The sequence below is a fragment of the Lissotriton helveticus genome, chromosome 6 (genome assembly GCF_964261635.1).
Source record: "Lissotriton helveticus chromosome 6, aLisHel1.1, whole genome shotgun sequence".
NCBI classification, from domain to species: domain Eukaryota; kingdom Metazoa; phylum Chordata; class Amphibia; order Caudata; family Salamandridae; genus Lissotriton; species Lissotriton helveticus.
Window position 1 is genome coordinate 867,501,780 of NC_136067.1, and position 144,179 is coordinate 867,645,958.

Here is a 144,179-nt window from a genome sequence, read left to right on the forward strand (position 1 = left end):
AAATCTATGTATTTCTTTAAAATTGCCTATTCTAACTTCCATAGGTTCTGTAACTGGGGTACTAATTTGTTTATTAGAAACACCAACTACTTGGATCTCTTCTCCCGAAAGGGGTAGGTTTGGAACGTCTGCTGTTCTCACAGTAGAATGGGTAGCACCAGTGTCCAACAGAAAGGTGACATCATTTCCTTCAACCTCTCCTTCAATGTATGGCCCTGACTGGGCTACCGGCAAGGAGGCGCCAAGCACACACTCCTCGTCCTCCCCCCTCAGGCACCGTCAGTAAGGTTCCTCACTGAAATATTTATCATTCAGAAGAAATTGTGAGGTTGCTGTATCTCTCCTTCCACCTCCCTCCCAATTTGTGGTATCTACTCTCTGTTGTGCTTTGCTCCTGTAATTTGGCATAGGTGCAGGGGGTAACTGATTCTGTATTACCTGCGGCTGTGTCTTCCATGGCACCTCATTCTGCGTCTGTGGATTCAAATCATTATTTTGCACATTACCACTCTGTACAGCCTTACACTCGTTCTTCCAGTGCCCCCAACTTGCCACACCCATGACAAGGGAACTGTTGTTTCGCATCCTCTCTATTGTTATGTTATGTTATGTTATTTTGTGGCTTTTATAGCGCACGGCTACTCAAAAGAGTGTCCCGGCGCTTTATTAACATCCTGGCAAACACAACACAATAAAAAGAAGGGAACGAAGAAGATAAAATCTAAGAGGCAAAAAGCCAGGTTTTCAAGCCCTTTCTAAAAGATAGAAGGTTAGGATTGCTACGTAGCGAGAGGGGCAGAGAGTTCCAAAGCTGAGGGGCCCGGAGCATAAAAGAGCGACCTCCCAGGCGGGCCCTCTTCACACGAGGAACAATGGCGAGAAGCTTAGACTCTGATCTCAGAGATCGAGAAGGACGGTATAGCAGGAACCTCCTCTGCAGGTATTTTGCCCCAGTAGAATAGAAGGCCTTATGCGCGAGGGTCAGAGTTTTGAAGACTATCCGCTGTCGGATAGGCAGCCAGTGAGCGACTGCAACAGGCCGGAAACATGAACTCGCCTGTGCAGACCAAAGATGGCGTGCAACGAGGCCACGCCCCCTCTCTGGCCACGCCCCCCGCCTCCCCACACTATACAATGTGCCACTGGAGGAAGCGCAGCGGACGAGCGCAGCGGGAGCGCCGTTTGCGCGCCGAAGGCGCACCTAAGGCAAGCCCGTCTGCGCCCGTCCGCGACCGACCTGCGACCAGCGCCAGCCATGCTGCCCGTGCCATTGCACACAAACAAAGGATAGTCTGGTCCAGTGCGGAGCTCCGGTCTATGAATACTGACACCATCTGTCAGTCGCCTGAGCTCAATTTGATGACTCTGGATCTCCCTTCCCTCTGCCCACGCTGCCACAAGTCTCTAGGCATCATCTCTTCGCAAACAACCTCACTTCTCAAAAAAGCTAGTAAACCTTCGCGTAACACCCCCCCCTCCCAACTTAGGATCGGACTACTTAACTGCAGATCTCTTCCCAAGCATGCTGATGATCTATGCTTGCTCATAACTGACTCACAATGGGACGCCATGTGCCTCACAGAGACATGGCTCAATGAAGACAACATGGCATCCATTTCGCTAGCAATCCCGCCAGGCTTTAAAATTAGTTTTTCCAATAGAAAGGAGGGCCGCAGAGGAGGTGGAGTGGCTTTCATCTACAACAAGAAATACACATTGTTGTCCTCCACTCCCACCACATTCCCAAGCATTGAGGGGCTACGCTTCTGCCTCCAAATTACCCCCCAACTGTCTCTTATAGGCCTAGTTATTTACAGACCCCCGGATTGCCCGACATCAGCCCTGTGCGAGCTTATGGACTTTATTGTTCTAAACTCCCTAGACCACTCTTACTTTATTGTAGCCGGCGATTTTAATCTTCACGCCGACAATCCTGACTGCCCACAGGCCTCTCATCTTATCTCTACCATGCATTCGGCCAATCTAACTCAAGCTATTACAGGCCCCACGCATCGAGCGGGGCATACGCTGGATCTTTTCTTTTCCAACATATTGAACACAACAGCCTTCTCTCCGCTACCACTGCTCTGGACGGACCACTACTTAATTACCATGACAATCCCAATCCCCCCCCAATCTCAGATCACAGGAAAACGATCCTATGTGCGGAGAAAATGGGACAATTTAACAGCTGACATATTGTGTCCAGCACTTCGGGCTAATCCTCTACCCCTTACCTCGGATGCAAACTCCGATGCTGCATCTCTGAACGTGTGGATAAGGAAAATAGTGGACTCTATAGCGCCGGCCAGCACTGTTACATCACGCAGAGAATCGCCCTCTGCACCGTGGTTCACCCCTGAACTCATGGCCGAAAAAAGTAAATGTAAAAAACTGGAACGCCGGTGGCGAGCAAATTATTGCGATTCAGCCAAATCCAGCTATAAAAAAGCTCTTCATGCTCTACATTTATCTATCAAAAAAGCCAAGAAAAACTTCTTTGAGGCCTCCATTCTACAGGCAGATCAATCGAGTAAAGAAGTTTTCAAGATTGTTCAATCCTTCTTCAAACCCAGAGCTATCGAGACGGATATTATCCCTTCGGTAAGACTCTGCGAATCCATCTCAGACTTTTTTGACACCAAAATTCTAAAAGTCTATGACACTTTTACGGACCCTGAGCCGACATTAATGGATGAGCTAAGAATTTCTGAATGTCCCACTACCCCCTTAAATCAATTTCAGCCTATTACCCTCTCTGAGTCAGTAAAAGAAATACAAAAATGTAAATCGGGAGCCCCGGATGATCCCTGTCCACCTAAACTGTGGAAATTAATGTCTGAAGCAATCGCAGCTCCCCTCTTACACATATGGAACATGTCCATTGTTACGGGCACGTTTCCGGACTGCTGGAAACAGGCCACTCTTCTCCCGCTGAAAAAAAAAACCCAAGGCGCATCGGATGATCTGAACAATCTCCGACCCATCTCTCTTCTTGCAGCCCCCGGCAAAATGCTTGAAAAAATGATTCAGAGGCAGCTAAAAAACTTTATTGAAGACAGCGGCGCCTTACATGAAACTCAGTCAGGCTTTAGGGCCGGCTTCAGTACCGAGACGGCCCTCATTGAGGTTGCAGAGTCTATCAGGTGGTCCCTAGATTCAGGGGCATCAGCTATGCTGGTGCTCCTGGATCTATCAGCTGCTTTCGATACTGTAGATCACAGCAGACTACTGACCCGTCTTAAGGACATAGGCCTTGGAGACATAGCACTCAACTGGCTACTCTCCTATCTCACTAATCGCTCCCAGAAAGTGGCCTTGGGCCCTTTCTCCTCTAGACCAAAAAATCTCTGGTGTGGCGTCCCACAGGGGTCGGCACTCAGCCCCCTGCTGTTCAATGTCTACTTGGCCCCGCTTTTCACCTTGATTGCCAAATGGGGGGTCAAGGCAATATCCTATGCGGACGACACTCAATTAGTCTTCCCATATACAGACACGTCCGAGGCAGCCTTCAGCAAAATCAGGGGCTGTCTTCAAGACGTGGCCAAATGGATGAACACTAACAAGCTCAAATTGAACGCGAGCAAAACGGAGGTGTTATTCTTCGGAAATCTCAAACATCCCCCTCCGGATCTGTGGTGGCCAACGGAAATGGGCCCTGCCCCATCTCCCAGCACCCAGGCTAAAAATCTAGGAGTAAAATGGGATGAGAACTTGTCTTTTTTGCCGCATATACAACAGCTTACCGCTGGCTGCCTGCATAAACTCAAAAATTTGCGGAAAATTCTGCCTCTGCTACCAGTCGAGTGTCGAAAAACGGTGGTTCACGCAACAATCACATCTCGACTCGATTATTCTAATGGCCTCTATCTTGGTCTACCTAAATATGCGGTGCAACGCTTACAGATCGTGCAGAATGCGGCTGCGAGATTGATAAAACGTGTCCCTTTTAGGCAGCACATCTCTCCGCATCTGCACGAGCTGCATTGGCTGCCAGTGGCAAGCAGAATTAAGTTCAAAGTGCTTACCCTGGCTTTCAGAGCGCTAAAAGGTTCGTGTCCCAATTACCTAAAACTCCGACTCCCCCGCTACCACCAGAAACAAGAGCTGCGCTCAAACTCCCTGCTCAAGCTAATTGTACCACGCGTGAGGAAAGCTAGACTTGGAGGTAGGTCCTTCTCAGCCGGCACGGCGAAACTTTGGAATTCTCTGCCCCCTGCCATCCAATCCGCCACGTCAGAAGCCAGCTTTAGGAAACTCCTAAAAACCTGGTTTTTTATGCAATAATCCTTCTCCCTCCTGTCTACTCACCCTTGCTGTAGGACTCGCTAGCGCCGGGACACCTCCCCAGAGGTAGCTGTTCGCGCTTAATAAGCTTCTGTATTATTATTATTATTATGGCGCGCGCCGCCGCGTTCTGGACCACCTGCATCCGTTGCAGGAGGTATTCGGGCAGGCCAAGATATAAGATGTTAGCGTAGTCCAATCTTGAACCAATCAAGGCCTGCACCGTAATCCTCCTGTGATCCTCGGAAAGCAACGGGAAAAACTTCTGAAGCATGCGGAGAAGTCCAAAGCAAGTGCCTGTAAGGGCGAGAATCTGAGATCTTAAGGTCAAGCTGTTGTCAATTTTGACCCCCAGATTCTTCGCTAGCTGAGATGACTGCCTCAGAGGAGACATGTCCGCAGGCCACCACACCTGCCAGTCCGGGTCGGATTGACAGCCGAAGAAGAGTACCTCCGATTTATCTGAGTTGCACTTGAGGCTGTTCAGTTGGAGCCATTTAAAAACAGCCCGAAGGCACTCGCGGATACTCTCTCCATCAAAATCCTCCCCTTTCCGGCAGGTGAAGAGCAGCTGGGTGTCATCCGCGTAGGATACGATCTGGGCACCGAAAGACTCGGCCAGAGCCGCCAGAGGGGTCATAAAGATGTTAAAAAGAGTCGGGCTCAATACAGAGCCCTGCGGGACTCCGACTCCCAATGGCGGCATCTCGGTGCAGGCTGAGGAAACCCAGACCGTCTGTCGGGGACCAGCTAAGAAAGATGTAAACCAGCTGAACACCGTCCCCCTCAGACCGATCTCATAAAGTCTGATGAGCAAGCCCTCATGGGGAACGGTGTCAAAGGCCGCCGACAGATCGAGCATTATCAGCATAGCTCTCCCACCCAAGTCTAGCGTCTCCTTGATGGCCTCAGACACCTCCAGCAGCGCCGTCTCCGTACTCAGATTAGGGCGAAAGCCTGACTGAGTGGAATGGAGCAGATCATTAGATTCCAAAAAATTGGAGAGCACGCTGTGCACGTGCTTCTCCAGGGTCTTGGTCAGAGCCGGAAGAAGAGAAATGGGCCTATAGTTGGCCAAGACCTCAGGAGCCAGACCAGGCTTCTTGATAAGGGGGATAACCATGGCTTGCTTCCACGCCAAAGGAACCTCGCCTTGGCTCAAAGAGCGATTCACGAGAGGGTTAACCAGCGGGTTCACTACCTCCGCCATCTTCGTCAAAAATTTGGCCGGGCAAGGATCTAGTGGTGATCCAGATATTGAATTTTCCCCTTGGCCTTCCTCCATTCCCATCACCCTGATTCTGGTTACTACCTATCTTGTTCAACTGATGTTCTTGTTGCTCCACTAGCAAAGGCAGTTAGTTGCTGGCTCGCGCCGCAGCTGACAGTTGCCTAAATACCGAAACGATTGGACTAGAATAGATAGAACCACTCACAATAAAGATGAATCTGTGCATGCATATTTGGCATATTTAAGGATCTCGTCAATTGGCTTGGCCTGCCAACAAATTTTATGATCTTTAATCCATTGTGAAATTTCTGGTCTTAATCCTGACACAAATCGATAAATGAAATGCGTCATATCTTTCATATCTATGTTGTCCAATCCACCGTATTGTTTAAACACTTGCAATAAGCGTTCATAATATGCATGCACAGATTCATCTTTATTGTGAGTGGTTCTATCTATTCTAGTCCAATCGTTTTGGTATTTAGGCAACTGCCAGCTGCGGCGCGAGCCAGCAACTAACTGCCTTTGCTAGTGGCGCCCTCCAGGCTCAGAAGGGGTGTGCAGTTTAGGAGAATGAGGAGCCGAGGGGGACTCCGCGAGTTTATGGAGAACCTGGGAGACAAGTTCAGGAAGAGTGGAAGGGCAAAGTGATAGCAGTAGGGACTGTTGTTTGACTTACTGTTTATTGTGTGCCAGCTCCGTTTTCCCTGCTGTGTCCTGGGCTGCTGAGTCGGCTCTCCCTCCGCTGCAGCACCTAGAAGATCTCCAGTGCTGTCGCCGAGTGGGGGAGAGCAAGTGGGGGCGCATAGACTACATTTCCCGGCTGGCCCTGCCCTTGCAACCGGAAGCCGCATCCCGTAATACCGCGCCAGGAGGCGCTTAAAACCAAGGCACGTTTGCGGTGGAGTGGGACTGTTGTTTGACTTACTGTTTATTGTGTGCCAGCTCCATTTTTCCCTGCCGTGTCCTGGGCTGCTGAGTCCGCTCTCCCTCCGCTGCAGCACCTAGAAGATCTCCAGTGCTGTCGCCGAGTGGGGGAGAGCGAGTGAGGGCGCATAGACTACATTTCCCGGCTGCCCCTACCCTTGCAACCGGAAGCCGCATCCCGTAATACCGCACCAGGAGGCGCTTAAAATCAAGGCACGTTTGCAGTGGAGTGTGACTGTTGTTTGACTTACTGTTTATTGTGTGCCAGCTCCGTTTCTCCCTGCCGTGTCCTGGGCTGCTGAGTCCACTCTCCCTCCTCTGCAGCACCTAGAAGATCTCCAGTGCTGTCACCGAGTGGGGGAGAGCAAGTGGGGGCGCATAGACTACATTTCCCGGCTGCCCCTGCCCTTGTAACCAGAAGCCGCATCCTGTAATACCGCGCCAGGAGGCGCTTAAAACCAAGGCACGTTTCCCGCGTTGCGGGAGCGCACGGGGAGCGCCGGGCTATGGCCGGGCCAAGGGCGGGCCCGTCTAAGCCCGTCCAAGACTGACCAAGGCTGGGCTGGGCCAGACTACCAACATCTTGCTAAGAAACTGACTCAACCTCAGTAAGCTATCCTGTAAAAAATAAGTCTTTATAAAAAGATTACCTTCCTAGAGTCTTGTACTCATGTTATCTTGCTTCGCTTTTACATTGTATTATTAGGTATAAAAGACATCTTTGCTACAGTTTTGGATAGAAAGCCCATTAGTTCATACATTTCTCTAAAATGTCCAGTAAAGGAAGCAAGAATCCAATACCACATGGGAGGGGAAATGTTAGAGGGACTCTGGATGCATATTTAACCAAAACGGCTGCAACGTTAGACCATGAAATTTCCCTTGTAGAGAGACGTCTATCACTTGATTCCCAGAAAAGCAAAAGATCTTCATTAGGTACCACAATGTTATCCATGACCCCACCCATATATATAACGCAATCCAATGAGAATATTCATCCCCCTGACACGGACATTTCTCTCATATTTCAAGATTGCCCGCCCTCACAAAATACAACTAATAGCTTGACCTCTAACGCGGTCATTACAGACCACTCTATAGATCTCTCCCTAGAAGAACCATCCCTATTACAACTACCACAACCTACTCCCAAGGGTATAAAGAACAAAGCTCCGGTTGTTAAACCACCCTCTGGAGCGAATCTAAAAAGGAAGAGGGGACTGTTTCAACGGGGGAGAACTTCTAAAGTACCCAGAGTTTCGGGAAAAATAACTACGGGAAAAAATCTACCACCAAAAACAGGCCAACCAGAACGGGACCACCATATCTCTGAGAACGTAAACACACCAAAGTTGCCGATCTTAGAGAATGGCGTAAATCAATGCACCCTTGAAAATATTGAACACCTCGTTAAATCACTCATTTTTCCTTTGTTAGAGAGAGTAAAAAGGTTGGGCAACGATCTGAATAGTCTAACAGAGGCAACCATTTTAAATTCAAAAATTTTGAAAGACTTAGCAGCATATACAACTCAAAATTTGACTACGCAAAATTTGGTTAACGACCTTAATTCAAAACATACTGCGGCCTCCTCAACGGGTCCTACATCTTCTGGACCCAAATTGTATAGTAAGGCAGCCGAAAACGCTCCAATCAGGAGGGTTATGGACGTAGCTCCACCGAAAATAGTAAACGCAGGGTTGGAAAAGACTCCAATAGAAGCCCCAAAAACAACACCCGGGGGGCAGGAGGTAAAGTGACAAAGGTCAGAGGGTCAACTGATAGCACCAACAAAACAAATTCACCCTCTAAATTAAAATCTAAAATTGTAAACTCGGATATAGTTAGCCCTCTTGAGAAAAATAGCAACAAAGTCCGCCACCACATAGATCTACCCCCAGATTCAGCCCCTCTTGTAATCGTCCTCACGGGGGTCCCTGAACTCACAGAAGGTAAGAGGGAAGGCTATCTAGATTTAAAGAACAAGGTAGTCTATTGGCTTAGAAACAACAGGCCACTGCCCCCTCACCTAGATGGAGAGATAGTGAACGTGAGAAGGTTGGCCTGGGTGGGACACAGGCCTAAAGATCTACATGGGGATGTGGTCGTCATCAATTTCAGAGACCACAGGGTGGTTACTCATATCACTGATTGGTATGAGACCCGGGGAGCTAACGGCTTCTCAACGAGAGATCTGAGTTATTTCTACCCTCAGCCACTGGTTTCTTCTTGGCGCGGTGGAGATACATTTAATTATTCCTTACACCGTGCCTGCGTCCCTTCTTTATTTAATATAAATTCAAATATAAGGAGACCTATGTGGCACAACCCTAGATCCGCCAATAGGCTAACCAGGTTTTGGGGGGGAAACGCAGACCCTGTTCCTCTCCCCTCGTATGCACCATACTGGCAAATTCCTTTAAATAACAGATATAACGTTTTGTCGGGCCTCGAAGAATTGGATTGACAGGCAAAACACTCTGTGGGCAAGGGTACATTTACTCCAGTAAAAACGCTAACTACAGAGCACTATGACACTCCATGGGTAGAGACGCTGGTTAACATTATTAACATTGCGGACCAATCTAACCTAAATCCATATGCATTAGGCTCCTGTAACCGGATCACTCTCCCTAGTGAAACATCCCCAATTCTAACTGCTACGCAGGTTACACCTGATTGTACTTTCCCAATAAGTACAAATATAAACACCAGTGATTGCTCACTCCCAAAGAACACTACTGAGATACTCCATACCCTGCTTTCTTGGAACGTAGCGGGGTTAGCCAATAAGGTTTCCCTGCAAACTTGGCTAGATGTTGTCAAGAAACATAGTATAATATGTTTACAAGAAACATGGTTGATGGAGGAACAGCACATCAGTGGATACCAAACATTTCACTCACCTGCCCTCCCTAGTACCCAGGGTCGAAACAAAGGAAGTCTTTGCATATACGTAGCAACGACAGGGGATGTTAAAGTACGCAAGTTTCTTTCCACTTTGCATTATCAAATTTTGGTGTTTAGATGGGGCCTTACACAATATTATCTTAGTCAACTTTTATAACAACGTGTCCAGTAACATGATAGAGCCCACCCTCTGTACCCTCATGACTAACCTAATCTCGTTTGAAGAAGAAATACCAGGGGAAAAGGTGATAATTTGGGTCGGTGACTTCAATTGTACCATCTGTCCCCATCATGCAACAGGTTTGTGCGGCCTAGCAGAATACGGGGAAGATAGTCCCACACATTTTATCCACACAAAGATAGGTAATCTTTTTAATAATATTGCCTTTCACTTTGATTTGTCTTTTGCAAACGAGTTATGCTCACCGCCTGTCCCTTTTCAACCAACCTTTAATGGTCGCGGTAGTAACTCTATAATGTATTTTGTCCGAATGACCTCCACGCCCGCAAGGTTCGTAAATAACTGGGAAATAGGAAAAGTTTTACTCAGCGATCATTATCCTATAACACTTACTGTAAAACTTAGGGAGGCATCAAGTAGAAAATCGGGCACTTGTTCCTATATTCCAAAGATCAATTTGACGGCAAGAAATGGTTATGCCATTTAATGGGAAAGGGTTGAACCCGTTGGGTTTTTGAAAAATTTAATATCATCTTCTTTTGGCGACATCTTGCGGTGCCTGGGAGATAATGAGGACCCTGATGATGTATTGACCGCATTCTCGAAAATCCAACTAGCGATAAAGAACCTTCTGTTTAGAGCACCTACAGGCAGTACCAACAAATCGCAAGGATGGTTTGATAGCGACTGTACGAAAGCTTTAAAAAACCTTAAAAAGGCCCTGCAGGGTGCACCTAAAAACCCAGACACAATCCGCCAAGCTAGAAGGTCATATAAACTGTCCATTAAGGTGAGAAAATCTGTTTTGAAAAAAGAGGCCTGGGCGTCCTTGATTGAGGCTTCAAGCCTAAGAGACAATGCCGCTTTTTGGAAAGTGGTCAAGTCCTCATATCTGCAAAACACGGGCAAAAATACCATAGATGTTGCAATAACATGTGATACATGGGTCACTCATTTTAAACAACTGTACAATAAACCGATAGTTGGGACGAACTTACCTACCCCCAGTGATTCTATTCATTGCAATCCATTTCCCATGGATATAACGTTCAGCTGTCATGAGGTACTCGTGGCCATTAAAGAAAGTGCATCATGCAAGGCACCAGGCCCTGATTGCATCCCGATTGATGTTTATAAGGCAGAGTTGGATCTGTGGGCCCCCCAGCTTACGAACGTTTTAAATAAGGCCAATCAGCGCGGGTTCATTTCTACTTGGCCTGATGCCATCGTGGTCCCAGTCTTTAAGAAAGGCAATAGAAATGACCCCACCTGTTACAGGCCAATCTCTCTTCTGGATACCTTCATGAAAGTGCCGGCAGAATAATTCTGAACAGAATGCAATCCTGGGAGGAGGATCACCATGTTATTTCTAACCTGCAGTATGGGTTCAGAACAGGGAAAGGGACGATTGAACAATGTCTAAATCTGTCTCTATTGTGAGTTATAAAGGGGTTGCCCTGTAAATTCAAGGACCTGGGGTCTTTGATAAGTACAAAAGGGGTAGGGGTCCGAGTTAACAATCTTATGTATACACAAGTTTTAACTTTGTACCAAAAAACACCACATATGTTTCAATTCAATGGAATATAAACATGAATTGAAACATATGTGGTGTTTTTTGGTACATAGTTAAAACTTGTGTATACATAAGATTAAATCTGTCTCTACTCATCTCCAAATATACCCAGGCCAAATGCGGAAAACTTTATGTCACTTTTGTTGATTTAAGTTCCGCATTTGACTGCGTTGACCACGGGCTCCTCTGGATAACACTTCGTGACATTGGCATCGATGATCAAATCATCACCTTTATGAAAGAACTATATAAGGATGCAGGTGCTAGAGTGAGGTTTGGCCAACAAGGAGAATGGTCAGATAAATTTTCCATACTGAGAGGGGTTAGACAAGGTTGTATATTAGCACCGCTGTTATTTACCCTATATATTAATTCTATTGGGCAATATTTAACAGACTCACTATATGAATACCCCTTTGTAAATGGGTCGCCGGTGCCTATCCTACTATACGCCGACGATGCGGCATTAATGTCACGACCGAGGCTCGGATTACAGCGGGCAGTGAAAACATTTACGAGCTTCATGAGGGACAGAGGCCTAAGGGTGAACATTTCTAAAACTTACACCATGCCCTGTGCATCAAAGTTAAGGAGGGTCCCCTGCCCCATATTCTTGGAAGACCAAAGAATTGAAACAGCCAACAGGTTTTGTTATCTGGGAGTAATGTTCGATAGGAGGGGTGGCTGGCAGGCCGCCATAGCAGCTAGGAAATTGGCTTTTACCCGGACCATAGGTGCCCTAAGAAATTTCTCTGTAAAAATTGGCGGTAAACCCGTCAAAGAATTAATACACATATACAAAGCACAGTGTGTATCTACGGCCACGTATGGTGCAGGGTTATGGGGAATAGAGAGTGCCCAGACTTTACAATGTTGTGAAAACCAGTTTATTCGTCACTTACTGGGTGTATCAAAAGCTACATCAACTTACATGACACACATTGAAGTGGGAGTCACCTACATTAGTATTATTATCAGGATGTCCCCTATTCTGCTATGGCATAAGGTGTGGGTTACGAAAGAAACCACACTGAATAGAGACCTAATCAGCGACTGTCTGGCATTGAACGGGGTAGCTAACATCAGATGGTTATCTTACGTGAGAAACATGTTTATTGAATTAGGTCACCCAGAGTTCTTTGACAAGCCTACCACCTTAGAAGGGATTACTAGATCCTCACTGAAAAAGATGGTGGCCACTCACCTTGATACCATCAGATGGAATCATGAAAAATCTAAAAATACTGTGCTCAGATTCCAGGAAATTACACCTTGCGAGGGATTACAACCTTACCTTGTCCTGGTCCAGAGCCCTTACTCCCGCATGTTGTTGACACGCTTTAGATTGGGTACCTTTTTCCGTATGGTCACTCTACCAACTTGTAATGATTGGTCTGCTGCCAAACTAATTTGTCCTTGTGACAACAGTTCACCCCAATCGAACATCCACTTCGCGTTATTTTGTAAACTTTATATGAATCCCAGAAAGCTGTTTTTGTTAACATTTTTTTTTTTTTTATAAAGACCTTTATTGCTTAGATCACTTTTGACATTCCTCACCTACAACCCATCGAGCCGGCTCTCAATCAAACTTTCAGTATAATAGTACAGTGACACAGCCCCATGCCGTCAACCCGGGGAACGGCGGCGTATCGAAGTTCAAGTATACGAGATCCCGAAGGATAATGGAGGATAAGGAAGGTCACATTTTACAAAGTTATGCATATAGAAAGGTCCATCATAAATATATTCTGCATCAAACAAAGGAACTAACAAAGTACAACCCCCCCCAACTTGGTCGTCAGATTACAGTACTGTATGGTTCTAGGCAGTGCCGTTGTGTGTACAGAGACTAGACACCCTCACGTGTCGTTACTCAGTTAGTAAAGGCCAGTATTACATGTCCAAGGAGATAGATTGTGTGGTTAGGGGAGGCTCACATATATTCCCCCTATATTCATTCCATCTGGACCATATTTCTACCCATTTACGAGGACATCCTCTTGAGACATACACTGTCTTCTCCTGCAGCATGCACCAGTCCATGTCACATTGCCAGTCCCTCAGTTTCGGCAGGTTAGGGTCCCCCCACAACCTCGCAATGTTCCTTTTAGCCACTACCAGCCCGAGTGTTACCCACATTTTCCCTCTGTGCGTCAGGTCAGTGGGTTCCCAAATGTTAAGTAGACACCTCTTGGCCTCTGGTCTAATTTCTACTTCCCACACCTCCTGCATACAGTGCACTACTCTCCCCCAGTACTGTTGCACTTTTTGGCACCCCCATAGGGTATGAAAGAAGGTGCCCTCCGTACCACATCCCCTGCGACATAGTCCATCCCCACCATTCCTCATCAATTGCAGCCTCGTACAGGAGATATAAATTCTATGTAAAATTTTAAGTTGAATTAGGCGCAGTCGGGCAGAAATGGCCACCTCACGGGGGGAGGACAGAGCAGACCTCCATTCCTCTTCATCAATTTCCAACCCATCGGCAATCCATTTCTCTTTTAGGGGTAGTAGCAGGTCAGGGGAATTATTTATCAGCTTTTTGTACGGGAGAGATATGGCGTGCTCTGGAATGTTCCTGTCTAATAGCCTGTCTTCCAGAGGGGAGCTTTGAGGCAGTGTGGTGCCAAGTGGAATGTGTGTCTGGAGGGAGTGTCGCACCTGTAAGTATCTGAAGTATTCAATGTGCGCCAGGTCGTAAGTGGCCTGCATTTGAGCGAATGTGTGAACTCCGTTAGGGCCCCAGATGTCTTTTATTTGGGAGATAACTATAAGGTCCCAGTTGCGGAACCCTTTGGTTCGACCCAGGTTACCTAACTTTTCGGACGCCCAGAGTGGTGTAGCCATGGTGAGGACCCCTGACCACCCTAATTGTTTCTGTGCTGTGTGCCATATCTGCACCGAGTGTTGTGTAGGCCCAGTAAGTGGAAGTTTCCCCCGTGTAGTGTAGAGAGCTATTTCATAGTTCCCTCCAGGAAGCTGCCATCTGTCCATCCCATAGGCCGGATCATTCCCATCCCCATAAGTCCCTTGATTAATCGCAGTAAGATGAGCTGCCCAGTAGTACTTGCGAATGTCGGGTAGGGCGATGCCCCCGTCATACCACCCCAGTGTGAGTTTCGACAGAGCAATACGCGGGGCTCCCGCCCAAAGGAGGGTGCGCTGAGCTGCCTCTATTGCTGTAAAGTAGGCCTTAGGCACCATGTCAGGATAATTTTGAAGGGCGTAGAGAAACCTGGGTAGCGCCATCATTTTGAACAAGGCAGCTCGGCCTAGCAATGATAATGGAAGGCCCTGCCAGGACTTGGCCTCACGTTAGAGACGCCGCAGGGGCGGTTGAAGATTGCGCTCGTAGGACAGGGCCTTGTTCTTGGAGATGAACACACCCAAGTATTTGAAGCCGTCCTCAGCGATTGTGATGGGACAAGTGTCAGGGAGCTTCGGGGGGTCACCGCTGAGGACGTAGAGATACGATTTGCTCCAGTTAATGCTGAAGCCGGAATTCCGACCAAAGCTCGCGAAGATGTCAAGGGCCGCAAGGATTGACTGTCGTGGCTTAGAGAGGTAGAGGAGAATATCGTCCGCATGAAGGGATATTTTGTCTTCCCATCCCTCTGCCCATTCTATTCCACGAAGGTAGATGTCATGTCTGATCCAGGCTGCTAGCGGTTCAAGGGAGAGGGCGAACAGGAGAGGAGAGAGGGGGCAGCCCAGTCGCGTTCCTCGCTCTAAAGTAAAGACCTCTGACACTTTATTGTTCACCAGGACCTGCGCCAGGGGTTCCGTGTATAGGAGACGAACCCATTCCACAAAATGGGGCCCAAAGCCCAGTTTACGCAGGACAGCGAACATGTACGGCCACTCCAGGGTGTCAAATGCCATGGTGGCGTCCAGAGAGACCACAACCGCGTCTTCCTTCAATCTATGGCGTCTGATTTTGAGGGCCGTGTTTCGATGTGGCATAAAGCCTGACTGGTCAGGATGTACCAGTGTATTCAGTATTGGCTTAAGCCTGTTAGCGAGTGCTTTTGCCAGTATTTTGGGCTCCGCGTTAAGGAGGGAAATCGGCCTGTAGGAGGCACAGGATTCAACAGGTTTTCCATCTTTAGGGATAGCCACAATAGTGGCAATGCGCTGGTCTCGTGGCAGTATTCCTTCCTCTTTGCAGGTGTCAAACATGGCTTTAAGGTGTTTGCTAATTGTCTCTAGTTTAATCTTATATAGTTCTATCGGGAGACCGTTGGGGCCCAACGCTTTCCCTGGTCGGAGTTCCATTATTGCACGCTGTATTTCGGTCACAGTGAGGGGACTATCAATGGTTTCCCGGTCCGCATCCGACAGACACGGCATCCGTATATCAGCGAGGAGGGCTATCGAGTCCTCCTCCGGGCGGTCAGACACCCTAGTATAGACCTGCTTGTAGTGTCTGGCAAACTCCTTCACCACATCCCGCGGCTCAGTGAGAATCGCACCGGATTGATTATGTATTAGCGGCACAGTCTTCCTGGCCTGCTGCTTTTTATCAAGCCAGGCGATAAGTTTTCCAACTTTGTCACCCTGATCGTATAGCCTACCCATTTTATGTCTAGCTATTGTCTGGGCCTCGTGGGAGACCAGTGCTCTATATTCCGCCAGCTTGAGTTGCCATTTATGTCGGACCGTCCTTCCCCCGTTCTCGAGCGCTTCCGCCTCAAGCTCTGTCAGCTCCGCCTCAACCGTGGTGACTTGACTACGCTGTTCTCTCCGCCTGCCAGAGATGACTGATAGCGCTTCCCCCCTTACTACCGTTTTAAACGCCTCCCATACCGTGACAGGGGAGTCTACTGAACCCTCATTTTCTTCAAAATATTGAGCGATAGAGGCGTCGATTTTCCCCCGCGTGTCTTCATTCTGGAGGTGCCAGGGACTTATTGGCGCCACACACCCCTCCCTCCTTGTCCCGAATGTGATGTGCGTCGTTACCGGCGAGTGGTCTGATATGCCTCGCGTGAAGAGTGTTGCCTCTCGCACTATAGTGTGATGCTGCAGGACGGTGAGAATGTAATCGAGGCATGAGAAAGTGTGATGTGGCCCAGAGAAGAAGGTGTATTGGCTGGTTGTGGGATGAAGGTGACGCCAAACGTCGGTGAGTCGAAGGCCTCTATAAACTCAGCCAACCATTGCTGTCCTTGGGGTATGGTTCTGGGGGGTTGTCTATCCACTGTGCCCGACACCACCAAGTTGAAGTCCCCGCCCAGGACCAGCTGACCTTCAGGGAGGGAGAGTAACAATTTGCCCAGGTCTGCAAAGGCGGGAGCCTGCAAGCCCGGCGGGACATATGCCGAGAGCAAGTTCAGTACGTACCCCTCCCACCTGCCTGTGACCACCGTAAAGCGGCCCTGTGGATCCGATTTAGTGCCATCGATATGAAGGGGCAAGGAGCGGCGGACGAGGATTCCCACCCCCCTTGAGCCTGAGGTGAAGCCGGAGTGGGAGGCGAGCGTGTATCCCCACCTATTGAGGGCCTGACATGTGTTCCCCAGTAAATGAGTTTCTTGCAGCATTACTACGTCAGGTTGGTGCCGTTTAATGAATTGCAAGACAATAGTACGTTTGAGTCTGTCACCCAGTCCATTCACATTCCAGCTCATGATTTTGAGGCTCTTTTCCCAGTTCCTAGCCATAACCATTACTTTGAAAGCAGTCCCTACTTAGCACTCCTGAACCAGTAAAGTTATCATGGACACAAATTCTGTACGACCAAAACAGACCCAGAACTCCCCAACCCTCCCCGGATCCCCCCCAGCAGCTAAACTCCCCAACTCCATTGCCCACCCTGGTTCCCCCCTCGAAAGCTCTAAGAGTGTTGACAATAACATGCTTTTCCGACGGTTGACTCAACGCTTTCCTCTCCGTGTCTACCCCCCCCATCCCGCCCACCTCTGCGAAAACAAAATCCCCCCCTCCCTGCCCCGTGCTCCGTGGGTTTCAAACTACCCACCACCCCAATTAGCAGAGCGCCTGTCGCCCAACCCCACCCCGGTGGAACACCGAGGAACTTTTAACTCGGGGTGAATGTGGCCAGCTCCGTCCCGGCCGCCCTCCCGCAGTGTCCCAGGTCATTAAGCCCCTCAGGCCAGGGGTGTATGAGAACTATAGGGGAGCCCGTCCTTAAACCACGGGCAGGCCCCACGCTGTCCCCTCGAAGTGCCCAGGCACACAAACAATCACACTGTATACATTACTGTCCTGCTTCTTCCAAGTCCAGTGTGTGCCGCCTCAACGCGCTGTGTTATCTCCGGGTGAGTCCCAGCGGGGACTGTTCGACCTCGAACGCCAGGATCGTTGGCTCTGCTCACCAGTCTCAGCTCCCCCTGTCACCGATCCCGGAGAGGGGTGTCCTGTTTCTCTCCACTGTCCGGCGTTTTGAAGAGGGTGGGCCACTGCCAATGTTGTGTCTATCCACTCCTGTACCGTCGCCGGAGAGGTGAAGAAGTGGGATTTGCCGGCATGTATAACCTTAAGTTTAGCGGGAAAGAACATCATGTATCGAACTCCGTGGTCACGTAGCGCCGCCTTGACCCCTTGGAAGGAGCGCCTCTCCTGTTGCACCTGCAGCGTAAAGTCAGGGAAAAAACGAACTGTGGATCCTTCGTACTGTAGGTCTCCGTGTTGTCTGGCAGCCTGCAGGATCGCATCACGGTCTCGGTAATTGAGTATTTTGGCAATAATTGTTCGCGGTGGGGCTCCAGGTTTGGGTTTAGGAATCGGGGCCCGGTGGGCTCGCTCAACTGTGAATATCTTGGATAGCCTCTTGGGTTTGAGGTGGCGAAGTATCAGGTCTTCGAGAAACAGCTCCGTACTATCACCCTCCAGGTCTTCCTCTACGCCCACCACGCATATGTTACTCCTCCGAGCCCTACCTTCCTGGTCATCGAGTCGAAGTGCCATCTGTCGGTGTTGGTGGACAAGCTCACTGACCCTGCGTTCAAGCTTCTTCTCCGACTCCTGAAGGGCCTTAATGTCCACTTCGTTGGTTTTCGAGCGGTCCGTGGTCTTTCCCAAGTCGGTGCGGAGCAGATTCACTTCGATAGTGATCTTGTCCATCTTCGTTTCAAGGCTGGTGCCGAGGGTCTGGATTGCCTCCATTATGGATGTCAGGGAGGGTTTCGCCTGCCCCGTGCCTTCCTTCGTTGCCCCTCCGGCCTGCGTCTGCGTCTTGGGCACTGTGTATTGATCAAGTTTGTTAGTTTGGGACACAACACCCCCTTTAGGCTGCATGGTCGCTCTGGTGCTCTTGAGGTCGGATAGTCCGTCACCCACCTTCTTGCGGGCCGCCGCCAGATCACATCCACTCCTCGCCTCTGACAGATCGCAACCAGGACAGTGGGTACTGCCCAAAATCTATAGCAGCATGGGGCCCGCTGTCAGGGGTACCCTCCGAGTCTCTTTGTCGCGATCCCAAGTTCCCAGGACTGTAGTCACTCACAACCGGTCCACCTGTCCGCCGGAGTCCCGCGAAGCAGCCGCCTCCACAGCCGTGGGTATGTGCCCTTCCTCCAATGGGCGCCTTTGTGCAGCAATTAGGGGCAGCAGCTTTCTGCCAGGCTGTGGGTAGCGCGGGCCGGTCGTTTCCCCTGCACGTTCTATTGCAGTAGCGCCGCGTGTAGCAATCCTCCTTACTTCTAGTGTAGGCACTGAGCTACTTTCCGTGTCCCGGCGTGAGGGTCCCTCTGATCCAAAGGGTCTCGCTGGCGGCCTTGTCAGACGATCCGGGGCACCGATAAGTTTGCGCCGCTGCGGAGGCCACGCCCCCCAGCTTTCGCGCCTCTCAGGCCGCGGATCGCGGCAGGCCGTAAGCCGGGACCTCGATTGGCAGAGGCGGCGGCTGTCGGGCTCCAGGTGCGAGACGCCGGGTCGCCGCTGCGAGTCGCGGCCGCCTCACGGAGCCTCCAAGGGCTCTGCAAGCCTGAAAGTCGCTCCGAGGGATCACCAAGCCCGAGGGAGCTGGGGGCTGCCTTCAAATAGCATCTCAGCCAGGATCATGCCCGGATTTGGAAAGGGACACTGACGGCCCCGGTGGAGCTAAGGGATCAGGCGGCCATTTCCTTCGGCGCCTGGCAACGCCCCCTCTGTTACCAATTCTTAAATCTTGGGGGATTCGTACATGTAGATCAGCATTCGTGAAACTACTACAATTAGGAGATGATCATGTTATTTACGCTGAAGTTCCTTGTAATTAGATCCCATTCTGGCTCTGCTTGATAATGCAATATCAATGCAATTTCTCTGTTTTAATGGTTTTTTACTACATAACTGAAGATGGTTTTTAATTATCAATCAAGCCTATTCTGTATAGTATGGATTGTATTTTGTTTATTTTTAAAACTTGTAAAAAAGTGATTTTATGCTTTTATGATTTTAAATCAAAAATCGAATAAAGCTTGTTTTGAATTTGAATTTAGTCCAATCTGTCCCTTTTGCAGGCACCTTCCCTTTGAGGTAAAGTATTACCTGGTTGTATTTTTTCATAACACCTTCGGAAGGTGCCCCTGTCTTTGGGTTTCTAGGGTACTCCTCACTAGGCCAATCAACAGCAATTTTACATTCTGTCCATAAATCTATTGGAACTACAATGTCGAATAATCCATCTAAATCTTTCAAAAGACACTCCGAAACTTTTACAAATCTCTTGAATTTTCTGTACCATTCTACAGGTTTTTCACAAAGTTTTGGGAAATCATTTGTAAATGACAAAATATCCTGCCGGGACCATGGAACATGCACATAACCTCCACCTGGTACCTCTCGCATAGGACATCATTTTTCCACTTTTTCTGCTTCTTTTAAAACATATTCTGAAGTCATTTGTTTTGATCGAACCTCTTCCTTTTTCTTTGCCCACCTGGTTTTCCATTTTTCTAATTCTCCCCATTTTTGTGACAATGTTAGTAGCTCTCTTATCTGTACTTTTCTTCTGGACACATTCATGTTTTCTAAATCCTTGTCAGAAAATTCTGCTCGATATGGTTTTTGTAATACTTTAGATTTACCAATGTCAATTCCCATGCTAGCTGCTGTGTCCATAAATTTTTCATGAGACACCCTTATATTTCTAGTAATGCTTTTACAAATAAATAATAGTTCATCTTCACTAAGAGTATTTAATCTGTCCAATCCCACATTTCCAGCCATCAGTTCCTCCAATTCCACACTCAATGTATATATATATCCAATGGTTTCGGCTGTGTTTTTGGTTTCTCCATTTCTCGTGTCCATCTATCTATTTTTTCAGGAGTAACTACAGTTGCACTTCTCGTACCTGAAGATGTCTCCATCTGTACTTCTCTTAAATTTAAAAGAGTGGTTTTCCTAATCGAACTACTCTCTGGTTCTCTTATTGGTAAATCCATTAGGGAGATTATTGACTCACATTCACTTGCCTGGTCATCGACTATCAAGGGTTCTTTTCTGGGCTGCACTACCGATGTAGTTATAACTGGAGCTTTTGGACTAGCTTGCTTATCTCCATACAAAGGAACAACTGGGCCAATAGTTACTGGAATTGTCAGAGCTTTGGGACTTGTATTTAATTGAGAAATTTTCGGAATCAATTCACTTCTCTGTTTATTTAATGCTTTTCTTTCTCCTTCTTGTAATACCCTCTCGATTGAGGTTGTATGTACCACTTGCGGAATTAAAGGTGGTTTTAAAAATGGGGCATTTGGATTTACTGTACTTTGTTCCTCATTATAAGCTGGTGGATTTTTCATTAACAAATCCTCCATATAATCATCATCTGAATCGCCACTAGTCGTTAAATGTTTTGTTCCAGTGGGCTGTTCTAAAGTTAATACAGGATATAATCCTTCCACTACCATGTTCTGTCTCCATTGTTCAATTTGTTTATCTCTGGTTTCTCGTGGGAACTTAGGGTAGAACTTACTCAATCCTTTGTCAGTTCTAGGTCTATCTTGCTCAAAAGCCTCAATCTCCCATTCTTCTAGTGCCTCATATTGCGTTGGTCTAGGTCTAGGATGTAAATCATTCATTCGTGTCCTTAAATTGAACAAAATTCTGCCATTAAACGTGCCATCTAAGGGAAATGCCAAAATTCCGTCATCTTTAGTGTATTCCACCCAATTCTCCAGCCATACACAAGTGTGGTAACCCCTGTCAAACATCATAAATGATGCAGGAGTATTTGGTGGTGGAATAATAACTCCTTCTCTAGTTTTAATTGGTTTATCTTTTTTAAAGAAATTCTTAACTCTGTTTACAAATGAAATTTTTCTCTCACATCCATACATTTTATAAGGTCTGCCTCTTAGCATCTACTCTCTAGCAAACCCTAGGTATCTTCTATCAGGTCGAGTTTCTGGATGCCCTGGATTTCAATACCACATATATTTTAAGAAAATTTTGAAATCGTACGATAACTTTCTTAGTTGTTTACAAAATACTTCCAATACTAGCGCGTCTTTTATTTTTCTTCAAACAATCAACAATGGGGTTTCAAATAATTTTAACCAATGATTGCGCTTCTTTTCTTGTGAGATGAGTTCCCACGCTCCTGTGCTCACCCCTCCTTTACAACACTATCTCAGCTACACACCCGCTGTCTCAACCAATTCCTGTGCGGCTCTGAGTGATGTCAGCGCAGCTCCGCAACTGACTCCCTCCTTGACAAGGTAATGCAAAAACTCAATTCTTTTATTTTAAAGTGCAATTCTTTTTAAATTAACAATGTAAAAACATTCAACACTGTACTCGAGTGACTAGAAAGGAAAGATATATTTCACTGCAAGTAAATCCCTTCCATTTACTTTTTATATACTGCGAGTAGATCCCTTCTGCCTACCCTTCAAACAAGCATTAGAGAACCTGCTACTCCTTCGGACTCGTCCACTCCGGGATATATACTAAGGCCAAAGTTTCACCAGCGAACCCCTTTGCTATCAATCAAGCTCAGACGAACCTGCTACTCCTTCCATGTAACCCTTTCTAGGTGATATCACACTAAAAGTTTTGCTAGCAAACTCTTTGCTATCATTTATTCACACATTCATTCAGAAAACCCTAAATAGTGCTTCCGGTTTTACCTAACTATGCACTAACTTCCTGCGAGTAAGTGACCTCACTGCGATGTGGCTTCCATTTACCACCCGCTATTCTGCCCCCGGGGATTCCAAACAAACATATAACAGGTACGAACGATTTTGGTTAATACATAAAATGTATACAGCATCAACAGAATCAATAAAATTTCAAAATATTTCAAATAATATCACATTTGATCGATCAATCATAATAATGTTTTCATAACCAACTAACTACCTTTATTTAACTAAAGCCTAACCTTTCCTCTGCTACCAAAGAAATATACTGATAGAGCGCACAGGTCACCCGACTAGGATTTTACCATACTCACCTGGGCCCATAATCAATTACACATTCCTTAAGTCAGGTAACCTACGCTCTACATACCAGATATTTTACATACTAGGTCCTATACCATTGACTTACCAATCCTTGTCACTGGTACCTGTAACCTATTGGATCAGGGAGTTAGTTTAAATTAGGTAACAAATAACATGTGCACTCTTATAATAACCACAGACTCAGGAAAGTGTTAAACTCTTTATCTAAGCTTCATAAATGGCCATGATCCAAAGATTGAACACAATAAGACTCTCAATAACGAAAATCAGAAATAATGTATAACTATGCAAAATATATATTATGCCAATCATTTAGCAATGTAAAGGGAAGGTAAGAACAAGGAACATGCTATTTAAAATTTAAAACAGACTTGCACAATTTGTCTAAGGGTGGGAAAAGAAGGGAACATGCTTTATAAAACAACTTTAAGCAATTACCAAAGGCTGAGTATGAAGAGGCAACATAATATGCAATCACAAAAATAATTTGAGCATATAACTATAGGGAAGGTATGAAAATGGAACACACTATTAAATCAAATGACAAATTTATCATTTAAAAGAGAAGGGTAATAAAAGGAACATATGCAATCAAAGCTTTTATCAATTTAGGGAAGGTAAAGAAAAGGACACACGGAAATATAATGACGATACCCAAACAGATTTATATTTACCTAGAATGGTGTGAAGAACAACCCTGGCCACGGGTCAGTTAAGGACAGAAACCCCAAAAGTTGCAGTTGCCAGTAGGCGCAGATCAGAATCAGGACAGGATAAACCAGAATTTGGATCAGGACCGGACCACCAAAGGTTAAGACCAGCACCCGCAGTTCAGTTGCAACGCCTGTGCTAATCCCTCTCTGCGGCTAACAGTCAGAACCCCAATTGGGTTATCGAATTCACCGACAAAGTGCATTCCCGGACCCCGATTCGGTCAGCGAATCTTCTGACAGAGTGCTCCGCTGCACCTCGGTTCTCGATCACCTATTGAGTGCGTTGGGTCAGTGACAGGTCAGCTATTCGGACAAGTCGGACAATTTCTCTGGCTAAACCTACGCTAGATATACTATTTTCCAGGTCAGTGTACCACCCCCCAATGTTGCAAGTGTAAGGGATCCCCAATTTTGATTGGACAAAAGAGGAGGAGAGGTCGTCACACCACACCAAATTTGAGACTTTTACCATCTCCTATTCAAATTTATGTTCCCGCCCATCAAATTCAGGTTCTCATGATGTTTTATTCCACCCAACAATGGATTTTCTATTGACAAATACATTTTTTAACATTGTATAATTTTGGGTTCATAAGTCCACGTTCCCATGAAAATCTTCTAGTCAGTCAGTTCCTTGGCCATAGTCCAAAGGTCACTGTTCCAGAGACTTGAGATTTTCGCGCAGTCGCAGTTCCAACAAATATGGAGTACAGCGTTACAAGACAGGCCAGTTTTCAAAGTGCGACGTGAAATGGAAAAGAAACAGTTTTAGAACACAGATTAAATGAATGCACTGTATACCATGTATTTCTACTCTATACCCATTATCTTAATTTTAACTATAGCATTAGGATTAAGCAAAACTAACAGCTTGGCAAAAGCAGCAGTGCAAGCTTCTCGCATGTGAGAACATAGGCAGCCATATTAACACTAATGCGCAGAAGCGACAGCTTCCCTCGAAAACAACGAATACGTCATGTCACGTGAGTATGACAGACGCATGCGCAATAGAAACCCTCGCGTAGCAGCAGCCATCTTAGATGCAAGCGTATTAGGATTAGTAAACACATAAGCAGGCTTCACTCGGACACCCCATGTTATAAAATATGCAGAATTAGTAAGACAAACATGTTGGTTACTTTATTAACGTTATTCGAGGTTCATGAGTACAAGCATGTAGCTTCATGTGCGAATCCTTGCTCCATCACAGGGTAGGCGTTCCTACACAGGAAAGCCTTGTAGAAGTGACACAGTGAAATCTACAAGATTTCACTGCTCCACTTCTAGGATGCCAATGAGTTAAAACGTTACGCCTGCTTCAAGCAGGCATAAGGAGTGACACAGTACAATAAGTATAGGCCTCCCCATGCATTGCTGAAGTTGTGTTGTGCTTGCATTACAACTCCAGCAATGCGTGACATTTGGGCCAACAGATGCATCAGAATTTCTGACGCATCTGTCAATCCGGCACCATGTGGTGCTTTATTGTAAATATGACGCATCCATGGTGGCACAAGGTTATAGCAGGCTGGCACAGGGAAACTGACGCATCTCTACAGATGTGTCAATTACAAGCATTGCGTGGAAGGTGCCTCTTGTGTAAGTACCATATATAATGTTTCTATAGGCACGACTTGGTGGCATAGATCTGTGCCCGAATAATTTTGAAATAACTTTGAGTTTTTAAGACTGGATGAATGGTGTATTTTAGGCCAACTGAGATATGTTTGTAATAGGCCCACTAGCACATCTGGGTTGCCTTTTACTATTAACTATTTATATTGATATTTTTATTCAGTTGTGATGAATTGTTGATTACATTATTAAATCATTGGATCACACCTAACACTTTAGCAGGAACTTAGGACAGTTCGTCCATGAACTAGACGTGATTGCACTATGTTTATAAGCTATATGGCAGTTAATGTTGTTATTTATTTATTTATTTTATAGCTGTTATGCTGCATACCTGTCTAGGCATATCGTACAGCGAAGTTCTATTTTATAAATGTTGCTGATTCCAAGTGCAGTAATTCTGTGTTCCTCAATTATTTGTAATAAGTCTGTTAGTATTTATTCTGAAGCTTTTTGCTGTCAATATTTTTAATCTGATGTCCTGATTGATAGAAACACCGGATTCAAGCACTTGGCACTGTAGTAGACTCATCGTATAGTGAAACGTCATGTATTAACGTGATTTGCACATGTATCAATGGTTTATAGATTTCTTTTGTTTCTATATTGTATGGCTTATATGTGTAATCTGAAACAACAAACTTACTTAATTACTGAAATATATATCATAGGTGATTTAGAGCACCGGTCATGCTGGTATTATTAACACTTTCTGCAAAATACACAAGTAATGGATTTGCATGACGTATAGCCTTTGGAAATTATAATAGTAATATCAGCTGATTAAAGGTATGTATGACATAAATGCAGCGCTAAGATGTTGCTATGTAGCAAAAACACCTGAAAGATGCTGCTAAATAATTATGAAGCGTGCATGAAATGTGTGAAACAATTAAAACACTGCCAAAGAACAAGACTGTTTATCTGCAGAAAGTTACAAACTTGAAAAAATATCACACAGGGGACTACACTACCTGAAGTAAATTTGTGGAACAGTACAAAGGCGGTAGAAGCTTTCATAACTGGCAAACCTGCCCCTGTTTGACAGCAATGACCTAAAAGACTTGTTTGTAAAATTCGATTCACCCCCAGAGGAACACTTAACGCTATTGACAGGTAAATGCTTATTTGTTACTGAACTCAAGAGCTATTATTTTTTATCAACCTTGGAAGGATGAAGTGCTGTCTGGCCCCACCAGGATTCAAACACATAACCAAGGAGGTCAAACACAGGGGCATATTTACAAGAATTGCCGCAAGCAGTTCTGACGTTGCTTAGTGGCAGTTTTTTTAATGCTGATATCGCCGAAATCCATCCCCATGTTAGCAACGTATTTACGATACATGGCAATAGGGTCAGGTAGCTGTGCTGAAAATTGCCGCTAACTCTGGTGTCACGGCGATAATAATCTTGGCCCTAGAGTGAAAAAAGTGATGGACGGGCAATTGGAGTCAAAAAAATTCACATTAGTCAGCCCAACGTCATTTTTCAGCCTCTAGAGGCAAAAAGAGCCTACAAATACACCTCTAAGGATATAAAAAAAAAGGAAACGCCGGAATGCAGAATGGAGCAGTCAGGACCAGGTTCAGCACAGGTCTCCAACCCCCTGAATTCCCCCAACAGCCAGGATGACCAGCCAGAGTCTCAGTGGAAGAGGAAATGCAGAATCAGGGCCTCGTCGTTGGGGGGAAAAATTGCGATGCAACACTTTTTATTGCACCAATCTTTCGACACCATGGTGGCCGATGCCTGGAAGCAGGGAGCACTCCCCGGGCCTGCGTCTGAGACCTGGAATGGGAGGCACCGGTGCTGTTGGTTACTGCACCCTGGTGGTGGAGGTTAGGCCCAAGCCTGTGGTCCGCGGCTGTAGATATTGAGGTCTTGGTGATCGCCCTTCCCTGGTGGCATGTCGCATGGAGACACATGGCTGACATGCATGAGAAGACCGCTTGGAGCCCCTTGGATCTGTGATCAGTAGAGGCACAGAGGTTATATTAAAATGTGAGGAGATGCATTGTATTGTCACATGAATGATATCATCAGTGATGTGGTCATTGATGTCAAATGAGATGTCATCAGTGATGTCATCAGTGATGTGATTTGAGATGTCATCAGTGATGTCATCAGTGATGTCACTGACCATGTCATGAATGATGTAATATGTGACATCATCAGCAGTGGATTGCGGGTGCGCGATATATAGTTAGTGCAACTAACTATATATGGAATTTCAATGGTTTTGTGTGAGTAAAATAAGGTTTTAAAAATGCTAATTCCTAACTATATATGGTGTATAACCTATGGTTTTTTCAGTGAATTTTCAAGGTTTTGTAAATGCTAATTCCTAACTATATATGGTTTATAACCTATGGTTTTTTCAGTGAATTTCAATGGTTTTTTAATAGCAAATATCTATAGCTGTAAAATGTATTCTTATTTAAATCCAAAAATATATTTTATATGTTTATTAATAATTTTTTTAAAATATTTTTTTTGTTTCGCTCCCGGTCCGCGGACCAGGAAGCTTCCCGTTAGCTCAATTTGATGCCGCGACCCGGTCCGCGAACCGGTAAAAAATCAACATAGTGACGGTATCGCGTTGCCGCGTAATGCGTCTTATGACGTACTGCGTTAGCGCACCCGGAAGTGCCCCGGGGCGCGGACCGAGGCGCGAAACGCAGCTCCCCGGAAGCGATCCGCGACACGTCGCGAAAACGCGACGCATCGCGTTGCCGCGTAATGCGTCTTGTGACGTACCGCGTTAGCGCACCCGGAAGTGTCCCGGGGCGCGGACCGGGGCGCGAAGCTTAGCGACCCGGAAGCTAACCGGGGCGCGTTCCGCAGCGCGTAACATGAGCGTGAGAGGTCATGTGACTTGTTAATAAAACTTTTCATTGGTTCATTTCACTTTTGGTTTCATAATGATGTAAGGCTAGGTCAGGTGACCTAAAAATAACACTTTTCATTGGTTGAGAAGTATTGTTTTTCCCAAATGATGAAAACCCCTCCTTCTTTCCTCACTCTGACTTTCATCATTGTGAGAGGAAGACCTATTTTGCTTGTTGGAAAATGGCTTCATTGGTAGCTTCAGCTGGTGGACCCCCACCACCACCTCCACCTCCTCATGGGAAGAGAGGACCACCTCCCCAGGTCATTACCAACACTGAGGAGGAAGATGAAGAAATGGATGAGGAGGGAGAAGAACCACAGTTCTTAGAAGAGGTGCCCCGGGTTTCCAGAAAGAAAGCCAGTTTCATCTGGCAGTTTTATTCGATCCCTCGTGGCCAAAAAAAGTCAATGCGAGGTATGTCACCTGCCGCATATGCAAAGAACAATTATCAAGAGGGACGGACAAAAAATATAGCTATGGAAATCACACAATGCACAGGCACATGACAAGGAAGCATCCACTAAATTACAGCCGGGCGGAAATAAGGGATATGCAGGACAATCCAAGACCAACTCCTGTGGCCAGACCAACAATACCGATTTCTCTAACACCAGAAGAGGCACGGGAAACTGTGCCAAATATTCAAGAAAATTTTGGGCACATGATTCACTTATGTATGCACTGTCGTGCATTATTAGCTTGTGGCAACATGAGCATCAATGCACTCAACCTGGCGTATGAACACCATGATTGCCCTAACCGCCCCCAGTAATTTTTTTTTGCTCCTGTTGAGCCCTTTTCAACGCCTGTTTTTTGTTGTTTCCCCCCCCCAAAAAAAACCAAAAAAAATATAAAATCGTTCAAAAAATACAAAAAAAACAAAAAATGTTCAAAAAATAAAAAAAAAATATAAAACAACAAAAATATAAAAAAAAAAGTTCTTTTCAGAACTACCTTCCCTTTCAAAAAAAATTGCTAGAATGTTTAGCACTCTGGCAAGCTCTATTTCTTTTGGTTCGCTCCCGGGTTAGCTTCCCGGTACGCGAAAAAAGTGTAAGTATAAGGAAAGTAAACAGAGAGTGATGTTAAAAGAAAGACAGCTATAGGGAGTAAAGAAGAGATACTGTTTAATAGATCTATTTACCGAAGAAAAGACAGAAGAGGGTATAATTGTGAAAAACAAAATAGATAACGAAGTGAAAGAAAAAAAAAGAGAGTATAACATTAACAAAGAAGAGTTTCTTGGAGAATGTGAGTGAATGTTCAAAATAAGATTAAAACATGAGGAATTACAGAGAGAAAAATAGAAAACAGAAAACAAAAAATAACAGAAAAAGATTAATTGAAACAGCAAAGAAATGTAAGTAACATAGAGCCATATCATCAACATAGGCAATAAAAGTTTTGCAGCTTTTATTGGCAGAAATGTGTCGCTAAAGCTGCTTTTGTGGCAGAAAACTGCCGCTAAAACCACTTTTGCACCAGTTTTCTGCCAATAAAAAGAGCAATAATTTTATTGGCTGTGTTCATAATATTCCCCTTAGTGTGCTTCAACTACACAGAGAAAGCATTATGAACAAGTAGTGATAGAGTGATCAGTCAAAGACACTAAGAGTAATAGAGACGGAGTGAGTGAACAAGAGTGAGGAACTATGAGAAGAGAGGGACTGAGAAAAAGAGTGGAAGGAGTTGAGTAAGTAGGTAATAGAGAAAGGAATGAGGGAAGTAGCAAAGGCAGGAAACTGAGGGTTAAAGAAATGAAGCAGTGGAACTAATAGTAGTTAAATGTGATAGAAATGTAACGAAAAGAGTACAAAATATTTACCTTATAATTGTCGTTAAATTACTCACTTTTTGTTTTTATACTTTCAATCTGTGAAAGAGAGAACAAACATTTGAAAAATATTAAAACATGTATTTAAAAATTAGAAAAGACAAGGGAAAAGATTGAAGGACAAACAGTTTTTCAACAACTTTGACACTTACAGAAGCTTCTGCTTCTCCAGGCCCCCTACACAGTCCTAAAGATATACATTTTAAACTAACAGTATCTTGATGCAGATGAAGTGAGGCCTATCTTAAAACATGGTGCATCTTTTGCATTGCTGTTGTTTCAGAAAAGTGTCGCAAGACACTAAAATTTTAAATAATTGCTTCAGCATGCCAATAAGATGTCTACTATCCAGAGGTTTGTTTGAGGTGAGGCCTACTCAGGGTTGCAGATGAGATTTACACTTGTTGAAGAGTACAGAGGAGATAATACATGTGAAGGTCTACCAATGAAGTGAGTCATGTCCACTGCACTCTTCAACAAAGTCCAAACCTCCTATGTTTCCCTGGACAGACCTAAACTTGATCTGCACAATGTGATTCGTAATGATAGGAAACACAGGTGATGTAATTGAAATACGTGCAATTTATTTTGCTCATTTCACAATCACATCACTTGTGTTTCCTTTGCTTAGGTATCTCATTGTGCAGATGTAGTCTAGCATATGAAAGAATACGCAGAAGTGCAGCACTGCATGCAACAACTTTGACACTTACAGAAGCCTCACCTTCTCCATGCCTCCTACACAGTTCTACATATACATCATAAATGCAAACAGTACAGAATTAATTATACATGTTAAATGGTTTATTTTTGCTGTTCTCAGAATGTATCAAAATTCACTAAAAACAGTGACTTGAAGGTATTCATCATATAACAGCGGGGAAAAAAAAACACAATCAAAATGATTGTGTTTAAAAAACCCATACAACATAAGAAATCAAAATTCAGAACTCCTTAAAGTTAACTTACTTTCCATGACGTCCAAGGATGTCCTATGAACAGCTTACACTCTTTTGTGCTGTTATTACTTTCAGCCCGCCACTTTCTGAAAGAAAATCTCCATCGTTTTTAAAAACACGTTACATACAATAAATGACTTCTTGCTCTCTACCACAAGTTTCCACAAGGCCAAATCTGGTCAGAGCCATTTATAACTCTTGGATTTCTTGTAAGCCAATCCCGTCATTTGGCATTTCCGCAACTTTCAGAATTAAAATGTTGAAGATCATTTTCACAATCCTGGAATAGTAATATCTTCCCCTTCTTGCTCAGTCATGTTCTACATTTCCTATGACACTGATACTGCTTACTATGAAGCAGACTTACACTACCTCTATGACTACTACAATTATTTAATTCTCTACATCACTTTTAATCACAAAGCAATGTAAAACAGTAGACAGCATTGCAGACTTACATTCCCTCTACTCCATGTTTTGATTGGCTGCTTCAATTAGCTTATAAAAAGAAACAGTTTTTCTGAACTCATTCAAAGTGCACGTATTTCTCCATGACGTCCAGTCCTATGGTTAGAAGTTATGTCTCTGAACTACACTTATCCTCAAGGCCAAATTGTGTAGGAGCCATTAGAACTTCTTGAAATTCCACAGAGCACATCCCGAGATTATTTCCCTAAAATTTTGGTTTTAAAAACACCAGGTAAGAGTTTTTAAGGTCATACGGCAATTTTTTTTTGAAAATTAAAACAGAATCATTGCAGAATGACCAGCCATTTCTAGACTTTAAATAAGCTGTGTAATGTCCTGATGTTATTGAAGGGCCGTCATGATATATAATTGCTGCAGTTACAAAAGTCCTTCCTGATATTGACAACTGCGAAGCTACAAAATTTTTAATTAAAGTTGCCAATTTTGTTCCATCAGGCCTACATCGTTGGAACATTAAAATGACATACTGGCCATATGTTCGTATAAATAATGTGGACATCATTTCAGATTTACATTGGCTACACTCCATGTTGTGATCAGCTGCTTTTACTAGCTTATTAAAGGAGACTGATTTACTGTCTGGCAAAGTTAAATATATAAATCTTTCTGAGTCTACACTAGTAGTACTTGATACCATACAGTTCTCGCAGTCATGCTGCCATTGATAAGAAAGCCCAAACAGCTGATCTACATCTACACCTTCAGCATGTAATACATCAAGCATATACATTAAAAACTCCTGACAATCTTGCTGAATATTTTGAGAGAATTGTGTTTGGCCTGAACATCTGTCTAACAGATTTCGAATTTCAGACACACTTTCTATGTTTCTTCTATCAGTGCTACATTTCTCTAACACAGAATTTAACAAACTGCAAAATCTTTGATCAGAATTGACCACAATCTCTTCTTTTACATTTTCTAGAGAAAACAAAACATTAACCACTACATTAGCATAGCAGTTGACACCAGAACTGTTTTCAAATTGAAAACCAACAACATCTTCAACAGAATCCTTTTTGTTTCTGCTTGTAATTTTAGGTTCATCGACTTTTCGTCTTTTTGCTACAACCTCCCCAGTATTGGTCACATTTCTTCGTTTCCGGCCTACCACACGTTTCTCAAACAAAGGATACTGAGGCAAATGTGGCGCATACTCTCTTCTTAACCTATTGTATTCCTTAACACAATCTAGATCAGCACAAATGTTTGTGACATCACACTCAATCAAGTACAATCCCGATAAAGTTCTAACTCGTGACAATGCCACATATGCCATACCCTCCTTGAACACAGAACTGCCAATATTCACCAATGCACTGTCTACACTTAAACCTTGCGATTTATGGATTGTCACCGCATATGCCAAGCAAACAGGAAACTGCTTACGGCGAACATATAAGTCTTTTACAAGCAAAAATCTAGCAGAACAACGAGCAATTAGCTGTACTTCCTCAATGCCATCAAATTTAATTTTTAAAAATTCAATTCCATCTCTATTTCTGTATTTCACAAAATCAACAACATTACCCATTGATCCATTTACCAGACCTCTTTCAACATGTAAATTCCTTCTTAAAATTATACGGCAGTTCAAGCACACATTCAGTGTCTTTTCAAAACCTGCAGTTTTAGATATACTCTTCTCTAATGAATCCAATTTTGTTTTCAGATTCTCAGACAAAATAATTGTTGATCCCATATGCTCTACTCTGTCAATAGCTTCCAGTTTCACAATCTCTTGCTTTTCTAAATGCAACATTTTGTTGTTAAATTTGGCACATTCTGCAAGAGTTGGCATCAAACATATTCCAGATTTCTTCTCAGTAATTTTCTGAAAAATATTCTCAGGCACAACATCTTGTTCTGGATATAAATTTGACAGTAATCGTGCATGTAAAGCTTCTTTCCCATGCTCGGTCACTTTTCCAATTCTAACATCTTGTAGAATAGTCTTGTAAACTTCATCCTTCGCCTGACGCATATTTTCATGCAGTTCAGCATAATTGAAGTTTAACCATATATTGACGTTGCCAATGCTGCCTAGGCACTTCCTGGTATCTTCATGCGTGAGCATTTTGAACACAGGTTGCCCTTTCACTGGTGTCAGCTGCAGAAGATCTCCAAAAACAATGATGTGTTTGCCACCAAATAACACATCATACTCTGTTTTGAGAACTTCTTGCATTCTCAAATGCACAAAGGCAAGCATGACATTGGAAACCATGCTTACTTCGTCAATGATAAGAAGTTTCATTTTTCTCAAGATTCTTGAAACTTCAAAACAAGCATCTCCAGATAGCTTGTGATATTGTAATTTGTTGTCATGCTCCACTGGCAGCATCAGTAAACGATGTAAAGTAATCCCTTTAATATTATGTGCTGCCAGTCCAGTTGGAGCAGTGACAACACAAGACAGCGATGACTCTGTCCTTTCCTGCAAATAGCATGAAATTGCTTTAATGAGGAAACTTTTTCCAGTTCCCGCTTCTCCACTCACGTACAGTCGGACAGGCTTCAACGACGTACATGAGCACTCTTTCTTATCATGACTTAATCCATGATCAATTTGGTTGGTAACTTCGTCATATATTTTCCTCTGCTCAACGTTGAGTTGTCTTTCCAACTCTTCTAAGTTAACCACATCCTCCTGAGCATGTGCCATGGCTCTTTCCACTTCATTCATAGCAGTGGCAGCTTCATTTTCGATAACAGGTCCTCCTAGTGGATCCTGACTCAATGAAGCAGAACTCTGACTGTCCTGAGAACTGTCTCTGGCAATCTCGGCTGCAATCGTTGCTTCCTGCTCAATTTCCGCATTCAACATTTCTACATATTTGGTAAAAGCAGGACATTCTATGGTCTCCTTGGCGGCATTGAAAGAGTCTTCGTAACAGAGAAAATCTCCAAGCAGTTCCTCTTCTGCACGCCAAGGCTTGAAAAGTTGCAAAAGTGCTAAATAGAAAAACTCCTTTTTTTCAGGAGATTCGCCACTCAATTTTCGATGGTTTACCAAGTGGCATTTTCTTTGCTTGACCAGACATCCCTCACTTCCTATTACAACATACACTCCTTTCTCAGTATCTTCTTTGATGTTCCTCTTGAATATGTAATTTTGAAGAACCTCATACAGACAAACATTCTCAAGGTGAATGCTTCGATTTGGATAATATGTATCCAACATGTTGGTCTTCAAAATGTCGGTACTGTTTGGCTCCTTTTCCGCCAAATACTCAATTTCCCGGACAGGTTTGAGAACTCGATTACGCGTTGCAGCAAGACCAAGACTCGCCCAAACGATACTCCTGGACTTGGCATAGAGACTTGCTGAAGACAACCGGTCAGAACATTCGTACGCTCCGATTTCTCGATGCGACAACATCTTCAGACTGAAACTGTACAACTTCTTGCTGAGGCTCTTTTCATGGGAAATGTCCTCCCACATATCCTTCAATTCTGTCTTCTCTTTTTTGGTGATGTAAGACGTCACATACCGAGCCACAGCCATACAATTATCAGCCACAAACTGTATATCCATGTTAGCATTCCACATGGACAAAATCACCGGGTTGTAGTCATTGATGTACTTGGACTCTTCGTTCCTCTTCAAATTGTATGTGTTTTTAGGTGATTTCTTCATGACATTGTGTCGCAGCGAAGACATCAAACTGTTTACTCTTCCTTTAGAAATCACCGGTCGTGGAAAGCCGAAACGACATTTGGTGTAGAACTTGTCCTTGTTTCGGAATTTACGACGGCAGTACTTTCCACATCGATGGCTTTGGAAACGCAGAACTTTTTCTCTTAGGCTTTTCTTCTCCTTTTCGTTTGGAACAGCACACGTAGAATACTGTTGGATGAAACTCATCACTGAGTCTTCTGGATCCGTTCCAAATTTAGGTGCATCCTTGATCCACAGCAACATATGTATATGAGGAGCACCTCTTGCTTGGTACTCCTTTCTCCAGAAGAAATCCAACACCTCTCCAAGAGGTGGATTCTTCTTATTCATGATGAAAGACATCATAGCTTCAAATCTATGATTGAAGTACCTACATACATTGACTGGATCCAAAGAGCACAGTTCTCCGGGTGTCTTGAATTCAATGTTATCTACGTTAGCATTTGCCTCTCGTAGAAATTCAAGTAAGTCTTCCCAGCCATACTCGGCACAGCTCAGAGTGAGGAACCATGTGGGAGTACCTAAGTTCCTCAGCATACATTTTAAATCACCATGACGACGGTACCAGTACTCATTAGTACCACGCTGACACGCAATGAGATTAATCAGGTGAGAATCCAAAATACTGTCTTGGACATTGACTTTATCCATAAAGTGACTTGCCGAGATGTTTTGCATGTGTATACCACTTTTCAAGATGTGGTTCACTGCATATGACAGTCCAGACAGATCGCTTTCAAACAGGAGATGAAACAAATAAGGAATGCATTGTCGAAACCTAGCATCTCCTGCATACAATCGCAAAGTCCGGTATTCAGAAGCAGGAATTTGATGAGGTCGCTCATCATATCTTCCTCCCTGACCTGTTGGAAAAAGCTGTGGGAAACACCGAGCTTCCAAACTTTCCTCCCAAACACTAATGGGACTCCCTTTGGCTTGTTTCATTTGAAACAACTCAATAGCATTCCCCATGACTTCCTTGGAATGCAAAGGATGAACACTATAATGTTCATATATTTCTTCACTAGTAGAGGGTTCTACTTTCTCAATTTGACCAGCACACAAATCGCTATCCTCTTCCTCACTTACTTCCTCTTCTGCAACATATACATTCTTATAGTATTTATTATTTTTTTTCAAATACAATGTTGCCTTTTTAACTTTCCTAACATCTACTAAATCTTGCCATATTTTCTTATTCTTTGTCGGAACCCCATTAACTAAGATAACCAGAGGTTCCTCTTCCACTTTTTCTACTCCAATTGTGTTAATGTTTTTCTTCAAATCTAGAGGCAAATAAACAACTCTTCCCTTTAATCCTCTCTGTAAATCTGATGGAGGCAATTTCCCTGTCTTTGGCTCCATGCTTACAATAGCCTGAAAGGGATGGATACTTTGAATCAAAATAGATTCATAAGTATTTAAATCCTTCAATTCAGAAGGAATCTCAACCAATTCCAGATTATTATGAACTGCTCTAGCAGGCATCTGGTTTTGATTTAATTTGCAACAACAATAAGTACACACACGTTGATCCAATCCCAAATCAAAACAATTTTCTACCATCAAGTATGTTGCGAAATCCTTCCATTCACTATTATTTTCCCTTTCACTTTTTGCATATAAATCCACTAACTTAGTCTGATTCTTATATTAAGTGCGTCGACAACACACACAAGTGAAATTTGGCCTCTCACTTGATTTCACCTCAAACGTGGCAATTTCCCTCTGGAAATTATCTGTACTGGAAACCTGTACACTATCTTCCACATTACCCTCTTCTTCTTGGTCAATTTCAACATTCTCCTCTTTACTTCCAAAGTAACAAAACTCAATTTCTTCACAAATATTCTTCACATCTACTTCAGAACCATGCAAAAGAGCAGCGCATAATTGTTTAAGCATAATTGCTGGACTCTTATCATAATACAACATTCTAACTAATTTCCTCACTTTATTATGATGCACTGCTAGCATCCTGAAATGATGAAAAACACTCTGGCATACTCTCCTGGAAAGACAAGCCAGTGAATGACCATGCAAACCTGTCACTTCTCTCACTCTGCAAGGATCTAATTCTTGCAACAACCTTATTTTCTGCTTCAAACTTTTCTTATTAAATGACCGTACAAAATCACAAAGCAAATTGATGGAATCCTGTCGCACACTACAAATACTACTACACTTCCAGGTGTAGACAGGACCCTTAGCACGTCTTCCTAAAACCTCATTACCTAACACCTCTTCTGTCTCTGTTGTCACAAGTTTTTCTTTTTCAACTGGACAACCATCTTTCACTTCATAAGCACGACCACTGGTGTCAACTGCATGCACCAAATCATTATCCTGGAAATAACTCTCCTCATTAAAAAATGCCTCACAGCTTGAACTATGCATCCATTCTCCAGAAAAAACTTCACAAAAATTACTACGATTAACTATTCTCTTCCATCTACTATTTCTTTTGAAATCATAAATTGCCTTGTTTAGCTTCCTAATTCTATTGATTATCAAAATAAATAACTTACGTTTAATTTCAAATGCCTGATCAATAACTTTCTCAACTTTTTTTTTTCTCTTATAAAAAAACAGTTTCTGTTGACCTTTCTTAATATTTTTTAACAAATTGCCAATTATCCTGTTGCGGAACATTCGTTTACGAATCTCCCTAAACTGTTGTTTCCTTCTACTATCATGCACAGAGTTTTCTCTTGCTCTAGCAGTAACATTTTTGATTGGCCTTTCCTTTCCATTTGAATTCCTTCTCGTTTTATGGACTGAAACATTTTCTGTAGTAATATTTTTTTTACTACACATATTTCTTATGAAATATTTTGTGCTCTTACCCGGTGCTTTCTTCGTGACTTGACAAATCTTTTTGTTAGAGGACTGCTGCTTATTTTCTTTCACCTGCTGTCTTTGACGTTTTGCAGCCTTTCTCTGTCTTTCTATTGTTGGCATGGTGAAATCTTGAAATGATCTGCAGTTGAATCTGTGGTAAAATATAATAAAAAATGCTATTAACCATTATTACCAAACAGTAAATCAATAACAGTGATCAAAAACTTAACACACTACTTGACATTTTAATTAGAAGATTTTTTAGTCGTTGGCAAATTTACAATACAGAAATAGCAGAAAAGAAATGACATTTATATTTATGTTACCTGTGCTATTTTATATGTGAATCTGATCTAATTTTATGAGCATATTTTAATATTTTATTGAAGACACTACACATAACCTGTTTTTGAAGGTGTCTTTATTTTTAAATTAAACGGTTTACATTTTTACTTTTTATTAATTATAAATTTTAAAAATAAATGTTTATATTTCCATAGGCTCAAGCAGGTCAGCTTCCCACCCTATGTCATATAATTCGGACAAATCTGCATCCTCATCACGCTCTTCTTCATCCTCAGGATTTAAATCATCCATAGGATCAACATCCACTGATGTTTCAATTACAAGTTCAATGATGAGGTCAAAATCAACTGATTGCAGATTGTCGCTCATGTTGATGTTGTCTTTATCTTTAAAGAAAGATAACAACAATGAGATGTTCAGAGTAAGAGACAAATCTCAGAGATTATAATAGTAAAATTGTTTAACAAGAGTAATATTTTGCAGCTATTATTTAGCCATGTCCAGCAATGCTGAGCAGGTGAAGACTATGTCTAAGTTTTCAGTGAACAGGACTCATCTCTTCTTAACCTTGGATAAGCCTCACCGACTCTGTGTGTCCTGCACATACTTAAATGTAAAGGGGCAGATTTATGTTAAATGGCACATCCCCAGGCATGCACCAGTTAACGTGCACCACTACTCTGCCACCCATGTTGTGCCGTATTTACAATTAGATAGGAGAAAGCTTCGTCAAAACCCTGCGCCTGCTTTAAGCAGGCATAGGTCTTGACGCAACATTGTGGAGATGGGCACCCCTGAGCCTTGCTTGAGCTGCATCGCACTTGCGATACAACTCCAGCAATCACTACCTTTACAGCACAGATACGTCACGCATCTGTGCCATTTTTGCCCCATGATGCCCCGCATTGTAAATGCAGCACACCATGGGTGGCGGAACAGCGGCGCAGGATGACTGACACATCCCTGGTGATGCACCAGTCATCATAATTCTATCCCTAAGCTTCTTATCTTGTTGGAGATGAACCGCCATATGTATCATCAAAGTTTTTTCCATTTCCGAAATAGCGAACTTTAAGGAATAAATAGCGATTCATTACCATTCCTAGTTTGCGATGACCTATTTGCTAATTACAAATTACCCATTCATTTCCATGCAGCAGGAGGCCCATAGGAATGAAGCTGCAATTTGCGATTAGCAATTTGCTCATCGCAAATTAGGAATTTTTCCAAGGGTGCAGGGGTGTCTCAAGAACACCCTGCTGCACCCCCTGAAAAAGAAATTTGGGGGCATATGGCGCACATACATGCCCTAAGGGCATGTATGGGCGTCATATGGGACCTTTTGTTTTTTGGAAAAAAAGCTTTTTGAAAAGAATTCACAAATTACCACCAACTAGAAGTTGGTGGTAGTTTCCAAATCCTTAATGTCATTTTTTTACATATTTTTTGTTTGATACATTGCATTTAAGTAATCACAAAATTTGCAAATCCTTCAGTGCAATTGCAAAATAAGGAATAGCAAATTTTGCTACTCCTTATTTTGCATCAAACTTGTTTGATACATACCATTTGTCTAATTAACATTCGCAAAGGCCGAAATTCGTAGAATTTTGATCTTTGCGAATGCTAATTAGCTTGATACATATGGCCCCAAGTGAGGCCTGTCTTGCGACATGGTGCATCTTTTGCATCACTGCTGCATCGGTTTCATGTGGTACGTTTTTTTTACACCATGACATATCTGCCTAAATGCATCAATTTGTAATTTTGTCGCCTCATAGCAAATCTTTTGCACCGCTGCTGCATCATAAAAGTGACGCACAGTGGCACAAAAGAAGCATACACCTATCATAAATCTGTCCCTAGCATTTTAAATGATTAATCCAGGATGACGATAAGGTGTGGCCTATCCAGAGGTTTGTTTAAGGTGAGGCCTACTCAGGATTGCAGATTAAAGTTACGCTTGATGAAGAATACAGAGGAGATAATACATGTAAAGGCCTACCAATGAAGTAAGTAATGTGCACTTTATTGCGCCAGTCATCATAAATGTATCCCTAAGCTTCTTATCTTGTTACAGATGAACCACCATATGTACCATCAAACTATTTTGCATTTACTAAATAGCAAATTTTAAGGAATAAATAGGAATTCTTTACCATTCCTAATTTGCAATGAGCAAATTGCTAATTGCAAATTAGCACCGCCGCTGCATCATAAAAGTGATGCACAGTGGCACAAAAGAGGCATACACCTATCATAAATCTGTCCCTAGCATTTTAAATGATTAATCCAGGATGACAATAAGGTGTGGCCTATCCAAAGGTTTGTTTAAGGTGAGCCCTACTCAGGATTGCAGATTAAAGTTACGCTTGATGAAGAATACAGAAGAGATAATACATGTAAAGGCCTACCAATGAAGTAAGTGATTTGCACTTTATTTCGCCAGTCATCATAAATGTATCCCTAAGCTTCTTATCTTGTTACAGATGAACCACCATATGTACCATCAAACTATTTTGCATTTCCTAAATAGCGAATTTTAAGGAATAAATAGCAATTCTTTACCATTCCTAATTTGCAATGAGCAATTTGCTAATTGCAAATTACCCATTCATTTCCATGGGCTAGGAGGCTCATAGGAATGAAGGTGCAATTTGCGATTAGCAATTAGCTCATCACAAAATAGGAATTTTTTCAAGGGTGCAGGGGTATCTCAAGAACACCCTGCTGCACCCCTGAAAAAGAAATTTGGGGGCATATGGCGCACATACATGCCCTAAGGGCATGTATGGGCGTCATATGGCACCTTTTGTTTTTTGGAAAAAAATGCTTTTTGAAAAGAATTCGCAAATTACCACCAACTAGAAGTTGGTGGTAGTTTCCAAATCCTTAATGTCATTTTTTACATATTTTTTGTTTGATACATTGCATTTAAGGAATCGCAAAATTTGCAAATCCTTCAGTGCAATCGCAAAATAAGGAATAGCAAATTTTGAATTAAGGACATTTTAAGTCATTTCCACATGTGCAGTGTTTTCAAATTATGATTTGAAAATCGTTTTTGGGGAAAAGTAATGGTTTGCAAATTTATGACAAGGACATAATGGTGTATGCTTCTCTATAAGGCATTTCAGTGTCTCTGATGTCATTTTTCCCATATTACATTATAAGACCTTTCCCCATGGAGCACATTCCTTGTAAATATGCTCCCACCTGTGCATGGTGAATTTAGATTTTGACTGTTTGAGTCACATAGCCATGTTAAAAGTGACCCAAAAAAATTGCAAACGCTTTAAAAAAACACATTCATGTGTCTTAAGGACATTTTAAGTCATTTCCCCATGGACAGTGTTTTGTAAGTGGCGCAAAAGAGGCATACACCTATCATAAATATGTCCCTAGCATTTTAAATGATTAATTGAGGATGACGATAAGATGTGGCCTATCCAGAGGTTTGTTTAAGGTGAGGCCTACTCAGGATTGCAGATTAAAGTTACGCTTGATGAAGAATACAGAGGACATAATACATGTAAAGCTCTACCAATGAAGTAAGTGATGTCCACTTCATTGCGCCAGTCATCATAAATCTATCCCTAAGCTTCTTATCTTGTTAGACATCAACCGCCATATGTATCATATAACTATTTTGCATTTCCAAAATAGCGAATTTTAAGGAATAAATAGCGATTCTTTACCATTCCAAATTTGCGATGAGCAAATTGCTAATTGCAAATTACCCATTCATTTCCATGCGCCAGGATGCCCATATGAAAGAAGGTGCAATTTGCAATTAGCAATTAGCTCATCGCAAATTAGGAATTTTTCCAAAGGTGTAGGGGTGTCTCAATAACACCCTGCCGCACCCCTGAAAAAGAAATTTGGGGGCATATGGCGCACATAAATTTTAACAACATTCCTTTACCTCAAAAACGATTTTCAATTCATAATTTGAAAACACTGCCCACAGGGAAATTACTTAAAATGTCCTTAAGACACATGAAAGTGTTTTTTTATTGCCTTTCCAGCATGGTTGGGTCACTTTTAACATGGCTATGTAACACAAACATTTAAAATCTAAATTTGCCATGCACAGGTGGGAGCATATTTACAAGCAATTTGCGCCACAGAGAAAGGTCTTACATTAAAATGGGAAAAATAACATCAGGGACAGTCAATTGCCTTATAAAGAAGCATACACCATTATGTCCTTGTCATAAATTTAAAAACAATTCCTTTTCCCCAAAAACGATTTTCAAATCATAATTTCAAAACACTGCACATGGGAAAATTACTTAAAATGTCCTTAAGACACATAAAAGCGTTTTTTAATTGCCTTTGCAGTATGTTTGTATCACTTTTAACATGGCTATGTAACACAAACATTAAAAATCTAAATTTTCCTTGCACAGGTGGGAGCATATTTACAAGCAATTTGCGCCACATAATTCATAATTTTCTCCTTAAAGCACACTATTCTCTATCTAAATTAAAGAAATATTTTCTCACCTTAGCAAATACTTTGAGTTTGAAAACAGTCTCAGAAACACACCAATTTGTCTTCAGCAGAGCAAAAGGTATGCACTCCAGAGTCTGCAGCTATCAAAAGCACAGAAATGCTGTAATTCTTCACACATATCTCTCATGTCACCCAATCAAAACTCTTCCCTCACTTTTTTTCAAATGAAAACCCTTCCCCCCTCTGCCATTTCATGCCTTTTCTGCATAGCAACCACCTCTTGGAAGACTTCTGGTGTTTGCAAGTTCACACAACAATGTTGCAATTGAACTCTGAACTCTCAGTGCACCTGCATATCCAGTGCATTCTTTCATTTAATGATTTTTTATTGACCATTCAAAATACATCTTTCAAATAACTCATCCGTGCACCCTAACTTTCTGTTTTCAGCAATCAAAATCCACCAATCACTGTTACTGCTTCATGAACACAGAAACTCCACAGTTTTTTTCATTTTAAACTCTCATTTTTTCAACTGCCATTTCATTGCCACACTTCATCTGACTGCAGGAGAACCTTCTCTCACCATGTTTTCTGTCTGGATTGTTGGACATAGTTATATTCACTGGGCTCAAAGGTACACTGAAAACAGGAATTTACCTAACCTCAATTTACAAGATGTGGAAATTAAGTGGTTTGGCCACAGAGGATTAAAATGTCACCAATTGATACCATTGGTGAAAACCTTTATGCATTTGCCCAAACCTGACCTGTTAATTGTGCACTGTGGAGGTAATGACTTGGGCACTTTGACTGGTGTAGGTCTGGAAATGCTTTTAAAGGACACCTTTGAGCAATTAATGGCACTTTTTCCTCAGACTGCCTTGGTATATTCAAATATATGCCAAAGACAGAAATGGAGGTGGTCAAACCAATTTTGTCCACAAATTGAGAAGTCGAGGAAGCATGTAAACAAATCTGTTTCAGCTTACATGAGAGACCATGGAATGGGCTCCCTGTACAACAATAACTTGCGTTACTACATGCAAGATATCTACAGAGGAGATGGAGTTCACTTCTCAGATGAGGGCAACAGAATTTTCACTCTGAATTTAAGAATGTGCATTGGTACCTACTTATAAGTACCTAAATGTACCATAAACCCAAAAGCTCTTCTCAGAGCTACCCTACATCTGATCACTCACAATTATTATTTTACTCTAACATTTTTCACTAATTTTCAACAAAGTACGCTCCCTGGGGCGCTACCCGGTACGCAAACCGGGAGCTAACCTCGCGAAATTTTAAAAAAAAATGGTTTTTTTTCGCACATATGGGCCTCCTCAGCCACCCTCACAAAACCTAGGGGGTCAAGATAAGTCTACCGTGCCCCCTTCTACCCATTCTGAACATTATTTGCCCTCCATCTTGTATCTTAATTTGACCGAAACACAAAATGGTGGACTCCCGTTACGCTTAAGGTTCGCGAACCGGGGCGCTCAACGGTTCGCGTACCGGGTCGCTCCCTGGGAAGCGCACCATCAAAAAAGGTGGGAAAGTAGTTCACAGAAAAGCCACTGGAGACAATTTCACCAAATATAGACTAGCTCATACTACATACCAATCCCTACCATTTTCACAAATTTGATTGGAATTCTATTTAGCCATTTAGCCTGTAGACCTCTCTAAATACCGTGAGGTAAATTACTTCACAAAACACATCTGAAGTGTTGGAATTGACAACCAATTAAAATGTTACTTTCATTTTCTACTTTTTTTACCTGACATTTGATTGGTTATATACCTGAATATATATAAAGGAAGAGAAGAAAACACAGCCATTTTGACTACTACTTCTTGGTGTACATTTCAATAGGATTTTCACTAATTCCTTCAACTTCTATCTAAAGGTAAGTTTTTATTTTTAAAACTGAAGTATATTGTGCACTATAAGTTAATAAGGTAAACTTTTTCTGATAGTTATATACTATCCCTCTGTAGTAGTTATAGATTTAGATAGACTTCTCTGTTATAGTTATGGATGGAGTTAGGCTTCTCTTGTATAATTATGAATTTACTTACGTTAAATCACATACACTTTTTTATATTCCTACTTCCACTCTGATACTATACACTGCCCAAAATTAATCCCAACAGTGCCCTATCTCTACTAATATATATTTTTTTAATCTAAATTTCAGGCAAAATGGAAGGCGAACAGGAAGTTGAATTTCAAATTGTCCTGCAAGAGAGCAGCCAAGAAATCAATGATGAAAATGATATTGAATTTTTCGATGAAACTTTAGACAAAGAACGACTGCAATGTGTACAAGCAGTAGATAACCTCCTTGAAAATGAGGACATTTTACACCCTCAGAGACTACAATGTATATTCAATGATAATTATGAAATTTCTGACAATGAAATGTTAGAAAGTTTAATAAATTATGAAACACAATCACAATAAAAAAAAATGCTTAAAAAATAAAGAAAATAAAAAATAATCAACAAAAACAACAATCAATTAACATACAGCATTTGAAAAGTCTATCATTCATTTTTCATTGCAGTACGCTGCCCAGAACGCTTCCCTGTTCGCGGACCGGGCGCTCCCCACGCAAAAAAAAACAAAAAATGTTTTTTGTTTTTTTTTGCCCCGCGGGGCCCTTTTAAAACCTCCACATTAAACCTAGGGGGTCAGGGAGGATCTAGTATGCCCCCTTATGGTCATTTTCGCCTTTGTTTTGGCCTCCTCTTGTCTCTCAATCCTACCGAGAGACAAGATGGCGGCCGCTCCGGACTGTTTAGAATGTTGACAGACACCGGAGAGCCAATCAGCTTAGCTACGCGAAGTTCCGGTACGCTTAAGGTCCGCGGACCGGAGCGCTGCCCAGAGCGCGCTTACAGATATATATCTTTTTTTAAACGTTAATTTCTCAAAATCCACTGGAGCACATATATTGAGACCTAGAAAAGGCACATCGGGCTACCAGTCCCTACAATTTTGCCAAGTTTCATGCAAATCCATTCAGCCGTTCGGGCTAAAAGTGAGGCCAACCGCCCTATGGAAAACTCAATGTTAAAAACACGTTTTGGGACCCCCCTTTTTTCTCGGCCCCCCCTTGACGAAACCCCCCCAAATTTCCAAGGGCTGCTCAGAAACAAAATGTTCCATTTTCCAGGAAATTTCAGCCAATTCCGTCCACAAACGCCAAAGTTATTAGACATAGAATTTTCAAAAATCCCATAGGGAAAAAATCCTAACTATATATACCTACTGGTGACCGCCAGTAGGTAATATATATATGTATATATATATTCACAGAAAAAACCATAGGTTATAGACCATATATAGTTAGGAATTAGCATTTACAAAACCTTGAAAATTCACTGAAAAAACCATAGGTTATAGACCATATATAGTTAGGAATTAGCATTTAGAAAACCTTATTTTACTCACACAAAACCATTGAAATTCCATATATAGTTAGTTGCACTAACTATATATCGCGCACCCGCAATCCACTGCTGATGATGTCACATATTACATCATTCATGACATGGTCAGTGACATCACTGATGACATCACTGATGACATCTCAAATGACATCACTGATGACATCACTGATGACATCTCATTTGACATTACTGATCACATCACTGATGACATCATTCATGTGATGATACAATGAACCTCTTCAGACTCTAATATAACCTTAGATACACTCAGTGTAAACAGACACTCACAGACTGTCACTCATCCATGGAGTTACTCACACACCTAGTCAGTCTTGCAAAGAATCAATCACACGTCGATTTCCTCAACTATATAGTTATACACACCTTACTTATTGGAACATATAATAACACATATTTACTCTGTTATACAATCCCTGATACAAGTTCACAATAATCCATACAGCCACTCACACATTCACTGGCTCTTATGCACAGTTATTTATATATGTCAACTATCACATGTACTGTGTTTTACATATGTACTTACTTTGACATGTAGCACTGAGATATCCATTCACTCACCAATACACTCATGCACACAGTCAACCGCCCATACAGATGTTTCCACATGCACTTTTGAACCCATACATCTAGTGAATCAACTGCTCACACATCTATGCACAGAGTCATACACCTCCCAGACACCCACACACACACTCAGTCTCCCATACAAATACTTGGGCAACTAATCAATAACCCATATAGTTAGTCATATAGCTAATGATCAACACATGCATCAGATTACAAAACAACAGACACAATGATGCACAATTTAAAACAGTTTAGTCACTAACCCATGCACTCAGTGAGACACATTTAATCACTCACTTATACAGTCAGTCATGCACCTACTAAATCCTTCATCCAGACACTTATACATCCACTCATTCTTCAATATGTAAGACATATTTTAACTTTACAGAAGCATACAGTCACTGGATGTTGTCATCAGTGATGTCATCAGTGATGTCATTTGAGATGTCATCAGTGATGTCATCAGTGATGTCACTGACCATGTCATGAATGATGTAATATGTGACATCATCAGCAGTGGATTGCGGGTGCGCGATATATAGTTAGTGCAACTAACTATATATGGAATTTCAATGGTTTTGTGTGAGTAAAATAAGGTTTTCTAAATGCTAATTCCTAACTATATATGGTCTATAACCTATGGTTTTTTCAGTGAATTTTCAAGGTTTTGTAAATGCTAATTCCTAACTATATATGGTCTATAACCTATGGTTTTTTCTGTGAATTTCATTGGTTTTTTAACAGCTAATATCTGTAGCTGTAAAATGTATTCTTCTTTAAATCCAAAAATATATTTTATATGTTTATGAATAATTTTTTTTTTAAATATTTTTTTTTCTTCGTTCCCGCTTCGCGAATCGGGAAGCTTCCCGTTAGCTGACCTTGATGCCGCGAAATAGACCGCGAGCCGGTAAACGTTTCTTTACCGCAAGTGCCGCGTTAGAAAACAACATCGTGACGCCTCCCGTCCGCATGACGTTCCACGTTGTCGCGTGATACGTCATATGACGTGCTACGTTAGCGAACTGGTACGCGAAGCGAATGCCAAAGCGCAGGTTTCTGGAAGCAAACCGGGAGGCCCTGCAAAGCGCTTAACGTAAACACAGCAAGTCATGTGACTTGGTAATAACACTTTTCATTGGTTCATTTCACTTTTGGTTTCCTAATGATGTAAGACTAGGTCATATAATCTAAAATGAACACTTTTGATTGGTTGAGAACTCTTGTTTTTCCCAAATGATGAAAATCCCTCCTTCTTTCCTCACTCTGACTTTCATCATTGTGAGAGAAAGACCCTTTGTGATCACTGAGCAATGGCTTCTTTAGTAGCTTCAGCTGGTGCTTCCCCACCACCTCCACCACATCCAAGGAAGAGTGGACCACCTGCTCAAGTTGTAATTCAACAAGAAGAAGAAGAAGAGGAACAGGAGGACGAGCACGAAGAGAGGCAGTTTTTGCCTGAGCAGCCCAAGACGTCTCACCGGAAAGAAAACTTCATTTGGCAATTTTTTAAAATTCCCAAAGGTCAGAAAAAAGTAAATGCAAGATACGTAACTTGCCTTATATGTCAAGATAGACTGTCCAGAGGGACCGACAAAAAATACAGTTTCGGAAACTACACAATGCATCGCCATATGACTAGGTGGCATCCTAACAACTACAGTGCTGCACAGTTTCGGAACGACCTAGATAATCTCCCTATTATGGCCAGAAGATCTGTTGTACCGGAAGTAACGGGACCAGAGGGCAGGGAGATGGTGCCAAATATACAAATGAGATTTGGTGAAGTAAAACACACCTGCGTATTTTGCGATGGATTCATTTCCTACGGAGAAAGAAGCATCACTCTGATCAACAGAGCTATTGACTATCATATGCAAGTTTGTCCGAAACGCCCAAAATAATAAATACTTCTTTTTTTTGTTTTGTTGCTCCTGTTGAGCCCTTTACAATGAATCGTTTTCATTGCCCCCTCCAAGAAAAACCCAAAAAAATATAAAACAGTAAAAAAATGTTCAGAAAAATAAAAAAAAAAGTTCTTTTCAGAACTACCTCCCCGTTATTAAAAAATTGGTACAATATTTGGAACTGTGCCAACCTCTATTTCTCTTAGTTCGCTTCCTAGTTCGCTCGCTGGTACGCGAACTGGAAGCGAACCAAAAACAGTAAGTATAAGGGAAGGAAACACACACTTATGTTAAAAGAAAGACAGCTATAGGGGAGTAAACTAGAGATACTATTACCCATAATCCACTACTGATGATGTCACATATTACATCATTCATGACATGCTCAGTGACATCATCAGCAGAGGATTGCGGGTTTTTTGGCAACATGCCTTATCCACGGTTTAATAACGCTGCCTTTTGCTTTATATAAGTTTTCAAATTGTATGAAATATATACCAATAGGTCTTTATGAACCTTTAGGTAGTGCTTTTGTTCATGAGGTCTGGTCGCTTCCATACACATACAGATGTTTCAAAGATGATCAAGAAGTTTATCTGAATGGAGAGGAATGCACTGAGACGCCAGATCATTCACTAATGTGTAGGCACATACAGTTACACGATTCATGCAACAAACACCGACCAAATATGGCTTGCGTGTTGCAAGGCACGCCAGTTCCTGCTATCATCCCCACGTTCAAGTTGTTGGAAAATGTTAGTTATTTGATGCTCAATAATGAAGATTGTTCTGAGTTAATTAAAAGTATTCCTTTTATCGTAACAGTAAGTGAACGGGTTATTTGCTGCAGAAATGTTCTATTTCCTCCCACACATGAACATAGGGAGTTTTCAATCTGGCCACAAATACCAACCTTGGGACACGTTTCAACGGCATGACAAGAATAAGAGCTCTTTTGTCTCAGAGAGAGGTGGCCTTGAGTTCGGCCCGTGAAACTTTCGTACTTCACATAGCGAACACCCGTACACAGGTTTGCCTTTCAATTTCAGCAACATGTTTCCGACTATCTTTAACGCATCCTCCACAAAATCCCTGGCACACTTTTTTTAAAGTTGTTACCAGTGGTCTCGTGACTTCATTTGAGAAAATCTTTGGAGTCATCCCTGCTCCCTTTCATTGTATTTTCTGCACTCTGGTTCGTGGATTGGCATTTTTACTTGCATTACCAGCGGACGCTCTTGTGCTTTTTTACATTTTTAAATATGGATGTCCCTCCTATGCAACCTCCGACCCTGCAGCTGCTGACACTGTTCCGCAATCGCATGCTAGAATATTATGGCACAATGCCGTTGGCGATATTAAGCACGGCATATGGATTATCTTTTCGGTTCTCCTACTTCACCTGTGTCCAGCCTGTATTTCACTGCCTGACCTGTGATTTCGATTGGGCCATTGATTTGTGTCTCTGCGGACCGGTTTCTCCTGACGTCGACTTTAATCAGCTGATGACTCCTATCATTACTCACGAGTTGATTTGTCCTGGCGAAAGGATTATGGCTGTGGCATTGATGCATGGACTACTTGGTCCCTGGAATTTACTGGCGGCAGCACAGTCTTTCTTGGAACACAGCTTTCTTGAAAACCCACCGAGCTGTCCTCTGATGGTGATAGAGGATCCGGTGCTGGGAGAGCACGTATGTTCTTTTCCGCTTTTAAATTGGATGGCTGAACTGTTTTCGGATGAAGACGGTGACTTCCTATTGGAGGCTGTTGCAGCTTATTTTGCATACACAGTTATGTCATAGACCTTTTTCATGTTTGATATGCTGAGTACTAGCATTTCATTGACAATTCATTGACTTATTTGTCAAGTTTTTATTATTTACCTTGCCTATTGGCTTAAGACTCGATAAAGTACTTGGCTGTTTTATTTTTCTTTAGCATTGAATTTTCCTAGTTTTTAATGCTTTACCTTGCGGACCGTCCACATATAAACTTGCAATCTGCTCTCATGAGATGGCACTTCTATTATCTTATTCAGTTCGTTTCCGGATCATGAGGAGGTGTCATCTAGGTCCTGGATATCTTCACACCGTGTTAAGTTAGCATGGGCTCATTACCGGTTTAAACGCCATTTTTCCTTTTTTGCAACTTCTGCACACGACACTTAGTTGTTGCTTTAGCTTTCCACCTAGTAGTTCATCGTGGTTTACATGAGAATAATATGTTATTGGTCTACTATCTGCTTTACTTGTTAAACTATATCTGTACAGCGAGTGCTAAAGTTTCAAGAACAACACGATACAGAATTTTTATGAGGTCTGATCTCCACGACTTCATACTCATAACATAAGTGCAACTTCTGCCAATTCTGGGCATGAGGCGGGTTTTATATTGCTTTGCCGAACACACATACACAACAGTTGATGCGGTTCACATGAAGAGAGAGCTGGTGTATGCTGATGTGATTCCTTCAAATCTAAGACACTAAAGTATGGACACGCCCTAAACCAACACAAAGAGACCTTCTTAGCAAATAATATAATATGTGTATTAGGGAGGGTGAGATATAAGCAGCCGCGGGCCGTGGAGGGAGTTACGATGGGGCAGGGAGGCGGGGAGGGGGAGAAGCAGGGTGGAGCCCTCTCTACCTTGCCCCTCCCCCTCCCCGCCTCCCTGCCCCACCGTAACTCCCTCCACGGCCCGCGGCTGCTTATAAGTGTTGCTAACTCTTATTCATTTACAGCATGTTAACATACTATCACCATTCACTTTTTATGTACTAGTAACTATGCTGGTAATTTTGCTACTGATAATATGTGTACTTTTATTATCTAAGGTACTACGCCTGAGAAGACGGCATTAGTAAATAAACATTTCAAATACACATGTGTTCTTCTTAACTCCATGTTCTGGTTTCTAAGAAATATATAACGACCGACTGTTCATGAGTTCCACGTATCCTGAGGTACTATAAGTTCATATTCTGGATTGTCTAAACATTGAGAGTTTGTTATATCCAATGTGACACTGTACCTAGCTTACTAAGGAGTTTTTGATTACTAACGTGAGTTTTGGGACACCCTAATTCGCCGAGGTTCCAATCCTCTGTCCACAGTTCTGTGTGAGAACAGAAACCCTGCGACAGGGGCACCCCCGACCCTTGCTGGAGCTTCATCACACTTGCGATACAACTCCAGCAATGCGCCACCTTTACGGCACAGATACATCACGCATCTGTGCTGTTTTTGCCCCATGATGCGCCGCATTGTAAATGCAGCACACCATAGGTGACGGAACAGCGGCACAGAATGACTAACACATCCCTGGTGATGCGCCAGTCATCATAAATCTATCCCTATGCTTCTTATCTTGTTAGAGATGAACCGCCATATGTATCATCAAAGTTATTTGCATTTCCTAAATAGCGAACTTTAAGGAATAAATAGCGATTCTTTACCATTCCTAGTTTGCGATGAGCTATTTGCTAATTAGCCGAATGTAGCCCAATGAAGCCCAATGTAGCCCAATGTAGCCCAAAGATGGCCGCCAGACACACAAAAAAACAAATGTAGCCCAAATATCAGCCAGATGTAGCCCAACTATAGCCCAGTGACAGAATGACCAATCAGCTTCGCAAACCTCCGTTACGCGAAGCGGAGCGCTGTTACAGATATATATCTTTTTTTGAACGTTAATTTCTCAAAATCCACTGGAGCACATATATTGAGACCTAGCAAAGGCACATCGGGCTACCAGTCCCTAATATTTTGCCAAGTTTCGTGCAAATCCATTCAGCCGTTCAATTATTATTTTTATTATTTTTTTTTGCCCCGCGGGGCCCTTTTAAAACCTCCACATCAAACCTAGGGGGTCAGCGAGGATCTACTATGCCCCCTTATAGTTATTTCCCCCTTTGTTTTGACCTCCTCTTGTCTCTCGATCCTACCGAGAGACAAGATGGCGGCCGCTACGGACTGTTTGGAATGTTGACAGACGCCGGAGAACCAATCAGCTTCGCTTCACAAAGCTCCGTTGCGCGAAAAGTCCGCGAACCAGAGCGCTAACCGGTCCGCTGTTACAGATATATATCTTTTTTTAAACGTTAATTTCTCAAAATCCACTGGAGCACATATATTGAGACCTACAAAAGGCACATCGGGCTACCAGTCCCTACAATTTTGCCAAGTTTCGTGCAAATCCATTCAGCCGTTCGGGCTAAAAGTGAGGCCAACCGCCCTATGGAAAACTCAATGTTAAAAACACGTTTTGGGACCCCCCTTTTTTCTCGGCCCCCACTGGACGAACCCCCCCCAAATTTTCAAGGGCTGCTCAGAAACAAAATGTGCCATTTTCCTGAAAATTTCAGCCAATTCCGTCCACAAACGCCAAAGTTATTAGACATAGAATTTTCAAAAAACCCATAGAGATAAAATCCTAACTATATATACCTACTGGCGACCGCCAGTAGGTAATATAAATACATATAGGTATATATATATATATATTACCTACTGGCGGTCGCCAGTAGGTATATATAGTTAGGATTTTTTCTCTATGGGATTTTTGAAAATTCTATGTCTAATAACTTTGGCGTTTGTGGACGGAATTGGCTGAAATTTTCAGGAAAATGGCACATTTTGTTTCTGAGCAGCCCTTGAAAATTTGGGGGGGGTTCGTCAAGGGGGGGCCGAGAAAAAAGGGGGGTCCCAAAACGTGTTTTTAACATTGAGTTTTCCATAGGGCGGTTGGCCTCACTTTTAGCCCGAACGGCTGAATGGATTTGCACGAAACTTGGCAAAATTGTAGGGACTGGTAGCCCGATGTGCCTTTTGTAGGTCTCAATATATGTGCTCCAGTGGATTTTGAGAAATTAACGTTTAAAAAAAGATATATATCTGTAACAGCGGACCTGGCAGCGTCCCAGGACGCGTACTTTACGCGCAACGGAGCTTTGTGAAGCGAAGCTGATTGGTTCTCCGGCGTCTGTCAACATTCCAAACAGTCCGTAGCGGCCGCCATCTTGTCTCTCGGTAGGATCGAGAGACAAGAGGAGGCCAAAGCGAAGGGGCAAATGACCATAAGGGGGCATAGTACATTGTCGCTCACCCCCTAGGTTTGATGTGGAGGTTTTAAAAGGGCCCCGCGGGGCAAAAAAAAATAAAAATAATAATAATCGAACAGCTGAATGGATTTGCACGAAACTTGCCAAAATTGTAGGGACTGGTAGCCCGATGTGCCTTTGCTAGATCTCAATATATGTGCTCCAGTGGATTTTGAGAAATTAACGTTCAAAAAAAGATATATATCTGTAACAGCGCACCGCTTCGCGTACTTTTCGCGTTACGGAGCTTTGCGAAGCGAAGCTGATTGGCTCTCCGGTGTCTGTAAACATTCCAAACAGTCCGTAGCGGCCGCCATCTTGTCTCTCGGTAGGATCGAACAGCTGAATGGATTTGCACGAAACTTGGCAAAATTGTAGGGACTGGTAGCCCGATGTGCCTTTGCTAGGTCTCAATATATGTGCTTCAGTGCATTTTGAGAAATTAACGTTCAGAAACAAGATATATATCTGTAACAGCGCTCCGCTTCGCGGAGATAAAATTATATGTGTATTACCTAGCTGTTGCTATCACCAGTTAGCGACGGCTAGTAGAATATAGCGACCATCTTGGGCCCCACTTTGCATGTGAGTGATATTTATCACTAATGACATGCAAAGTGGGCATGCCAAGATGTTAGCGACTGGAAACAGTCGCTAACATCGCTATCTCCTATTATCAACTTTTGGAAATATTCGAGATAAGCGCGAATATCTCCAAAAGCTACCACCTGCCCTGAGCAGTTCTTAGCCATGTTATCCAATGGGAGGTGGATAACATGGCTAAGAGCATTAGCTCGGTAATGCATGAATATCGCTGAGTTTTCAGCGATATTAATGCATTGCGGTCGTTTTTTATCGTATTTCCGATAAACCTTGATAATAGCAAGGTTTATCTGCGATAATTTCTGACGGTAAAAAAATCGTTGCTAAGCATCGTTAGGGATAAATATCGCTTAACTTTGGTAATATGCCCCAACGTCTGTTAACGTTCGATTCGAAGGAAATCAGGAAGTGTTGAAAAACATTGTCTGCGCCATCTTGTCTTTTTTCAAATGCCACACTTTTGTCGTGCACGGCAGCCATTTTAGATGCCTTGACCAGACCCACTCTGTGCACGCTGTCGATCCTTAGCATGGCTCCCCACCCTCGCAAGCATCTCCCCCAGGCAGTGGTCACCCCCGCTCTCTGTCTTATGCATGGGTAATAAACCTCCCCCCATCTGCGCTGCTCTTCCCTGAGAATAACACCCTGTGCCCGCCCGACACCTCCCTTTCGCCCTATTCACTACCGCACCCTCTGACACTCCTTTTCCTCTGTGTCCGATTGTCCAGGCTGGTCCTAGGGTATCAGCTAGCCCTGCAGATGTAGTTTATGGCCACAGCTGTAAAGAATCACCCCTCTTCAAAGGAGTTATAGTAGATCAAGGCCCACACTCGATGAGATCCGTCACAGCAGAAGCGTTGCTATTATCTGAAAACCATCCTGTATTGTGATTGGGGAGGGGACCGAGCCTGAAGCGGAAGATTCCAGGGATGACTCTTTGTACATCAAAGTTTTTACAATTATGTGTCACATTAAAAATATATAGCACTCCGACAAAGTAGTAAGATTATAAAACTTTAATAATTTATAAATATATACAAGAAAACAAAAATAGTAATAACATATAAACATTTTTAGGGAAAAACAACGAAGTAGCGGTCGGCTGTGCGAATAGTCCCAACGCAGCACAACGTCCAGATTTCCGGCGTGGGGCGTCGCGGGGGGTGGGTCATCAGTAGCAAACTGTTGTGCGAATAGTTCCAAGGCAGCAGAACGCGCCGAAATCTAGATGACACGAAAGTGATGTCTAGTAAGTTGCCACCCAGCAAATAACGGCGTGGGGCGTCGCGGGGGTGGGTCATCAGTAGCAAACTGTTGTGCGAATAGTTCCAAGGCAGCAGAACGATGGCACCAAGGTGATGTCCAGTAAGTTGCCGCACTGGTTTTGGTATCCTACAATGCTGCTCCGAATAACGGCGTGGGGCGCCCCGGGGGAGGCGGCGTGAACGGGCCTCTCCAGGTGGAGTGTCATCTGTTGTAGTGGGGTGCCCCTTTACCGTTTCAGTTGCCATTCCGTCCGTTTTTGGTCCACTGTGTCAAAAGCCGCAATTCAGCTGAGTTGCGCCCACTCTTGCGGTGCAGCGATAGGCGGCTGTCACAGGACTCTCAAAATGGCGGCAGGCTGTTTCCTTTTTGGGCCTGGTCCACTGAAATGGCCCTGGGACACCTTGGAAATCGGACGCTTGTCTGCTAGGTCTTGGACCCCATTCTCGAAAGCGTCCCCTCCGCCTTGAGAATTCATCAAAAGTTTTGGGGGCTCCGACTCCTGCAGGCTTCTGGTGGGGAGCGGCTGCCATGATTGCTCGCGGAATGACCACGACTGAGCTACGAGATGGTGGTGCTCTCATGCTGACGCCAGCTTCAGTCTGAAACATCCAGAAACAAGGTGGGGCTTTCATCGTTTGGGAAAAAAAAAAGTTTTCATCCAATGAAAAGTGTTGTTTTTAGGTCACATGATCAAGCCTTCCATCATTAGGAAACCAAAAGTAAAATGAACCAATGAAAAGTTTTATAAACAAGTCACATGACCTGTTATGCGGCATAGGGTGTAAAATGCGGAGAAAATACGTTGGCACGTGAGGCGGCGTCAGTAGCGGACCGATGTGCGAATAGGCCGAAGGCCACACAACGCGCCAAGATCCGGATGGCACCGAGGTGGTGTCCAGCAAGTTGCAGCACTGGTGTGGCCATCCTACAATGCTGAAAGTCGGCGTGGGGCGCCCCGTTGGCCTGTGAGTTTGCGTCAGTAGCGGACCGATGTGCGAATAGGCCGAAGGCAGCACAACGCGCCAAGATCCGGATGGCACCGAGGTGGTGTCTAGTAAGTTGCCGCACTGGTGTGGCCATCCAACAATGCTGAAAGTCGGCGTGGGGCGCCCCGTTGGCCTGTGAGTTTGCGTCAGTAGCGGACCGATGTGCGAATAGGCCGAAGGCAGCACAACGCGCCAAGATCCGGATGGCACCGAGGTGGTGTCTAGTAAGTTGCCGCACTGGTGTGGCCATCCTACAATGCTGAAAGTCGGCGTGGGGCGCCCCGTTGGACTGTGAGATGGCGTCAGTAGCGGACCGATGTGTGAATGGGGCCGAAGGCAGCGCAACAATATTTTCGGAATAGAAGACACCACTAGGCGCTGAGATTCCAAGATCCGGATGGCACCGAGGTGGTGTGTAGCAAGTTGCCGCACTGGTGTGGCCATCCTACAATGCTGAAAGTCGGCGTGGGGCGCCCCGTTGGCCTGTGAGTTTGCGTCAGTAGCGGACCGATGTGCGAATAGGCCGAAGGCAGCACAACGCGCCAAGATCCGGATGGCACCGAGGTGGTGTCTAGTAAGTTGTCGCACTTCTGTGGCCATCCTACAATGTTGAAAGTCGGCGTGGGGCGCCCCGTTGGCCTGTGAGATGGCGTCAGTAGCGGACCGATGTGCGAATGGGGCCAAAGGCAGCGCAACAATATTTTCTGATTTGAAGACACCACAAGGCGCTGAGATGCCAAGATCCGGATGGCACCGAGGTGGTGTCTAGCAAGTTGTGGCACTGGTGTGGCCATCGTACAATGGTAAAAGTCGGCGTGGGGCGCCCTGTTGGCCTGTGAGATGGTGTCAGTAGCGGACTGATGTGTGAATGGGGCCAAAGGCAGCGCAACAATATTTTCTACAATATTTTCGGAGTAGAAGACACCACAAGGCGCTGAGATGCCAAGATCCGGATGGCACCGAGGTGATGTCTAAGTTGCGGACCGATGTGCGAATGGGGCCAAAGGCAGCTCAACAATATTTTCTGAAGAGAATACACCACAAGGCGCTGAGATGCCAAGATCCGGATGGCACCGAGGTGATGTCTAAGTTGCGGACCGATGTGCGAATGGGGCCAAAGGTAGCGTAACAAGATTTTCTGTATGGAAGATACCACTAGGCGTTGAGATGCCAAGATTCGGATGGCACCGAGGTGATGTCTAGCAAGTTGTGCCACTGGTGTGGCCATCGTACAATGGTAAAAGTCGGCGTGGGGCGCCCTATTGGCCTGTGAGATGGTGTCAGTAGCGGACTGATGTGCGAATGGGGCCAAAGGCAGCGCAACAATATTTTCTGACTGACACCACAAGGCGCTGAGATGCCAAGATCCGGATGGCACCGAGGTGATGTCTAAGTTGCGATCTGATGTGCGAATGGGGCCAAAGGCAGCGTAACAATATTTTCTGTATGGAAGATACCACTAGGCGTTGAGATGCCAAGATTCGGATGGCACCGAGGTGATGTCTAGCAAGTTGGTGTGGTCATCCTACAATGCTGAAACTCGGCGTGGGTCACCCCATTAGCCTGTGAGATGGCGTCAGTAGCGGACCGATGTGCGAATAGGCCGAAGGCAGCACAACGCGCCAAGATCCGGATGTCACCGTGGTGGTTTCATAGTTGAGAGGCACTTCATCTGCAGTGGGGCGCCGAGATCCGGATGGCACCGAGGTGATGTCTAGCAAGTTGCTGTACTGGTGTGGTCATCCTACAATGCTGAAATGTAGTGGGGCGCCCATTTACCGTTTCAGTTGCCATTCAGCTGAGTTTCGGCTGCTCTTGATGCTACAGCGACAGGCGGCTGCAAGAGGACTCTCAAAATGGCGGCCTGTTCTTTGGATTTGGGCCTGGTCCACTAAAATGGCCCTGGGACACCTTAGAACTTGGACGCTCGATTTTTTTTTCCTTTCCTGTACATGCAAAAAAAGGTAAATGCCCGGTACGTTACACGCTTCATCTGCCACGATGAACTCTCCAGAGGAACCGAAAAAAAATATAGTTGTGGTAACTATACCATGCATCGTCATATGGAGAGGTGGCACCAATTAATTATAGTGCTGCATAAAAGAGAGATTTGGAGGAGAACCCCTGACCTGCTAGTACATTCATCAAAGAAGTGGCACTGAGAGCTTCAGAGGCAAGGGAAACGGTCCCAAATATTTAGAAGAACTTTGGAAAGATTAAAATGACATGTTTAGATTGTGGTAAATTAATTTCATGTGGACAGATGAGTGTTACTCTAATAAATACAGCATATGAACATCATCATAGTCGATGGTTGGTCGAGACATTTTGACTATATCCTGGACCTGCCCGTCCTCGCCCAAAATGGCGCCGGAATAAATGGGACTCGTAACTCCTTGTTGTGTACTGGTTGCAGAACCTTGAAATCACGAGATACGTATGCAGTTTTGAAGCACATGGCGGGCGGGGACGAGAATTGATTGAATATTTCGACATCCCTATTGATATTAAGTTCTGATGTGTTATTGATTACTGTACTGTTGAAAGTTCGAATTAACGTCACCCATGGTACTTGCCCGCAAATGTATATCTAGATAATTTTATTGTAACTGGCCCTGTCGTATTTTAATTATAAAATGTACGTCCACCGATTCCGTAACTGTTAGACACCTTAGTTCTTGCAACCTAATGGCCCGCCCGTTACGTTCCTCTACAGTGTAAATGTCTATTCATCATATACGATTACAGTTTGCTCCGTGGCAGGCCCACGTGGTTATAGGCTCGTATTTGTATAATGAAATTTTCACAATAAAGGTTTTTAAAAGAAAACATGGTAGTAGTATATACATTGGTAAAGTTTTTAATAATAGTCACTGTTTTAGAATCATTAAAAGGCAAGTGAAATAAAGCAGACCAATTACATGAAGGGTAAAAGGTATAATACGAAGGAACGCAGTAAAGATAAATGGTCAAGGGCTGTTGTGTTTTCTATTCCTGCAACATAAAGTGATCGATAAGAATCTCATATTCAGGCGTATCGGCGACTAAGACAGCAGGTCGACCCTCTTTTGCTCAACGGCTCCGTCATGGGACGAAGAAACGCTCTTTTTCTCGAAAAAAGAATATATTTTACTTGCAGGACAGTTGTAAAATTTCCGGGAAAGTACATTAGCCTGGAATATTATAACATATATTTAAGAAAAAATAATGTTCGGAAGTAATTAAAAGCGTAATTTTTAGGTGATATGACCAAGGCTTTCATCATTAGAATAAGAAAAGTAAAATGAACCAATGAAAAGTTTTATTAACAAGTCACATGACTTGTTATGCTTACGTTACGCGCTGCGCGCCCCGGATGACTTCCGGATGCGCTAACGCGGCGCGTCATATGAAGCATTACGCGACAACGCAGGTCCAGAATATAGTCAAAATGTCTCCACCAACCAGCGGTCGAAACACAACCCCTTTCAGCAGGCTAAATAGTTCTGTTAAATGACAACAGAAGGGACAGGCAACAAGAACCATCAGTCAAAGAGGGGAGGGCTAGTTCTTCTCTACCGGGTTACATTGGGGCGCTACCGGAACTGATCGAATTGGTAGTCTACAGTGTTTCTGGATGTTTCAGACTGAAGCTGGGGTTAGCATGAGAGCACCACCATTTCGTAGCTTCGTTGTGGCCATTCCGCAACCAATCATGGCAGCCGCTCTTTATCGTTATTTTGGGCGGGGTGGGTGGCGGAGCCGAGCTGTTTTGCAGCCATCATTGTGTGGAGTTCAGTTCATCTCACTAGTTTTGTATTTGTCATGAGGGGTTGTTCCTAATGTTTCTATTTTAGCGAGGTCAAAAAGAGATCCCATTAGTGGCCTACTGATTTTGCTCGATTCCTTTTCTTTTTTTTTACACGATTTTTCGTTATCTGCAAAGACTAAACAGAGTATTGCGACTCTGTGTTTGTTTGTAAATAGAGAATGAACCAAAGAGAACTAATTCTAAAACAGTAAATACTTGGATAACAATCAATCAAATGGAGAGAGAAGCAGGCACGACGGATTACAACGGGGGCAAAGGCCTGCGTTAACTACCTTTCACTATCTGCAAAGAGAGAGTACTCCTAATAGAAATGAGGGGGGGGGGCACCATTCAAAGCAGATCAGTGTGCATAAACACGAAAATGTTTTCACTTACCACGTACTTGACATTCGACAGCTTATGATATTTGCTATTAAAAAACCATTGAAATTCACTGAAAAAACCATAGGTTATAGACCATATATAGTTAGGAATTAGCATTTACAAAACCTTGAAAATTCACTGAAAAAAACCATAGGTTATAGACCATATATAGTTAGGAATTAGCATTTAAAAAACCTTATTTTACTCACACAAAACCATTGAAATTCCATATATAGTTAGTTGCACTAACTATATATCGCGCACCCGCAATCCACTGCTGATCATGTCACATATTACATCATTCATGACATGGTCAGTGACATCACTGATGACATCACTGATGACATCTCAAATGACATCACTGATGACATCACTGATGACATCTCATTTGACATCATTCTTGTGCTAATACGATAAACCTCTTCAGACTCTAATATAACCTTAGATACACTCAGTGTATACAGACACTCACACACTGCCACTCATCCATGGAGTTACTCACACACCCAGTCAGTCATGCAAAGAAACAATCTCACCTCCATTTCTTCAACTATACAGTTAAACACACCTTACTTATTGAAACATATACTAACACATATTTACTCTCTTATACAATCCCTGATACAAGTTCACAATGATCGATACAACCACTCACTCATTCAGTGGCTCTCATGCACAGTTATTTATATATGCCAACTCTCACATGTACTGTGTTTTACATATGTACTTACTATGACATGTAGCATTGAGATATCCATTCACTCATCAATACACTCATGCACACAGTCAACTGCCCATGTAGCTGTTTCCACATGCACTCTTGAACTCATACACCTAGTGAATAAACTGCTCACACATCTATGCATAGAGTCACACACCTTCCAGCCACCCCCACACAAACTCAATCTGCCATAGAAATACTTGGGCAACCAATTAATAACACATATAGCCTCTCGTATAGCTAATGATCAATACATGCAGCAGTTTACAGAACAACAGACATAATGATGCACAAATTAAGACAGTTTAGTCACTAACCCATGCACTCAGTGAGACACATTTAATCACTCACTCATACATTCAGTCATGCACCTACTAAATCCTTCGTCCAGACACTTATACATCTACTCATTCTTCAATATGTAAAACATATTTAAACTTTACAGAAACACACAGTCACTGGATGACGTCATCAGTGATCTCATCAGTGATGTCATTTGAGATGTCATCAGTGATGTCATCAGTGATGTCACTGACCATGTCATGAATGATGTAATATGTGACATGATCAGCAGTGGATTGCGGGTGCGCGATATATAGTTAGTGCAACTAACTATATATGGAATTTCAATGGTTTTGTGTGAGTAAAATAAGGTTTTTTAAATGCTAATTCCTAACTATATATGGTCTATAACCTATGGTTTTTTCAGTGAATATATATATATATATATATATATATATATATTTAGTTCCTCACAAATGGTCACCAAAGGCGCGCTCACTGCTGGTTCGGCTTTCAGGTGGGTGACCACAACCCTGTGGTTATATGTGAACAATGAGAATACGCCGAACACCCAGAAGCGTTTCAAATCGTGTCTTTTATTTTCTGCAGTAGGCTCAGAGTCCATGACATGCCACTACGCGTTTCCAACTTCTGTTTTCATCAGGTGACAATGACTCCTCCCTTGCCTTATTTCCGCCGTGCCTCTAGATTGATGCTGGGCATCTTGGGAATTGTAGTCCCTTTTCCCAAGTCATATGGAATTTCGACTTTTTTTAAAATACTTCTGCGCCCTCCTAGCACTTTGTATCAAGGGCCGCATCGGAGTTTCTTTCTCATACGGACATGTAGTAGTCCTTCACTTCGAGCTTCGTATTTGCGGGATTGAAGTTGGAGCCCTCCGGTTTCCTTTGTCTTCAATACGCTTGATGCGTCCCACAGGAGATTCGTATCTCCCCGCCTGCTCCGCAAATGTGGAAAGACTCCGGGCGCTGCCTGTACACATTTAGTTCCTCACAAATGGTCACCAAAGGCGCGCTCACTGCTGGTTCGGCTTTCAGGTGGGTGACCACAACCCTGTGGTTATATGTGAACAATGAGAATACGCCGAACACCAAGAAGCGTTTCAAATCGTGTCTTTTATTTTCTGCAGTAGGCTCAGAGTCCATGACATGCCACTACGCGTTTCCAACTTCTGTTTTCATCAGGTGACAATGACTCCTCCCTTGCCTTATTTCCGCCGTGCCTCTAGATTGATGCTGGGCATCTTGGGAATTGTAGTCCCTTTTCCCAAGTCATATGGAATTTCGACTTTTTTTAAAATACTTCTGCGCCCTCCTAGCACTTTGTATCAAGGGCCGCATCGGAGTTTCTTTCTCATACGGACATGTAGTAGTCCTTCACTTCGAGCTTCGTATTTGCGGGATTGAAGTTGGAGCCCTCCGGTTTCCTTTGTCTTCAATACGCTTGATGCGTCCCACAGGAGATTCGTATCTCCCCGCCTGCTCCGCAAATGTGGAAAGACTCCGGGCGCTGCCTGTACACATTTAGTTCCTCACAAATGGTCACCAAAGGCGCGCTCACTGCTGGTTCGGCTTTCAGGTGGGTGACCACAACCCTGTGGTTATATGTGAACAATGAGAATACGCCGAACACCCAGAAGCGTTTCAAATCGTGTCTTTTATTTTCTGCAGTAGGCTCAGAGTCCATGACATGCCACTACGCGTTTCCAACTTCTGTTTTCATCAGGTGACAATGACTCCTCCCTTGCCTTATTTCCGCCGTGCCTCTAGATTGATGCTGGGCATCTTGGGAATTGTAGTCCCTTTTCCCAAGTCATATGGAATTTCGACTTTTTTTAAAATACTTCTGCGCCCTCCTAGCACTTTGTATCAAGGGCCGCATCGGAGTTTCTTTCTCATACGGACATGTAGTAGTCCTTCACTTCGAGCTTCGTATTTGCGGGATTGAAGTTGGAGCCCTCCGGTTTCCTTTGTCTTCAATACGCTTGATGCGTCCCACAGGAGATTCGTATCTCCCCGCCTGCTCCGCAAATGTGGAAAGACTCCGGGCGCTGCCTGTACACATGTAGTTCCTCACAAATGGTCACCAAAGGCGCGCTCACTGCTGGTTCGGCTTTCAGGTGGGTGACCACAACCCTGTGGTTATATGTGAACAATGAGAATACGCCGAACACCCAGAAGCGTTTCAAATCGTGTCTTTTATTTTCTGCAGTAGGCTCAGAGTCCATGACATGCCACTACGCGTTTCCAACTTCTGTTTTCATCAGGTGACAATGACTCCTCCCTTGCCTTATTTCCGCCGTGCCTCTAGATTGATGCTGGGCATCTTGGGAATTGTAGTCCCTTTTCCCAAGTCATATGGAATTTCGACTTTTTTTAAAATACTTCTGCGCCCTCCTAGCACTTTGTATCAAGGGCCGCATCGGAGTTTCTTTCTCATACGGACATGTAGTAGTCCTTCACTTCGAGCTTCGTATTTGCGGGATTGAAGTTGGAGCCCTCCGGTTTCCTTTGTCTTCAATACGCTTGATGCGTCCCACAGGAGATTCGTATCTCCCCGCCTGCTCCGCAAATGTGGAAAGACTCCGGGCGCTGCCTGTACACATTTAGTTCCTCACAAATGGTCACCAAAGGCGCGCTCACTGCTGGTTCGGCTTTCAGGTGGGTGACCACAACCCTGTGGTTATATGTGAACAATGAGAATACGCCGAACACCCAGAAGCGTTTCAAATCGTGTCTTTTATTTTCTGCAGTAGGCTCAGAGTCCATGACATGCCACTACGCGTTTCCAACTTCTGTTTTCATCAGGTGACAATGACTCCTCCCTTGCCTTATTTCCGCCGTGCCTCTAGATTGATGCTGGGCATCTTGGGAATTGTAGTCCCTTTTCCCAAGTCATATGGAATTTCGACTTTTTTTAAAATACTTCTGCGCCCTCCTAGCACTTTGTATCAAGGGCCGCATCGGAGTTTCTTTCTCATACGGACATGTAGTAGTCCTTCACTTCGAGCTTCGTATTTGCGGGATTGAAGTTGGAGCCCTCCGGTTTCCTTTGTCTTCAATACGCTTGATGCGTCCCACAGGAGATTCGTATCTCCCCGCCTGCTCCGCAAATGTGGAAAGACTCCGGGCGCTGCCTGTACACATTTAGTTCCTCACAAATGGTCACCAAAGGCGCGCTCACTGCTGGTTCGGCTTTCAGGTGGGTGACCACAACCCTGTGGTTATATGTGAACAATGAGAATACGCCGAACACCCAGAAGCGTTTCAAATCGTGTCTTTTATTTTCTGCAGTAGGCTCAGAGTCCATGACATGCCACTACGCGTTTCCAACTTCTGTTTTCATCAGGTGACAATGACTCCTCCCTTGCCTTATTTCCGCCGTGCCTCTAGATTGATGCTGGGCATCTTGGGAATTGTAGTCCCTTTTCCCAAGTCATATGGAATTTCGACTTTTTTTAAAATACTTCTGCGCCCTCCTAGCACTTTGTATCAAGGGCCGCATCGGAGTTTCTTTCTCATACGGACATGTAGTAGTCCTTCACTTCGAGCTTCGTATTTGCGGGATTGAAGTTGGAGCCCTCCGGTTTCCTTTGTCTTCAATACGCTTGATGCGTCCCACAGGAGATTCGTATCTCCCCGCCTGCTCCGCAAATGTGGAAAGACTCCGGGCGCTGCCTGTACACATTTAGTTCCTCACAAATGGTCACCAAAGGCGCGCTCACTGCTGGTTCGGCTTTCAGGTGGGTGACCACAACCCTGTGGTTATATGTGAACAATGAGAATACGCCGAACACCCAGAAGCGTTTCAAATCGTGTCTTTTATTTTCTGCAGTAGGCTCAGAGTCCATGACATGCCACTACGCGTTTCCAACTTCTGTTTTCATCAGGTGACAATGACTCCTCCCTTGCCTTATTTCCGCCGTGCCTCTAGATTGATGCTGGGCATCTTGGGAATTGTAGTCCCTTTTCCCAAGTCATATGGAATTTCGACTTTTTTAAAAATACTTCTGCGCCCTCCTAGCACTTTGTATCAAGGGCCGCATTGGAGTTTCTTTCTCATACGGACATGTAGTAGTCCTTCACTTCGAGCTTCGTATTTGCGGGATTGAAGTTGGAGCCCTCCGGTTTCCTTTGTCTTCAATACGCTTGATGCGTCCCACAGGAGATTCGTATCTCCCCGCCTGCTCCGCAAATGTGGAAAGACTCCGGGCGCTGCCTGTACACATTTAGTTCCTCACAAATGGTCACCAAAGGCGCGCTCACTGCTGGTTCGGCTTTCAGGTGGGTGACCACAACCCTGTGGTTATATGTGAACAATGAGAATACGCCGAACACCCAGAAGCGTTTCAAATCGTGTCTTTTATTTTCTGCAGTAGGCTCAGAGTCCATGACATGCCACTACGCGTTTCCAACTTCTGTTTTCATCAGGTGACAATGACTCCTCCCTTGCCTTATTTCCGCCGTGCCTCTAGATTGATGCTGGGCATCTTGGGAATTGTAGTCCCTTTTCCCAAGTCATATGGAATTTCGACTTTTTTTAAAATACTTCTGCGCCCTCCTAGCACTTTGTATCAAGGGCCGCATCGGAGTTTCTTTCTCATACGGACATGTAGTAGTCCTTCACTTCGAGCTTCGTATTTGCGGGATTGAAGTTGGAGCCCTCCGGTTTCCTTTGTCTTCAATACGCTTGATGCGTCCCACAGGAGATTCGTATCTCCCCGCCTGCTCCGCAAATGTGGAAAGACTCCGGGCGCTGCCTGTACACATTTAGTTCCTCACAAATGGTCACCAAAGGCGCGCTCACTGCTGGTTCGGCTTTCAGGTGGGTGACCACAACCCTGTGGTTATATGTGAACAATGAGAATACGCCGAACACCCAGAAGCGTTTCAAATCGTGTCTTTTATTTTCTGCAGTAGGCTCAGAGTCCATGACATGCCACTACGCGTTTCCAACTTCTGTTTTCATCAGGTGACAATGACTCCTCCCTTGCCTTATTTCCGCCGTGCCTCTAGATTGATGCTGGGCATCTTGGGAATTGTAGTCCCTTTTCCCAAGTCATATGGAATTTCGACTTTTTTTAAAATACTTCTGCGCCCTCCTAGCACTTTGTATCAAGGGCCGCATCGGAGTTTCTTTCTCATACGGACATGTAGTAGTCCTTCACTTCGAGCTTCGTATTTGCGGGATTGAAGTTGGAGCCCTCCGGTTTCCTTTGTCTTCAATACGCTTGATGCGTCCCACAGGAGATTCGTATCTCCCCGCCTGCTCCGCAAATGTGGAAAGACTCCGGGCGCTGCCTGTACACATTTAGTTCCTCACAAATAGTCACCAAAGGCGCGCTCACTGCTGGTTCGGCTTTCAGGTGGGTGACCACAACCCTGTGGTTATATGTGAACAATGAGAATACGCCGAACACCCAGAAGCGTTTCAAATCGTGTCTTTTATTTTCTGCAGTAGGCTCAGAGTCCATGACATGCCACTACGCGTTTCCAACTTCTGTTTTCATCAGGTGACAATGACTCCTCCCTTGCCTTATTTCCGCCGTGCCTCTAGATTGATGCTGGGCATCTTGGGAATTGTAGTCCCTTTTCCCAAGTCATATGGAATTTCGACTTTTTTTAAAATACTTCTGCGCCCTCCTAGCACTTTGTATCAAGGGCCGCATCGGAGTTTCTTTCTCATACGGACATGTAGTAGTCCTTCACTTCGAGCTTCGTATTTGCGGGATTGAAGTTGGAGCCCTCCGGTTTCCTTTGTCTTCAATACTCTCGTATAGCTAATGATCAATACATGCAGCAGTTTACAGAACAACAGACATAATGATGCACAAATTAAGACAGTTTAGTCACTAACCCATGCACTCAGTGAGACACATTTAATCACTCACTCATACATTCAGTCATGCACCTACTAAATCCTTCGTCCAGACACTTATACATCTACTCATTCTTCAATATGTAAAACATATTTAAACTTTACAGAAACACACAGTCACTGGATGACGTCATCAGTGATCTCATCAGTGATGTCATTTGAGATGTCATCAGTGATGTCATCAGTGATGTCACTGACCATGTCATGAATGATGTAATATGTGACATGATCAGCAGTGGATTGCGGGTGCGCGATATATAGTTAGTGCAACTAACTATATATGGAATTTCAATGGTTTTGTGTGAGTAAAATAAGGTTTTTTAAATGCTAATTCCTAACTATATATGGTCTATAACCTATGGTTTTTTCAGTGAATATATATATATATATATATATATATATATATATATATATATATATATATATATTACCTACTGGCGGTCGCCAGTAGGTATATATAGTTAGGATTTTTTCTCTATGGGATTTTTGAAAATTCTATGTCTAATAACTTTGGCGTTTGTGGACGGAATTGGCTGAAATTTTCAGGAAAATGGCACATTTTGTTTCTGAGCAGCCCTTGAAAATTTGGGGGGGGTTCGTCAAGGGGGGGCCGAGAAAAAAGGGGGGTCCCAAAACGTGTTTTTAACATTGAGTTTTCCATAGGGCGGTTGGCCTCACTTTTAGCCCGAACGGCTGAATGGATTTGCACGAAACTTGGCAAAATTGTAGGGACTGGTAGCCCGATGTGCCTTTTGTAGGTCTCAATATATGTGCTCCAGTGGATTTTGAGAAATTAACGTTTAAAAAAAGATATATATCTGTAACAGCGGACCTGGCAGCGTCCCAGGACGCGTACTTTTCGCGCAACGGAGCTTTGTGAAGCGAAGCTGATTGGTTCTCCGGCGTCTGTCAACATTCCAAAAAGTCCGTAGCGGCCGCCATCTTGTCTCTCGGTAGGATCGAGAGACAAGAGGAGGTCAAAACAAAGGGGGAAATAACTATAAGGGGGCATAGTAGATCCTCGCTGACCCCCTAGGTTTGATGTGGAGGTTTTAAAAGGGCCCCGCGGGGCAAAAAAAAATAATAATAATAATAATCGAACGGCTGAATGGATTTGCACGAAACTTGGCAAAATATTAGGGACTGGTAGCCCGATGTGCCTTTGCTAGGTCTCAATATATGTGCTCCAGTGGATTTTGAGAAATTAACGTTCAAAAAAAGATATATATCTGTAACAGCGCTCCGCTTCGCGTAACGGAGGTTTGCGAAGCTGATTGGTCATTCTGTCACTGGGCTATAGTTGGGCTACATCTGGCTGATATTTGGGCTACATTTGTTTTTTTGTGTGTCTGGCGGCCATCTTTGGGCTACATTGGGCTACATTGGGCTTCATTGGGCTACATTGGGCTACATTTGGGCTCCAACATATATATAGGCCAATGTAGCCCAATATATATTTTTCAAAGTTAATTTTCGTAAAAACCACTGGAGCATATATCTTGAGACATAGCAAAGGCACATCGGGCTACCAGTCCCTACAATTTTGCCAAGATTCGTGGAAATCCATTCAGCCGTTTGAGCTAAAAGTGAGTCCAACCGCCCTATGGAAATGAAGGAAATGAATGGGTAATTTGTCATTAGCAAATAGCTAATCGCAAACTAGGAATGGTAAAGAATCGCTATTTATTCCTTAAAGTTCGCTATTTAGGAAATGCAAAAAACTTTGATGATACATATGGCGGTTCATCTCTAACAAGATAAGAAGCATAGGGATACATTTATGATGACTGGCGCATCACCAGGGATGTGTTAGTCATTCTGTGCCGCTGTTCCGTCACCTATGGTGTGCTGCATTTACAATGCGGCGCATCATGGGGCAAAAACAGCACAGATGCGTGATGTATCTGTGCCGTAAAGGTGGCGCATTGCTGGAGTTGTATCGCAAGTGTGATGAAGCTCCAGCAAGGGTCGGGGGTGCCCCTGTCGCAGGGTTTCTGTTCTCACACAGAACTGTGGACAGAGGATTGGAACCTCGGCGAATTAGGGTGTCCCAAAACTCACGTTAGTAATCAAAAACTCCTTAGTAAGCTAGGTACAGTGTCACATTGAATATAACAAACTCTCAATGTTTAGACAATCCAGAATATGAACTTATAGTACCTCAGGATACGTGGAACTCATGAACAGTCGGTCGTTATATATTTCTTAGAAACCAGAACATGGAGTTAAGAAGAACACATGTGTATTTGAAATGTTTATTTACTAATGCCGTCTTCTCAGGCGTAGTATCTTAGATAATACAAGTACACATATTATCAGTAGCAAAATTACCAGCATAGTTACTAGTACATAAAAAGCGAATGGTGATAGTATGTTAACATGCTGTAAATGAATAAGAGTTAGCAACACTTATAAGCAGCCGCGGGCCGTGGAGGGAGTTACGGTGAGGCAGGGAGGCGGGGAGGGGGAGAAGCAGGGTGGAGAATACAAGTACACATATTATCAGTAGCAAAATTACCAGCATAGTTACTAGTACATAAAAAGCGAATGGTGACAGTATGTTAACATGCTGTAAATGAATAAGAGTTAGCAACACTTATAAGCAGCCGCGGGCCGTGGAGGGAGTTACGGTGGGGCAGGGAGGCGGGGAGGGGGAGGGGCAAGGTAGAGAGGGCTCCACCCTGCTTCTCCACCTCCCCGCCTCCCTGCCTCACCGTAACTCCCTCCACGGCCCGCGGCTGCTTATATCTCACCCTCCCTAATACACATATTATATTATTTGCTAAGAAGGTCTCTTTGTGTTGGTTTAGGGCGTGCCCATACTTTAGTGTCTTAGATTTGAAGGAATCACATCAGCATACACCAGCTCTCTCTTCATGTGAACCGCATCAACTGTTGTGTATGTGTGTTCGGCAAAGCAATATAAAACCCGCCTCATGCCCAGAATTGGCAGAAGTTGCACTTATGTTATGAGTATGAAGTCGTGGAGATCAGACCTCATAACAATTCTGTATCGTGTTGTTCTTGAAACTTTAGCACTCGCTGTACAGATATAGTTTAACAAGCAAAGCAGATAGTAGAGCAATAACATATTATTCTCATGTAAACCACGATGAACTACTAGGTGGAAAGCTAAAGCAACAACTAAGTGTCGTGTGCAGAAGTTGCAAAAAAGGAAAAATGGCGTTTAAACCGGTAATGAGCCCATGCTAACTTAACACGGTGTAAAGATATCCAGGACCTAGATGACACCTCCCCATGATCCGGAAACGAACTGAATAAGATAATAGAAGTGCCATCTCATGAGAGCAGATTGCAAGTTTATATGTGGACGGTCCGCAAGGTAAAGCATTAAAAACTAGGAAAATTTAATGCTAAAGAAAAATAAAACAGCCAAGTACTTTATCGAGTCTTAAGCCAATAGGCAAGGTAAATTATAAAAACTTGACAAATAAGTCAATGAATTGTCAATGAAATGCTAGTACTCAGCATATCAAACATGAAAAAGGTCTATGACATAACTGTGTATGCAAAATAAGCTGCAACAGCCTCCAATAGGAAGTCACCGTCTTCATCCGAAAACAGTTCAGCCATCCAATTTAAAAGCGGAAAAGAACATACGTGCTCTCCCAGCACCGGATCCTCTATCACCATCAGAGGACAGCTCGGTGGGTTTTCAAGAAAGCTCTGTTCCAAGAAAGACTGTGCTGCCGCCAGTAAATTCCAGAGACCAAGTAGTCCATGCATCAATGCCACAGCCATAATCCTTTCGCCAGGACAAACCAACTCGTGAGTAATGATAGGAGTCATCAGCTGATTAAAGTCGACGTCAGGAGAAACCGGTCCGCAGAGACACAAATCAATGGCCCAATCGAAATCACAGGTCAGGCAGTGAAATACAGGCTGGACACAGGTGAAGTAGGAGAATCGAAAAGATAATCCATATGCCGTGCTTAATATCGCCAACGGCATTGTGCCATAATATTCTAGCATGCGATTGCGGAACAGTGTCAGCAGCTGCAGGGTGGGAGGTTGCATAGGAGGGACATCCATATTTAAAAATGTAAAAAAGCACAAAAGCGTCCGCTGGTAATGCAAGTAAAAATGCCAATCCACGAACCAGAGTGGAGAAAATAGAATGAAAGGAAGCAGGGATGACTCCAAAGATTTTCTCAAATGAAGTCACGAGACCACTGGTAACAACTTTAAAAAAGTGCGCCAGGGCCTTTGTGGAGGATGCGTTAAAGATAGTCGGAACCATCTTGCTGAAATTGAAAGGCAAATCTGAATTGAAAAGGGTCTGCACCTCTGTACGGGTGTTCGCTATGTGAAGCACGAAAGTTTCACGGGCCGAACTCAAGGCCACCTCTCTCTGAGACAAAAGAGCTCTTATTCTTGCCATGCCGTTGAAATCTGTCCCAAGGTTGGTATTTGTGGCCAGATTGAAAACTCCCTATGTTCATGTGTGGGAGGAAATAGAACATTTCTGCAGCAAATAACCCGTTCACTTACTGTTACGATAAAAGGAATACTTTTAATTAACTCAGAACAATCTTCATTATTGAGCATCAAATAACTACCATTTTCCAACAACTTGAACGTGGGGATGATAGCAGGAACTGGCGTGCCTTGCAACACGCAAGCCATATTTGGTCGGTGTTTGTTGCATGAACCGTGTAACTGTATGTGCCTACACATTAGTGAATGATCTGGCGTCTCAGTGCATTCCTCTCCATTCAGATAAACTTCTTGATCATCTTTGAAACATCTGTATGTGTATGGAAGCGACCAGACCTCATGAAGAAAAGCACTACCTAAAGGTTCATAACGACCTATTGGTATATATTTCATACAATTTGAAAACTTATATAAAGCAAAAGGCAGCGTTATTAAACCGTGGATAAGGCACGTTGCCAAAAAACCCGCAATCCTCTGCTGATGATGTCACTGAGCATGTCATGAATGATGTAATATGTGACATCATCAGCAGTGGATTACGGGTAATAGTATCTCTAGTTTACTCCCCTATAGCTGTCTTTCTTTTAACATAAGTGTCTGTTTCCTTCCCTTATACTTACTGTTTTTGGTTCGCTTCCGGTTCGCGTACCGGCGAGCGAACTGGGAAGCGAACTAAGAGAAATAGAGGTTGGCACAGTTCCAAATATTGTACCAATTTTTTAATAACGGGGAGGTAGTTCTGAAAAGAACTTTTTTTTTAATTGTTTTTGTTGTTTTATATTTTTTTATTATTTTTCGGAACATTTTTTTACTTTTTTTGAATTTTTCTGAACAGTTTTATATTTTTTGGGGTTTTTCTTGGAGGGGGCAATGAAAACGATTCATTGTAAAGGGCTCAACAGGAGCAACAAAACAAAAAAAGAAGTATTTATTATTTTGGGCGTTTCGTACAAACTTGCATATGATAGTCAATAGCTCTGTTGATCAGAGTGATGCTTCTTTCTCCGTAGGAAATGAATCCATCGCAAAATACGCAGATGTGTTTTACTTCACCAAATTTCATTTGTATATTTGGCACCATCTCCCTGCCCTCTGGTCCCGTTACTTCCGGTACAACAGATCTTCTGGCCATAATAGGGAGATTATCTAGGTCGTTCCGAAACTGTGCAGCACTGTAGTTGTTAGGATGCCACCTAGTCATATGGCGATGCATTGTGTAGTTTCCGAAACTGTATTTTTTCTCGGTTCCTCTGGACAGTCTATCTTGACATATAAGGCAAGTTACGTATCTTGCATTTACTTTTTTCTGACCTTTGGGAATTTTAAAAAATTGCCAAATGAAGTTTTCTTTCCGGTGAGACGTCCTGGGCTGCTCAGGCAAAAACTGCCTCTCTTCGTGCTCGTCGTCCTGTTCCTCTTCTTCCTCTTCTTGTTGAATTATAACTTGAGCAGGTGGTCCACTCTTCCTTGGATGTGGTGGAGGTGGTGGGGAAGCACCAGCTGAAGCTACTAAAGAAGCCATTGCTCAGTGATCACAAAGGGTCTTTCTCTCACAATGATGAAAGTCAGAGTGAGGAAAGAAGGAGGGATTTTCATCATTTGGGAAAAACAAGAGTTCTCAACCAATCAAAAGTGTTCATTTTAGATTATATGACCTAGTCTTACATCATTAGGAAACCAAAAGTGAAATGAACCAATGAAAAATGTTATTACCAAGTCACATGACTTGCTGTGTTTACGTTAAGCGCTTTGCAGGGCCTCCCGGTTTGCTTCCAGAAACCTGCGCTTTGCGACTCGCTTCGCGTACCAGTTCGCTAACGTAGCACGTCATATGACGTATCACGCGACAACGTGAAACGTCATGCGGACGGGAGGCGTCACGATGTTGTTTTCTAACGCTGCACTTGCGGTAAAGAAACGTTTACCGGCTCGCGGTCTATTTCGCGGCATCAAGGTCAGCTAACGGGAAGCTTCCCGATTCGCGAAGCGGGAACGAAGAAAAAAAAATATTTAAAAAAAAATTTATTCATAAACATATAAAATATATTTTTGGATTTAAAGAAGAATACATTTTACAGCTACAGATATTAGCTGTTAAAAAACCAATGAAATTCACAGAAAAAACCATAGGTTATAGACCATATATAGTTAGGAATTAGCATTTACAAAACCTTGAAAATTCACTGAAAAAACCATAGGTTATAGACCATATATAGTTAGGAATTAGCATTTAGAAAACCTTATTTTACTCACACAAAACCATTGAAATTCCATATATAGTTAGTTGCACTAACTATATATCGCGCACCCGCAATCCACTGCTGATGATGTCACATATTACATCATTCATGACATGGTCAGTGACATCACTGATGACATCACTGATGACATCTCAAATGACATCACTGATGACATCATCTAGTGTCTGTGTGTTTTTGTAAAGTTTAAATACGTTTTACATATTGAAGAATGAGTGGATGTATGGAAGACTGAGTGTGTGTGTGGCTGGCTGGGAGGTGTGTGACTCTGTGCATATCAATGTGTACTTGTATCAGTGATTGTATAAGAGAGTAAGTATGTGTTAGTATATGTGTGAAAAGTATGGTGTTCTGTGTTTAACTATAGATGAGGAAATCGAAGTGTGATTGATTCTTCACAGGACTGACTAGGTGCATGAGTGCATATGATAGTGTTCTAATAATAACTGACTGTATGTATGAGTAATTGTATGGGTGAATGAGTGAATGTGTGTGTAGACGTACGAATCAGTGAGTGCGTATGTAGTACCTGGTATTGGTGTGTCATGATGTCATCAGTGATGTCATTTGAGATGTCATCAGTGATGTCATTTCAGATGTCATTAGTGATGTCATCAGTGATGTCACTGAAGTATGGTGTTCTGTGTTTAACTGTATAGATGAAGAAATGGAAGTGTGATTGATTCTTTACAGGACTGACTTGGTGTGTGAGTAACTCCATGGATGAGTGGCAGTGTGTGACTGTCTGCATAGGTGTATGAGTGCATATGATAGTGTTGTAATAATGAGTGACTGTATGTATGAGTGATTGTATGGGTGAATGAGTGAATGTGTGTGTAGACGTAGGAATCAGTGAGTGCGTATGTAGTAACTGGTATTGGTGTGTCATGATGTCATCAGTGATGTCATTTGAGATGTCATCAGTGATGTCATCAGTGATGTCATTTGAGATGTCATCAGTGATGTCATCAGTGATGTCACTGACCATGTCATGAATGATGTAATATGTGACATCATCAGCAGTGGATTGCGGGTGCGCGATATATAGTTAGTGCAACTAACTATATATGGAATTTCAATGGTTTTGTGTGAGTAAAATAAGGTTTTCTAAATGCTAATTCCTAACTATATATGGTCTATAACCTATGGTTTTTTCAGTGAATTTTCAAGGTTTTGTAAATGCTAATTCCTAACTATATATGGTCTATAACCTATGGTTTTTTCTGTGAATATATATATATATATATATGCACAAAAGACTCCCAACAGCAACTTCCCATCCGCAAGGACTAGCCAGCAGGAGACGGACCACAGGATCTGATCGTAGGTCTTTATTCGGTCAGGTTTCTGGTATAAAAGACAGCAATGACGCGTTTCGGGCTCGAGAGCCCTTGATCACATGCAGAGAATTGCGGCCAATTATGACGAAGGCCATTCCAAATTTTTTTAAGTTGCATGAAGTTCCTTCTTTCTCCTTTGTGTTTTAAATGAGTACATTTGAACATGTTACTGCATTGAATGGCGTTTATTAAAATAAAAGCTCAAAACAAAAATCAGCTAACAGGTTTTTTAACTGCATTGTGGCTGGATATGGTAGTCCTTGCCCAGCTCTATTTTAGCTCGCCAGCTCCACGTGACCAGAAGCCGAGTCTGAGACAGACATTCGGCCTGAGCCATACCAGGCTCACCCGCCGCGAGACACACAAACCTTCGACGTGCGGCTCGAGGGATGCTGATTACACGCAGCGTGACCTATGATACACGGTATGCCAAGGCATCTCAATCCCGACATACCTTCCCCGTCCTTGGCTCTGGAGGTAGGTCCGGTGGCTGCTGCATGGACACAAGTCTGCCAACCATGCATTTGTAATCAGTGCATTCCTTTCAGTTATCACTTGAACAAGAAGTGAAAAACAGATGGCCCGATGGAAAGCGATTCAATGGGGGCCATCTGCTTCATGCGCGTTTTTCTATGTTAATACGGACGTGTGGAAATGTCCCCCTCAGGGACCCTGATCCAGGTGAGACGGGAATCACTCATTCAAACAGGCTTGGTGGGGGCTCTCCGTGAAGCGTTCTCTGAGACACCACAGCCTGGACCTCTTTAAGGACACGACCTGCCGACTGGCGTTCCCTACTTTCCAATAGGTCAGAAATGGCCAGCTGATCGCTGATAATCTATACATAAATGAGAAATCCCAGGGATGTTCAACAAAGGGTGCATGTCCACCGAGTACAAGATCACTGCTGTTCCAATTCAATTATCTTAGAAGTGTAAAGGCTCAGTAGCAGACAGCCTATGCAAAACCAAAACTCTGGGTAAAAGTATTCCTAAAATGAGTTAAACGGAAAATACGCATTAAAATATGGTTTCATATGTTTTTCATTACTGTTTCGTATTCAGTTTGTGAACAAAGGATCAGGGCTATCTGTCCAATAAGCAATGCCAAGTTTTTGCTTCCTTTTAATGAAATATATGTCTTATGTCCGAGCATACTGTCAGAACCAGTGGAAGTGTAGGATCACACCAAAAACTCCTGAAATATATTTGGGAGTTTAAGGGCAATGTGGGTGCGACACACGCAAGCACCTCCTCAAGCCACCTACAAGAAAGCAAGCATTGGCAAAGCCTCGCCTTTTGGATCAATTGGCTTTGCTAATGCTTTTTGGTGGTCACGTACAGCATTGGCAGGAAGCTGTGCACCAAGCAAGGCAAAAGTAAATGTAAACAAACGCGTTCCTCGCGCTAAAAGGAGGCAGCAGGGGGAGGGGCGAGAGGAGGGGCTGAGTGCTGGATAAAAAGGTGTCAGCAAAAGTGAAAGCGCTTCACTCGCGAGAGCGAACAGTGCCAGGAGCGATAATTGCTACCATAGGGCGCTGCGCGCCCCCACAAGTGAATCGCCACACGTGCACGAGTTGCCATTGAAGGCAATGGAACGCGTTCACGTTTTTGGCTGAAAAGCCAACGCGATTGCTAAAGGTCTTTCTGCCTATGCAGCGCATGTGCGCTGCATAGGTGAGACCTAAAAACGTCCCTCCAAGACAGAATAAATGCCAATGCACACAATATCATGGAACCCTTTGCCATTGTCAAGGAGTTCACCAGGCCCAACAGTGAGACCACAGACGTGCCAAACTCCCAAGACCTTTGCAACAAACTCGGCACCTTCTTCCACCACAAGATTACGAAGATCTACAACAGCTTTGGCACCCCAGATCCTGCTACCATCATGAACAACCAAGCTGCATCCCAATAGACTGTGCTCTGCTAGACCCTGCTCAAAACAGAGGACACGCTCAAGACCATGAAGAGCATCCACTAAGGTGCCCCAACGGATAGCTGGCAGTACCCCATCTTCCACCGCCGCCATCTCCCCCCAGTTTTACCATTCCATCAACTGCTCCATCGAAACTGCCACCTTCCCCGATGACTGGAAACATGCCAAGATCAACCCTCTGTGGAAGAACCGATCCTCAGACCCGACAGACCACAAGAACTTCAGACCAATCTCACTCCTGCCCTTCCCAGCCAAGGTCATGGAGAAGGCCATCAACGCCCAACTCTCTGAGTACATCGAAGTGAACCATGTCCTGGACACTTCCCAGTCCGGCATCCAAAGCAACCACAGCACAGAGACTGCATTCCTTGCCACCACAGACGACATCCGCTCCCTCCTCAACTGGGGTTTGGGCCACAACCCTCTTCCTACAAGACCTCTCGGCCTCCTTTGACCCCGTCGCCCACCGCACCCTAATCACAAGACTCCACAACGCAGGCATCCGCGACAAGGTTTTGAAATGGATCCATTCCTTCCTCACTGGCCGGATCCTGTGAGTCAGACTACTGCTGTTCTTTTCAGAACCCACGGAGTTTAGCTGTGGAGTACCCCAGGGTTTCTCCATAAGTCCCACCCTCTTACATGTCTACATGGCCCCCCTCACAGCCATCCTCAGAAGCCATGGACGCAACATCGTCTCCTACGTTGACGACACCGTCTCCCTCACCAATGAACCCTCAACCACCAGAACCAACTTCCACAGTGGAATGAAGGCCGTTGCTGTCTGGATGAAAGACAGCTGCCTCAAGCTCAACTCGGACAAGACCGAATGAATCATCCTGTGACCAGCCCCTTCAGCTTGGTATAACCCTTTGGATCTCCCCCACCCCGATGGACCACGCACAAAACCTCTGCATCATACTGGACTCATCACCCACTATGAACTGCCAAATCAACATAGTTTCCTCAGGCTGCTACCACATGCTCTGCCTGCTTTGACAGAGAATCAGATGGATTCCAATAGAATCCAGCAGACTCGACTACACTCCATGCTGGCATCTTCCATAAACAGTTCAAGAAACTCTGGAACATCCCAAATGAGTCAGCCAGGCTGATCCTCAACATCTCCTCACACAGCCATATCATGCAACACCTCCGACAACTCCACTGGCTCCCTGTTAATAAGAGATTCACTTTAAACTCCTCACTCACGCCTACAAAGCTTTACATGACGTAGGACTAGCATACATTAACCACCGCCTCGCATTCCATGTACCCACCAGACAACTCCGATCCTCCCAACTCACCCTTGACTCCATACCCAGGATGCAAAAGACCAGAACAGATGGAAGGTCATTCTCCTACTACACCTCGAAGACCTGGAACACTCTGCCCCTGCAGAATATAGCATAATACAAGGTATGCCATCACATCGAATACTATTACAATGCAGTTGTTACAACAGACGTGTTGTTAGAACGTGATACCTTTACATCGCAAGTCATTAGATCGACTTGCTGTAGGGGGCGTGCTGTACTTAAAAATAGTATAATTTACAATTCCAACTCCAGCCTGCGCATCAGTAGAGAAGGTGTTGGAATAGGAAATTATACTATTCCTTATGTTAGAGCGCTCCCTCCAGCAAGTCGATCTAATTACTTGCAATGTATAGGTATTGCGTTGTAACAACGCAGTCGTTCTAATGACCGCATTGTAACAGTAATGTGATGTGATGTTAGCGTTGGAAATGCTGTTTCCCGCCCCTGCACCTCAGACAATCTGCATCACTCACCCAATTCAGGAAGGACATCAGGACCTGGCTCTTCGAATGATCCTCCACCCAGTCCGACCAGCAGCTCCCCTCTCCCAGCCACTGAGACTCTCACGGGTGAGTAGTCATGCTATATAAGTCCCTGATTGACTGATTGATTGATTGATTTTTGCCTTGTACCACCTGAACGAAAATTCCTGACTAGCATACACCTGACTGGAGGGGAGGGGCCAGCTGGCCACACTGCACTGTATGTTATACATAGTGCCTGGGTATCTGGTGCAATAATGGGCCATCTGCCCTCAGGCGGCATCAACTCATGGCTGCTCCTCCATGTCGGTGGATCGAGCAGTTGGGGGTCGCTAGTCGCCAGGGCAGGTGACAGCAGACACCTTGGACTCCAAACTAGACTCTGTATTCGTGGCATGTGTGGAGAAAATACGTACGTCCCTCGAACAAACGTGTGCTTCCCTTGAGGGCCGCATCGACAAAATCACAGTTGACTTCACCCTGGAGCACACAGATCATCGCAAGCTGACTGACAAAGTACACAACTTTGAGCAAGAACTGTCCGGAGTCCACCCTATTACCCGGAATGCAGCATTGGAGGTACAGCTGCTAATGGCACATGTGAAGTCACTAGAAAGAAGAGCAGAGGATGTGGAGGGCTGCTCCCTGCAGACCAAAGTACAGGTGGTGGGTCTGCCCGAGGGAGCAGAAGGAGCTTATGCAGTGGCATATACTGAGACATTGTTGCGTCACCTACTGCCAGTAGGTGCACTCTCCCCATTCTTTGTTGTGAAGCGGCCCCATTGAGTGCCGGTGAGCCATCCACCACCGGAGACAGGTCCTAGACCCTTTCTGTTCTGCGTCCTACAGGGCCTGTGGGCTGTCCTGAGGGAGGTACGCAAGCGGTGGGAGGTGAAAGTGGATAACGCCAGAGTACTTTTCTTCCCTTACTATGCCACAGGGTTGAAGAGGGCGAGGGGGTCTTTTCTAGTGGTTAAGCGATGCCTCAAAGAGTTGGGCATCTAAAACTCCCTCTTCTTCCCAGCAAGGCTGCGAGTGGTCTCAGATGGTAACACTCTATTCAGTGACGCTGCTGAACAGGTCTGGACCTGGCTAGAACCTGCTGGTCACCATGTGCTGCAGACAGTGAGTAAAGGGTCTGTGCAGCAAGTTGTCATTCACGGATCCAGCCTTAGTAATAATCCACATTTGTAAAGCGCAAACAATCACCCGTAAGGGTCTCCAGGCGCTGCGGGCTGTCAGGAAGATTAAGCAAGCTATTGCCCAGTCACATGGTTCTTGGCTAATCTGCCGCCGGCGCCGGGGATCGAACCGTGATCCCCAGATTGCAGCGTCAGTCACCCTGGCCGCGGTGCCACACCTCTCCCTCTTAGTGGGAGGCGTAGGAGGAGCAGGCACCCCCCACCACAATTACAAACAACCCCCAATCTGGAGCAGGTTATACAAAAGAGGCAGAAGTTCCTGCATGCAGCTGCAATGATGCACGAATGCACTCAGAGACAGGATCCCAACAGTTCCCCTGAATGCTCCCCAGCAACAATGGTTCCATTGCAGCGTGGCCATCCAGTGCAGAGTCCAGGCGGCCCACGGATGTGACTCCTCAGATGGCAAATTACCTCATTTAAAGTTGACTGGTTGTGCGTCTCTCCTTCTTTCACAGTTCCAGATGACTCTGGAGAGTCTCTTGCTTTCTGCGGGTCCCAGTCTCCAGCTTCCTGTTGCTGACCGAGGTCAGCACTTAGAGGGGGTCAGGTCCAGTTGTCACCCAAAGGAAACAGAGAAGTTGTTCAGGTGAGTGATGCATGACAGGGGTGCTGGTGGTCTCCTTGGAGCTCCTAGCTGCAAAGGCAGGAGGTCCATGGCGTAGTTGACCTTGCCAAGGATGAACTGTGGTAGTTCTTCTATTGTCCAAAAGGCCCTAGCTGCACTTTTGCACCTCTGGAATGTCACTTTTTTGACATATCGTTGGTGCAATTTTCCACAGCTTGCTTACAAGTCCATGTAAAGCCACTTTATGTGGTTGTTCATCGCCTTGTAAATATGTGCCCTTTCACGCATGAAACTGCGTGTATGGAGCATTCCATGGGTGTTGCTCTGGGTATTCCCACCTAAACCCATGTAATCTGAATCATTCCCAGATTTATGAGAAACCAGAAACTTGGGAATGCATCAGATTCTAACACCACCCCAAGGGTGGCGTTTGGGAGGCGCGACGAGGATGAATTTTTTAATTTCTCCTCTCTTTTTCATTTTTCTATGTGTGCAGAATTCTGCAGCACACATGGAAGTGGAAATCGCCTCTATTGATTGATTTTGTGCAGGAAGGTGTACTTTCCCGCACAAAATCAATCAGCTCCCCAATGCAAGCATCCCTGTACCATGGCGCAAGGGTGCCTGCGTTGGCGTGTGGCCAGCCATTGTGCGCCAACGTAGGGGAACAAGACAGGAATGCACCCTATCCTATTGATACGGTGCATTCCTGCTCATTAGTTTGGTCACAGAGTAGCACAGCAAGGTCCCTTGCAGCACTGTCCAGCACCAAAATCTCTTAAATAAGGCCCCAAGTGTGTTTGCACCATTTTGAAGACCAGGTATTTTCTGACGTTAAAAAACTGCCTCCAATTGAAATTAGCTGCAGTTTTTTTCTTTAGCGACATTCAAGGAAATCCTTGTAAATATTGCAATGTGTGTTTTGCAGGAGTTTTTTCGCGGGAATGTCTACCTTGCATCTCATTTTTGGTAAATCACGCTTACAGAAGTGCTGCTAGGAAAAATTCATGTTAATGTTAGAAAACTGCAGCTAACTGAAGTTAGAAGCAACTTGTAAATACGGCTATAAAGAAAAAGCCGCCATAACATCAAAACATTGATGCTATGGCAGCGCTAAAACCTTGGAAATATGGCCCACAGTTCCTTATAATGGATACATTAGTCCAGAGAGTCACCAGGCACATTAGGACCTTCAGCATGTGATGACATTGTTTACAAAATGTGAAAACGACAAGTCTTATGCTGCTATGTACATTTATTTATTTGTAGAGCTCCCAGACGAAGGGCACATTGCCCGAAATGCATTGGAGCAGTTTTTGAACTTGTGAAACTCGATGGAATTGTGAATATGTTATACAACTAATGAAAATTGAAATTATAGAAAGTTATCATGAAGATTAATGATGACACCAAAATAAACTATTAACGTCAATTTTTGTGGAATCTTGTTTATCGAGAACCTAAGGTGTGCCCACATCTCAGGGATGCCACCATAGACCTATGGTGACACCGAATTGAAGCTATGTACATTACACCATATCATGACTAAGAAGTGACAAAGTCATATTTAAGGGCATTGGGAAGAATGCACATGATAAGGTCACCTGGAAAATATCTGGCGATAATAATAGAAAGTAGTTAAAATAGAATTAAATGGGGGTGTAGCTAGCATTAAGTAAATGAAAAGCAGAGAAAGCTCAGATTAATTAAACAGAGACGTAACCAACTATTAATATCGTTTTACATATCAGTATTGGAAGTCTCCAGCAATGACACTCACATTGTGGAGCACAGCCGTTCTGTGCCACACCATCACACCCCATTTGGGTGCGATGGTAGTGGCATGCACTAGCCTACCCCACAGCCATTAACACGCCGTGCAGCCCTCCCCTCCTTTATTTCATCTCAGTAGTGTTGAATTAATGTTCCAAAATTAATGCAGCATTGTTTGTCATCTTCGGTTTAATGCTATCCCAAGAAATGTATGTTCTTATACAGCTCAAAAGCCCCTAGGTCTCTGTTCAAGAAGAAGTCGCCATAAAAAATGGAAAAGTATTGATTGTGCGTAAACAGAAAGATGACTTTCACATTGCAGTGGAATGGAAAGCATTCCTCCTTTGAGCTTTTCACTCATGAATATTGACCAAGAAGCGATCTGTATGGAGTTTTTATCCATCAGTAGTTTTTAATTTTATTTTTGATTTACGTCAAGCAGTGCACTCTCAATTCATAATGATCCCCATAGCCGTGCTGTTCCTCACACCATATTGCAACTACAACCTGGAAACATCCGTTTTAAGTGCTATTTTTAATTTATCATGTTTTGTTGTTGTACTGTGGAAGTGAGAAGCAGCGTTTAATTGCTTCTGACGCCAGCTAAAAATATTTGAAAAGCTCCATTCATTAAAAGGCATAAATATACTTCCTGTTAAGTAAACTTTAGTTCATTTGTGAGTTAGCACAGTCTTATGCAGGCATGAATACGGTCCTTTTGAACAGTTAAAAGTTCTCTTTTGTAGACAGTATGCATGTATATGTAAATATCCTGTTGGAGGGAAAATGGGGCTCTATACATACAGTTGTAGGGAGCAGAGGCAAGAGAACACTTCAAGATTGTGTAGAAAGTCAGCTGGGACACCGTAGGATCTGAGAAGCTGGCAGGTCCATTAAGAATGGTGAATAAGCTGCTCTTGTCGAGATGAGCCTTCAGCACCTTTCTTAAGGGTCGCACTGAAGCAACAAGGTTGACCTATCCCCAGATGTTGTTCCAGATCCTGTGTGCATAGCATATGGACTGAGTGTCTTCCGATCGTTTCCTTTTGCCCAAATTCCCTCAGAGAAATGGGTGGATTTTGTGGTTCGGGCATTTTCTTATGGTTCTTCATTGTAAAACGAGGTTGGTACCAAATCGCAACTGTCAGAATTGCCCTGGAATCTGATTCATGTGGTTCTTAATGGATATAATTTTGTTGGAGAGAACTGCACAAACTGGCCAATTCTAAATTCCAGGACCCTTATTTCATTCCTGGAGGGAGAGGTGAATTTAACAGAATTTCTTTGGAATGCACTTCCTCATATTGGGAATTAAAAAACAAAATGCCCAGCACTAGTGTATAGTGCTTTGTAGTTGAAGCAGCAGATTTGCAATATAGCCTTAGAGCCTGCGTAGTGTGCTCTACCGGCCATTAAAGGCATGCTCCAGCGTTAAAGGCCCAAAACGAGGGCCTTTTACAAGGGAGCAGGCCTTGAAAGGCCAGTAGAGCCCACTACGCTGGGCTCTAAGGCTATTAGAAGATTCCATCCCAAGAAGGCAGAATGTTCTAATTCGTAAAAGAAAGGCCTCACTGAGCCCGAGGAGGTTGAAATCCCCTCGAGCTCCTTGAGGCCTTTGTTAAATATTGGAATGTTGATGCTCTGGGCTTCTACCAGCCATTGAAGCCCGGAGTACTCCATTGTTTTTAGTGGAGTGCTCAACATTCCAATGTTCTAATGTAATGCAGGCTTATAGTGGCAACCAGTGTAGGCCCTTCGGGGTGGGCGAGACTTTTTGCCATACATCCTTAGTCCTTTGATGAGTGAACAAGCAGAGTGTAGGATGCTCTTAACCAAAGCAAGGTAGACTAAAGGAATACTGGCAAGCAGTGCAACTTAGTGAGGTAGATTTTGAACAATACATTCAATGAAGGATCTTGTCAACAAGTCTGTTCTAGATCTGGTAATCTTTGGTGACATTGATAATGAAGCTGAGCTCTGTTATTCAGGGTTTAGTTGTGGTATGTGGTTGACACCCAGTCTTGCATAAGGGCAATTTAACAATGGCACCACAACTAAACTCCTCTATTAAAACATTAATGAACTTTCATTAATCAGTATTGACAGGTATCACAGTGTTCTACAAATCACACCCAAACTTATAGAAGAAGGGTAAATTTTATTCAAATCAATACCTCCCTCTGGGTTACACTCTAAATAACAATAATTTCATCTGCGATCATTAAAAACAAATATGCATAACCGATACAATATAATGACGGGGCGTTTCGGTGTACAATAATCTTTTCCACCTTCATCAGGACAACATTTAGGGGCCGATTAGGATTGCGGACGGAAACTGGTTCCGTCCGCCAAGGAAGCGGCCAAGATACTCCGGACCGCTCCGCGGAGAAACCTCCGTAGCAATTAGGATGAAAATGGGATTAAAGTTCGACGGCAGCGGATGGACCACATCAAACTCCGTCCGCGGCGAACGGAGTAAACCGGAGACCGCCGCAAGCGGACGGAACCTAAGAAACACCCACCGCCGCGGACGAACATGACCGCCGGAACAGCCACAACCACCGCAATACCAGCGGAGGCTCCGTGGCCGCGATTAGGATAACGCCGCCTGTTCCCCGGTACGTACCTCCATCCACGGCCGCAGCAGAAACAATGCAACGAGAAACTGTGCATCCCAGCGGAAGGCCAACACGAACAACATCCCTACCGTCAAACCAATGGCAAAATGTCTGACGGAAGTTAATAGAAAACACACGAAACAGGACTACCACCCACCTGAAACACCCACACCAATCACAAGCCATAATGACATCCCCCCAAGCACCTACTAATCCACACTAGTCAACACACCCACCTAGCACCTGACTGCCAACAACCATTGGGACACAACCACGACACAGACTATAAAATTACTCCCACCCACTACCACAATCCTTTGCATCACAGCATAGCTGCTAGCAAGAGGCCCGAGACGACGGACAGCAGACACAAATTGCACACATACAACCACCACCCAAACACACCCACCACACCATTCCTACACACCACACACCTGCACCTCCCAAACCAATCAACCCACACCTTGAGCACCACACACCATGGCACCCAAAAAAAAACTGAAATTCACGGAGACAGAGTTGAAGGTCATGGTGGATGAAATCATCCGTGTTGAACCCCACTTATTCGGGACACTAGTCCAGCAGACCACCGTGGCCAACAAAAATCACATGTGGGGCAGGATAGTAACTCGGGTGAATGCGTCAGGGACCGTGCCAAGGACAAAGCAGGAGATCCAGAGGCGGTGGCATGACCTAAAAACCAGGGTCAAAGGCATCCGTGCTAAAAACCATCTGCGAGCACATCACACTGGCGGCGGCACACCCCCGGAGCCCATACCCTATACTGATTGGTAGGAAAAGGTGCTGGGCATTCTGCACCCAGAGAGCCTGGAAGGAATTGAGGAAGGAGAAGAGGCTGGTAAGTACAAACCAAGCACCACGAGCACATAGACATGGCCTGCCTCACACAACTGAGAAGAAAAAGCTCCCAGGCTGTAACCCATGCATGTGGGCTACATACTCACCAAAATGTAAACGACTCCCAACAGGCCCCCATGTCCACAGGGAGGGTGGTGGTGTGTGGGGTGTGTGAGAGAGGATAGTACTACAACTCCCAACAGGCCCCCATGTCCACAGGGAGGGTGGTGGTGTGTGGGGTGTGTGGGAGAGGATAGTACTACAACTCCCAACAGGCCCCCATGTCCACAGGGAGGGTGGTGGTGTGTGGGTTGTGTGAGAGAGGTCACAACTACAACTCCCAACAGGTCCCCATGTCCACAGGGAGGGTGGTGGTGTGTGGGGTGTGTGAGAGAGGATAGTACTACAACTCCCAACAGGCCCCCATGTCCACAGGGAGGGTGGTGGAGGGTGGTGTGTGTGAGAGAGGTCACAACTACCACTCCCAGCAGGCCCCCATGTCCACAGGGAGGGTGGTGGTATGTGGGGTGTGTCAGAGAGGTCACAACTACACCTCCCAATAGGCCCCCATGTCTACAGGGAGGGTGGTGGTGTGTGGTGTGTGTGAGAGAGGTCACAACTACAACTCCCACCAGGCCCCCATGTCCACAGGGAGGGTGGTGGAGGGTGGTGTGTGTGAGAGAGGTCACACCTACAACTCCCAACAGGCCCCCATGTCCACAGGGAGGGTGGTGGTGTGTGGGGTGTGTGAGAGAGGATAGTACTACAACTCCCAACAGGCCCCCACGTCCACAGGGAGGGTGGTTGTGTGTGGGGTGTGTTAGAGAGGATAGTACTACAACTCCCAACAGGCCCCCATGTCCACAGGGAGGGTGGTGGTGTGTGGGGTGTGTGAGAGAGGTCACAACTACAACTCCCAACAGGCCCCCATGTCCACAGGGAGGGTGGTGGTGTGTGGGGTGTGTGAGAGAGGATAGTACTACAACTCCCAACAGGCCCCCATGTCCACAGGGAGGGTGGTGGAGGGTGGTGTGTGTGAGAGAGGTCACAACTACAACTCCCAACAGGCCCCCATGTCCACAGGGAGGGTGGTGGTGTGTGGGGTGTGTGAGAGAGGTCACAACTACAACTCCCAACAGGCCCCCATGTCCACAGGGAGGGTGGTGGTGTGTGTGAGAGAGGTCACAACTACAACTCCCAACAGGCCCCCATATCCACAGGGTGGGTGGTGGTGTGTGGGGTGTGTGAGAGAGGATAGTACTACAACTCCCAACAGGCCCTCATGTCCACAGGGAGGGTGGTGGAGGGTGGTGTGTGTGAGAGAGGTCACAACTACAACTCCCAACAGGCCCCCATGTCCACAGGGAGGGTGGTGGTGTGTGGTGTGTGTGAGAGGTCACAACTACAACTCCCAACAGGCCCCCATGTCCACAGGGAGGGTGGTGGAGGGTGGTGTATGTGAGAGAGGTCACAACTACAACTCCCAACAGGCCCCCATGTCCACAGGGAGGGTGGTGGTGTGTGGGGTGTGTGCTAGAGGACACTGAAAAGTAATGTATGGCAAACAAAACATGTCATGTCCAAAGTATTGATCATCAAAATCTTGTCCCTCAGGTGATCGCAATTTTACTGGTGAAACCAGCAACCCGCTGCAACACTCTCCTCACTCACATCCAGGACTCTCTTGGGACGATGCCACAGCCAGCTCCGGTGCGGAGGAGGGAGCGGGCCAATGCACACTGCCAGGGCAATCTCGCTCACTGGAAATCCCTGCCTCAACAACCGTGGCCTGTGTCACTCCTGCAACACCTGCCACAGTGAGCTGTAGACCCACCACCACCACCTCCACCACCACCATTACCACCACTCCTGCCTGTGCCACCCTGCCTGACCCACCACACGACGCAGGGCTATCACATCCCAGCCAAGCAGGGAGAGTGGACGGGAAAGGAGAGAGCCGAGGCAACATCCCCCAAGCAGGAGTACCTCACACCGGCGAGCTGGGGAAGGACACCCACCCCATCCTGGTGCTGAGACACTGGAAGCCCTAGGCAGAGTCCAGGCTTCCTATGAGCGTGTGCAGGGACAGGCTGATCCTGCCCACCTGCACTCGGTTGATAACACCAATGTGTTGCGGTTAATTGACAGCCGCCTTGGCCAAATAGTGGACCTCCTGGGCCAGCACACATCACTGTGGAGGGAATGGTTAGACCGCAACACCCCCCCCCCCTCAACCAAGTGTCCAGCCGTCACGGTCAGCACCACCACCGCCACCGCCACCTGTGCCCCTGGACACGGATGTGGCCCCTGAGCAATCTGCCCCACAAGCTGCCTCCGTACCGGCTCCAAGACGGAGGGGCCGTCCGAGGCTGGATGGAGGTGAGAGCAGTAGGGATGCTCCATCTACACGCTCAAAGAGGGGCCGACAATGACTGTAACACTGCCTGAGGCTGCCATCCACCCGCAAACTATCCTGTCCCACTATCCCAAGTATTGGCACAGGTCTGCTGGACTAGCCGGACATCACCCAATGTGGTGGCAGCACGGACATTTCATCTACCATGACCTTCAACTCACACTCCCCCACCCAACACTTACTTGCATATATCCACCAGCACCAATGCACAACCTGTAAATAAATTTCACTTACACACTCAATGATGTGTTGCCTCCATGTTTATTCACATGATTGTCTCAGAAACAGACCTGACCAGGTACAGGGAACCATGTCGTACAGAATCCTGCCGCTGTGGGAGTGACCTAGGGAAAATCAGAGACAGCAAACACACGTCAGGAAAGTGAATCACACCCATCACAACACACAGCAGTGCAAAATTCCACAAACCAAACCCATCACAAAATCAGTGGATGAGAGGACACACATCATGGAGACTTGCATGTCCAGAGAAATAAACACACACACACATGCAAACATAACATACCAGAACAGGCAGCTGATGAACACCACATCCACACACCACCAGCAAACATACATAACGCATTGTCAACCGGCACAAGAGGTAGTCACTCACATTCAAGGGAAATAGCGATCAATGAGCTGACGCCTCTGGTCCACACCTTCCTCCTCACCACTATCCTCATCAGTCGACATGGGTGGGATGGGAGGCCGAGGAACTTGTTGGTCTTCAGGGTCCAAGATCAGTTCAATGTTATTGCGCACTGCCAGGTTGTGGAGCATGCAGCAGGCAATCACGATCCTGCATACTTTGCCTGGTGAGTAAGGCAGGGCCCCTCCGGTCTTATCCAGGCACCGAAACCTGGACTTTAGCAGTCCAAAAGTATGTTCCACCACTCTACGTGTCCTTCCATGGCCATCATTGTAGCGCATTTCACCCGCTGTAGTAGGATTACGTATGGGACTCAGGAGCCAGGGCCGGTTTGGGTATGCCGAGTCGCCTATGTAGGGGGATGACAGACACAAATATCACAACCAGAATTGGTGGGTACCCCATGCCACACAGAAATCAGAAATGTCCAGACAGCATACTCACCAACAAGCCACGCGTGTCCTGGACGCAGATTTGCCATCAGTTGGGGACAATGCTGCTCCGCATGATGTGGGAGTCATGTGCGGAGCCTGGAAATCTTGCACACACATGGGAGATGATGTTGTCGGCCAGGCACACCACCTGCACGTTGAGCGAATGATAGTGCTTCCGATTCCTATATACCGGCTCACGTGCCCGTGGTGGAATGAGAGCGATATGTGTGCCATCAATGGAACCCACTACGTGTGGTATCTGGCCCAGTGCATAGAAGTCTGCTTTGACTGCTGCCAACTCTGCCGGCCGTGGGAAATGGATGTAGTCATCCTTGTACAGCATCATGGCTTTTAGAACATCCCGAAGTACCATGCTGAACATGGACTGTGACATCCCCCCGGCATGTCCAACTGTGTACTGAAAGGTGCCAGTTGCAAAAAAGTGTAGTGCCGCCATCACCTTAGCTGTGGGTGTAATGGTGTAATAGAACCAGGATGCGTCCTTCGTGGCTGCAGATGAGGAGACAATTGGTCTACAAGCTCCATCAATCTACGTCGATCTAGCCGGAATTTCCTGATCAACTCCTCGTCAACCATATCCTCCAGCACAGTGTATGGGCGATGGACATTTGGAGCCCTCCTGTGTGGGAGTAGATGTAATATAAGTCAACTTACAAACAACGCATGGCTGTGCAACTCCATCACATGTAAGCCAACACTAGCAAGAAGATAAATGTTGTGGACAATAGTCATATGTGTGACATCTCAGAAAGTTACGACAATACGGAATGCCCTATGAACAATGTGCAGCCACTAGCAACATGAAGTGTGTCAACATGTACAATGCAACTTAGTCTCATGTCAACATTACTGCCAACAAGACATGTGTAAGGACCCAAATGTGTACAAGCCTCATCACAGACACACATGCACGTGCAAACACAAAACGATAATGCTACACACACTCCATGTCATCATGCACCAATGACAACACTGACAATGGTGAGCATCCGCTCATTACATGCATGGTCAAACAACAGGCAACACACATACGCATACACAGAATGCATGTGTACCCCCACCATTGTTATTAGCACACATTAACTACACACTGACAACAGATTCAGAATGTGGCGAGACAGGCCTGATGTACTGTGTAGATGTGTAGAATTTGAAACATGTGTAGGGAAATACAAGACGTCAACACGTCGACATGCACATGTGTAGCACATTGTGTGCACATCAATGGGCATAGTATGAACACACATGATATAGTGCATGACATATGCAGTTTCGCCAGCACGGTCACAACCCTCATAACGCAATAGCGGACTATACAGCATGGTGCAGCGGTCCAATTAATAACATCATTGGCGCCGCCATGGCGGTGCACTGCTTCCGCGACGGTTGCATCTTTTGCAACAATGTTCAATCAGTGGCGCCACCATGGCGGTGCACGCCTTCCGCGGTTCCATGTTTAAATATCGACAACAAAAATATAGTTTACAAAAATATAGATGTTAAAATATCGATTACAAAAATATCGACTCCCTATTCTTAAACAGGTAAGTACAATGATATCGATTCAAAAATATAGATGAAAAAAACATAGATGTAAAAAATATTGACTTTAAAAAATAATATAACTTAAATTAAATAATTAAATATTATTAATATTATTAACCAAATACAATAAATTACATTTATATTTTAACTATTTATAACAAATAAACTAAATTTAATTAATACAAACAAATTAAATGTGTACATATACATATATTTTCTTAAATACATTTTATTATCTTTATTCAATTTATAAACTTTAATAATTATATAAAAATAAAATAAACACATATATAAAACATTTTGAACAACATAAAATATTCTATATTTAATTAACACATTTAAGTATTGAAAAAAATTAATACATACATTTAATAACAAAATAAAAACTTTAGTAGTTAAAACATTTGATAGCGAAGTGGTAAATAGTACTATTCCCACTCCAGTGAGTGCAATAGTAGGGAAAGCGCTGGATAGCGTAGGGGTAAAAATTACTATTCCCACTCCAGAGGGTGCAACAGTAGGGAAAGCATTGGATAGCGTAGGGGTAAAAATTACTATTCCCACTCCAAAGGGTGCAACAGTAGGGAAAGCGTTGGATAACGTAGGGGTAAAAATTACTATTCCCACTCCAGAGAGTGCAACAGTAGGGAAAGCGTTGGATAGCGTAGGGGTAAAAATTACTATTCCCACTCCAGTGAGTGCAACAGTAGGGAAAGCGCTGGATAGCGTAGGGGTAAAAATTACTATTCCCACTCCGAAGGGTGCAACAGTAAGGAAAGCGCTGGATAGCGTAGGGGTAAAAATTACTATTCCCACTCCAAAGGGTGCAACAGTAGGAAAAGCGTTGCTTAGCGTAGGGGGGAAAATTACTATTCCCACTCCAGTGAGTGCAACAGTAGGGAAAGCGCTGGATAGCGTAGGAGTAAAAATTACTATTCCCACTCCAGAGGGTGCTACAGTAGGGAAAGCGTTGGATAGCGTAGGGGTAAAAATTAATATTCCCACTCCAAAGGGTGCAACAGTAGGGAAACCGTTGGATAGAGTAGGAGTAAAAATTACTATTCCCACTCCAGTGAGTGCAACAGTAGGGAAAGCACTGGATAGCGTAGGGGTAACAATTACTATTCCCACTCCAGAGGGTGCAACAGTAGGGAAAGCGTTGGATAGCGTAGGGGTTAAAATTACTATTCCCACTCCAAAGGGTGCAACAGTAGGGAAAGCGTTGGATAGCGTAGGGGTAAAAATGACTATTCCCACTCCAGAGAGTGCAAAAGTAGGGAAAGCGTTGGATAGCGTAGGGGTTAAAATTACTATTCCCACTCCAAAGGGTGCAACAGTAGGGAAAGCGTTGGATAGCGTAGGGGTAGAAATTACTATTCCCACTCCAGAGAGTGCAACAGTAGGGAAAGCGTTGGATAGCGTAGGGGTGAAAATAACTATTCCCACTCCAGAGAGTGCAACAGTAGGGAAAGCGCTGGATAGCGTAGGGGTAAAAATTACTATTCCCACTCCAGTGAGTACAATAGTAGGGAAAGCGCTGGAACCCAAAACAATAAAAAAAACTATCAAAATTTTTATTAAATTTAATTTCCAATATAAACATAATTAATATATACATTTAAATATATTATTATTAACGAAGATAATAAAAAATAATTAATTACACATTATTTTACACTATAATATCCACCACACATACCTAAAATTAATTACACCATTACATTTATTATTTACTAATTAATTAATGAAAATGAATTTTCTTTTTATATTAATTAATTAATAATTATTTACCAGGTTTCACACCATATACACTTATAAACACCACAACACAAACCTATAATTAATTACACATTTACAATTAATAATTACTAATTAATTAATGGTAATTAATTTAGAAAGTATTTAATAATTAATCAATAAATAATTAATTACTCACCACCCTTCACACCATTTACACATATAAACTCCACAACACACACCTAAAATTAATTACACAATTAACATAATTAATTATTAATTGACTAATTGAAATAATTAACAACTAATTATTAAACAATTATTAATACATTAACACATTAATTAATCAATCAATTTTATATAATTAAATTACTTCCCACCCTATTCCCCTATAAACCCACAACCCGCTACGGAACTAATAACACAAAATTCAACATAAAATACATTAATAACTAATACAATTCCAAAAAATATAATAAAATGACAAACAATTCTCTTCAAAAACACTAAAATACATAACATTATTAATAAATCGATATTTTTGTAAACTATATTTTTGTAAACGATATTTATTACAACTATATTATTGTTATCGATATTACTTACCTGTCAGTCGATATTCTGGTCAAACTATATTCTTGTTGTCGATATTTCTTCCACTCGATATTTCTGCTGAGATATTTATATAACACAATATTTCTCCGTCGATATTCCTACTCTACACCCCTTCCGCGGGGGAGGTGCAGGCCAACACATACTTGTAATTATGGAAATCGAAATGGCAGGTCATGACCCCCCTTACAGTCACATTGCATCATCCACCGTAGACCGACCGTCCCTGCACGGTCACCCATCGCCGGGCCAGGCCCGGTGCACAACTGCCGTCCCAGGCCGGTCACCCACCGCCGGGCCAGGCCGGTCATCCACCGCCGGGTGTTGACCGTCCTGACCCGGCGGTGGGTGACCGTCCTGGCCCGGCGGTGGGTGACCGGCCTGGGACGTCAGTGGGTGACATGCCTGGCACGGCGGTTGTGCACCGGGCCTGGCCCGGCGGTGGGTGACCGTGCAGGGACGATCGGTCTACGGTGGATGATGCAATGTGGCTGTAAGGGGGGTCATGACCTGCCATTTTGATTTCCATAATTACAAGTATGTGTTGGCCTGCACCTCCCCCGCGGAAGGCGTGCACCGCCATGGTGGCGCCACTGATTGAACATTGTTGCAAAAGATGCAACCGTCGCGGAAGTGCGCACTTGCGGTTGCCGATGTGTGTCCGTGACGGCACGTGCACAGGCAGCCAATGGGAAGAGGTAACGCAGGGCGCGTATGCGCCATCGACAATGGCGGAAACAGTGCACCGCCACAACAGGGCCTGTCATTGGGCCTTTTCGAATGTGGCATCCAGGGGGAACCAATAGCTGGCCACGTGTGCCACTGACATGGGCTCTGGGCCCTATATATGTGTGACTTTCACAAGCACACATTCACTGCTTTGATCCAGTGCTGCCTGTGACCATCACCTCGACCTGCTGCTGCTGAGCTGACCAACGGCCGCTGCCTGTGACCATCACCTCGACCTGCTGCTGCTGAGCTGACCAACGGCTTCTGCTGTTGTGCCACAGTCCAGGACCTTGCCATGCAGGGAGTGGGAGAGACCCGTTCGCGTCCCTTCACCGCAGTGGAGCTGGATGTCCTTGTGGACGGTGTGCTCAGCCACTACCAACGGCTCTATGGTGCACCCGGACAGGTGGTAAGTACAGTGGTGTACATGTTGTTGGTCATGAGGTGTTCAGTGGCTCCTGTCTTCTGCAGGCCTGGCGGTGTGCTGTGGGACCTTTACATGTGTAGTGCTGAGCATGGCTGCATGTTGAAACGTGTTACTACGATGTTTGTGCATGTCATATTGTCCACTTACGTTACCCTCTTGTCTCCCATCATGGCAGGTAAAGCTGCACCTTCGCAAGGCTGTGTGGAGGACAATCGCAAGTGATGTACGGGCAGTGGAGGGGTTCAATAGACGACACACAGACTGCCACAAGCGCTGGGACGACATCTCCAGGCTTAGCAAGAATGTGGCGGAGATGACACTGGGGATGATTCCAAGATCTACACGTCTGGCCCGCCGCACCATGACCCCTCTTATGCACCGTATCATTGCTGTGACGCATCCTGACCTGTCCGCCCAGGTGAGTGGGGAACTACAGCAAACTAGCGGTAAGCAGATTGTATGTGTATGTTACTTGGGCCTGCGATGCATGTATTGCTGCTCAGACACAGTAGTGGCTTCCATGGTGCGTATGTTTATCTGAAATACCATGCTGGTGCCATTAGCGGAGTAGGCGTTGGCATCCATGTCCGCCAGGTGGACAGCCCACTTGCTTGGTAGTTGAGGGTTCCAGGACATGCCGTTGAGGTCTGTGGTCTCATGGCATGACATATGTGCAGATAGTAGGGGTGGGACATGTGCAGGATGTGTGCTACATGTACAATGTATGTAATGGAATCCTAGATCTGTTGTCCTTCTGTACGTGAGTGTGGCACTCACTCACACCGTGTTGCTCTCTATTTCAGCTTTGGCAGAGGGCACTGACCCACAGACGACGGAGATGAGTGGTGGCAATGCTTCCGAATCAGAGGTCACACACACGCAGACTGACACTGAAGAGGGCAGCCCCGGAGAGGGGGACAGGACCGTCCCTGAGGACTCGCATGTGGAAACACCATCGCCCTGATCCTCAGAAAGTGTTGGTGAGTCCGCACTGTTGGCACAGACAGGGAGTGGGCAATCGACACCTTCAGTCGGGACACAGCACACAGGGCCCACACTGCCACCCACTGCAACATGTACTGCTCGTGCTCGCCAGAGGAGGGGGAGCAGAGTTGCCTTCGGTGCAGGAACCGCCGCCCCTGCCCCAGTGACACAAAGTGCACTTTGTGCAGAGGCTGTTGATCTGCTGCGACAGCTGTGTGTAGGGCAGACCAACATGATCAATGCATTCCAAGACCACGATAGGAAGTTGGGGCAGGTGGTGGCATTCATGGAGGGGATGCATGGTGATGTTGCTGGTCTCCACAGAACAGTTCAGTCATTGGAAAATACTGTGTCCTCAGCCATTGTACAGTCGCATAGACAGGGTGCTACTTCTGTACAACCATCCACACCACTTGATGTTACAGGGGAGAGTGAGTCTTCAGACCAGGCCTCTTATTCTGGTTATTACACTAGGAGCAGCCACAGGCAGCAAGGCAGGGCACGGAGGGCACAGACACCATCTCCTAAGCCTGTGATCTCTTTATCCGAAGACGACGTGTCCAACACTGGAGTTGACAGACAGGATCATGTAGGGGTGTGTATGGAAATGGATTCACATGCTACACAGCCATCCCCCACCAAAGTGACTCCCAAGCCAAGGCCATCTCCCAAGAGCAGGGACACTCCCAAGGACAAGGACAGTACCAAGGAAAGGGCACCTCCCAAGAGCAGGGACACTCCCAAGGACAAGGACAGTACCAAGGAAAGGGCACCTCCCAAGAGCAGGGACACTCCCAAGGACAAGGACAGTACCAAGGAAAGGGCACCTCCCAAGAGCAGGGACACTCCCAAGGACAAGGACAGTACCAAGGAAAGGGCACCTCCCAAAAGCAGGGACACTCCCAAGGACAAGGACAGTCCCAAGGAAAGGGCACCTCCCAAGACCAGGGACACTCCCAAGGACAAGGACAGTACCAAGGAAAGGGCACCTCCAAAGAGCAGGGACACTCCTAAGGACAAGGACAGTACCAAGGAAAGGGCACCTCCCAAGAGCAGGGACACTCCCAAGGACAAGGACAGTACCAAGGTAAGGGCACCTCCCAATAGCAAGGTAGCTTCAAAGGAGAGGGACACTACAATGGACATGTCTGCACCCAGGGACAGGGCACCGGAAAGGGATCAGGCCCATTCCAGGGACAGGACACCTCCGACGTCCAAGACACATCCCATGGCCAAGGGTTCTCCCATGGACACGAGCACCATCAAGGACATGCATATTTCACCCCTGGCTGCACTGAGGATGATGTTTAAGGAACGTACAACACATGTATCAGTGGTGGAGTTCCCCCATACCTCTACTCCCATCCAGGCCCCGCTAAAGCAGAGGAAGGAGTACACTGTTGTTGCATCCCCCATTACACATGATGCAGAGGGCAGAAGGCAGGCCCACAGCAAACGGCAGGCAGGGTCCAGCACGTCCCCAGAGAGCAGACCACCACAAGCACATGATACACCTTTGATGTCTGGTGATGCCACTCCACTTACCAGTCCAGGCATGTCCGGGGTGCCCCTACGTTTCACAAAGAAACGGAGACACACACCACTGAGACCTGACCACCCCAATGTTGCTCCAGTATAGCAGTCCCCAGCTCCCAGAGCCACCCTGCCTTCTAGGCCAAACAGCCCTGTGGCTCACCATTTCAGTGGTCCTAGTGGCTCAGCTGCTGTTCACTCACATGTGTCAGGTGCAGGCATGGTATTTGTTGGTCAGTGTACAGGGACATGTCCGGCCAGTGTGTCTGGGTCTATGGCACATGTGTCAGTCACCACAGCTGTGGCTGTGTCTCACACTCCTGTTTCTGGTGCTGGCGGTGTGTCTGGGTCTATGGCTCATGTGTCAGTCAGTAGATCGGTGGCTGTGTCTCACACTCCTGTTTCTGGTGCTGGCGGTGTGTCTGGGTCTAGGGCTCATGTGTCAGTCAGTAGATCGGTGGCTGTGTCTCACACTCCTGTTGCTGGTGCTGGCGGTGTGTCTGGGTCTAGGGCTCATGTGTCAGTCAGTAGATCGGTGGCTGTGTCTCACACTCCTGTTGCTGGTGCTGTCGGTGTGTCTGGGTCTAGGGCCCATGTGTCAGTCAGTAGATCGGTGGCTGTGTCTCACACTCCTGTTTCTGGTGCTGGCGGTGTGTCTGGGTCTATGGCACATGTGTCAGTCACCACAGCTGTGGCTGTGTCTCACACTCCTGTTTCTGGTGCTGGCGGTGTGTCTGGGTCTAGGGCTCATGTGTCAGTCAGTAGATCGGTGGCTGTGTCTCACACTCCTGTTGCTGGTGGTGTGTCTGGGTCTATGGCTCATGTGTCAGTCAGTAGATCGGTGGCTGTGTCTCACACTCCTGTTGCTGGTGCTGGCGGTGTGTCCGAGGCGAGTTGTTCAAGCAGTCCACCGGATTCTGTGGTGTGAGGTCTAGTTGCCATCAGTCACATGTCATTTAAGTTTGTGTGTAGATTGACGAATGTAACCACCTAGGTTTTATTAATCTCCTTGTGACGGGTCGCTTGACACACGTACTTGGGTAGCCAATGATGTACCTGCTCTGTTGGGCACAATGCCCTGTTGCTGTTCTGATACTGCATTCTGCCCTCTCACGTGCTGCCAATGATGTACCTGCTCTGTTGTCCACAATGCCCTGTTGCTGTTCTGATACTGCATTCTGCCCTCTCACGTGCTGCCAATGATGTACCTGCTCTGTTGGGCACAATGCCCTGTTGCTGTTCTGATACTGCATTCTGCCCACTCACGTGCTGCCAATGATGTACCTGCTCTGTTGTCCACAATGCCCTGTTGCTGTTCTGATACTGCATTCTGCCCTCTCACGTGCTGCCAATGATGTACCTGCTCTGTTGTCCACAATGCCCTGTTGCTGTTCTGATACTGCATTCTGCCCTCTCACGTGCTGCCAATGATGTACCTGCTCTGTTGTCCACAATGCCCTGTTGCTGTTCTGATACTGCATTCTGCCCTCTCACGTGCTGCCAATGATGTACCTGCTCTGTTGTCCACAATGCCCTGTTGCTGTTCTGATACTGCATTCTGCCCTCTCACGTGCTGCCAATGATGTACCTGCTCTGTTGTCCACAATGCCCTGTTGCTGTTCTGATACTGCATTCTGCCCTCTCACGTGCTGCCAATGATGTACCTGCTCTGTTGTCCACAATGCCCTGTTGCTGTTCTGATACTGCATTCTGCCCTCTCACGTGCTGCCAATGATGTACCTGCTCTGTTGTCCACAATGCCCTGTTGCTGTTCTGATACTGCATTCTGCCCTCTCACGTGCTGCCAATGATGTACCTGCTCTGTTGTCCATAATGCCCTGTTGCTGTTCTGATACTGCATTCTGCCCTCTCATGTGCTGCCTCTGATGGACCTGTTCAGTGCAATGGACTGTTGATGCACGTAGCCCCTCTCACGTGCTGCCTCTGATGGACCTGTTCAGTGCAATGGACTGTTGATGCACTTAGCCCCTCTCACGTGCTGCCTCTGATGTACCTGCTCTGTTGTCCACAATGCCCTGTTGCTGTTCTGATACTGCATTCTGCCCTCTCACGTGCTGCCTCTGATGTACCTGCTCTGTTGTCCACAATGCCCTGTTGCTGTTCTGATACTGCATTCTGCCCTCTCACGTGCTGCCAATGATGTACCTGCTCTGTTGTCCACAATGCCCTGTTGCTGTTCTGATACTGCATTCTGCCCTCTCATGTGCTGCCTCTGATGGACCTGTTCAGTGCAATGGACTGTTGATGCACTTAGCCCCTCTCACGTGCTGCCTCTGATGGACCTGTTCAGTGCAATGGACTGTTGATGCACTTAGCCCCTCTCACGTGCTGCCTCTGATGTACCTGCTCTGTTGTCCACAATGCCCTGTTGCTGTTCTGATACTGCATTCTGCCCTCTCACGTGCTGCCTCTGATGTACCTGCTCTGTTGTCCACAATGCCCTGTTGCTGTTCTGATACTGCATTCTGCCCTCTCAAGTGCTGCCAATGATGTACCTGCTCTGTTGGGCACAATGCCCTGTTGCTGTTCTGATACTGCATTCTGCCCACTCACGTGCTGCCAATGATGTACCTGCTCTGTTGTCCACAATGCCCTGTTACTGTTCTGATACTGCATTCTGCCCTCTCACGTGCTGCCAATGATGTACCTGCTCTGTTGTCCACAATGCCCTGTTGCTGTTCTGATACTGCATGCTGCCCTCTCACGTGCTGCCAATGATGTACCTGCTCTGTTGTCCACAATGCCCTGTTGCTGTTCTGATACTGCATTCTGCCCTCTCACGTGCTGCCAAAGATGTACCTGCTCTGTTGGGCACAATACCCTGTTGCCGTTCTGATACTGCATTCTGCCCTCTCACGTGCTGCCAATGATGTACCTGCTCTGTTGTCCACAATGTCCTGTTGCTGTTTTGATACTGCATTCTGCCCTCTCACGTGCTGCCAATGATGTACCTGCTCTGTTGTCCACAATGCCCTGTTGCTGTTCTGATACTGCATTCTGCCCTCTCATGTGCTGCCTCTAATGGACCTGTTCAGTGCAATGGACTGCTGATGCACTTAGCCCCTCTCACGTGCTGCTTCTGATGGACCTGTTCAGTGCAATGGACTGTTGATGCACTTAGCCCCTCTCACGTGCTGCCTCTGATGGACCTGTTCAGTGCAATGGACTGTTGATGCACTTACCCCCTCTCACGTGCTGCCTCTGATGTACCTGCTCTGTTGTCCACAATGCCCTGTTGCTGTTCTGATACTGCATTCTGCTCTCTCATGTGCTGCCTCTGATGGATCTGTTCAGTGCAATGGACTGTTGATGCACTTAGCCCCTCTCACGTGCTGCCTCTGATGGGCCTGTTCAGTGCAATGGACTGTTGATGTACTTACCCCCTCTCACATGCTGCCTCTGATGTACCTTCTCTGTTGTCCACAATGCCCTGTTGCTGTTCTGATACTGCATTCTGCCCTCTCACGTGCTGCCTCTGATGTACCTGCTCTGTTGTCCACAATGCCCTGTTGCTGTTCTGATACTGTATTCTGCCCTCTCACGTGCTGCCAATGATGTACCTGCTCTGTTGTCCACAATGCCCTGTTGCTGTTCTGATACTGCATTCTGCCCTCTCACGTGCTGCCTCTGATGTACATAATCTGTTGTACCCAATGCCCATGCTCTTGGATATTCTGATATTTTGCACCTATTATGTTGAATAAAGCTAATAAGTCATGTTTTGTGGTTTGTCGCTGTCATTCCTGGTTGTGTACTTTAATTGTGTATATTTTTGTGCGTTCGTCAATGTATTTCCTGTGACATGACACTCCCCCTCCCAACGTCACAGCCCTGCTAGGTACTCCCCTTACGGCAGTAAATGGTGTGTAGCGTACCTGCGTCATCGTCGATGATGGTCAATGACTTGCTGGTGGAGGATCGCGAAGAGTATCGGAAAAGCGTGTAGCGCTGGGTCCATGTGGGCGAGCTGCTTGTGGTGGGTATCTTCGCAATGTGTGGTTTGTTAGCTGTGGGGAATCCGCAGTGTTCAGGCAGGTTGTTTTTCCGCAGCGGTTTTATGTGTGTTTTCCACCATCGTGATTCGGGACGCGGTCGGAGACGTCATTCCGTACGGCGGTGTCTCTAGATTGGTTACGTCCGCTGCGGGGTCGGGTGTAATTCCGCGGCAGTGCGTTCTCTTCCGCCGCATACGGAGTTTTGACAGTGTTTCCCATCCTAATATGGCGGTCGGACTGTCCGCGGCAGGCGGACGGAAAAAGGCTTTTTTCGCCTACTCCAGGACGGCGGTTGTCCTTCCGTCCGCCATCCTAATGAGCCCCTTAGTTCGTAATCTTATGTGGTTCTTTTGGGAATATGCTTCGTCAATTTCATAATTCCAGGATTAAACCACCACTCCTCCGGCTCCATTATGGAAAGCCTGTTTGTTATTATTTCTATTTTTGACTCTTCAGGGTATTGATCAGACACTGCACGTTGGAGCCACCGTTAAATACGTCTTATGCTTTTATGTATAGGGCTCCCGTGTATCAATTGAGACAGCCCTTACTCAATGGCATGTGTGCCTTCTTTCTTTAATCGTCTTTTACCCCTTCAATTCAGGTATGTTTGCGGATTCTGATATGATCAAAGTGGCCTCCCTGCTCCAACGTGCGTCACCGGAAGTTTTTCAGATTGAAAATCCGCAAACATATCCGCACCCAGCAACGGACCTCTGAGACTTGGCCCACGGCGCGGACGACGAGGCGCAGAGGACAGAGGGCATGCCAATCTAGGCATACACCTCACAGGGGGCCGTCGCAAGCTCGAGGGAAGTACCAGGAAATGAACCGGCGATCAGAAGCTGCCTCCAGAAGAAAATCTGGTCCCTATGTGCCTGCGGTACGTGCCACAGACAATTATCATAGCGTCCTTCACCTGAGGGCAGGGAGCGCACTTCCCCCCCTCTCCACCCCGGTCCCGACTTCAATTTGGACGCGTTCAACGCCGGGGTTGACTGGACTCAAAATGGCGCCCAAGAGACTTTGCAACTGGAACTGACGGGGAGTGGGGATATGGCCTGCCGCGGAGATACCACAGTGGAGAACGGGAGGTAGGCTGTGGATCCCTTGAGCCGCCCGCTACCACCTGTGCTGGCTTGGGCCGGTCAGATGCACTGCAGAGGGTCATTGCCTGACCTTAAGATGGCTACCTAACTGCCCGGACTGAACCCATCCCGATGCAGTTTCCCTCTCCCCACTGATATAATAGGTGTGCATTTGAGGCCTCCTAGCACCTGCCATATAGACTGTGGCCCGAGGCGCCTGTTTCAACCATCTCCGGACACCGGATGGTCGAGAGCCGCCATTCCAACCGGTCGTAGCAACACAAGGATACTGGCGAAAATCTCACCTGGCGTTTTAACCTCAAGATGGCGCTTGAGAAGGAATGGACCCGCTTTTTGAATGACTCAAAGCAGATCCATGGGAACTTTTACCGAACTACCTACCCCCTACCCCTCCCCGCTCTACTCCTCTCCACTGCTACTGACCTCTGCCCTCACCTGTCCTGGCCCTTAGTCCCCACCCTGTTTACCTGTGAATTTTCCCTCGTCATTTGAGATCTAGCTATTTTGTCTGATGCCCGATGGAGCTACCTGGTTTAGCTATAGGGGAGACAGGTCAGGGATTCCTCCTTGGATGTCACCTACCCAGTTGGTCTTAAGCCAGACTTCCTTTCGTCTCTCCTGTTGTCTCTTCCCGCATCCTCCCTCTATTTATGTCTCTTCTTCTCTCCTCTCTCAATGTATTGAGACTGAACTATTTTGTCTGATGCCCGATGGAGCTACCTGGTTTAGCTATAGGGGGGATGGGCCGTGGACTCCCTCCTTGGTCGTCACCTACCCAGTAGGCCTTTAGACAGACTTCATTTCGTCTCTCCTTGTTGTTTCTTCCCCTATCCTCCCTTTCTCACCTTCCCTGTCCCCTCCCCTCTACGCTCCATTTATTTTGCCCTCTATGTTCTTTAAATGTTTTCCCATTGAGACCTAGCTATTTGGCCAAAGCCCGGTGGAGCTACCTGACAGCAATAGAGGAGATGGGTCTTGGGACTTCCCCCTCGACCGTCACCTACCCAGCCAGACTTTGGGCAGACTTTCCTTCGTCTTTCTGCTGTATCTCCCTCCCACCCCTTTATCCTTACCCCCTCCTACTCTACACTTCACTTATCTCGTTTTCTATGCTCTTGTAATTGTCTAGCAACTGATGTAAATTGGAACTGATGTAATCTTGTAATTTTGTGGAACCTCATGTAAAGCGCTCTGATACCTCCGGGTCTAGTCAGCACTATATAAAACTCTTAAAATAAATAAATTAAATAAATAAATTAATAAAGGCTAGCATAAAGACCCTTACTTTTTTGACAAAAGCCATTTGATTGAGATAACCCAAGCGGGCAAAAACTAGCATCTACTTCAAGTAGTTGTAAACAAGGGAACATTTTTAATTCCTCAAAAAAAGTTGCCTGAGCATAGTAATTAGTAATCGACGGGTATGCTTGTTTTAAGGGTGTGAGCCCCTCCTTTGTTAGTATGTCACTATATTGAAAACTCAGTCCTTTGAAGCAGAAGAGTATGTCTTCTAAGTCAACATGTTTGAGTTTTTTTTAATGTCTGTTCTGCTTCTCCTATGTGTGTCAGTTTGCATCCGGCTTTGGAGTAACACAGACAGCAGTCTTTAATACAAGACTTGTGTTTCTCTTTCCAGTTAGTGTTTATTTATCAAAGGTAAAATCTTTTCCCTGCGTTTTTCTTAGAAGAATTCATACATATGCATAAGCCTCCTTGCTGTTTCACACCAGTCTGCTGAGCACAAACAGTGAAAGTTAGATTAAAATAATGTCAGGACAATATATTTTGACATGCCTTTCAGTTCTTGACATATAGGGGCTAATTCATAAAGGAATTCATGATTATGTTAAAAGTACTCCCGTTGAACTAATTCGGTTCTGTTAAATGCCTTCGTGAATTGGCTCTAAAACATCCAAAATGGAAAAAAATGAGGATATTCATGCGATATTCATAAACAATGATTTAAAATAGAAAGGACTGGACCAGCTATGCACATTTACTATTAGAGAGTTGGACATTTCATGGCCAAATCACAAAGGCATTCATGAGTACCTGAAGCAGTGATTAATTTGAACTCGTGGTTGCCGCTGCGGGCCACTGACACTCTATTTTGGGGACTGACACATTTTTCCTCATCAAATATTTCCAGAATGTAGAAGAGCGAAATGCACAAATGGGGAAAAGAGGAAGACGAGAAGACAGGAAAACGGCCATTAAGTGGGAAAGCAGATACCTGCAGGAGTGAGGTAAAGGGACAGATAGTGTTTGGCAGTACATGAAAGAGGCCTGATAAATAAATGGCAAGGTCATAAAATTTCGATCTCTCAAGACAAAGAGAAAGACGCACCCATACGTAAAGGCTTCCTTGCTCTTGACAAAGGCTCACAGATCTGCAGATCCCTTTATCATTCTCTGGCCCACCAAAATGTCGAATAACATTTAAAGGTCCGATGCGCGGTTTCTCGGAAACTTCGGACTAACAACTTTCTGGGATAATAAATCAGAGTCATGTGTGGACCACTGCATTCTAATGTTATACAATGTACCTGTACTTTGTTGCTATTGGAAAAAAGGTTATAAAAACATGCCTATCACAATGTTGACATTTGTTTTTACTTTTAGTTGCAGTGTTTGAACTCTGCCATTTTTATTCTGTGGGTGTTAGAGGCATTCTTGCTTTATGTTAAATGCTGCATATTTTCCATTTAAATGTCACGATTAATTTCTTCCCTACATGGACACAGACTGTAGCTATTTGTTAGTTGTGAGCCTGGCGAGTACTATATATTGATCTCTAGTCCTATATCTTGGGGCCAGATGTACAACCAGTTTTTGCATACGCAAACAGGTTTGCGACCTGTTTGCGCATGCAAAAACCTACATGGCCAATGTACAAAAAGTATTTTGCAAGTCGCAAAAAATTGCAACTCGCAAAATAGTGTTTTGCGACTCACTATTAGGAAGGGGCTTTCCCTTCCTAATAGCGAGTCCCTAGCCATGTATGAATGTTTTGTGACCACAATTGCGGTCGCAAAACACTCACAAATTACCACCCTCTTCAGGAGGGTGGTAATGGAGCCGCAAATGGGAAAGGGTACCCAGAGGACCCATTCCCCTTTGTGACTAGCTCTGAAAAGATTTTTTAAGGGCAGGCAGTGGTCCCAGGGACCCCTACCTGCTCTTAAAAATGAAACGCAAACGTTTCACTTAAAAAAAAAAATGCATCCTGTTTTCATTAAGGAAAACGGGCTGCATTTAAGAAACAAACCTGTTTCATTGAAAAGCAGTCCCAGACATGGTGGTCTGCTGACCCAGCAGGCCACCATCCCTGGAAGGGCCAGTCATTTCCAATGGGCTCGTAAATTGAGAGTGGCTCTTTAATAATAATGAGCCTCACAATTTGAAATCCAATTGGGAATCGCAAACAGTGTCTGAGACACTGTTGTACATTTTATTTAGAGGCTCGAAATTTGCGACTCGCAATGTGTTGCAAATTGCGAAGCACTAAATCCAATGTTTGGACATCTGGCCCATAGTGCTGTATCCATGTTCACTAATAGCCACATTTTTATGCTTGTTGCTTATATCTCCAAACTTGTCTACAATTGGTTTGTCTCCCTATTTTTAATTTAGGAGTGTTTGTCATTCCGGCATTTCATGCAATCCAGTACATCACGTTTGTGGGAAATGACCCTTTTTGCGGGGTTACCACAAACTTTTTGCTTCTTCCTCCTTTGTTTTTCCTGACCTGTGGTTGTTGGCAATAGGACTCTGAGCACTTTACTACTGCTGATCAGTGCTAAAGTGCATATGCTCTCCCTGTAAATTGTTACTGTGATTGGTTATCCATGATTTGCATATTTGTTTTACCTGTAAAGTCCCTAGTAAAGGGCACTGAGTGTACCAGGGCAGGTAATTCAAATGCTACTAGTGGGCCTGCAGCACTGATTGTGCCACCCACATGAGTAGCCCTAAAATGGTGTCTCGGGGATGCCACCACAGTGCCTGTGTGCAGTCTGTGAACTGCCATGTTGTCCTGGCCAGTGTACCCATTGACCTGGCCTGACCCTTCCCTTTTCTTACACATTGGACAACCCTACGGTAGGCCCAAGGTACCCCCCTGGGCAGGGTGCAGTGTATGTGGAAGGTAGGACATGTACTAGTGTGGGTGACATGTCCTGAAAGTGAAATACTGGCAATTTTATTTTTCACTATTGAATGGCCATGTTGCCCATAGGATAGAATGGGGAATGCTGTGTCCCATGTAGACCTACATATCTCCCCATCGGAGCAAGATGGGAAGCTGAAGTCTGGTATACCTGAACTCAGAATTTGATAATGCATATTTTAGGAAAGATGGGTTTTAAATTATGTGTTTGAACATAGCACTTTTAGAAAGTGGCTAATTTCCTGTTCAACCTTTCTGTGGGCCTCTACCTGTTTGTGTATTGACTGTCTGGTTTGTGAGTGACAGGGGCTGGGGGTGGCTGCAGGAGGCTGGGCAGTCAGCCCTAGGCTGAATAGACCTATCTACATTTAGAGTGGTGGGAGGAGTTGCACCTGAGCCTGAATAGGACTGTGCCTGCCTTCCACTATGCTGGCTCCACCTCCTGCGGTGCGTCTGATGGCCCTGGCCTCCCCGCACAAAGGAAAAAGGACATGCCCTGGCAGAGGGCACCCAGAACTGGTTGGGACTGGATCCTAGACCCCACACACATGAAGAACAAAGACTTTTGGGGTATAAAAGTAAGACCTAAGACCCCAGTAAAATTAGACTTCTACAATCAAGAGGAACCTCTGCCCAAGAAAATAAACGGAAGAAACTGAGGAGAAGTACTGCCCTTGCTGTGTGTTTGGGGCTGGCCTGCAGTTTGCTGATTCCGCTGAGGTTGAGGCTGAAGGACTTTGCTTTGTGCTGTGTCCCCCCCCCCAATTGAAAACCAAGGACTTTGCTCTGTACTGTGTCCTTAGAGTCTTCAAGGGCCAGAGGAGAGCTGGCCTCCTGTTCTTGAAATACAGGGATGCAAAAGTTTCAAAAGATTTCCAAGCTCACACTTTCTGCCTAAGCGCTTCTCTCTTCTACTGTCACAGAGAGATAGCTGCGTGGAATGACCGTGGGGTGTGTGCTGTGACTGTGTGACCGGAGATAGCCTAGCCCCCAACTTTGCAGGTTGCAGTGTGACCCACGAAATGCTGCTGTTCTCATCAGCCCGAGACATTCCCCACAAGGAGCTACGAGTCTTTCACCTCCGCCTCCACTTGCCAGGAAATATTGTCATATTTCACTGCTGCCGGCTTGATCGCGGGACAGAGTAACCATTCCTTCTGAGCGCACTGAGCGGCTGCAACGTGCTTGCTCAGGAGCCGCTCCACATCCCCTGTGTCTCATCACCGCCGAAAGCCCCGGGCTCGAGGAGGAGATTGCGCTGCTCAGGAGCTGCTCCAGACCACCTGTGTCTCATCACTGCCGACAGCCCCGACACGAGGAGGAGATCCCGCTGAAACAGGAGCCGCGGCGAGACGTTGCCTAGCAACGCAGGTCAAGCGGATCACTGACAGAATATCGACAGTCACAATATCGAGATGACAAAATATCGAGGTCAGAAAATCGACTACAGAATATCGACTTCCTACCTTCAAAAAGGTAAGAACAAAAATATCGAGTGTAAAAAATATAGACTGTCAAAATATCGAATTTTTTTAATGTCTTAAAAGTAATTTAAAAGTAATATAATAATAAATAAAATTATTTTTAACTTATTTAAAATACTTGAATAAACGTAACATTAAAAAATAATTGATATAACTTAAAAAAAAATATATATTTTTAATACATATATATATATATCCTCCACCAAAGCGATCCTCAGACTCTGCGCGCTCAACTGTGGGTGCTCAGCTGCTGGGCCGGATCCTGGCCCAATTACTTTTTTCCACCAAGAAAGCGGCACTCAGGGTTTATCAGTTTAAACAGTCTTGTTTTATTTCTCCAGCTCGGACCAACGCGTTTCAGCCATCACAGGCTTTGTTCACGGTAAGTGAGATTTTTTCTATGTCCACTATTTATCCCAACTGGCAATAATGGTGCATTGTGGGACTAGTAGTTTGTTGCAATTATTTCATAATGATTACATGCAATGCGTGTCCACAACATTTACATATAGGTGCATTTTTTGATGTTCGCATTATTTTCTGCGCACAAAGTTATTTACATCTCATATTCATGTCATATGCAGAGTATATTTGCTTTTATAAACATTTTAAATTGTATAGTACCCATTTGCTAGACAGCTTCGCTGTATTTCTGATCGCGCTATTTTACGCGCCATGAGCAAGTTATCCCTTATATTTACATTATATACAGAGTGCGTTAATGTCATTGGTCTAGTACCCAATTCAATTTGCTTGAGTAATTCTATTTGTTGCTCTTTCTTATCTGGGTATAGTACCCAGTCCTATTATCTCTGCATCATTTTCACATATTACAGTTTATTACATATTAATCTAGATGTACGTAAAGTTCCTCATCAAAGTTCATCCCACGGGGCATCTTTGTTTTAAGTCTGATAATGAGTTTTGATTCGATCTGTCGCAATTTGCGTAGTCTATTGCCACCTCTTTCGTCCAAATTGACCATGTATATCCCAAACTAGGACATTGCTCTCCAATCACCTTTTTGGCATGATAACATATGTTTGGCTGTTGCATATGCCATGTCTTTATTCTTTACAGCCCGGATGTGTTCTAATATCCGTTTTTTTAGAGCACAGGTTGTGCTTCCAATGTAGCATGACCCACATTTACATTGTATCACATACACTACATGTGAGGAAGAGCAGGTAATTTTTCCTTCAATAGGTGTTTTCTTCCCATCTGGTTCATCATATGTGTTTTTGTTCAGGCCAATTTTACATGCTTTGCATGTATTGCATTTTCGAAATCCATTTCGTTGTTCAGTCAACCAATTGTTTTCATTTTTTGACTTCTTGGATTTGAAATGACTATTCACAAGATGATCTTTCAGTGATGATGGTTTTTTATAGCTTATCATTGGGCCATCACCAATTATTTTTCTCAAATCAGGATCCCCCGAGATTAGATGCCAGTATTTTTTAATTTTACTTTTGATGATGCCACTTTCCTTACTGAAGGTTGTCACAAATCTTGGTGGTCCATCTATTTTCTCCTTCATTGTTCTCTTTGTTAGTATCACAGATCTTGTTCTCAGTTCAGCTTTTTCCTTACTTTTTTCCAATATTCTTTCACTGTATCCTCTTGATCTCAGTCTTCCCGTAGTCTCCATGATTTTATTTTCTGCATCTTGTTCTTTTGAGCAGTTTCTTTTCATGCGAATAAATTCGCCATTTGGGATGCCCGCTAGTAGGGGCTGTGGGTGGAAACTCGTCCCATGGAGAATACTGTTAGTGGCTGTTTGTTTCCTGAATAGCGTCGTTTGTAGTTGTCCATTATCAACATATACTTTTATATCCAGGAAATCAATTTCTTGTTTACTGGTGGTATGGGTAAATTGTAGTCCAATATCATTGTCACATAATTTTGTGAAGTATGTGTTAAAGTCCCTTTCTGTACCATTCCAGATTAAAAACAGATCGTCGATGTAACGAACCCACAGTATTATTTTGTCTAGATCAGATTGATTTATGGGATCCCATGCTATTAGCTTCTCCCACCAACCCATGGTGATATTGGTTGAGAATGGAATTCCCATGGCTGTCCCACATTCTTGCTTGTATAGTTGGTTATCAAAGAGGAATACATTGTTGGTTAAACACAGTTCGATCATACTCATTAGCATTTCAGTGTGTTTATGATCTCCAATGTTTCGCTGACTTAGAAAGTATTTACATGCATCCAGGCCTATTTCATGTTTAATGGACGTGTACAGTGAAACTGCATCGATTGTCACCAGAAGGTAGTTCTCACTCCATGCAATGTCATTCAGTATTCGTAAGAAGTCTCCTGTGTCTTTGATGTAGGAGCTCATGCTCTTTGCAATGGGTGCCAAAAATAGATCTACGTACTGGGAGATGTTCTCATATAGGCTTTGACATGATGACACAATTGGCCTGCCAGGTGGATCTACAAGTGTCTTGTGAATTTTCGGCAGAAAATATATTGTGGGGGTTACTGGGTAATCGTTCATTAAGAATTTCTTTTCTTCTTCATCCAGTAAACCTTCTCTTTGCCAATTGTCTAACAATCCATTTAGTTGCAGCGTCATTTTGTTTATTGGATTTGTTTGCAGCTTGGAATAATTTCCCTGGTTGTCCAGTTGTCGTTTGGCTTCTCGTACATGGTTTTGGGTACTCATTAAAGAGATATTTCCCCCTTTATCAGCAGGCTTTATCGTAAGATTGATATCAGCATTTAGTGTTTTGATAGCATGTCTTTCTTTTTTGGTGAGGTTTTCTCTTTTGTTTCCTTTTTTCTTTTGATTGGAGAGCTTCTCCATTTCCTCCACTATGGCTTCCGAAAACATGTCTATTCTATTGCCCGGTGACAGGGTTAGACAAAATCTAGATTTTTTCTTTAAGCCACTTTTGATTCTCCGGTCTGTTCTTATCTCAAGGTCTTCCAACAGCTGAGTTCCCGAGGTTTCTTGTGACTCGTGACTGTAGAGTAATCCGAATATATTCTGGAGATCTGGTATTTCCTCAATCTGTCAGTTCGGATTAGCTTCTGATGGTTCCCCATTGCTTGTGTCTTGCACTTGTTTTGGTCGCCGTGCATGAAATTTGGCTAATTTTAGCTTGCGAATATATTTGTACAGGTCTATTCTTGTTTCGGTTGGATTGAAGGGTTTTTCTGGGCAGAATGAGAGTCCTTTATTCAATAACGTTCTTTCCTCATCTGTCAGAATGTGTTCGGATAGATTTATTATCAGATTTTCTACTTCCGATTTCTCAGAGGGTATGTCTTTTTTTCTTTTTGCTCTTCTGGTTTTTCTTGTGTTGCCGTCGCGGGATTCTTTCCTCTTCCTCGGCGCTGGTATGATCCTCTTCCGCGGCTTCCTCCTCTGGACATGGACTTGTCCATGTTCCACAGGAGTACCTCGTCTAAAAAATCAAGACCTGTGTTGCTTGCTTCGCTGTTTGTACTTCCATTTTCACTTTTCAGATGATCAAATCTTCTAGCAAATGTTAAAATCCTTCCTACTGAATAGTCCGTTTCATCTCTCTTGAATTTTCGCTCTTTGCGTTCTTCTATTTCAGTTTCATATCTTTCAAGTCTGTCATCCATTTCTTTGCTCATTTTTGCTGCTTCATCTTTAATTATTTGTTGTTTTATGTTTTCTTCTAGGTCATTGATTTTGGTTGTGATCTCAGTTATATCAATTTTGGCGTGTTTAATAAGAATCCGCATCATGTTTAATGAGCATTCAGTATTATTTTCTAGCCAGTCTGCAATTAATTCTTTTTTGGTTTCAGGATGTGTTGGCATCGTGAAAATGCGAAGCCCTCTGGGTATTCTTTTCACTTCTATATAATTCTGAAGTGCAATCACTTCCCAACTCTTGTTAATTTCCTATTTGTACAATTTTTCGATTTGATTAAACATTTGTTTTCCAGTGCTTATTTGGGTTGTATTCGCCCTACTTGAGGTTTGTGGCGTATTTCCACCATTAGAGGCGCTTTTAAACATTGTGTTTGCCTTGTCTGCGCGTTTTGCTTCTCGCGCTTCCATTTCCGTATTCCTTCTGTGTTATACAAAAATTGCGTGCACTTTATTGCATGTAAGTTTAAATCTCTCACAACCGAGCCACCGGAGTTTCTCCAAAATGTTATTTCAGTCTTTGTGTTTAAACCCTTTCCCCTAACGCGAGTCTGTTGAAACCGCTGTATTGTTTACGGTTCAGTTACACTTGTCGGCTCGCGAGGGACACATCGCTCGACACAGCGGCAGACTTTGCCACTCACCTTCGGGAGACTCCCTCTTCCGCGGCGTCCTCCGACTCCGTCTTAGAGACGCTCAACCTTCGGTGATTGTTCTAGAGTTTCTTCTCCACGCTGTGAGGGCGGGCGCTCTGGAGTCACTCGAAATCCTCCACCAAAGCGATCCTCAGACTCTGCGCGCTCAACTGTGGGTGCTCAGCAAGACTGTTTAAACTGATAAACCCTGAGTGCCGCTTTCTTGGTGAAAAAAATATATATATATTTATATTACCTACTGGCGGTCGCCAGTAGGTAGTTATAGTTAGGATCGTTTTCCATAGGAAATCCGCAACATTCTATTGGGAGTAACTTTGGCGCCGAATGAAGCATCTGCCTGTAATTTTCTTTAACTTTGCTTTGCTGCGCTCCGCTCCTTCCCTGAAGGTTTCGGGGGGATCCGTCAAGCGGGGGCCGAGATAAAAGGGGGATCCCAAAAAGTGTTTTCCCCATGTTAATTTCCATAGGGCGGTTGGACTCACTTTTAGCCCGCACGGCTGAATGGATTTCCACCAAACTTGGCAAAATTGTAGGGACTGGTACCCCGATGTGCCTTTGCTATGTCTCAAGATATATGCTCCAGTGGTTTTTACAAAAATTAACTTTGAAAAAATATATATTGGGCTTCATTGGGCTATATATATGTTAGAGCCCAAATGTAGCCCAATGTAGCCCAATGTAGCCCAATGTAGCCCAAAGATGGCCACCAGAGACAAAAAAAAACAAATGTAGCCCAAATATCACCTGTAGTCATCTTGATTGTAATAAAGTGTTAACACTTAAAACATTTAATTTGCAAAGGAACAAAATGAGGGGGTTCATTTTGCCATAGAAATTATGATTAGTGCTGAAGAAAGAAAAATTAGGGCACATTTTGAGTGACTTCTCAAATCCTCTTATATTTCATTAAAACAATTCTGATATGCAGTCTCCCAAGATGGCCACCAGAGACAAAATAGCCCAAATGTAGCCCAAATATCAGCCAGATGTAGCCCAACTATAGCCCAATGACAGAATGTCCCAGAGTGTTCTAAAGAACAACTAGAACGCTAACAGTCTTACTTATGACAAAAGTATGGCGCACCTGAAGTCATCTTGATTGGAATAAAGTGGTAACACTCAATACATTTAATTTGAAAAGGAACAAAATGAGGGATTTCATTTTGCCACAGCAATTGTATATATATATATATATATATATTGATTTATGGCCGAATTATGTGAGCTTGATTTGTAACAGTATAGCGGGAGAAATGATTTGTTGAACTTGGAAACCATGAGGAATTAATTGTGTTAGAAAGGTGTTGGTTCATTTATACTGTGGTCCTGTCCTAGGTGTACCAGTCAGTGACGTGCCGATACACGGCTGGATTTGATTAAATTTCACCGACTAGGGAATTAATTAATTAATTTAATTTATATCTTATGAATTTATGGTTGATCAATAAATGATGGAAGACATTTAATTCCCCAACAACGAGGATCCGATCACAGTAGTTGATCATAGTATTTGAATAACGGGGTTGAATCTTGTATATGCATTGTAAATATCTGTAAATAGGGCTTCTGAAATGCCATTTACATGCCGATACACGGCGAGATTTAATTTACTTTAACAGTCAAACCGGCATGAGTATAACATCTGGTAAACAACACAATGTAAATATGCGATTGTGTGAAGTATAACCCACTCAGTAATGGCTGCCCCTTTTGGATGTAGAACGAGCTGTCCATCTTTCCTTTTCATGAAACAGAGAGTGTATTGTATATATTGTGCTGGGGAATGCGGCGCATGTAAACACTGACGAAGGACGTGATGTCTGAAACGCGTCTGTTTTCTTGTCCTGAAGCCGAATAAAGGATTGCTTTCAGAAATAACCCCCGGGAGTGCGTTATCGTTTCTGCAAAGAGGGACGAGTGGAGCTGCATATGTATATATATATATATATATATATATATATATATTCACTGAAAAAACCATAGGTTATAGACCATATATAGTTAGGAATTAGCATTTACAAAACCTTGAAAATTCACTGAAAAAACCATAGGTTATAGACCATATATAGTTAGGAATTAGCATTTAAAAAACCTTATTTTACTCACACAAAACCATTGAAATTCCATATATAGTTAGTTGCACTAACTATATATCGCGCACCTGCAATCCACTGCTGATCATGTCACATATTACATCATTCATGACATGGTCAGTGACATCACTGATGACATCACTGATGACATCTCAAATGACATCACTGATGACATCACTGATGACAACATCCAGTGACTGTATGTTTCTGTAAAGTTAAAATATGTCTTACATATTGAAGAATGAGTGGATGTATAAGTGTCTGGATGAAGGATTTAGTAGGTGCGTGACTGACTGTATGAGTGAGTGATTAAATGTGTCTCACTGAATGCATGGGTTAGTGACTAAACTGTCTTAATTTGTGCATCATTATGTCTGTTGTTCTGTAAACTGCTGCATGTGTTGATCATTAGCTATACGAGAGGCTATATGTGTTATTAATTGGTTGCCCAAGTATTTCTATGGGAGATTGAGTTTGTGTGGGGGTGGCTGGAAGGTGTGTGACTCTATGCATAGATGTGTGAACAGTTTATTCACTAGGTGTATGAGTTCAAGAGTGCATGTGGAAACAGCTACATGGGCAGTTGACTGTGTGCATGAGTGTATTGATGAGTGAATGGATATCTCAATGCTACATGTCATAGTAAGTACATATGTAAAACACAGTACATGTGAGAGTTGGCATATATAAATAACTGTGCATGAGAGCCACCGAATGAGTGAGTGGTTGTATCGATCATTGTGAACTTGTATCAGGGATTGTATAAGAGAGTAAATATGTGTTAGTATATGTTTCAATAAGTAAGGTGTGTTTAACTGTATAGTTGAAGAAATGGAGATGAGATTGTTTCTTTGCATGACTGACTGGGTGTGTGAGTAACTCCATGGATGAGTGGAAGTGTGTGAGTGTCTGTATACACTGAGTGTATCTAAGGTTATATTAGAGTCTGAAGAGGTTTATCGTATTAGCACAAGAATGATGTCAAATGAGATGTCATCAGTGATGTCATCAGTGATGTCATTTGAGATGTCATCAGTGATGTCATCAGTGATGTCACTGACCATGTCATGAATGATGTAATATGTGACATGATCAGCAGTGGATTGCAGGTGCGCGATATATAGTTAGTGCAACTAACTATATATGGAATTTCAATGGTTTTGTGTGAGTAAAATAAGGTTTTTTAAATGCTAATTCCTAACTATATATGGTCTATAACCTATGGTTTTTTCAGTGAATTTTCAAGGTTTTGTAAATGCTAATTCCTAACTATATATGGTCTATAACCTATGGTTTTTTCAGTGAATTTCAATGGTTTTTTAATAGCAAATATCATAAGCTGTCGAATGTCAAGTACGTGGTAAGTGAAAACATTTTCGTGTTTATGCACACTGATCTGCTTTGAATGGTGCCCCCCCCCCCTCATTTCTATTAGGAGTACTCTCTCTTTGCAGATAGTGAAAGGTAGTTAACGCAGGTCTTTGCCCCCATTGTAATCCGTCGTGCCTGCTTCTCTCTCCATTTGATTGATTGTTATCCAAGTATTTACTGTTTTAGAATTAGTTCTCTTTGGTTCATTCTCTATTTACAAACAAACACAGAGTCGCAATACTCTGTTTAGTCTTTGCAGATAACGAAAAATCGTGTAAAAAAAAAAGAAAAGGAATCGAGCAAAATCAGTAGGCCACTAATGGGATCTCTTTTTGACCTCGCTAAAATAGAAACATTAGGAACAACCCCTCATGACAAATACAAAACTAGTGAGATGAACTGAACTCCACACAATGATGGCTGCAAAACAGCTTGGCTCCGCCACCCACCCCGCCCAAAATAACGATAAAGAACGGCTGCCATGATTGGTTGCGGAATGACCACGACGGAGCTACGAAATGGTGCTGCTCTCATGCTAACCCCAGCTTCAGTCTGAAACATCCAGAAACACTGTAGACTACCAATTCGATCAGTTCCGGTAGCGCCCCAATGTAACCCGGTAGAGAAGAACTAGCTCTCCCCTCTTTGACTGATGGTTCTTGTTGCCTGTCCCTTCTGTTGTCATTTAACAGAACTATTTAGCCTGCTGAAAGGGGTTGTGTTCCGACCGCTGGTTGGTGGAGACATTTTGACTATATTCTGTACCTGCGTTGTCGCGTAATGCGTCATATGACGCGCCGCGTTAGCGCATCCGGAAGTCATCCGGGGCGCGCATCGCGTAACGTAAGCATAACAAGTCATGTGACTTGTTAATAAAACTTTTCATTGGTTCATTTTACTTTTCTTATTGTAATGATGAAAGGCTTGGTCATATGACCTAAAAATTACGCTTTTCATTACTTCCGAACATTATTTTTTCTTAAATATATGTTATAATGTTCCAGGCTAATGTACTTTCCCGGAAATTTTACAACTGTCCTGCAAGTAAAATATATTCTTTTTTCGAGAAAAAGAGCGTTTCTTCGTCCCATGACGGAGCCGTTGAGCAAAAGAGGGTCGACCTGCTGTCTTAGTCGCCGATACGCCTGAATATGAGATTCTTATCGATCACTTTATGTTGCAGGAATAGAAAACACAACAGCCCTTGACCATTTATCTTTACTGCGTTCCTTCGTATTATACCTTTTACCCTTCATGTAATTGGTCTGCTTTATTTCACTTGCCTTTTAATGATTCTAAAACAGTCACTATTATTAAAAACTTTACCAATGTATATACTACTACCATGTTTTCTTTTAAAAACCTTTATTGTGAAAATTTCATTATACAAATACGAGCCTATAACCACGTGGGCCTGCCACAGAGCAAACTGTAATCGTATATGATGAATAGACATTTACACTGTAGAGGAACGTAACGGGCGGGCCATTAGGTTGCAAGAACTAAGGTGTCTAACAGTTACGGAATCGGTGGACGTACATTTTATAATTAAAATACGACAGGGCCAGTTACAATAAAATTATCTAGATATACATTTGCTGGCAAGTACCATGGGTGACGTTAATTCGAACTTTCAACAGTACAGTAATCAATAACACATCAGAACTTAATATCAATAGGGATGTCGAAATATTCAATCAATTCTCGTCCCCGCCCGCCATGTGCTTCAAAACTGCATACGTATCTCGTGATTTCAAGGTTCTGCAACCAGTACACAACAAGGAGTTACGAGTCCCATTTATTCCGGCGCCATTTTGGGCGAGGACGGGCAGGTCCAGGATATAGTCAAAATGTCTCTACCAACCATCGACTATGATGATGTTCATATGCTGTATTTATTAGAGTAACACTCATCTGTCCACATGAAATTAATTTGCCACAATCTAAACATGTCATTTTAATCTTTCCAAAGTTCTTCTAAATATTTGGGACCGTTTCCCTTGCCTCTGAAGCTCTCAGTGCCACTTCTTTGATGAATGTACTAGCAGGTCAGGGGTTCTCCTCCAAATCTCTCTTTTATGCAGCACTATAATTAATTGGTGCCACCTCTCCATATGACGATGCATGGTATAGTTACCACAACTATATTTTTTTTCGGTTCCTCTGGAGAGTTCATCGTGGCAGATGAAGCGTGTAACGTACCGGGCATTTACCTTTTTTTGCATGTACAGGAAAGGAAAAAAAAATCGAGCGTCCGAGTTCTAAGGTGTCCCAGGGCCATTTTGGTGGACCAGGCCCAAATCCAAAGAACAGCCATCTCACAGGCTAATGGGGCGACCCACGCCGAGTTTCAGCATTGTAGGATGACCACACAAGTACAGCAACTTGCTAGACATCACCTCGGTGCCATCCGGATCTCGGCGCCCCACTGCAGATGAAGTGCCTCTCAACTATGAAACCACCACGGTGACATCCGGATCTTGGCGCGTTGTGCTGCCTTCGGCCTATTCGCACATCGGTCCGCTACTGACGCCATCTCACAGGCTAATGGGGCGACCCACGCCGAGTTTCAGCATTGTAGGATGACCACACCAATACAGCAACTTGCTAGACATCACCTCGGTGCCATCCGGATCTCGGCGCCCCACTGCAGATGAAGTGCCTCTCAACTATGAAACCACCACGGTGACATCCGGATCTTGGCACGTTGTGCTGCCTTCGGCCTATTCGCACATCGGTCCGCTACTGACGCCATCTCACAGGCTAATGGGGCGACCCACGCCGAGTTTCAGCATTGTAGGATGACCACACCAGTACAGCAACTTGCTAGACATCACCTCGGTGCCATCCGGATCTCGGCGCCCCACTGCAGATGAAGTGCCTCTCAACTATGAAACCACCACGGTGACATCCGGATCTTGGCGCGTTGTGCTGCCTTCGGCCTATTCGCACATCGGTCCGCTACTGACGCCATCTCACAGGCTAATGGGGCGACCCACGCCGAGTTTCAGCATTGTAGGATGACCACACCAACTTGCTAGACATCACCTCAGTGCCATCCGAATCTTGGCATCTCAACGCCTAGTGGTATCTTCCATACAAAAAATATTGTTACGCTGCCTTTGGCCCCATTCGCACATCAGTCCGCAACTTAGACATCACCTCGGTGCCATCCGGATCTTGGCATCTCAGCGCCTTGTGGTGTCAGTCAGAAAATATTGTTGTGCTGCCTTCGGCCTATTCGCACATCGGTCCGCTACTGACGCCATCTCACAGGCCAACGGGGCGCCCCACGCCGACTTTCAACATTGTAGGATGGCCACAGAAGTGCGACAACTTACTAGACACCACCTCGGTGCCATCCGGATCTTGGCGCGTTGTGCTGCCTTCGGCCTATTCGCACATCGGTCCGCTACTGACGCAAACTCACAGGCCAACGGGGCGCCCCACGCCGACTTTCAGCATTGTAGGATGGCCACACCAGTGCGGCAACTTGCTACACACCACCTCGGTGCCATCCGGATCTTGGCGCGTAGTGAAGCTGCAGCAGCTGCAAATAAGCTTCAGACAGTGTTACAACCGCTGCTCAGAACTCTCAACTATGACACCACCTCGGTGCCATCCGGATCTTGGCGCGTTGTATTGTCTTCGGCCTATTCGCACATCGGTCCGCTACTGACGCCGCCTCACGTGCCAACGTATTTTCTCCGCATTTTATACCCTATGCCGCATAACAGGTCATGTGACTTGTTTATAAAACTTTTCATTGGTTCATTTTACTTTTGGTTTCCGAATGATGGAAGGCTTGATCATATGACCTAAAAACAACACTTTTCATTGGATGAAAACTTTTTTTTTCCCCCAAACGATGAAAGCCCCACCTTGTTTCTGGATGTTTCAGACTAAACTGGCGTCAGCATGAGAGCACCACCATCTCGTAGCTCCGTCGTGGTCATTCCGCGAGCAATCATGGCAGCCGCTCCCCACCAGAAGCCTGCAGGAGTCGGGGCCCCCAAAACTTTTGATGAATTCTCAAGGCGGAGGGGACGCTTTTGAGAATGGGGTCCAAGACCTAGCAGACAAGCGTCCGATTTCCAAGGTGTCCCAGGGCCATTTCAGTGGACCACGCCCAAAAAGGAAAGAGCCTGCCGCCATTTTGAGAGTCCTGTGGCAGCCGCCTATCGCTGCACCGCAAGAGTGGGCGCAACTCAGCTGAATGGCGGATTTTGACACAGTGGACCAAAAGCGGACGGAATGGCAACTGAAACGGTAAAGGGGCGCCCCACTAAAACAGATGAGACTCCACCTGGAGAGGCCCGTTCACGCCGCCTCCCCCGGGGCGCTCCACGCCGTTATTCGGAGCAGCATTGTAGGATACCAAAACCAGTGCGGCAACTTACTGGACATCACCTTGGTGCCATCGTTCTGCTGCCTTGGAACTATTCGCACAACAGTTTGCTACTGATGACCCACCCCCCGCGACGCCCCACGCCGTTATTTGCTGGGTGGCAACTTACTAGACATCACTTTCGTGTCATCTAGATTTCGGCGCGTTCTGCTGCCTTGGAACTATTCGCACAACAGTTTGCTACTGATGACCCACCCCCCGCGACGCCCCACGCCGGAAATCTGGACGTTGTGCTGCGTTGGGACTATTCGCACAGCCGACCGCTACTTCGTTGTTTTTCTCTAAAAATGTTTATATGTTATTACTATTTTTGTTTTCTTGTATATATTTATAAATTATTAAAGTTTTATAATCTTACTACTTTGTCGGAGTGCTATATATTTTTAATGTGACACATAATTGTAAAAACTTTGATGTACAAAGAGCCATCCCTGGAATCTTCCGCTTCACGCTCGGTCCCCTCCCCAATCACAATACAGGATGGTTTTCAGATAATAGCAACGCTTCTGCTGTGACGGATCTCATCGAGTGTGGGCCTTGATCTACTATAACTCCTTTGAAGAGGGGTGATTCTTTACAGCTGTGGCCATAAACTACATCTGCAGGGCTAGCTGATAGCCTAGGACCGGCCTGGACAATCGGACACAGAGGAAAAGGAGTGTCAGAGGGTGCGGTAGTGAATAGGGCGAAAGGGAGGTGTCGGGCGGGCACAGGGTGTGATTCTCAGGGAAGAGCAGCGCAGATGGGGGGAGGTTTATTACCCATGCATAAGACAGAGAGCGGGGGTGACCACTGCCTGGGTGAGATGCTTGCGAGGGTGGGGAGCCATGCTAAGGATCGACAGCGTGCACAGAGTGGGTCTGGTCAAGGCATCTAAAATGGCTGCCGTGCACGACAAAAGTGTGGCATTTGAAAAAAGACAAGATGGCGCACACAATGTTTTTCAACAATTCCTGATTTCCTTCGAATCGAACGTTAACAGACGTTGGGGCATATTACCAAAGTTAAGCGATATTTATCCCTAACGATGCATTGCAAAGATTTTTTTACCGTCAGAAATTATCGCAGATAAACCTTGCTATTATCAAGGTTTATCGCAAATACGATAAAAAACGAGCGCAATGCATTAATATCGCTGAAAACTCCGCGATATTCATGCATTACCGAGCTAATGCTCTTAGCCATGTTATCCACCTCCCATTGGATAACATGGCTAAGAACTGCTCAGGGCAGCTGTTACTTTTTGGAGATATTCGCGCTTATCTCGAATATTTCCAAAAGTTGATAATAGGAGATAGCGATGTTAGCGACTGTTTCCAGTCGCTAACATCTTGGCATGCCCACTTTGCATGTCATTAGTGATAAATATCACTCACATGCAAAGTGGGACCCAAGATGGTCGCTATCTACTACTAGCCGTCGCTAACTTGTGTTAGCAACAGCTAGGTAATACAGATATAATTTTATCTCCGCGAAGCGGAGCGCTGTTACAGATATATATCTTGTTTTTGAACGTTAATTTCTCAAAATGCACTGAAGCACATATATTGAGACATAGCAAAGGCACATCGGGCTACCAGTCCCTAATATTTTACCAAGTTTCGTGCAAATCCATTCAGCCGTTCGATTATTATTATTATTTTTTTTTTTTGCGCCGCGGGGCCCTTTTAAAACCTCCACATCAAACCTAGGGGGTCAGCGAGGATCTACTATGCCCCCTTATGGTCATTTGCCCCTTCGCTTTGGCCTCCTCTTGTCTCTCGATCCTACCGAGAGACAAGATGGCGGCCGCTACGTACTGTTTGGAATGTTTACAGACACCGGAGAGCCAATCAGCTTCGCTTCGCAAAGCTCCGTAACGCGAAAAGTACGCGAAGCGGTGCGCTGTTACAGATATATATCTTTTTTTCAACGTTAATTTCTCAAAATCCACTGAAGCACATATATTGAGACCTAGCAAAGGCACATCGGGCTACCAGTCCCTACAATTTTGCCAAGTTTCATGCAAATCCATTCAGCCGTTTGATTATTATTATTATTATTTTTTTTTGCCCCGCGGGGCCCTTTTAAAACCTCCACATCAAACCTAGGGGGTCAGCGAGGATCTACTATGCCCCCTTATAGTTATTTCCCCCTTTGTTTTGACCTCCTCTTGTCTCTCGATCCTACCGAGAGACAAGATGGCGGCCGCTACGGACTGTTTGGAATGTTGACAGACGCCGGAGAACCAATCAGCTTCGCTTCACAAAGCTCCGTTGCGCGAAAAGTCCGCGAACCAGAGCGCTGCCCGGTCCGCTGTTACAGATATATATCTTTTTTTAAACGTTAATTTCTCAAAATCCACTGGAGCACATATATTGAGACCTACAAAAGGCACATCGGGCTACCAGTCCCTACAATTTTGCCAAGTTTCGTGCAAATCCATTCAGCCGTTCGGGCTAAAAGTGAGGCCAACCGCCCTATGGAAAACTCAATGTTAAAAACACGTTTTGGGACCCCCCTTTTTTCTCGGCCCCCACTGGACGAACCCCCCCCAAATTTTCAAGGGCTGCTCAGAAAGAAAATGTGCCATTTTCCTGAAAATTTCTGCCAATTCCGTCCACAAACGCCAAAGTTATTAGACATAGAATTTTCAAAAAACCCATAGAGAAAAAATCCTAACTATATATACCTACTGGCGACCGCCAGTAGGTAATATATATATATATATATATATATATATATTCACTGAAAAACCCATAGGTTTCACACCAGTTATTAGTTAGGAATTAGCATTTAAAAAACCTATTAAATTCACTGAAAAAACCATAGATTTCACACCAGTTATAGTTAGGTGGAAATTTTACTCGCATAAAACCATTGAAATTCCCACGTTATAGTTCGTTGGACTCACTATAACTTGCGCGTGCAATGCACTGCTGATGACGTCACATATTACATCACTTATGACATGGTCAGTGACATCACTCATGACATCACTGATGACATCTCAAATGACATCACTGATGACATCATCCAGTGAATGTGTATCTTTCTGAAAAATAAATATTTTTTATATATGTATATCTAAAGGTTGATGGAAGAATAAATGGGTAAATAAATGTCTAAATGGATGTTTTTTTGTGTAAAATTGATTGGTTAACTGACTTATTAAATGTTTCTTAGTGAATACATATATTAGCGAGTAATGTTTAAATATTTAAATATCTGTATCTGTGTCTCACTTTGTGTATAAGGGGCTGCATGGGTTGGTGAGTAGCTACATGAGTGTGTATATGGGTAATTAGTTGTTTTTTTGAGTATCAGTATCAGTGTCTGTATGGTTCGGTGGGGGATATTACTTAGAGCACAGATGCATGAATGAGTGACTCACTATTTGTATGTATTTTGAAGACAGCATGTGTGCAAGACTGTATGGGTGGATGTTTGTGTGTATGGGTGGGTTAGTGAGTATGTGTTTTTATAATTGATTGTTTAAGAGAGTAAATATGTTTCCGTTTCTGTAGAAGTATGTGTAGTGGTGTGTATATAGCAGTATAATCAAGTAAATGTTTTTTTGATAGTTTATTTGCATGTGTGAATTTGTGTGTGAGTAACTATATGGATGAGTATTAGTGTGTAACAGGATGTATAGGTGTATGAGTACATATGATGAGTAAGTACATGCATGAGTGACTATATAGAACTGTTGGTGAATGAGTGGATGTGTATGTAGATGTTGGAATTACCTAATAAGTTGTTGTAATTGGTATTGGTTTCTCCTTTTTTAAGAAAATGTTAGTTTCTATTTTTGAATGTGTGTGTCAAAGGTTATTTTATGCTGATAGGAGGTCTGCCACTTTGTCACAAGGATGTTGTCATCAGTGATGTCATTTGAGATGTCATCAGTGATGTCATGAGTGATGTCACTGACCATGTCATGAGTGATGTAATATGTGACGTCATCAGCAGTGCATTGCACGCGCAAGTTATAGTGAGTCCAACTAACTATAACGTGGGAATTTCAATGGTTTTATGCGAGTAAAATTTCCACCTAACTATAACTGGTGTGAAACCTATGGTTTTTTCAGTGAATATATATATATATATATATATATATATATATTATATATATATATATTATATATATATATATATATATATATATATATATATATATATATATATATATATATATATATATATATATATATATATTATTAACAAAACATATACAATATTTTTACCGTAGGATAGCAAGAGGTTTAAATTTACTGTAACGACTCCAGTGAGTGCAACAGAAGGGAAAGCGTTGGATATCGTAGGGGTAAAAATTACTATTCCCACTCCAGAGAGTGCAACAGTAGGGAAAGCGTTGGATAGCGTAGCGGTAAAAATTACTATTCCCACTCCAGAGAGTGCAACAGTAGGGAAAGCGTTGGTTGGCGTAGGGGTAAAAATTACTATTCCCACTCCAGCGAGTGCAACAGTAGGGAAAGCGTTGGATAGCGTAGGGGTAAAAATTACTATTCCCACTCCAGAGAGTGCAACAGTAGGGAAAGCGTTGGATAGCGTAGGGGTTAAAATTACTATTCCAACTCCAGAGAGTGCAACAGTAGGGAAAGAGTTGGATAGCGTAGGGGTTAAAATTACTATTCCAACTCCAGAGAGTGCAACAGTAGGGAAAGAGTTGGATAGCGTAGGGGTTAAAATTACTATTCCAACTCCAGAGAGTGCAACAGTAGGGAAAGAGTTGGATAGTGTAGGGGTAAAAATTACTATTCCAACTCCAGTGAGTGCAATAGTAGGGAAAGTAAATACTTCATATATAAATATAAATAACATAAATAGTCATACCAATTACAAAATAATTAAAATATTTTACAATTGTATAAAATATAATAAATAATTATTTATAAATACAAATTAAAATTATTTAATTATAAAAATTACCTACTAATGCTAATTAATTACCTATTAACAATAAATTAATTTACAATTAATTCTAAATAAATATCAATAAATAAATTAACAAATTTAATTAATTATAATTAAATTACTTCCCACCCTATTCCCCTATAAACCCACAACCTGCTACAGAAAATAAATTACTAAAATTAAAATATTTATCAATTAATCAATTATAATTAATTACCAATTAGATTTTAATTAATTACCAATTAATAATGAATTAACAATTAATTCTAAATAAATATCAATAAATAAATTAACATATTTAATTAATTATAATTAAATTACATCCCACCCTATTCCCCTCTCACAGTGAAGCAACTTCAAAAATTACAATCTATATGTGGTAGCTTCCTGTGGGCGCAAGGTAAACCCCGGCGAGCAATGAGGTATATGACCCTGCCTTGATCCCGAGGGGGGTGGGCTGTTCCGAATTTCTTGTTCTATTATTGGTATGTTGCAGCAAATGGGCACTCTGTAGGTTGGGGAAAGAGAGGGAAAGGTGGAAGAATTTCCAAATATCTTTCAGGTGCTACTGGGCTCAAGAACGGAGAGGATTTTTGTTTAATTTGGAGCCTAGCTATTATAAAAAAATACTTGTTTTAAGGTGCTCCAAGCCATTTATAAAGTGTGGAAACAGGTTCGGAAATATTTGAAGCTTGGTAAATTTGTATACACCCACTTCATCTTTAGCACTACCCCCTTTATCTTTTCGGATAATGTTATGGCTAGATGGAGACGGAAAGGACTGCTGACTTTGGGAGATTTAATTGATTGTAGTGGCATCAAGACATACACTTTGTTAATATTTGAACATGATCTCCCCAAACCGATTTTTTTTAAATATTTACAAATTTGTGACTATCTACAAAAGAGAGTAGATGTATCAAACCTGGCTATAAAAAGTAACTTGTTGGAAACAATTATGAAGCATGGGAGTATTGGTATTTTATACCAGAATCTCAAGGGGAGGATCTCGAAAAACAGAATCTCAAATGGAATAATAGATTAAATCAGGCAGAGAATGTTTTACAACAGTCAATAGCATTGTCAGAAAAGCTTTTGGTTTCCTCTAGTCTTAAGTTGCAACATTATAAAACTATATATGATTTGTGCTATACGCCTGCTAAAATTGCATAGAGGGGGGAGGTCAAAATGAAGGTAAATATACACGTTGTGCGACAGACCAAGCTGCTAGCCTCCACATGGTTTTTGAATGTCCAGACCTGAGACAATTTATAAATAAGATCTTTTTGACAGAGGTGACAGGGGTGCGGATAGGGATTACACCCACTGAGATGATGCTGGGAGTGGTGTAGGAATCATTAAACACACAGGGAATGTATGAATTTAGGTATTTTATATTCATAGCTGTGGCGGTGGCTAGATTATGTATAGCATCATTATGGAGGGAGAAAGAGCCACCATCCTTTGAAATGTGGAGGGGCACATTTTTTTCTATATGTACCCTAGAACATAGTCTCGCCGCTCTCAAGGGATCTCAGAAACGCAGGTTAGGCATTAAGATCTGGGGGGGCGTTAGTAGAGTATCTGAAATAATTCCTATCTCTTTTAACCTATATGTTAATATTCCCTGATTCATATCCAATTTCTTCCTCTGTTGTTCTACTGTTTGTTTTCTCTTTTTTTTAAAGATTATATTTATATTGAATGTTTGGTCCCTGACATGATTAGAGCTCTGTGAAATATGTTTAAAGTATAGGGTGACAAAAATGTGCATTGATCCTTCTCAGATTATCTTGTTTTTCTGTTCTAATGACCGAAATACAAACGTATGTCAATTTTATTGGCTAAAAAAAAAAAAAAGATAGAAGTGTCTACATTTATTCTCTTTTCACTAGGTAATATTCAATTTCTTTAGTCAGATGTATTGTTTGTAGGTTTTTTTATATGATCTCTAGATGTTTGAGATTATACCACCTTGCACCGGGAGGCTGGGAAGATCGTATATTGTAATACGCCGACAATATTTTGCTGTATCTCGCAAGGCACTACTACTCAATTGCCAGGGTGCTACATCTCTTCGATTTGTTTGGGTGCTATTTGGGCTACACTATAAATTGGGAAAAGTCAGTGGTGTTTCTGCTGGCAGCCCCCCTCCCCCCACAAGACTACCGGTGCAGTGCATGGCACTGGTGGCTACGGAGGGTTTTAAATATTTGGGGATTCAGGTGGTATGGAATCAACAGCTGTTTCTGGAAAAGAATCTTAGCCCCCAGCCGGAGAGGCTCCATAGGGATGTACTACATTGGCGCACACTACCGCTGTCTCTAGCAGGCAGAGCGGCCCTCTTCAAGATGATGGCCCTGCCACGCTTGTTATACATCCTGCAAAGTACCCGCTATTCTGTCACGACATCGGTTTTCAAAAAGATTGTCCAAGCTACTCGGGAGCTGCTGTGGCAGGCAGGTACTCCTAGGATAGCGCTACACAAGTTGTAGCGAGGGGTGTATGATGGAGGTCTGATGATTCCGGATATACGACTGTACTACTGGGCATCGCAATTAGTAGTGGTAAATGATGGGTATACTCGGATAGAGATGAGCCAGCATTTAGAGTAGACCGAGACGCTATGCCTGGGGGGAATTGTGAGCCACTGCTGTACTCGTGAAAAAAATTTTCTAGCTGGCCCTCACATACGGCGGTTGTGACCTGCTGGAGGGAGGCAAATCAGGCCCTGGGGAGGCACAATAGGCTGACTAGCAGAACACCGCTGTAGACTAGTGTAGGAATGGCAGAAATGACCTCGCTCCAGGGGTTTGCAGGCTGGAAAACAATCGGAAAAGATCGATTGGGGGATGTAGGGAGGGAGAGTGCCCCACTTTCGTTTGAGGACCTACAGCGGGAGTTTGAGCTGGCTGAGGCTCAGAGGTTCATTTATTTGAGGCTTCGACATGCACTACTGACTCAGTTGAAGGGCGACACCTTTCTTCCAGACTACTCCCCCCTACAGGATAGATTGTTAACAGACCCTAACCCTGAGAAAGCAACTTCAATGATATACCGAAAATTAATGACTAATTGGATGGACCAGTTGACAGCCTTGACGGCTGCCTGGACGGACGACCTCAGCAGCAAAGAGGATGAGGAGTGGCAAGAGGCACTTCAGGGCCCAATGGGGGTAGCAATATGAGTACGCTTCAGATTAATTCAGCTCCAGATTCTGCATCGCTCCTACTACCCTTTGACGCTCCTGCATAAAATTGGAAGGGCTCCATCAGTGCAGTGCGTCCACTGATGCCAGAGTGAGGGCACCTTTCTCCACATCCTATGGGAATGTCCTAAAATCACACTGTTCTGGTGCAAGCACACAGAAACTATAGTCAGAGTGGTAGGTACTGAATTGCCACTAGACGCAAAATGGCACCTACTAATCATCAATGGTGAGACAGTTTGGCCCAAATACGTCACCAATTGGCTCACCTTGGCAGTGGGGGTCGCAAAACCCAATATTGCTAGGGTGTGGGGGGTGATGCTGCCTCCCTCATTCACCGATTTGGAAAAAGATATGGACTGGTGCCAGAGGGCAGAGGAAACAGAGCTTTTCGATAAAAAGAGTTAAAAAAAAGAGATTATACCACCTTGGTGTATTCACACATAAAGTTGTCATTGATGCAATGTTACATTTCCCTTCGGTCAGGCTTAGTTTTTCTCGCTGCTCACAATGACTGTGTCTGGCCCGCACTCTTAGCCAGTTTTACTGATGCCACTTCTGTGCTCCTCCACGACATCCCCCATGCATACTGTCTGTGACAGACCTCCCCTGGTGGGTTGAGGCCTTGGTGGAGATTCAGGCCTCCCTGAAGACTGCAGACCCTCTCAATGCTCTTTGTTTTTCACCCAGTTCTCTTCCCACTCCCGCCTACCATCTGTCCCCAGTCCAAGTGGGATTCCTCCGACGAAAGAGCTCTGTATCATTCTTAAAATGTACTCAGACATGGCCTCCACTCCTTGTTCTCATAATCCAGATTTCCTATCCGTCAGCTGACACCCTCTTCAATATCTTCTCTAAATGTAATCTCCCTCAATACTAAGGGACTATATCACCCAGTAAAGAGAACCAACATTCTTTACTATTGCAAAAGATTGGTGGTTAATGTAGTACTCCTACAAGAAACCAAGATAGGTTTTAAAGAGGCCTGACTGATGAGAAAAGGCTGGGTGTCTGATGGTACTTGCTCTGAGGCTCAGGGCAAAACAAATTGCGTTCTCACCCTTCTATCCAGGAAATCTGGTTCAACAGTCATTGCATTAGAACATGATTCTAATGACCGAAGGCTTCTCCCCAGGCTAAATAATGGTGAACAAGATTTATATGTGATGACTATATATGCTCCCAACATGATGATCCAATATTCTAGCTCTCTCTTAATAAATAAACAACTTAATGATATCCCCCATGATTCCAGATTAATTGTAGGTGGCGACTTTAACTTACCAATAGATCCAATTTTAGCTCAACATTCCACTTTCAAATTTAGGTCTTCCAGGGCTCACAAATAGTTGATTAATTTATGCTCTGCCCATCATCTCCTGGATGCTTGGAGATTGCATAAACGTAAAGGTAACAATTTTACCTTCTTCTCTCCCTCCCATTCAAGTTTTACTCACATTGATTACCGCCTAATAGATGCCTCACTCCTCAAACTAACGTTTGACCGTAAGATTCATCCTATCCTTGCCTCAGATAATGCTGACATATCTTTATTGATCTTAAACCAGCCAGATTAAGTTGAAAGCGGTGTGTGGCATTTGAATTCAGACATTTTACAAATTGAGACAGATTTTGATCAGCTGAATAAGGATATTGAAATTGCTTTCAGAGAGAATGAAAGTTTGGATTCCTCCCCAGTGACACTGTGGGATACCTTTAAATGTGTTATGAGAGACAAAATTATTAAACGTATAGCTAAAAAGACATCAAGGACTCTTTACAATCCATGGGTGAAAAAATAAAAATGAAAAAGAAGATTTCAAACATTCCAATAATACGGCTATACTAGAGGAAATTAAACTTCTAAAATATACATTTAATACCATTGTTAGTAAAAGAGCTTATCTTTTTGGCTCAAGCCCAAAAATCAAAACAGCTCCTCTTCAGTAATAGAGCAAGTAAAGCTCTTGCCAATACACTTAAATTAAAAACACTTAGGCAACAAAATCAAGTACATCAAAGCTCAAGATGGTTCACAAAAAGTTAAAACCAAATAAATACTAGAGGTTTTTAGGGACTTTTAAAAGAATCTATATATCCCTCAGAACACACTGAATAAAAGTGGATCCCTAGAATTTTTTTAATCCCTACCTATGGCCTCTATTTCTGACATGAATAGAGAACGCTTGAATAAACTATTTACTTTGGATGAGATTACCCAAGCAATAAAATTAATTCGCTCTGGTAAGGCCCCAAGACCTGATGGGTTTACCATTAGTTTTTATAAAACCTTCACACAAATGATCAGCAATCACCTCAAAAATACCTTAGATCACTTTGTCCTTTGTGGAAAGGTGTCAGCAGGAACATCCTCCAAGGCCATGATTGTTGTCATCCCCAAAGAGGGTAAAGACCACTCTAATCTGAATAACTATCGCCCATATAATTGTTAAATATGAAAGCAAAAACGTATGCTAAAATACTTGCTAAAAGACTGTAACCATCTATCCCTTCACTAATCCATAACTCTCAAATGAGGTTCATCAGGGCAAGACTTGCTAGAGACAATATACACACATTATGTCATATAATTGAAAAAGCTCGCTCCTCTTTGGTGCCAACAGCTGCAATTGCTCTTGACACCGAAAAGGCTTTGAACAAAATCTCCTGGCCTTTCCTCCATGCAGTTCTTGAATCTCATAACTTTGGCACTTCTTTCATTCATATGGTTATGGCTCTGTTTGCTAATCCTAAAGCTAATATTAGAGTTAATGGGTAACTTACCATTGATCCCTTACTTACATTACATAATTTTGTCAACAGACATAAAAAGCCTCCAATTTGTCTCCATGATGTATAAAACCGCAGCATATGCGGACGGATGATGTCACTTTTTTTAATGAGGATATGGAAAGTGCGATTCCTAGCATCACCAGTATGATTCAGAGGTTTTCCCATGTATTCAGATACACTCTAAATAAAATCCCTTATGCTTCTCCTCACATTTCGGTAACTCTGGCCTTAAGTGGCAGCCCAAATGACTCAAATATCTTGGGATTTAGTTCTACAAGGACTTGTATGAAACACAAAAGTATAATGAATCCCAGACCATTTCTAAAGTTAAGGACCTTCTTTCTTCCAGGTAGCCTAAATTCATTTCAAGATGGTGTAGGCTTCAAACCCTCAAAATTATTATAAAACCAACTTTGAATTTTGGATTTTCTATGCTCCCATTGAAGTTGAACACATTTTTCCAGGATATTGATAGATTAACCTCTAAATTTGTATGGACAGATAAAAAAGCGAGGATATAGTACAAAGTTCTCAGGAAGAACTTTGGTTTGGGAGGGGGCAATCTCTCTGTCTGGAACCTATTCCAATCAGCCTTTTTTAGCAGCGCAAGGTGCCTTATGGTTTGCCAATAACTCCCTAACCTTTCAGAGATTGGTGAAAACAGAAAGCACTCTTTGCACCCCTTTTAATCTTTCTGCCATCACCACAATGTCTAAGTTCCCATTACACAATTCTATATTAGCCTCGCTTTGGTACAATCTTAAAATAAGGGCTGATGTTGCCAGTTCTGTACCGGACACATGGGCTTTCTAAGGCATCACACAGATTAGAGATTTATTTGATGACAATAACAATCCTCTGTCTTTCTCATGTTTAGTACAACTCCACAACCTCTCCAACCTAGACTTTTATAGCTTTCCAAAAATCAAAGTATAATTGTCTAAACTCAGACAGCCCAAATACCCAACCCTTCCTGTGCATCTGACATCTTGGCTTCTTGTAAGACACATTGCTTCCAAAATATACAAAATCATTTCCAATCTTCTTCTATCTCAGCAGTTGCCACTCTATACAAAATGGGTCCAACATTGTGACTTATAAATGTTTGAACACATCTCAGAAGAATACTGGCAGAACATTAGCAAATTTTTCCCCGTGCAATTAAATATCCCCTTCTCTCCTTCAATCAAAATTCTTCTCCACAAACCTATTACATTGGAGCCCAGCTAGATTACATAAACTGAATTTATGAGAAAGTAATACTTGGTGGAATTGCAATGTGGAGATTGGTTTTCAACAACACATGTTTTTCCAGTGCCCTCTCCTTACTCAATATTGAGACTGAATTCAGGCTCAATTATCAGCTAATTATAACAACACGATTCTGTTGGATTTTTCCACAGCTTAACCTTAGTCACATAGACATGACTCTACTTGATATCCTCCTGATGATCACTGTAAAGATCATCTTGGCTGAGTGGAACTCCTTCAATCATCTCTCATTTCATACAAGGTGTGCTTGTGTTTCTTTCCTGAGAGGAGCACATGTGTCACAATTGAACCAACCGAAAGCACCTTCAGTTTTCCACTGCTGTCGGGCACTCTCTAGTTCAGCAGTCTGGACACAAACAAGCACTTGCACTTATCTCTATCACATTTGGGACCTCAGACAAAGCCCCACCTATGGACTGGATTTTCCCACTACCCCTTCCCCTTTTTCCCTTTTGTTTTGCCAAATCCCTACCCCACTGACATTAGTTGTACCTTGCATATTTCTCGTACAGTAGATATACCTAATACATAAGATATATTGTTATCTTATTGAAACTTCCTTCTCAAAGAGTGAATATTCTCTGATGCAGTAAATATAATCGTGATTGTAGTGTATATGTATTTTATACCCTAAGTCTCCTTGCCACCTCTCATGATGACTACTGTGTGTTCTCCTTTTACTACTTATGTATTTTGGTATAGTTTTTGTATGCCTTGAATGGCTGTATATTACTTTTAAATGCCAATAAAATAGTTGGAACTAAAAAAAATGTGTTTTTTTTAAAGAGGCCTGTGGTTTATTTAGAGCTGCGTAATCTTGGTGTTTAGCGCACTGACATTTAATGGCGCCAGCGGACTTCTGGGCATCACTTTGGGACCCGGCACTCATTGTTTTCCAAAATAAGCACTGATGTGAAGTAGTACTTCTATAGTATTAAAGGTATACAAATGTAGTGCTTAATAAGCGACAGGAATAGGAATCAAAGATGCATATAAAGTCATATAAACCCCATGAAGCAGGCTGCAATCACCTCTTTTTTTTTACTACTGTCCATGGTGAGACCGAAGAAGATATTATCCACATTAACTCACGAATAGACAAATACAGGCAAAGTCAGCCGGCTCCTGTCATTTTAAAAATAAGATATAATGGTTGCCTTCTTATTCCATCATATTGACAAAAACAGTGGATGAGAACTTTTTGCCTAGTCCTGGAAAAAATAGGAGAGTTACATATAAAGCTTTTCTTTGTTGCATGGAAGAAAAACTTTCTTACCTACAGTAGCAATCTTTCTGATGGATACTCTATCAATCGGATACAGTCTGATTCCTGGGATTACTCTACAGGTGAGGAATATACAGGTAGAAGTATTCATCAGATGTTATGTTATCATTTTTAAAGGTAAACTGCAATGCAATGTTTTATTCTGTGTTAATTCAATGACCTAAAGAAGCACTGATCAATTTTCAATTGATTGTTTTCTTTAGACATTGCAAAACCTAGGGTGTCATTATGATGGCGTGCAGATCGCCATCGCCAGTGGCGATCTGCACGCCATAACTCCCCGCCTAACCGCCATTTACCCCCCGCCATATTACCATGGCGGGGGGTACTGCAGCAGAAGGAAAGACCATCCGCCACCAGGCAATCGTCACGATTACCTCTGCTGGGTGGAAAAGGCCCACAACATGGTGGCGATGCCTTGCAGGCACCGCCATCCATATTATGATGAGTGCGGTAGGCATGCCTTTCCATGGTGGAGACTCTGCAATGGAAAGGCATGTGGAGAATGACTTTGGGGGCCCGTTGGGGGCCCAGGGGATGGGGGTGGGTGGCTGCACTTGGGGGTACCTATGGTACCTGCCTTCATTGCTATACACAAGGTGGCAGGCACCACGCGGTGCCTGTCTCGTTGTGCATTGCAATGCATAACATGCCCCTTTAACATTGCGGCAGGTGCTCTTTACAGCACCAATGCTTTATCATTCCTAGGCAATCATGAATGCAACACGGTGTACCAATCAATTGAAGAGTCAGACAACACAATTAAACTTTTCCGATGTATAGTCACCAGAAAACATATAATTACTACTATCAATGAATAAAAGGGTTGAAAAAGTCAAAATTAGTCGTATTTATTTATGTAAAGAGTTAAAAAAATCCTCACAAAAGGATTCACATATTATCATACATGAATTGTTGACATAATCAATTATATTTATCATCAAATCAACAGAACATTACAATCAGTAATAAAACAATACAAATAATTTTTTAATTTAAAAAAGTGGCAAAAATTAAATCTTTCGACGTGCGTTTCGGCGTGGGGAGGACGCCTTCTTCAGGAAAGCCACGATTACAATCTGTACGTTTCTAGCATCTCGTATATTGATGATACTGAATGGCTGTAGACCAGACAGGACGGTAGATGAGTCTGGCATGTAGAAAAATTTGGATATGTATAAGAATATAATATTCAGCCTTGTTTAGGGCACTATGGTTCTGATAAAAATTCTTGACCCAGTCGTGACTGGTAATGACTGGAGACCTTTCGTCGTTAGATCTTTATGTAAAATGATATTAGCTTCCTCCTACGTCTGTCTCAATATATTAAGGGCGCAACACCTTGATTTCTTTGTTCTCCTCTTCAAAAAATTGACGGAAGTATAAAAAACGGCATCTAATGTTTACCGTAATCTCACTTCCTTAACCGTCTGTCAAAAGTCCATGGTGTACGTCACTGATGAATTGGACCTATTCTCAAATCGAGGATTTAGACGGACGGCGGGAGCATGGATTATGCGTCTGATATACGCTGTTATATATTTTTTTCTTTCTTTTCACGACTTAAATATCCCAACGTCCAGCGTATCTTGGGTCGGGGGTAGCGTTATTTAAAAACGTGCAGACGGGAGTAAAACCGAATTGTTTGAGTTATTTAGATGATGGACCTCATGTCTGGTAAGCGGTCTCGAAAATAGTGTTTACAGCACCGCCCGGCGCAATGTTAAAGGCAAGAACGCACCCGCCAATGTGGCGGGCGCATCCTAATGTGCCTCGTGGGACAGCCGATCCACTGGCGGTCGGTCCCATTTTCCGTTACGGTGGCATCCTAATGGGGCCCTTAGTCGGGAACCCTCATGGTAAAAATGGCAGATGTCTTGGACCTAGGCTATAGGAAGCTCTAATTTATCCCTATCATGTCAGAAATGTCATGGGTATACGTGTGATTCAGATGAGTCTATTTAGCTTAAAATTCTGTTAGAAACTCAGAATCCAATATTCGATAATAGTGGGTCCAGTATAAATAAAATTCATAATCATTGCTGGAAAGAGTTGAGGAAAGAAGATAGGATTATTTGGAATAATACAGTCAGTATAATCGTTAACCAAGTCTGTGATATTACATATAGGTGTTCAACTAACACTGTTGCTAGTGTGGAATATTCAGTCTTGGATTGGCATACACTAGTCTGATTCCTTATTATCAAAAGAGATTGGTCCTCACATCCATTCTACATAAATAACCGGATGGCCAGCAATATCCAAATTAAATGATCCGCTGGCAGAAGAAGCTAGAGTGATGACTATCATGAAACTTTATGAGAGGAGACCATTCTCTTAATTTTCAGAGGAAAAGTACCCATTAGGAAAGATTGACTTTTAGTCTCAAGATGCATTGACCAGGTTATTTGCAAGTTCACCCTAAAATTCATGCCTCGCAAAAGACCTACTTAAGTAAAGTTGTTAATTTACAAGCAATGTATTAGAGCACTGAACCTATTGAATCTGTGAGCAGTGTTATATATATTTTAGCTATACCATCATGATACTAATTCCCCTTTAACGTCCATATTAAATTAGAGTTTGACACCTTTGATCACCTTTAAAGAAATTAAGTAGCTGCTAAACTATAATAACTTGTTACAGTTGAGATCTGATATCACAATGCCTGTAGCCAAGGTGAAAGGCAGGCCACAGCTGCATATTGAGCAACAAAAGGGGAAATGACATCCTTTCTTGTTATCCATTTTTTCTCAAATGAAGCATGATCAATAGAAACAAGATACTTATGACAACATGTAAAAAGAAAAAAACACATAGATAATTATGACAACACAATCATCTCTGCATGTTTGTACATATTATTAGCCACAGCAACTGATTTACTTTAAACTAGTCTAATATATTTTTGCAACAAAATAATAACTGCTTTTTGCTGTGTGTTAGATCTGGCATTTTGGGCAGGTTTATCCCCAGATGCTTTGTTTTTGACTTCCTGTTTTTCGACACATTTTTTGTTGGTTATATGACTCTGGGCACTATACCACTGCTAATCATTGCTACAGTGCATATGCTCTCCATGTATATTGTGTTATGGATTGGTTTTCCATGATTGGCATATTTGAGTTACAAGTAAGTCCCTAGTACAGTGCACTGTGGGCCTTTAGTTTAAATCAAATTCTACTAGTGGGCCTGCAGCACTGGTTGTGCCACCCACACACGTAGCCTTGCAAAGGTGTCTCAGAACTGCCACTGCAGTGTCTGCATGCAGGTTTACTGCCATGTCACCTGTGCAACCACTTGCCAGAGCCTAACTTCGCCTCCTATCACATGTAAGGCACCCCTAATGTAGGCCCAAGGTAGCTCCATGGGCAGGGTGCAGTGTATGTGTGTTTTGCATGTCCTGATAGGGAAATACTGTGCATTTTGTTTTTCACTATTGAAAAAGGCAGTCTTTTCCGCAGTTGGTCGTTGGACCTGCCTTGTAACATGTTACAAGGGTAACTTTAAATTGGGGAAAGATCTAGATAAGGATATGCTCCCTGAGCTCAGAATGTAATAACATATATTTAGTTAAGGAGGATTTTAAATTGTGTGTTTGAAAATGCCTCTTTTAGAAAGTGGCCATTTTCTGGTTTAATCATCCTGTGTACCTCTGCCTGGTTGTTTACTCACTATCAGGTTGGAGAGACAAAGAGATTGGGATGTGCATTCACTCTAAACAGTAACAAGGGCATTTGAGGTGTGTCCTGCCTTTCCTGGGTGACTCGTAGCCAGGCTGAATAGAACTTTCTGCATTTAGAGAGGTGTAGGAGTTATCACTAGCTCCTGAATAGTCTGAGTCTGCTCTGCACAATGTTGTCTCCACATCTTGGAGTGAAGCTGGACTAGAGAAGGCATAACTGGGTTCTACTGAGCAAGAGGGAATTGCTGCCTAAAACTTCAAAGTGAAAATTGGTATAAATAATGGGGCCCTGACCCCAGAATTTTAGAACACTTTAGGCCTAAGGAACCTGCCAAGAAAAAGAGCTGGAAAATGCTGTTATGAGGAACTACCACTTAGCTGTGTGCTTTGCTGTGTTAGCCTGCAGTGCATGCTTCTGTCTTGGGCAGTGAAATTATTTGACTTTACTATCTACAACTTATTTTCCTGAACTTCTCAAGGGCTTGAATTAGAGCTTGCCCCCTGTTCAAGAAGTCTCAGGAACAGCAAAGACTTCAAGATCATCTGCTACTAGCACTGGGAACAGAAGAAAAAGCAACCTGATGCCATGAACGATGCTGCTGCCGACTCCATGACTTTTCACTGCAGAGAGCACCGGCCCTCTTTGCACCACAACCCTGGTCTCACCGATAATGACGCCCAGTGCCAAAACAAGCACCATGACCTGAGGGTACTGCATTTCGCACCACCTTGCTTCCCATCACCGCCCTGGTATACCTGCTGCCACCAATCCACGTTGACATCAATATGGCGGCCTGCACATTGACATGGAGGCACTACTTGTAAGTTACTCGACACACCACCTGATCCCAAACCACAGCGTTAGCCAGCAGGCGCCATCGACTCTAGATCGACTACTGATGATAGCGCTTCAACAACGACAACACCACTGCTTGCACCTGACCCCCATTTCTAACAGTGTGTTTATTGTGTACTACAAATTTAACTTTTGTTCTTCATCCCTTCAAACATAATAACTCTTTAATATAAACCACTAGTGTGACCATGTATTATGAGGAATAAAATATTCTTTCAATACCCTCTGGCAAGGATATTGCAAGTCACCTTAAAGTTCAATGACCTAATAAAGAAACTTGGCCTTTGGCCTTATATGATTTTATAACTTGGAACTCCTCCTGGCTTGTAAATATGCTTATAATATAACTTTCATGATATTTTACTTCATATCTAATTGGAAGACCACAGCACATTGATATACAACATCTGGTGCTACATCTGATTACATCCCTTCTCCCAGGCTAAAAGAGAATGTCAACTTCCCATTAAGGTCCTCATGCTCACTCCTCATCTCCAGTGTCCCATAGGGAGCTGCATTGCTACATTCCAAATATTCACAATCAGTAAAAGATTCTATAATCATACGGAGATTACATGACTCCTGTGCAACCATTGCCCTATTGTAGTCTCATCAAAGAAAATTTTCCCGTCGTGGACAATCTAAACAACTAGTCCATGATGTGGTACATTCCACTTGGTCACCATTTCTTTCAGATTAAGTATAAACTCACTAATGACCACTTCCCCTGGAGCTCAGCTATAAAAGTATATGCCTAGTAGCATAATGTTGATGACATGATTGAATATCATTGATTATGAATGGAGGGATAATGGGAAGGAGCAATCCATACTAGATATCATATTAGTGTGTATTATTCCCATTTAGATGAATTTATTTTAATGTATTTCATATGGATAACTCGAACATCTGGAATGGATCTGCCTGCCATCAACTATAGCTAGCTCCCTTGCTTATGTCGATCTTCCATTCCTTCTTGCATAATCTGAATTGCCCTGTTCAGGATCCAAGATAGGACATGGGGTCAGAGTGTTAACTTTTGATGCTCTCAGGAACAGTAAGAGGCACATGGCCCTCAACCACTCTGTCACGCAGTGAAACGCCAGACACAGTGATGTTCCAGAACTTCTTTATCGCTAAGTACAACAACAGCCTCCACACAGCCACATCAGCTCAACAGGTAATCCCAGTCCAACTGTCACTTCTCACCAATAGTAGAATGTTGGCATACCAGTGGCCTGGGCAAAGAGGGCTAAACCACGGGATAAACTAAAATAGGGAAAAAGGGACCGTACCATGGTACATAACGACATCTTCAGAAATTGATACCAAATACAACACATCTCCCTCCTATATAAAAGAGACTCTTTTTTCACAAGGAAGAGACTTTTGAATTTGATAAATGTAATATTAACCTAATATCTAAGGGTAAATACAAACCTGAAAACTAGGAGACTCTAATGCAAGTATTGGTCATAGGGAACATCAGTAACGTTACAGGCACACCTCTGAAGTACCAGAGACACTACAAGCAACCCATAGTGAATGCGTTCCATATAGGGAATCCCCCCCACACCTCTAGATATGCATACACTTCAATGTGGGATAACATCTTTCTGCCATCCTGGAACCTTGTGTAGTCTTGTGATCCTTGGACTTATTCCTGCACAGGAACTCTCTTCAGGAAAAACTCTGTCGTTGTCAACAATCTTTGAGGGAAGACAAGGAAACAACCTATCCATACTCCATGTTCTGCCATTATCAATAATAACTATATTTGTTCCTACTTCCACCACCTTCATATGCTTGGAAAACTTACTTCCCCCACTTTGGTGTAGAACAGGAAGTTTAACTAAAACAACATCCCCCACCTTCCACTTGCACTCTTTAGTAGAATGTCTGATGTCATATCTCATCTTTTAACTTTCCAAGTGAAATTCCCTTAACCTGTTCATTTCATCACATCTGGGTTCTCCACCACCCACCCAATTAGGCGACATTTGTGTTCCTGAAATCTCCCTTTCAATGCTAAGATTGATGAGACATGGGTAATTAGATTAGGTGCCATATGTTAGGAACAACAAGAGAGGTTTGGCCCATTGACAGGAACCAGGTAGGGCCACGCTACAATATATATACAAAAAGGACCTGGATTCCCACTTTTCAATTTATCAACAACCACACTATATTCTTTTGGCGGTTAGGCTATTCTGATCAGCCTTTTAATTTTTATTTTAAATATTTTCTCTGAATAGGATAAACATTCCGGTACTCGATAGAACACACATTTTTTTAAACAATACAAAACATTAATTCAACAAATAAACGTACATTTCGGCCAAACTTAATTTAGACATCAAAACACACAAAAAATAATAATATCAATTGCTTCAAATTTCAGTTTTCAAAAAGCAAAAACACTACTCAGCATATTTCTTCAACATGCGTAGCGTAAATAAATATTGCCTATTTGTAAAGCACCTAAAGTACAAATCACACAGAATCAATACACATAATTTAATTGATTCCTGCACTTCAACATGTCAAAACATGCCGATGCGTTTCCAGCACCGTATAAACTCTTCACGGGCTTTCATCAGGGCTTCCTACTAATGGCAAGGTAGATGATCTATGAAGCAAGTGAAAAATAAAATCACTACTCTGCTCAACTTCTCCCCTCCTTCCTAGCAGCTAGTTATTATATTAAAAACCCATACCTTCTCAAAGCTTCAAGAATTGCGTAACTTTTCGGGACATTTGGCAGTGTCGAACAACATGTGAAGAAACAGTTCCTCTAGTGATTTATCATGTTAATTGTACTCCAATTACACCCACTGACAGTGAGTCAAGGGACATGGCATACCTCGACATACAGCTTATTCGAGGCAGCGGGGGATTCTCAAATAAAATGTGTTGCTAAAATCCAAAGGGAGAAGATGGCTCTGTGGCGACACAAACCGGGGAGAGAAGGTATAAATGTTCGCCCTATTAATTTAATCTTGTTCGAGACTGATGAGCTTAAAATAATCACTCAGACACTGAAGCTAAGGCCCTACTAGAGAAAATTGAGAAGGAAATTATTACCTTCAAAGACAATACGATAAGTTATAAGACCTTTAAGTTTGAAAAAGACAGCAAAACATTTAGCTTGGAACAGACTTATCAGTATTTAAAAGAGGATTATTATACATCAGGGGAGTTCCGTAGAGCATTGGTTAACTACCAAGGCCGATCTAGAAATAGATTTAAAACCTTTTCAGAAACTTCTTCATCGGACTCCTCAACAGACTCAGATTCTAGACCAGGGCAACAGCAAACACGTAACTACATTTACCATAGTCCTTAGGGGCGATACCGCTGGTGTGTGAGTAGTGTGCGACCCCACACCCAATTGTAATGTTAAAGCTCCCTCGAGCAGTTGGCTGACGAGCCTGGGAACCCCCACCTACGCGCCTGAGTGGTACTAAACCTGGCAGATATTTGGCAGCCACCGGCAACCCCAGAACACGGCCTATCCATGCTGACGAGGGGTGATACCCCGAAACACGTGTCCAGGGACGACGAATACAGCAAAGATAGCAGAGAATCGAAAGAAGATGCATCGCGGAACACGTAACTACATTTACCATAGTCCTTAGGGGCGATACCGCTGGTGTGTGAGTAGTGTGCGACCCCACCCCCAATTGTAATGTTAAAGCTCCCTCGAGCAGTTGGCTGACGAGCCTGACGCCCCGAACCTACGTGTCTGAGTGGTACTAAACCTGGCAGATATTTGGCAGCCACCGGCAACCCCACAACACGGCCTATCCCTGCTGACGAGGGGTGATACCCCGAAATACGTGTCCAGGGATGGCAAAGACAGTGAAGATAGCAGAGAATCGAAAGAAGATGCATCGCGGAACACGTAACTACATTTACCATAGTCCTTAGGGGGCGATACCGCTGGTGTGTGAGTAGTGTGCGACCCCATCCCCAATTGTAATGTTAAAGCTCCCTCGAGCAGTTGGCTGACGAGCCTGGGACTCCGCACCTACGCGCCTGTGTGGTACTAAACCTGGCAGATATTTGGCAGCCACCGGCAACCCCAGAACACGGCCTATCCCTGCTGACGAGGGGTGATACCCCGAAACACGTGTCCAGGGATGGTGAAGACAGCGAAGATAGCAGAGAATCGAAAGAAGATGCATCGCGGAACACGTAACGACATTTACCATAGTCCTTAGGGGCGATACCGCTGGTGTGTGAGAAGTGTGCGACCCCACACCCAATTGTAATGTTAAAGCTCCCTCGAGCAGTTGGCTGACGAGCCTGGGACCCCGCACCTACGCACCTGAGTGGTACTAAACCTGGCAGATATTTGGCAGCCACCGGCAACCCCAGAACACGGCCTATCCCTGCTGACGAGGGGTGATACCCCAAAACACGTGTCCAGGGATGGCGAAGATAGCGAAGAAAGCAGAGAATCGAAAGAAGATGCATCGCGGAAAACGTAACTACATTTACCATAGTCCTTAGGGGCGATACCGCTGGTGTGTGAGTAGTTTGCGACCCCACCCCCAATTGTAATGTTAAAGCTCCCTCGAGCAGTTGGCTGACGAGCCTGGGACCCCGCACCTACGTGCCTGAGTGGTACTAAACCTGGCAGATATTTGGCAGCCACCGGCAACCCCAAAACACGGCCTATCCCTGCTGACGAGGGGTGATACCCTGAAACACGTGTCCAGGGATGGCGAAGACAGCGAAGATAGCAGAGAAACGAAAGAAGATGCATCGCGGAACACATAACTACATTTACCATAGTCCTTAGGGGCGATACCACTGGTGTGTGAGTAGTGTGCGACCCCATCCCCAATTGTAATGTTAAAGCTCCCTCGAGCAGTTGGCTGACGAGCCTGGGACTCCGCACCTACGCGCCTGAGTTGTACTAAACCTGGCAGATATTTGGCATCCACCGGCAACCCCAGAACACGGCCTATCCCTGCTGACGAGGGGTGATACCCCGAAACACGTGTCCAGGATTGGCGAAGACAGCGCAGATATCAGAGAATCGAAAGAAGATGCATCGCGGAACACGTAACTACATTTACCATAGTCCTTAGGGGCAATACCGCTGGTGTGTGACTAGTGTGCGACCCCACCCCCAATTGTAATGTTAAAGCTCCCTCGAGCAGTCGGCTCACGAGCCTGGGACCCCGCACCTACGCGCCTGAGTGGTACTAAACCTGGCAGATATTTGGCAGCCACCGGCAACCCCAGAACACGGCCTATCCCTGCTGACGAGGGGTGATACCCCAAACGACGTGTCCAGGGATGGCGAAGACAGCGAAGATAGCAGAGAATCGAAAGAAGATGCATCGCAGAACACGTGACTACATTTACCATGGTCCTTAGTGGCGATACCGCTGGTGTGTGAGTAGTGTGCGACCCCACCCCCAATTGTAATTATAAAGCTCCCTCGAGCAGTTGGCTGACGAGCCTGGGACCCCGCACTTACGCGCCTGAGTGGTACTAAACCTGGCAGATATTTGGCAGCCACCGGCAACCCCAGGACACGGCCTATCCCTGCTGACGAGGGGTGATACCCCGAAACACGTGTCCAGGGATGGCGAAGACAGCAAAGATAGCAGAGAATCGAAAGAAGATGCATCGCAGAACACGTAACTGCATTTACCATAGTCCTTAGGGGCGATACCGCTGGTGTGTGAGTAGTGTGCGACCCCACCCCCAATTTTAATGTTAAAGCTCCCTCGAGCAGTTGGCCGACGAGCCTGGGACCCCGCACCTACGGGCCTGAGTGGTAATAAACCTGGCAGATATTTGGCAGCCACCGGCTACCCCAGAACACGGCCTATCCCTGCTGACGAGGGGTGATACCCCGAAACACGTGTCCAGTAAGCATGGGCGGATCTAGCGGATCTCGCGTACGCGAAATTGCGGATTTACGGATTCGCAATCCGCGAAGATACGC